Below are 117,765 nucleotides of genomic sequence, written 5' to 3'. Positions count from 1 at the left end.
TTTGTTTCTCTTTTCTTACAAAAGAGAAACAAATTGATACACTTCACATCACCCGGTAAAGCTTATTTTTTCTGAGAAGGCCATAAGCCCTAACGGCTCAGAATCTAAGAGACCTTCACTGATTGTCATCGCCTAGCGGCCACCGCAAACCTTACAGTCAATCATCTTCCCCCGGGCCCCGGATCACGCCCATTGCTCAGACCACGCCCACTCAAGTCGCCTCAGAGCTCCGCCCCAGGCCCAGCAGAAGAAGATTCTCATTGGTGGAGAAGTTGTTCTGATCCCGCCCCGGAGGACTGCGATAGGCTGAATCGGCGTGGGGCGGTGGTGGTTGGCTGCTTGAGGACGGGTCCCTGGTCGTGCCTGTCAGAGAGGCTGGCAGCAGTGGCGGCTCTCCGGGCTGGGTTGTCAGTCAGTGAGAGGAGGGGGAAGATGGCTAGCCGGGACCCGTTCTGCTAGGAAGAAGGGGAGCAGGTGGTGCTGCTACTCGGGAGGAAGCAGAGCAGCTGCCGTCGCTGTGGCTGCGAGCCTCACGAATCGAGGTCCTGCAGGTGGAGCTCCGGCAGCCGCTCTGGTGAGTCCAGCCGAGAGACCCACGCCGGGCCCCCAGGGCGTCTGGCGACAGATAACTTTTTTTTTGTCAGGGAGGAGCCGGGGCGAGGCGGCGGCAAGGACAGGACCGAGACTTTGTCCCCGGGGCCGCGGCTCCACTGGGGGTAACGGCTCCCGCGCGAGGCGCCACGGGTGGGCGCGAGGCGGCGCCAGGCGCTGGGGGCTTCTGGCGGGCGGGTGGGCAGCGGCCGGCGAATGTTCGCCCCGAAGTTGGGCGCAGCCCGCCCGCTGCCTGGAGGGCGGCAGCTTTGTGCGCGCGATTCGGGTCTCTCCTTCCCGGCGAGGAGCGACTAGTCCAGCCTTCTGCCGTGACCCGGGTGCCGCCGCCTCGGCCCCACCGGCCGCTCCTCTGCGGGATGGGCCTGGGGCGGGAGCCCCCGGTCCCCTCCCTGCCGCGGCGGATGCTCCGGCCTCTGCCTCCTCTCCCATCCGCGCTCTCCGCTCCCGCGAGGCCGCCGCTGTCCGTCCGGTCTGGTGGCCACAATGGTCACTATCGACCCCCCGCCCCCGCCCCTTGGGAGGATAGTGTTGGCCTGAGTCGTTCTTGGGTCCCCTGCAGGGCGGAGAGGTTCAGACAGCAGCCACGCTTCCTTCATGGGTTATTACGCTGAAGATCTCTTCTTGAGCCCTTGCCCTTTCTTTCTATGAGTTATTCCTCTCCCGAGGCTCATTTTAACATACTCGGGAATCCTCGGGGGTTTGGCTCCAAATGGTTGCATTAAAACACCCCCAAGTTTGTATGCTTCAGAGCGAAATTTGGTGTCCGCCCGTCAGCTTGCACATGTGTGCTTTGTGAGTTTAGACCTTCCTGAAAGATTTTAATTTTGCCTAAGTGGTTTAGTACTGCACAGAATCTGCTCTCTGAGAAATACACTATCACAAGCCTGGCAGCCGCGGCGCTCTTCAGGTAGGGGGAATTCGTTCCACCGGCAGCTACTCCTTATCTCAGAGACTGCGCTACAGGCAGTAGGGCCAAGCTGACCTTTTGCAAATTATTTATCCTTGGGTCACACAGTAGTTTTTTGGAGCAGGTGGGCCACCTCTTTGGTTCATGTAACACTTGACAGTTTGAGGTTTTCAGCTTTCATATCTTATTGGCATACAGTCAGAAAGACTGGGAGGCTTGTTTTCCATGAGAACATTCTTCTGCTAACATCCACAGGCACCCCACCTCCCCCGACATTTCTAAGTATTTTTTTTTCTTTAGGTGAACACATTTTAAGGTTTACAGGATGAATAGTAGTCTAAACCCCCATATTTTTGAAGTGCAGGCAAAGGCAAGGAAGGAAAAACATTTAAGATCTGCTTGGCCAATAGTAGCTTCAAAGTTAGCTATTCAAATAATCAGTTCAATCAAACCAAGTGGCAAGGGGGAAAAGCATCACATATTTAGGAAACAAATTCTGGATTTGACTCGTTTATCCTTATTCAATTTATTGAAATTACCGTAGAGGGATTAGAAGGATTAGAAACCTTCTTAGTCATCGGCATTAGCAGTACCTGGATACAGACACCCGATGAGGCATTAGCTGGGTCAGCGTTTATCCTTGCTGTGCTTCCTTTCTTTGTTGTATTTCTGTTTTATGAAATTTGCTCTGGGTTGTATTTTTTAGACTGGTGTCTTTTTGACAATGTGTTTAATATATGTACTGTTTTATTCAGCATCCTGTTGCCTAATATTTATTTTATAATGGATCTTAAGAAATTTTAAGAAATCAGTATTCAAGACCTCTTTTGGGGTATCGTTTATATTTTATAAATAATTGCAATTATGTCAAGCATAAATTTATTTTTTTCACTCTTCCAGGCTGAGTAGGTACTAGGGATACAGAAATGAATGTCATAGCTCTTGTGTTCAAGGAATTTACTATCTAATATACAAGGTGTTAGTAACATTACAGTAAATTAACAATTATAATACTATGTAGTCAGTGGGAATGGAGATATGCCTAGTGTAGTAGGAGAGTTTAGAATAGGAGATGGTTAACTTGCCTTGAGTGTAGGTGGAGTTGGGAGCACACAGCCAAGTTGTGAAGGATGATATAATTTTGCCAAGTGCAGGAGGTAAGTAACTTCCCAAGAGGAGGATATAATAAATGAGAAGGCAAGGAGGCCTGAGAAACTGTGGCGATTTAGATAAGTCATTGACAATGACAAGTCAGTGTCAATTGACATTGACAGTTGACAAAGTCAGTAACATTGACATTGATGTGGCTTGAATGCAGGGATTAGTAGGGAAATGGTGCCAGATGAAGATAGTGAGGGTGGTAGAGGGCCAGATCAGGGAATGGTATCCTTAGCTAAAGTGATTGGATTGAACGTGATAGATGAGAAGCCATTTATTGGATTTGTATTTTAGACCTTTACTGTGGCAGAGTGAGGGAAAAACTGACAGGTCCTAATCACCTATGAGAAGAAAGGAGGACTCAGGACTCTGAAGGTTTGACTTGGGGTTCTGTTGATTGGAAATGAGGAACACATAAATAGAAGGAAGATGATAAATTCTGTTTTGAATTTGAAGAAGCAGTGGAACTTCAGGTGAATATATAGATAGATGTTTGTATCTATGGATGTGAAAATCAGGATTAAAGAGATGATTGGGGGTTGAATTGAAGCTATATTGATTTGGTTGTGTTGAAATGACTCAGGGAAAGCCTTTAGCATGATGAAAGTGGCAGCTAGAGAACAGACTCTCATAAATAGCAGAAGTAGGGAGAAGAATTGTCTGAAAGTTAGAGGAACAGTAGCTAGCAAGGTAGGAGGACCATCAGGAAAGATGCCAAGGGTGGGGAGATTTTCCAATGGAGGAGGAACAGGTTAACATTTTTGAATGCTGCAAGGAGGTGTCAAGTTAGGAGAGGGCCCCAGTGACCACTGAATTTGTCAGGACTCCATAGGTAACTTTAACAAGAACAGTTTTAACTGAGTGGTTCAGAAACCAGGCTTCAGAAGATTGAGAAAGAATGGGTGTGATAAAGTAGACATGCTTGATTGAGACTTTTTGAGAGAACTGAAATAAAGAAGGGAGAAAATGATAGCTATAGCTTTCATTGAGCAGTGGTTCTCAATCTTGGCTATGCATTTATTTACAATATTGTAATAATAATTTACAATAATCTCAGGAGCTTTAAAGAATTTTGTTTTCCAGAGAGAACCCCTATACCAATTTGGTGTGGGGGGTGTTGAACCCAGATATCAATATTTATTTCAACAGCTTTTCTGTTGAAGTGTAATTGATATGTAATATACTACATATATTTGAAGTGTACAATTTGATATTTGACATATGTTTATACCTGCAAAACCATCACCATAATCAAAATAATATTCACCTCCAAAAGTTTCCTGTGTCCCTTTATAATCTTTTCCTCTTATCCCCAGGAAACCACTGTCTACTTTCTATCACTATTGATTACTTGCATTGATACTTTTTTATAGTTCCTTAAGTAATTCCAGTGTGCAGCCATGATTGAAAACTATTGCAGAGGAATATTGTTTGAAGGAATGTTATGTTTGTTTGTTTACATGCATAAGGAAAGAGAGAGTAGAGACAAGTGGGAAGAGATTCTTAAGCAATTTAGGAAAGATGAGATAATTATTGGAACTAAGACCCTGAGGAGCTAGAAGTGGATGGAATTCAGAGCTTTGACTAGTAAGAAAGGAAGACATTTCTGGAAGCGACATCTCTAAGAATATAATGTTAAAGACAGTATATTTCTTTGTTATCATCATCAAAGTTGGCATATAGTATCCAAATTGGTTCCCTGAAGTACTTCTGAAGTACTTAAAAAAGTTAGAGAGCATGTTAACATTGTGAAAATGGATACTGCTCAGAAAAATTCCTTAAATGGAGCCTGAGATCCCTGGCATCATCATGTAGTGCTTTGTCATTTTTTTGGAGGGGAGCAGATGGAATTAGCAGTTTGACTATTGCTTATTGTTGAGAGCCAAGTCCTGCCATAGACTTTTTGACCTTCTCAGAGTTAGGCTGCATATCTGCACTAAGGGAAAAGAACATTTAACACTTGAAAATCTCCTATTTAAGGTATCTTTGCTCAGAAGAAATCTTGTTTGCTTGCCCTTTGGATATATGCCTTATAAATACATTTGAGGATAAAATCATTCCTCTGTCTCCTAAATGAGACAGAGAAGAGTTTTGACTAGAAGTTCTCAAAGGCCCACATTTTCTATCTTGAGAAGGGTAATAGCTATCCTCACCTCACCACCTTTTTTTTTTTCTTTTTGAAATTTCTGGCTCAGGATTTGGATATAGGTAAAATTGAGTCCTGCTGGTTCTGAGGTCCAGGGCTTGTTCCTCAGCCTTGACTCTAAGCTTTCATAGGGGGCTGAAAACAGAATAGCTTATCCAAATATTATTTGGCCTTGTAACTTGGTCATAAATAAAGAAGAAGTGAAAAGTTTTGTCTGATTGTATTCTAGAGTTCTGAAAATTTCTTTCATTGTGATTAAATAATTAAAGTATGATTCTTTTCTAGAGAGGAAAGTCATCCCTAATTTTGGTGCAGCCTAAAAGAGTGGAAATATTGATGTTAGCATGATTTTGGACATTATTATTATAGTCACAGCCATATTGTAAACATTCTATATTTTCTTAATTACTATTATAATAATCATTGTAGGAAATTTGAAAAATTCAGGAAAGCATAAATGGTAAATAACACTTATAATGTCTCCACCCAGAGATCCTTATTTCTTTTGTGAATTACCTATTAGTGTCCTTTGTCTATTACAACACTGGAGATTTTTAAATACTAAGTTATGAGAGCTCTTTGTATATACAAACTATTAGGTCTTTGTCAAATTACATTGCAGATAATTTCCCTAGTTTGTCATTTTTATCTTAATTTTGTTTTTGATGTGAATTTTCTTTTTAAACAGATTGCTAACATTTTAATATGTTTAAACTTATCAAATTTTTATTTTATGATACCTTGCTACTTAGAAAGGGCTTGTATTCCCAAATTATATGACTGTTCACCTCTATTTCCTTATATTAATTTCACAGTTTTTAAACAAATTTACATCTTTAGTCTGTTTGCAGTGTATTTTAACAGAGTGATGGTTCAGTTATTTTAATGCTACTTATTGAACAATTATCTTCTTCAGAGGTTTTAAATACCAAATCATGTGTATATACTCTATAGATATGGATATATGACTTTTTCTATTTAGTTTAATTGGGCTATTTATTTTTGCTCTAGTGATTCCAAACTGTCTTAATTATTGTGAGTTTTTAATGTATTTCACTAAATGGTTGTGTGAATACCTACTATTGTCTTTGTTAAAACATTTTCAGCATTTCTCATATATTTCTTTATTCATGTTACATGAAAGGCAGTAAAGATTCTAAAAGAACCTCACTGGAATATCTGAGTGAATTTTCTAGAGAAAGTTGTACTATCTCTATTAATACAATGTTATCATTTATTGAAGTCATCTTTTATGACTCAAAGATGTAGTTTTGAGTTTACTTCTTGTATTTTATAGTTTGTAGTTTTCTTCATGTGAGTTCTGCCTATTTTTCAAGTGGTATTTTTGATATTTTAAAACTTACTGATTCTATTGGGAATGGAACTTTTAAAATTATTTTATAAAGAGGATTCTATGTACCTGATGGAACATAGAAAGATGGCTAATTCTCGTATACTGTTTTCTAACTGGTCATTTTATGAAACTCTTAATTCTGATAGTTTTTATTGTGTTTTGTAGTAACTCAATTATAGCACGTGTAAATGGTGATGATTTTGTCTTCTTGCCAACACTTAATCCTTATTTCTTTTTCTTAGGACGTTGATCAGACTTTCTAGAATAATGTTAAGTTATAGCAGTGAACAGTGAGGATCCTTGGCTTATTTCTCATTTAAATGGAAACGCCTTTAGGGTTTCACAGTTGTGTATTCAAAATTTTTATTTGTGGTATGTTAAGGAAATAGTCTTCTATGCCTTTTCAGGAGGAACCAAGACAGATACTTAGTTTGCTCACATGCCCTCTTATGTACCTTGAGATGATCATATAGTTTTCCTTCTTTTACCTATTGGTTGATGAATTGTGTTACATTTCCAAGTAGCTTTCATCAAACAATTGCTGTCTTAGGGATAAAGGCAACTTGATAATAGCATATCTCTTTAAAATAGTGCTATATTTAATTTGCTATATGAGACTGATCTTTAGTGTTCCTTTTATATTACCTTTTTAAGGTTTTGATTTCTGAATATGCCAGCTTTGTGAAAAGAGAGACTGAGAGAGAAGCTTTCCATCTTTGCATGTGCTCTGGCAATTAATCTCTTCCTTGGAAGATTTGAAATAGATTGGCTCTAAAAATGTCTAGGTCTTTTTGGACTGAATACAATTATAAAGATCTTAATATGTGCTTAAGTACTAAGTATTTTGCATAATTAATTTCATTTAGTCCCTATATAACTTTATGAGGTAAAAATTGTTTATTCTACAGACAAACATAGACTCAGAGGTTAAGACAGTTGTTCACGCCGGGCGCGGTGGCTCAAGCCTGTAATCCCAGCACTTTGGGAGGCCGAGACGGGCGGATCACGAGGTCAGGAGATCGAGACCATCCTGGCTAACACGGTGAAACCCCGTCTCTACTAAAAAATACAAAAAACTAGCCGGGCGAGGTGGCAGGCGCCTGTAGTCCCAGCTACACAGGAGGCTGAGGCAGGAGAATGGCGTAAACCCGGGAGACGGAGCTTGCAGTGAGCTGAGATCCGGCCACTGCACTCCAGCCCGGGCGACAGAGCGAGACTCCGTCACAAAAAAAAAAAAAAAAAAAAAAAAAAAAAAGACAGTTGTTCACCATCAATAAAGTACACAAAGTTTAAACTCAATTCCTATCTGATGTAATGCCCATGTTTTCTAATCAGTACCCTAATGTTTTTCTTAATTTCTTCACCCCATATTACTGAGAAGTAAATTTAATCATTTTATTTGAGCATCTTATTAAGTATTTTTCCTCTTTGCACACTGAGTTTTAATTTTTGGTAACCCTATTATAATTATCACTGGTCTGTTCTGTGCTGATGTGTCATATCTTTTGCTATTTTAATAAATACTGTGATCTTGGAGTGAGGTGGGATAGCGTGGGTGAACTTAAAATTGTTGTTCATATAATGCACTTAATATAATTTACATTTTAATTTGTTGAGTGTTCAAGATCAGTTTGCATTATTGAATCCTGTTTGTACCTTGTAAAGAATGTTAAGTGTACCACATACAAGAGATCAAAGAGTTTTGGAAACACAGTACTTTTCCATTTTAGTTTGAATTATTTTTGTTGTGAGCCTTGCATCAGGGTAGCTTTTTAGTAGTAATGTTAAGGGATATTTGTTTGGTGTTTTCTTGAACAAAGAGTCTTTTGCTAGTTGACAAAGAGTTGCTTTCTCATATAAATACATAGAATTCATTCAGTCACTTAAGAATTCATTCAGTCATTTATACTTGACTTAATGAAAACATATATGAATTATTAAACTGTACCATGCAAATTAGGTTCTAGCCTATTAGAATGTTTATATTTACTCTTATGTTGAGTGATGTATAGGCTTGGAAATTTAAGAGAATAGTGTAAGCCTTAAAAGTGCTTAAATTGGGAAAGCAATTGTAAACTTTTTATTTATCTTTTTGAACTCTTATGTTCCCCCCCTTTAAATGTAAATTAACGTTTAATTAATTCAGTTAGGGTTTTGGTTATAATCAACACACCCAGACTGCATTCCCCATGCCCTTCCTACGGGGACAATCTGAACCTCTCAAACCTGCCAGACACATACATGCTCTTTTGTTCTAAATTTCAAGGTTCCTGCTGATTTGTTAATCAGGAGATGTCACAGTTGTGGACAAGGTGACAAATAGCCCCCGCAGCAGTGCACCCATTAGTAGTTAAGAAAAGGGAGAGACTATTTTGGGAAATCATGAAACTTCAAGTGAGTCCTGATAGGGAAATGGAGAGGAAGGTGAAAATATTATAGAAATGGATGGGGGAAGAAGGGAAGATAAAAATGTGTAAATCGAATAGATTGTTGGAGAAATATAGAAAATTGGTTACATAGGTGATAGAACCAGAATATTCAAGTCAGTGAGGTCAAGAAGCAGAGTTTCAGAAAGAAAGACTCTTGCTTCAGGTTACAGAAAAATAAAGACCATAGAGAAAGAACTGATAGAGTTGTCATTTATAAGGTCATGGAGAGTGGATGATGAGACCCAAATTTATACTGTAAAAGGGATTAAGAAATAAATTGATGGTGAGCAATTGGAAGTGGTGGTAGTAGATTAAGCTACTAAATCAGAAAGTTAATCAGTGAAGAGTAAATAAGGATGGAGTAACTAGGGCATTAGAATCTGATGAAGCCTTACTCTTGTGGCCCCTCTTTTCAGAACTGTAAGATCATGAAATACATTCTTAATTGTCCAAATGATAAATACTTTGTTAGTGATACCTAGAGGTATAATTCATTGAGTACCTTTTGTTTGCCAATGCTTTATTTGCATTATTTTTAATCCTTAAAACATTCCTAAAAGATAGGTGTTATTATCTGTCATTCACAGTTGAGGAAACTGAGACTTAGAAAGTTTAAGTAACTTGTTGAAAATTGGTATGGGTTTTTTGGACTCCAGAGTCAGCATTCTTTTCATTATGCCATGTTGTTTCCTTTATGTATTGAGCTGTGTTAAAACACTGGGGGCTTATAAGAGGAATATAGGTGGGATTCCTCTGCTTGTAGAAAGTCGTAGAAGAGGCCGGCATGGTGGCTCTTGCCTGTAATCCCAGCACTTTGAGAGGCTGAGGCGGGTGGATAGCGAGGTCAGGAGATCGAGACCATCCTGACTAACATGGTGAAACCCTGTCTGTACTAAAAACACAAAAAATGAGCCGGGCATGGTGGCACGCCCCTGTAGTCCCAGTTACTCGGGAGGCTGAGGCAGGCGAATCGCTTGAACCCAGGAGGCAGTGGTTGCAGTGAGCTGAGATTGCACCATTGCACTCCAGCCTGGGCGACACAGCGAGACTCTGTCTCAAAAACAAAACAAAACGAAAAAAGCAGTAGAAGAGAAATCCTAATTATGCTTGCCATAATTTGTGTTGACTATATTTTTATTTAAAATGTTTTTATAAAGGGAATCCTGGTAAGCTCCCCTACTATATTTATAATATCTGATTTTTAACAATTTTTTACCCATGATAATGATGGGTTGAGAGGAAAGGAAGAACAGGTCAAGAAAAAGCATGTAAAGAAAAGTAAGACTAAAACTTGTTATTTTCACTATGAGAACTTCTAATATGTCATACAATTTTAGGTAGCACCTCAGAAAGGCCAACCTCTTCATGGAAATTGTATCGAGCTAGTCACAAGATGGTAATTAGAGCAGATATTCTTCATGTCACCAGATTATAGAGCTCCAAAGAATTTATTGTAATATAGTGTGATTTATTGAATTTAGATTTCATCAATCAGGAATTAGTTATTGGTGAAAGGGTCTAAGCAGATGTTTGATTTTTCTGTAATAAACCTTTCTTCAAAAACAATGTGTAATTGAAAAAGAAATGCTTAAAATACTTTAGGGATTAAACATTCTTATAGGACTTTGAAGTACTTTGGGAGGAACCAGGATAGAAATTTTTGCTGTGCTAATTTTAGCCTCATATTCAGCTACAAAACAATATCTAGGTTACATTCTGCTGTACTAGTATAAGACAGTATTATTGAAAACTTTATTTTAAAAATAATTTTATAATTCAGCCTCTGCTAAAACAAATTGACTCTTAGCCCAGTTAATATGAATCAGCGTGGTCATACTGAACTATTTATTTCTCCTTTGGTTACTATAATATTTTTAAACCAAGAAAAACAACTATATTCATGATATCCACATAGTTTCTGATTGGGGAGAATCAAATAGAATTTTGTACAGTCAAGATCTGTTGTTTTTATTATTATGGCCCTATTAGCACACATGACTACCATTAACTGTGTTTACTTACATTTTCTTATTGCACTTCCCTCTTTGCCCTACTATTTTCTATTGAACATCCGAGCCTCTATTGGCAGACCTCTTTAAAGATTGAAAGTCTCATTCCAACATATTAAAGGGCAGCGACTTCCTCTAAGACTTTAACTCCCAAGTTAATTGGAATTTGATTCTCTTAACATTTCTGTCTTTCTTTGTCCCCAACATTGCAAAAAGGAAAGCACTTAGAATGCAAAAAACTTTAAGGAGTCAAAGTAGAGCTGTGCTTTGGAAACCACATTTCCATATGCTATTATGTTTCGGAGAGAGGAAAGAGGGGTTATTGATAGTAAAATGATTGAAATATAATGTTTACATTGGGCTTTCTTTTACATTCCTCCTTATTTTTTCTCATAGCATTCATTTATTTTATTTTATTGCTTATATTCTGATTTACCTTGGTTTGTTTTTAAAAGAGCTTAAGACACACCCATTTCTGCTGTTTTAGGTTTGTCTCTCCTAATAGTCTGTGAATCCCCTAAGTCAGCCATGTCATATTCATTTTTGTAAATCTAGTATCTAAGACATAGTTGGCATTTAATAGTTTATGAATAAATGGATGATATTTTACCACCTTAATATAAGAAAAAAAAGAGCCAGGTTGGTTGCTGAACCCTAGATTACTGCAGCTTTAGTGGTATTATGGGCTGCACTGTGTCCCATCCAAAATTCATAAGTTGAAGGCCTAACCCCCAGTACCTCAGAATGTAGCATCATTTGGAAATAGGGTCTCTAGAGAGGTAATTAAGTTAAATGGGGTAATTAGGATGGGCCCTAATTCAGTATGATTGGTGTCCTAGTAAGAACAGGAAATTTGGATAGGCCGTACAGAGGGAGGACAATGTGAAGGCACAGGGAGAAGACCACCATCTACAAGCCAGGGGGAAAGGCCTGAAACTATTCTCTCAGAGCTCTGAGAAGGAACCAACCCTCCTGAATCTTGATCTTAGACTCCTATGAATCTTGATCTTAGACTCCTAGCCTAGAGAACTGTGAGAAAATAAATTTCTGTTGTTTAAGCCACCCAGTCTGTGGTACTTTGTTACGGCAGCCCTAGCAAACGAATATAGATGGCTTTTATACTTGGATGTAGCAAAATCTCAAATACCCTTAATTTGCCTATTCCCAAGGAACAGTTTGCCAAGGCGAATGTCAAAACCTCAAAAATTTATATACTTCTCCTAGGTAAAACATGGAAGAGAAAGATTTGGATAGCTTAATGAAGAAAGTAATAACTATTTGCTCCTCCTTCATCTTTCCCAATACAGCCAATCGCAAGCAACTGGCTAATTCCTTAATTTAATTGAATTTGTTTAGTTCGGCAAGGAGAAAGTGTTTACAGGGTATTTGTGTTCCTAAGTGTTCAAGAGCCTCTCCCAATAAACCTGGTTCCTTTTTCATGGTAGAAAATGGAAGAGGAAGACTAAATAAAATACTTTTTAATATGATGTTAATTTGAGCTAATGGCTTGTGTATAATCTTAGTCACATTATTTTACTTGAGTTATAGTCAACAGGGGCAAAACAGTATGTCTTTTACATGCCCATTGCTGTGGTAGTTGCTGTACCCTTTGATCATCAACTAGTCATACTGAGTTGCCACAGTGGTTGTCAGCGTTTTTTCATTACATGCTGTAGCCACAAACTATATATATATATACACACACACACACACACACACACACACACACACACACACACAATTTTTACGATTATTTCTTCTTGACATTTTTAATTGAGTTATGTATCAAATAGTGCTGTGTTCAGTCAGCTTTTATAGTGCTTTGAGATACTTCACTGAAGAGAAAATTTCAAACATATACAAAAGCAAAACATTTGCTCTTTCATCATTTGGAGGCAGTTTTCCCATAGTTCTGAAAGTAGGGTAAACTAAATTAGAGAACTGAACAAAGATCTCAGCCCCAGAATTAAAAAAAAAAAAAGTTTGCCCTAAAGCAAAGGAAACCAAAACCAAACAGAAAACCTCTGACTTAGGGGCACATAAGAATTTTGGTCTAATTTTGGCATTTCAACTTCAGTCACACCCATATGTTTTTGGACCACTTTTGTTACCAGTATGTAGGCACTGTGGTAAATACCAGTTGATAGATTTTTCTCATCTTTTTTTCTTTTCCTTCATTGCAACTGAGAAAAATACTGCAACCACATGCTAACAAGTGGCAGAGCTGGGTCTAAGTAAATTGAATACTTTTTCTCCAGTACCCTACCGTGTTCTTTTACTACCCTGTAGTTCTCAACCTGGCCGCCAAACACAGTCATCTGAATAATTTACTTTTCCCTACCAATTTATTTTAAAATGAAAATATCCTACTTTTCAATTTAGAATGAAAATATTAGGAAGAATAAAAGAGTAAACAAGAGTAAATTATTTATGAGATAAGGGAAAGGCTTTGAACTGTTTTAGGTGCCGTGGGTAGGGACTGCTGATAGCATGGTGATTAGAATGGGGTCTTTGGAATTCGACTGCATGGGTTCTAACCCTAACTTAACCACTTTGGTAGTGTGTGATCTTGGGCAAGTTATTTCTTTAAGTGTTAGCTTTCTTTTTTGTGAAATAGAGATTATGTTAATTTACCAGCTAGGATGGCTACGAGAATTAAATTAAAATTCCAATAAATCGCTTAGCATAGTGCCAGAGACATAAGTGCTTGAGGAATGTTAGTCATTATCACAACATTATCCATGGACATCTACCATTGCTACTTATGACACATTCGGTCACACTGAATGTTTTCCAGACCATATTCCCAGTGATGCCGGTTGCGTATGGACAGCAAAGGATCCCATGGTCAAGTGCATTTAGGAAAATATTTCATTCTAAATGCGTTTCTTGGAGATTAGTAATACAGATTTAGCATATTAAAGGCTCTTAAAAGTCCTTTGATTAAAAAAAAAAGCTTCTTTAACTTTGTCAAGTAGTTAAATTTTCACAAGGAAAGCCTTTCTTTCTGCTGTCCTCCAGGGTCTGTCTTCATGTGGCTTCTCATGCAGATGTCTGTCCCTCAGCTCTTATAGCATGGTGGTTACCCTCTAAGAGGGACAGTTGAAGAGGACAGGTCCTAGATGGAAGCTCTTATTAAGCTTCTCCTTGCACCATGCTTGCTAAAGTCCACTGGCAAAAACATGTCACTTTGCCAACTCCAGCATTGATGTGGAGGAGGACTACACAAAGAAGTAAATAACAGGAGAGATCATTTGTTGAAGGTCGTAAATATAATAGTAATAGAGTACCACATATTTTTTAAAAAGGTCCATGATGTATTAGGTGAAAAATAATCAAGTTTTGGTAGAATGTGGTTCTATTTTTATGTTAAAATCAAAATATAAATGGACTGTGTATACATGTATGTATATATGTGCATATATACATATGTACATGTTTTGATAGAGCAGATATATTTTGTTTTGGTTGAGCAGATATCTATATAGATATAGATAGGTACCTATATATATATACATGTGTTATTTGGTTGATATATTTTTCTTGGTTGAAAAGATATATTTTGTTTTGGTTTAGATATACTGCTCAATACTTTTTAAGGGTAGAGAGTTTTCAGAACTGCTGATTATATAGTATATGTATAGAAGAAAGTCTGAAATAATATAAAGTTAACAGTATTTTCTTTTGAAGAGTGGGATAACAGCAGTGAGAACGATGGTTATTTATTTTAATTATGTGGAAAAGATTTAAGTGCAGCAATTTAAAAAAATCTCTAGTAAAGAAAAATATTAGCAGGGATGGGAGATCAGTTTTCTTCCTAGTGTTCATAGTTTTTGTGTGTGTTTTATTTTCTTTCTTGGTGGAATTTTTATAATCTTTTATAGTTGCATAGTGAGCAGAACCCTTGTTTTAAACTCTTCATTATTGATTTTGTGTATTTCTGATAATTTTCTCATGATTGCCTTTGCAATTATTCCTTTAGAAAATGTAAGATGCTACTTTGACTTATTTGCCTCTCGTCTATTCCCTGCTTTTCCTTTGCCATCTGGATTACAATTGCCTTAAGGACACAGATCATATTTTACTATTCGTTTGCTAATAGTGCACACTAATAGAAACACTTTACATTATGCTCAGTAGACACTCAAGGACTTGCTGAATTATTAATGTTGCAGTTTGAACATATAGTAGTATTGACTTTTTGCATATATGAAAATATTGAATGAGTTACCCCTTAATGTGACCTCCCATTCTATGTTTGTTTTTGCTACTTCTATTGCTTTGTTCTTACTCTGACCCTGCCCAGCCTACTGTCTGGATAAATTATATGAACAGGCTGTCAACTTGACATCCTGTTCTAGTGAATATGTAGAAAGCATTTCTAATCACTATGCTATTTAATATGCAATTGTGTGATAATCATGTCAATGAATGTGATTGAGGTAATTATTATAGTTCAAAATTTTTACACTGATCTCTTGAAATCTTAACATAAACTTTATAATTTGTATGTTATCAGGGCTTACTGAAGTTTGATTCACTGAGGTAATACTTGAATCACTTCGTATGTACTATAATTATATTTTGTAAAAGTTGGTACAAACATTTTGGAAAGCTTTATTTCAGCAATAACTGCTCTTGTAGATTTTTACCCAATATTAAATGTAAAATAATTGGTTTGTGATATTTTTATGTTTAATGAAATATATAACATATTAATGGACTTTTAAGATTTCTTATAAAATTCTAATAAGAGGTTTTCTAAGTCAAGGTTATCTGCATCAATCAGTCTTTAAAATAATCAGATGATGCTGTTGTGTCTCACAGATGCAGTGTCAGTTCTCTCCTGGCAGCTTACCTTGCCAGTGCATGCATTTCATTAATAAGAGCCCCGGGTTTTTCCTAGGTAGGGTGTAAAAGCTGAGGAGCAAAAGGAAGATAGAGAGGAGAAGCATAGTCAAAGACATGGAGCCTGGAGTGGCATGGAGTATTTTGGAGAATAGTGTTAAGTGAAATTTGGATAAGTAAATTATGACCATATTATAGGGAAAGTTTGATATAGAATATTTGTTAGGTCTGATGTCATGGTGTGTTCAGGAGAAAAGTAATTTCAATAAGATTATATGGCAGCAACATGCATGGTGCACTGGAGAAGGGAAGAAACCAGGAGCCAGAAGGCTGTGTGATCAGCACATGCAGAGGAAATAAAGGCCCAGACTCAGGGTGTTGCTGTGGAGATGGAGAGCAGATGGTAAATTTGACAGGCATTATAAAGGGTGAAATTTATTCCTCTATTCAATAAATATTTATTAATACTTGCTGTATGTTACTAATGCTTATAATATCTGGACTGAAATTTGCCTGTAATTACTAATACGGTTTAAAACTTTAAAATTATGTTATGTAATTTTTATTTGAAAAAAAATAATGTTGAACCACTGAGTCATGTGCTATATTAATGTCAATAAGAAGTGCTCATCTTAGTGCCGTGGTTCCCAGAGATCTCACCATTCTGTCTGCTCTTATCTCAAAGAAATCTAATTTGTTAATACATTGTACATGATCTTAGTCAAGGCTATTTGAATGCTAGCTCAAAAAGGAGGGAGAATATTTGCAATAGAAATCCAAGAGCAGTAACTGTTGGCCTCAGAAGTTTCACAGCATTGTGTTTGCTGTATTCTTTTGGTCAACATGGTTGTTAAAAAATAGTTCTTCCTAACTTCTCTTATTGGACTCCAAATCAGATATCCTTTCCCTGGACACAATGTTCTTCTGAAGTCCTGGAGGATCTTGTCTATGGCCATACTACCTTGAATGTGCCCAATCTTGTCTGAAGTCCTGGAGGATCTGAGAAGAATGGGAAGATAGAAATGGGAAATGAGAAGAAAGAACTTCTTACCTTCTAATTGTTCTAGCTTTTCCAACAGAAACACACTGGGCTGGTTGCCATAGCACACTGATATCCCAGCATGATCTTATTTGTCCTTGGGGTAGGCAAAAGATGGTTTAGCCAAAAACCATTTTATTGAGTAAAAACCTATGTTCTATTCTTGATAATCGGACACTTGTTTTGTGATTTGGAGGGAAAATAGTCCTAAGTAATAGGTCTTTGGAAAGACTTCCCAAACGTCTCTTACTATGAATTATTTACTTTTCCTGGTGCCTTGAGAGGCAGCTTTATTTACTTGATGACCTAGGTAGGCAGTGAGGCATCAACATCACTTCTTTTTAACCAACAGCACAAATACCCTCCTCCTTCACAGTTGATTGGTCAGTTTCTAAGCAGCAAAATCCTAAAATTAAATTAATTTTATTCTGTAACATAATCTGAACATTTCTCTCCATTCTATTTTCCTGAAATTCACCCAGGAATTCTTGATAATCTTCTGGTAGTGCTTAATTTAACTACAGCAATGGCCTCATTGCATAGGAGAGAAGTTTAAAATTTCGTGATGTGTCACAATCCATTTATAGAAATTTGGTTGCTCTATAAATTTATAGAAACTTGATTTTCATAATGATATATAAAACAAATGGTTATAAAAAGTTTTATAGTAGTTTATAGTTAGTACTTAATGATGGAGGGGATGATTTAAAAAATAGGAATAAGGAAATTTTTAGAGTTTTACAGTGAAAGTTACAAATACTTTAAAAATATTCTTATAAAATAATTAAAATGTTATATGCCTCTGATGACAACACTGAAAGATAAACTTTGGTAATTGTTATTAATAACAATGTGGGAATTGAAGAGTAAGACATTTGACTTAGAAAGGTTTTATTGTACATTGAAATTATAAAAAATTAGTGTTAGACAGACTAATTGGGCTAGTGAAATACTACATGGACTCCTAGCAAGCCTTCTAATGTAATTTTAAATATTCTCCTACGGAACATGTTTGGCAAAGTAGGAAGTTAGTTACACAGCAGGAAACATGTATTTTAATTTTATCTCTTACCTTTGAGAAGAATAAAGTTTTTAAAAATGCAAGTGGCCAGGCGCGGTGGCTCAAGCCTGTAATCCCAGCACTTTGGGAGGCCGAGACGGGCGGATCACAAGGTCAGGAGATCCAGACCATCCTGGCTAACACGGTGAAACCCCGTCTCTACTAAAAAATACAAAAAATTAGCCGGGCGAGGTGGCGGGCGCCTGTAGTCCCAGCTACTTGGGAGGCTGAGGCAGGAGAATGGCGTGAACCCGGGAGGCGGAGCTTGCAGTGAGCTGAGATCCGGCCACCGCACTCCAGCCTGGGCAACAGAGCGAGACTCCGTCTCAAAAAAAAAAAAAAAAAAAAGAATAAATAAAAATGCAAGTATATTTTGAATATTACTAGAGATGTCTAATTAGATTTATAAAGCTTGCAGAGTTATATAATCAAGTCTTTGGCATAGATGTTAATAGGTTACATATTAGATATGAAATGTAGGGTGGGTTAGCAACTTGTAGAGAGCCTGCTGCTGCTTGCTGGTAGAGAGAAACCGTTTTAAAATCATCATTTTGTGACCAGTTTACTTTTTGTCCTATCTAAGCTTTAGTGATACCTTTAGTCATAACTGTTATTCATCTTGAAGCCCAGGGCTTATGGAAATAATTTTTTTTTTTTTACAATGTTACTGTATGTGGTAAGGACAAAGAAAAGCTTATGTCAGCTAGTAAACACTGTTGGCTTTTTAATTTTTCATTTCTTTAAATACTTATCCTACAATAGTACTTCAAACCTCAGCATCACACACTATACCCATGTAACAAACCTGCTTATGTACCTCCTGAATCTAAAATAACAAAATTATCCTACACTTTATAGAATTCCATTGTTCTCTTTCTTACATAATGCATTGCTATTTCAGGCTTCATTTTTAATGTTTGTATATTTTCTTTTCTTTCTTTCTTTCTTTTTTTTTTTTTTTTTGAGACAGAGTCTCGCACTGTCACCCAGGCTGGAGTGCAGTGGCGCGATCTCGGCTCACTGAAACCTCTGCCTCCCGGGTTCAAGCGATTCGTCTGCCTCAGCCTCCCAAGTACCTGGGATCACAGGCACACACCACCACGCCTGGCTAATTTTTGTATTTTTAGTAGAGAGGAGTTTCACTGTGTTGGCCAGGCTTTCTCAAACTCCTGACCTCAAGTGATCCTCCTGCCTCAGCCTTCCAAAGTGCTGGTATTACAGGCATGAGGCACCGCACCCAGCCATACTTTCTCTTCTAAAAATATTCTTTCTTTTATAGTTAAGAGGAACTTACCAGGGGCCAGGCACGGTGGCTCATGTCTCTAATCATATTGGATGGTACTTGATATTCACATGACATCATGTTGATGTTAGCTTTGATCAAGGCAGTGCTTGCCAGGTTTCACCACTATACAGTTGCTCTTTTCTTCTTTCCATACTCTATTTTTGTGGAAGTGAATAGCTATGTCCAATGCACTCTCAATGGCGAAGCAAGGACTAAGCTCTACCTCCTGGAAGAGATAGTGTCTACATCTATTATTTGGAATTCTTCTGTAAGGAAGCTTTACCTCCTATTCTCTTATTTATTTAATCATTTATTTATATGAATATGGCCTCATGTATATTTATTTTACACTTTGGGTTATAATTCGATACTACATTATTTGTTCTATTGCTCAGATTGTTCCAGCTTTAGCCATTGGGTATTCTTTCAGGTTGGCTTAATATTTAATAGTATAAAGAGTACCTTACCAAAATGTTTGAAAACAGGTGGTCTAGGCTATGATCATAGATTATGATCATAGGATTGAGTAGCTAAGGCAGGGAGGAAGATAATAGTGTAGGAGGAGAAATCTAGGAGTTAAGACTTCTAGGAATTAACACTTCAGGCAAGAAAAAAATCACCAAGATTTAAGCAGGAGTTGTTTGAAAGCATGACAGTGACCTAGGAGCTAAGATCATCCAGAAATGAAGGGGAGAGACAAGGGCTTGGGGTGGATTGATTGATAGATGATGGTGACAGAGTTTCAAAGCAGCTTTGGGTGGATGGTTGAAGGAGGAAAAGAATGATCTTGAGTGGTAATAAGAAGGAAGGAGAACACCTACTTTACCTCTAGGCCCAGTGGTTTCTTTCAGGGATGTGTGAGGAAATGCAATCACTATTTGGTAAGGTTGCATGCAGGGAAACTAGTGTCTCATGAAAAGAAGAAAACATTTGAAGAACTGTTGAAGATATAGAGGATTTTGCTGGTAATAGACTCTAAATTCCAGAGGACACAGTAGAAGTATATCCTCCTTCCAGAATTAGGATGGGATGGGGGATGGGAGATCGGAGCAAAACAGAAGATGTACAAAGAGTTATGATGACAGTGTGTGGGAGATGAATGTCACCTAGGTGTCTGTAGCTTCTTGTGGTGCCGGACATAAACAGGGATGAAGGGAATAATGACTTTAGTCCTGGTGGACCTAAGGCAGACAGTGGTGATGAGACTGTGAAACTTTCAGGGTAGGGAGGCATGTCATAGACTCCCTTTTGAGTTCTACAGGAGACAGAGAAGTTTGGGGAGGAACAGTTTTATTCTGAGCTTGCATGCATGCTAAACAGGTGAGTGTCCATGTAAGCTCAGCTATACAATGAGGGTACCCATTTGATCTCTATCAACTGGAAGATAAGAGACCCAGGGCTGACTGGTGTTACTAATGTATAATATACACACAGAAAAATGTACAAATTATGAGTGTTCAGCTTGGCAAATTTTCACCAAATGTACACACCTGAGTAACCAGCACCTAGATCAAGAAACAGAATGTTACCAGAACCGACAAGATAGGCCCCTCAAGAGCAGCCACCATCCCAACTTCTAACACAAATGGATTCGTTTTATCTGTTCTTGAAATTTACATAAATGGAATTATATAGTATGTACTCTCTTTTCCTGCATTCTTTTATCCAACACCGTAACACAGATACAGTTTATTCATTCAAAGTTATATTTTGTTGTATAGTCAAGACAGCCCTTGACTGTTCTTGGTTCCTTGTGTATTCCTCTTGATTTCTTTTAATTTAAAAAAAGTTAACCTTAATTTTAATTGGAGAGTTATTGTGAAATTTTGTAAATTTTATACTGTAGCAATTTGCATTCACATTAGCTGTGTCTGAATATTGATTGCTCCATATCTTTTTCAACACTTGGTGTGATCTGGCTTTCATTTTAGCTACACGTGTGTGTGTGTGTGTATGTGTGTGTGTCTGTATGCTGTATTTCACTGTGGGTTTTAACTGACGTTTCCCTGATGACTAACAAAGTTGAGCACGTTTCATGTGCTAAGTTTCCATTTGAATAAATGATGGTCTTGTTTTTCCTATAGGATTGTCTACCTTTTTCTTAATAATTTATGAGTTCTTTATATATTCTGGATATGAAACTTTTGTCATATATATGAATTGCAGATATCATCTGCCACTCTATGGCTTTGCCTTTTCATTCTCTTAGTGGTGTCTTTTGGGGAGTAGAAATTCTTACTTTCAAGGAAGTCCGGTTTATCCTTTTTTTCCTCCTTGTGGTTAGTGCTTTTGTGCCTCTTGTTTAAGAAACCTTTGCCTAGCCTATATGAAAGTACTCTCTTGCGTTTTCTTCTAGAAGCCTTATGGTTTACTGTTCACAATTAGATCTATGATCCAACTGAAACTGTTTTTTTGTTTTTGCATGCAGCATGATCTCTGGGGTCATGGTTCTTTTTGTCCTCCCCTTGTAGCTATCCAAATAACCTAGCCCCATTTATTATAAGGATCATCCTTTCCTCACTGAATTTCAGTGTTATTTTTGTCATAAATCAGGTGACCATGTATGTGTGGGTCTATTTCTGGCCACTCTATTCTGTTCCATTGGTTGATTTCTATCCTTCCGACAGTGCCACCCCAAACACAACCATAGTTTTTGGTAAGTTTTATACTGAGCTTTGCTATCGGAAGTCCAGGTTCCACAGCGCTGTTGTTCTTCAAGACAGCCCTTGACTGTTCTTGGTTCCTTGTGTATTCCTCTTGATTTCTTTTAATTTAAAAAAAGTTAACCTTAATTTTAATTGGAGAGTTATTGTGAATTTTTGTAAAAATTTTACCTCCCCAGCTCTATGTAACTTGATGTAGTGTGGTTCCATTTGTGATAACTTTCTGTCCTAATTTATTAAACAATGTAATTCATACAAAAGAAAATTTTTGTGCATTTATATTGGCTTTGTTTTACAAATATACATAACAACATGAAACAACGTAGATACAGGCAGACAGAAAATAAGAGTAAGACAAAGAGACTCAGTTATGAAACTCACAGTATTCATAATATAAAAACAAACAAGTTACTCCAAAGGAGAGGTTTTCCTGGTACTGCAAACTTAAGATGTGAATTTTCTAGACTCTGTTGGCTTTTAAGGAGGATAAATGTGATCTAGCAGTGCTTTGGTAACATTTTGGACATAATTTCAAAGCCCAGTTTCTCCAAACAGACAGTTCTATAAAATCAATAATACACCACATGTATGTGGTTTTCTGTTAGTCTGACTTGATCCAAGGAGGAATATTTTTTATTTTAACAATAAAATTCATATTACTCAAGTAATCTTTTACGAATGAATGAATGACCAAAAAAATGTTTTAATCATGTATTTTATGAGAATTAGACATCAGGAACCTTAGAATGTATTCTTTGACTAGAACCTGTGTTGTTCATTAAGGCATATCTGGATACTTTGTTAGACAGTTGAGCAGAGTTTATAAGAATTAATAATAATAATATTGCATAGTAATAATACTTTGTTGCCAGAAATGGAAATAACTGCTTTTATTTGCATTTTAACATGTACTCCTCACAATAACTCCTTGCAAATAGGTACTATCGTTATCCCTATTTTGCAGATTAAAAAAAAGTAAGGCAAATATCTTGCCCAAGGTAGTACTGCAAGTAAGTAATAGAATCAGAATTCATTTCTGGCTACTCTGCCTGAGTTTCTACTACGTTATAATGCTGATAAAAATTAAGTAGCCTAATGAAGGATTTGTGACTGAATTTGGAAGTTAGGAAATTCAGATAGAGCTCAACTTTTCCATCAGGAAATAGTTTCCAAGTGTACTCCCATACAAATGGATGGGTAAAGACAAATACATTGTATTTTGACATTTTGCTTGAGATAAAACTGTTCTGCATTTCCTTTAACTTGTTTCTTTAAATTTATACTTAAGTAAATCCCAATCTTCTGAATAACTATTGTCAAATATGGTCATTTTGAATATTGTCACTTTTACTTTTTAAAAAACGAGTATTACACTTTCATGAAACCAAATGGCTTGCCTAGTTACTGTTGTAAAGAACTGAAATATAAGCAAATTAAATTACTTTAATGCTTTCTATAAAGTCAATTTTGGATGCATGTCTTCTTATATTTTCACAGTTTTGAAATATTTTCTGCCTTTTTTTTAAGTTCAATGATCTTTTTGAAATTATTTTATTGAAACTAGAGAAAAATGTCCAGTATGTTTTGCAGCTGGCATTCCTGAAAACCAAAGGAAAATTGCAGAGCCAATTTCATCATGTTATGATATTTATGCTTTTGTCAGAATTCTTGCATTTTAAGGCTTGTTTGTGCACATTGGTTTTGAAATGAATTTAGTAATTTATGTTTGAAACTCATTTCACAAATATGAAGTAACAACTTTATAGGATTATCTCTATTCATAGTAATCTGACTAAATGTATTCAAAACGTTAACATTTTTCTATGTTAATTTTCAGGTTGAAGGTTTAGAACAGATGTGGAAAAATGTTTACTTCAGAGAAAGGGGTTGTGGAGGAATGGTTGTCAGAGTTTAAGGTAATATTTACTGTTCTACTATAGTAATTATAGTCCAAAGAAGTTTTGTCTGGGGTTTAAATTCCAGTGATTTTTTGTATTTTATATGACTGAAGGGTTAAATATCTGTGGAAGAAGTATTTTCTATCAAATCTCAATAGAGAGTTATTTACACATAGTAATCTTTTCTAGGAAATTGATTCCTTTTTTCTTCCAAGTGGTTCAAAGAGTTTATTCGTTTGTTTATTTTCTTTCTTTCATGGCAATACCACAAATAATTAAAGTCTCTGAATGTTGATGTCATTCTCCAACGACCATCAATGATTCATTGTCAAAATGTTTCTTGCAGTTTGGAGGGCAGTGGAACTGGGCATGACCAACAATGAGGGAAGATATTTGCTCAACTTTATATCAGTGGATCTTTCTCTAGCTGGCTAACCCAGTGGCTATATAAGGGGTGTATAACCTTTGATTAGTTAATGAAGAAAATAAAACTTATATTTTCTTGTCTCATGAATTTTCTCTAGGATAGCTAAAATGGTGTTTCTTTAATCAGCTAATTACTTTTCTCTGTCCTTATATGACACATAATTATGTGTACTTGCATGATCATGAACCACAGGAATGAAGAGTTTGGGCTGCAACTGTCACTTTGATTTTGTCCAGCCCAGTCAGCCCAAGACCTATAAGGACAAAGTTACAGACTGACAAAGTCAGGCTTATTGACTTGTTGCATTGAGAGAGATTGCCCAACAGATACCATGGGACCATCTCACCAAACCAAAGAAAAGATAAAGTTATAATAATTTGGAGGAAGGGTAGAGTTTAGGTAAAATTTAAATGGAACAGTATTCTGGTAGACTCAAAACAAAGCAGGGCTGTTTATAATGGGGTGAACATCTGGTCTGGCCTTCAAAGTAGACCCAGGATCTTGTTGTCTTGAAAACTACAAAGTTAACGTAGATTTGAAATGTTATGTTCAGAAACTCTGTATTTATATCTTTGTACCTGGGTTGAAAATCAAGGCTGCTTCTCTATGTCAAAGTGACTTAGATGCTCTAGGCAAGAGTGGGATGTTTTGTTCTTACTGATACATGTTCAACAACAAACTTTTTTATAATCTGTGATTTTAGGCAACAAGTCATCTTAGTAAGTAAGAATTTAGTAGTCACTCAAAGAAGGAGATTGTTATGACATTTTTCAGTTGCAGTGTGTATTTAGGAAAAGCACCATTTCCTGTTAATTTTACAGCTGGCCTTATCTGTCTCTGTTAGCTAATCCTGATGAATTGCTGGGCAGACTTTTACTGTCTGAGCTTTTGTAGCCATGAATTGAGCATCCTTCTATGGATTCCCTAAGTTATCATGAAGTGACATAGAATGCTACAGAAGTGCTTTCTACATATTTTAATAACTTGTGGCCAGATGTGGTGGCTCATGCCTGTAATACTAGCACTTGAGAGGCAGAGATGGAAGGATTGCTTAAGGCCAGGAGTTTAAGACCAGCCTAGGCACCGGGCGCGGTGGCTCACGCCTATAATCCCAGCACTTTGGGAGGCCGAAGTGGGCGGATCACAAGGTCAGGAGATTGAGACCATCCTGGCAACATGGTGAAACCCCGTCTCTACTAAAAATACAAAAAATTAGCCTGGCGTGGTGGCGGGCACCTGTAGTCCCAGCTACTCAGGAGGCTGAGGCAAGAGAATAGCATGAACCCAGGATGCAGAGCTTGCAGTGAGCCGAGATTACGCCATTGCACTCCAGCCTGGGTGACAGAGTGAGACTCTGCCTCAAAAAAAGAAAAAAAAAAGACCAGCCTAGACAACATAGCAAGACCTCCTCTCTACAAAAAAAAAAAAAAAAAAAAAAAAAAAAAAAAAAAAATTAGCTGGGCTTGTTGGTGCGTGTCTGCAGCCCCGGCTACTTGGGAGGCTGAGATGGGAGGATCACTTGAGCCCAGGAATTCAAAGATGCAGTGAGCTATGATAGCACCACTGCTGTCCAGTCTAGTGACAGAGTGAGACTTTTGTCTCTAAAAGAAAAACAAAAAACGAAACAAAAAAACTTTGATTAATCTTGTGTGTGTGTGTGTGTGTGTGTGTGTGTGTTTCCTGCTTGTGTTATCTTTGTGTTTAACATAGTCTCTTATCATGGCTTTTTTTTTGTGGCAGATTGATGGAAATTGTCAAGTTTAACAGTTGAATGCTATTTCTTCTAGGGCGTTCTTATGTTTCATGATGAAGTAAAATATGCAAAAGCAAATATCGCTAGCTATCCATTCTTTAAGATGGAGTTGTGGAAAGAGAGCATGTTAAAGGGTGGGTTGTAGGGGTAAGATCAGCTAGTAAGGCAAATAATGGAAAACCATGACTGATCTCCTTCCCTTCCCATCTGTTCATTTATTCCCTTCCCCTCCTGGTTTGGATATATAGACACCTAGGAAGTGCAGTACCAAGGAGTGAGGGGCAGAGCAGCGGTTATTGGCAGTAGTGTCTGAGGAAGTAGGTGGTTGGGGTGAAGGACTACAGAGGTGGCATGTAGAAGAGTAACCAGAATAGTTACACTGGTAGATTGGTTACATTGAGCAAATAAGTTGATTGAACAAATAAGTAAATACTTTGAAGATAATGGGAGTTAGATTTCTGTCTGTCTAAAAAGGGAATTACAATCATGGAACAGCAAAAGTCAAGAAAGAACTCTAAGGTGTTGTATTGGAATCATTATGAACTCACGGGTTCTAAGTATGCATATGATATATATGTGTGTGTGTGTCTGTACATATATGCATACATTTATCCCCTAGCTTTGTTCACTGGGAGGACCTAGAAACAATGGCACCCCGGTTGCAGTGAGTACACTAAGCACCCAGATCTTGTTTTCCAAATACCATCTTCTGCTACAAGAAACCAGAGTATGCATAAATAGAAAATATTATTTAAGTAGTATTTTATCAATATAACATATTATGTGGCTAGCAATATTTTATTAACATTTTAAATAAATTTAATGCAAGCATAGGGAAACTTTTCCTTTAGGAGGAGGGAGTGAAATCATGGCCTACAAGAAATAAAATGTAGTTTAAGAAGTTTCTCCTGCCCAACCCCAAGATTAACTTTACCCAATTTTGAATCAATTTGATACTCAAATGTTTTAAATTATTTTCAAATCTGTATTATAGCCAGTTCAAGGAAGGATATTTCCCATTCCTTGGTTAGTTTGGTAGGCATTCCTGATAATTATTTGGAGTGTTATTCTAAATTGGGTTAATGTGTGTTGAATTCAGCTCTATGTTTGACAAAGAGAAGAAGGTTATCAGGCAAAATCAGCAGCATACCAGAGGTAATAGAATATAGAAAAGTGCTTGGGAACATGTCTGCTAAGTACTTCTAAAATTAGAGTAACATATCTTTTGAAATCTCTGATGTTAAATACACATTTTTGTTAAAATATTTAAGAAAGGTTTTGGTTACATACATATTTCTAGAAAAGCTTCTGCTTGGTTGTTTGATTTAATAACCATGATGCTAATAAGGCCATGATGCTAATAAGGCCACTTACTCATGATTGAGTAAGTAAACTGAAAGTCAGAAACCCTTTGACTTAATTCTATTTCTCCCCTAGGCTGGTTTTATGATGTTGGGCATAACTTCTCCGGGTCTCATATTTTCATCAGAAAAGTTAAAGTACTGTAAGTGGTTTATGAAGATGATTTTTAGCTCTACACTGGTCCACGGTCAGTCTGAACTCCTAACCTCACCCAACATCTCTCAAATGTGTAGAGATGACACAGTTTGCTTTGTGCAAATACTTTATTTAAAATTTTTGAAATTGAAAATATGGTAAAATTATTCAGTGTCTGTTCTAGCTATGGACTCTCATTAGTATTTTCTTTTTTTAAAATTTGAGACAGGGTCTCACACTGTCACCCAAGCTGGAGTTCAGTGGCACAATCTTGGCTCACTGCAACGTGTACCTCCTGAGTTCAAGTGATTCTCATGCCTCAGCTTTCTGAGTGGCTGGGATTACAGGTGTGCACCACCATGCCCAGCTAATTTTTGTATTTTTAGTAGAGATGGGGTCTTGCCATGTTAGCGAGGCTGGTCTCGAACTCCTGGCCTCAAGTGATCTGCTTGCCTTGGCCTCCCAAAAGTGTTAGGATTACAGGTGTGAGCCACTGTGCTTGTCCTATTTTCTTTATATACCAACTAAATGATTAGTTTAGGACTTCATTATTTTAAGATTTCATGAATAGTTCAAGCTCTATCTTTTCAAAGATTTATTTATAAAATATTATGTTTCAGATTATGTTATTTTTGTTACTGCTGTGTGGTAGATTTATCTAGCAGATTTCCGGACTCCTAATTTTTTAAAATTTTCTGATAGTTGCTGAATCTCAATATGTGACTCAAAATCAAATCTTATGTGTGATGTTGTTGAACAGGGTTGTTTTAATTACTGGTTCTTCACCCATCTGTCCATCTTGATTAATTCTCTGCTACTCAACCCATATCACCTCCTCACATTTTTGAAAAACCATCTGTCAAATGATACTTTAGTATGAGGCATCTGTCTTCAAATTTTTTTTTTTTCTTTTTCGAGACAGAGTCTCGCTCCTTCACCCAGGCTGGAGTGTAGTGGCACGATCTTGGTTCGCTGCAACCTCTGCCTCCCGGGTTCAAGCGATTCTCTTGCCTCAGCCTCCCGAGTAGCTGGGACTGCAGGCGCATAGCACCACATACCTGGCTAATTTTCGTAGTTTTACTAAAGACGGGGTCCCACCTGCCTCGGCCTCCCAAAGTGCTGGGATTGCAGGTGTGAGCTATCACACCCGATGTCAAATTTTGCCAAGAATAATATACCAACATAATTTTCCATTAGGTACTTTTCAACTCGTTATGCCTTCTGAAATATGAGAAAGCTAAGCTGGTATTTAAGAAGGTCAGTACCTTTGAACTAGTACAGTGCATGAAAATTTAAATGTTTTTGCTATAATAGTATTTAAATTCATTTGGCTCTTTTAGATCTTGTTTTTTAAAGCACCATTTATGAACACAACAGTTATATTTTCTCCCTCTCTACAGACAAAATTAACTTTTCCCACATTCATTAAATGAAATGTCAGAATTGTGAATAAAAGGTATTATTACTGCACTAATTTTTAAAATACCCTTCCTTTCATTTATCAGTGGTAACCTGGGTCCATGGTATTTTCTAGAGCTTGTCTTTTCAGAAAACAGCTGTCTTTTTGCCTTTGGGTGTTTCACAGAAAATATTTTACCTCGTGACAGTCAGCTAGTATATAAGCTGAACATTGTAATTCATGTTTTTAATGAATGATCTAGTTTTAGCCTAGATCATATATATATGTATATATAATATATAATAATCTCTCTATTCACTAATAATTTTTCTAAAGATTTGTATTTTGATTCATTTATTCTTTAATTTTATAGTTAGACATATATATTAGACATGTATACTTAGTTACATAAGTTAGACATCAATGTGTTTTAAATATATATAATGCATTTTATACATAATTTAGATTTATTTTTATTCAGAGGATTAGGAATCTGCTGTTTATTTGACTGTTATTCCCTTTTATATAAATTCCCCAAGTATTAGGTTACTCTTGATCAAATGACGGAAATGGAATGTTGCCTGGAGATCTTTTGTGTCATGCTTTTGAAATATTGAAGAATGCCTTAATCTCTTCTTTATGTAAGCAGTTGCAGTAAAACCTTTTTTTCCCCACTCTGGAGAATTGTGAAAGGTTTCCAAATAGTCCACATTTGCTTACCCTTCTGGTAAATAAAACTCTTATTAAACTTTAAAAAAAAATCTATTCACTTATGTATCCTAAGGTGAAATGTGACCCACTTTTAAAGAATCTACCAAAGTATAAACAATGGCAATTTTTATTTCTTATTTTGTTTATCTGTAATATGTTCCCTCAGCAAAGATTTGTGTATGAGGCCTTGTGGTGAGTGCTGTGCATGGAGAGATGATAAGAGTTCTTGCCCTCAAGGAACTCACAGTAAAGTGAAAATGAATCAAATGTCTTTATTGTAAAAATTTATGCTGTTTAATTTATGCACACATTCACCTATACGCTAATCATAACCCATATTAAATTTTGAAATACTAGGATATGAGACATATAAGGAATAATGTATACTTTAGAGTGAGTTAGGAATATCCTGAGACATGGTATCTACTTCAGGATTGACACTGATTGACGGAAGGAAGTAATTTGGGTGAGATAGAATAATGACTTAGGAGACAGATATCGCTGTCTGTCACAGATATCTGAGGAGGGGGTGTACTCCAGAAGGAAAGGTTTTTATCATTATGATAATGAAATGTTTTTGTTTTCAGATTTCCCTACACTTTTATTCAAAATTATCTGACTTACTACTGGAGTTTTTATTTCTTCCCATTCTTCTCTGGTCATGGTGTTCGTTCTGAATAGGTGGTGCTGGCAAGCTGTGACTCGTTGTCCACATTTTAAATGGCATTAGGAAAATTAGTTTGTTGGTAGTGTGGATATCTTTTTCTCTAGCTCTGAAAGTTCTAAATTTTCCCCTCAGTTGGTAAAGTAGAACAGCCTTCCCATGCTTAACAGTCACAGTATGTAACTCCGGAGTTAATTTGACCCTGTCTCGTTCTGTTGCCCAGGCTGGAGTGCAGTGCCGGAATCATGGCTCGCTGTAGCCTTGACCTCCCAGGCTCAAGCCATCCTCCCACCTTAGCTTCTCGAGTAGCCAGGACTACAGGCATGTGCCACCATGCCCAGCTAATTTTGTTTATTTTTTGTAGAGATGAGGTCTCACTATATTGCCCAGGCTGGTCTTGAACTCCTGGGGTCAAGCAATCCTCCTGCCTCAGCCTCCCAAAGTGCTAAGATTATAGGCATGAGACACTGCGCCTGGCCTATATTCTTATCTCTAATCCCAAACTGTGATCGAAGATGAAGTGTTGATGTTAGTTTATGTCCTTGTTGATAAGAGGATAAAATATATTTTTTGTTTTATTTTGAAGTTTTGTTGAGATATAATTAATATAACATAAAATTTACTAATTTAAGGTAAACATGTTTACCTTGCCTTGGTTTTTGATATATTCACAGTGTTGTACAACCAATGCCAGCATCTACTTTCAGCACATTTCCATCACCCCAAAAAGAAACTTCATACCTGTTGGTCACTCCTAATCTTCCTCTCCCCTCTGCAGTCCTCGCAACACCTAATTTACTTTCTGCGTCTATGGATTTGCCTATTCTGGACATTTCATAAAAATAAAATGTATTTTTTTAAATTTGTTTAGACATTACCAGAAACATCTTTACCAAATTATGCCACAAATTTGAAAGACAAGAGTTCTTTAGTTTCATCTCTCTATAAAGTTATCCAGGAGCCACAAAGTGAGGTAAGTACTTTTATGGTTTATTGTGCTAGTAGTATTGACTTGATTGATTTTTAATTTTTCATTGTCAAATCTATATAAAAGGGTAAGAAAATATATATGTTTAAAGAACAATACTGAAATGAACTTTAGTGTACCATTCCCCAAGCCAAGAAATAGAATTTATTACCATATTCCAAAAGCCATCTCTGAACATTTTCTCTCTTTCTCTCTCGCTAGAGGTAGCTTTGAAAAGTTTATGTCACTACATTTCATTTTATTCATTCAGCAAGTATTTGAGTGTCCATTATGAGCCCTTCAACTATGCTAGGCAATGGAGAATCAAATTGAGTAACACATGGTTTTTATCCTGAAAGAGGAAAGTGGGAGAAAATAAGTAAACACATGGTTTCAAGGCAATCCTTAATCCAGTCTACGGATAAGCACAAGTTTTCCAGGTGGCAAGGTAAAAGAATATTCCATGCAGTGGGGATAGTATACGGAGGCTCAGAAAATGAAAGGCATTTAAAGAATGGCAAATAGTTTAGTCTGGCTATTGCCTTTCCCAGTCTTTCCTCTTGCCCCCACTACCACCCTTTCCTTTTTCTGATGGCTAATTTAGATTTTTTTTTTTTTTTTTTTTTTTTGAGACAAGGTCTCACTTTATTTCCCAGGCTGGAGTGCAGTGGTGTGATCATGGCTCACTGTAGCCTTGACCTCCCGGGTTCAAGCGATCCTCCCACCTCAGCACCCCCGTACCTGGGACTTCAGTCATGCACCATCACACCTGGCCAATTTTTGTATTTTTGGTAGAGATGGGATTGCACCATGTTGCCCAGGCTGGTCTCGAACTCCTGGGCTCAAGCGATCCATCCACCTCAGCCTCCCAAAGTGCTGGGATTCCAGGCATGAGGCACTGCACCCCACTAGCTGCCCATTTAGTTTGAAGGTAATAAAATAATCTATACTCCAGATTCTGGTGCTTGTAAATCCTACTATTCATAGTAGAAATAGAAAAAAATTGGAGATAGGATGAAAAATAAAAAGGTACGACTTTTGGAAAAAGTGAATAGGCTAATACAGTAGTTAACAAGAGAGGGTAAGGCTGTGATAGGAGCTGAAGCTAGAAAGCTAGGTTTAGGACGTAACCGTGGTGGGCGTCAAATTCCATCTTAAGCAGTTTAGACTCTGCACTGAGGGGTTAGGAAGGTGGCTATGTGGAGGATAGATTGGCAAATGAAAAAATAGGTAACACAAGAAGACTAGGAAGCTATGACAGTAGACTAGGAGGGAGCTGTTGAGAACCTAAACTTGAGCAGTGTTAGGGGGAGTGGAAAGAGGTATGGTAGAAGAGAGGGATCTGAAGTACATAATTCCTTTTGTACTTGAGTTTGATGGATGGCATGATAGACTCTAACAGCAGATTCAGTGGTAAAGTAACATATCCTGGAGTCCAGTCCAATATGGATCTACGTATCTCTGGAATTAAACTACCAAAATTGAGGGAGGATCTTCTTTTGAGTAGTTAACCTCTTTTGGAGGGGGTGTCGAATAGCCCACTCCTACTGGTTATACTGTAATGCATATCATGAATTTTAGGTGCTGAAGGGATTAGGGAGTATATATTGACAAGCCAAAAAACTTTAACTGGAATAACTGAATTGAACAATCATATTTGTCTTGTCTCTTCCTTCTCCCCAAAACTTCTTAACTTATATAGAATGCACAGGTAGGCTGTTTTCTTGAAGGGTTTTACTTTTTAAATATTGAGTGAAAGCTGTTTTAAAATTTTGCATGTTTGGTTTAGAATTATTTCACAAAATAGGGTAAGTATAGCCATGTGATTTATGTTTTTTAACAAATTAAATCTTGATGCTCATGTATTATTTATTATTTTGAGAAGCTTAAAAATTATTCCTCTGATGAAGTATGTTTTAACTAGGCTACTTTGGAAAGAGTTTGTAGGATAAATTTATGATTGGCTAGATTAGTTTATAGCATTCCTTTTATTCAGATAATGCTAGTGAATATAGCTCTGATGGTTCAGAGCAATGTTTCTGAAACTACTAGTGATGACGGACCAGTTTTTTTAAAAAATTGTAATCTGTCACAGACAAATATGTGTATCTAAAGTACGTGACTAACATGCAACTCACACCACAGTGTGAGGCACCACACAAATTTGATATTCCATAACTGATGTATACTCTGATAAATCTGATGGCTCACTTGGATGTTGCCACAATATTAAGTTGCTATAAAAGTTTCTAAATGTTTCCTCTCAATTTCTATGTTTATATTGTTGGAGACTGGTAACAGTTTGTGGATGATCCTCGGGACCATACTTTCCTAAGCACTGGTTCTGGTCTTGCATGTTAGTTTGTTTTGTGCTTTTATTCTGGTTCATGTGGTAAAGACAGTGTGTATTCTGTATTCTTAAAAAAAACACTCGCTCTTTCAAATATATTTGGAAGTGCTTCTAAAATACAAAAGTGTAATCTACTTTAACATTGTAACCTCCCTTTTGCTGTTTAGAATATTTTGTGTCTTAATTTGAAAATATTCCTAACAAGTTGATATTATTGTTTTCCAGAATTTTTGAAATTTGAGATATTGTTTCTGGTATTATTTGAAGTTCAATGAATTTGGCATTTAAACTTTACTAATAGTACTTTTTCATTATTCAGTTTTATTCATTTAATTTATTAAACACATATAATGTATCAGGAACCACTTAGGAATTATGAGAATAAAATAGACTAAATTCTTGATCTTGTAGATTAAAACTTGTTTTCTAGTTAGTGAGATAGACATTAAACAAATAGCTAAACATATAATACTATGTCAGTTAGTGATAAATCTATAAGGATAAATAAAATGAAGGGAAATATATGTTGGGGCTGAGGAAGTTGGTGATTGAATCAAGATCCAAACGAATTAGGAGTTGGAGTGGAATCAGGGGCAAGAGCCTTCCAGGAGAATGAACTGTAGGTGGAAAGGCCCTGGGATGTGTGATGTGTTCAAGAAACTTATAAAGAGGCAGTTTATATGGGTACAGTGCAATTTGCTTAAACGGCGCTTTTAGTTGACTATAACTTTGAGACAGGCATATGAGTAGAGGTTAATACTGCTTAAGTCTGTTATGAAATCAGCTGTTTTTTGAAAGACCTACATAAAGTCCCCTTCGAGTTCTAGGAGTCTGGAGTCCAGAGAAGAGAGAGGTCCGGTACCAGTAGCTGCTGGTTCCTGAATAGTAATGTTCTCCAACTTTTCTGTATCCTTTTCCTACCCAATGTTCCTCAGTAATTGTTCAGTACAAAAAATATTACAAGATTTTCCTTCTAAATTTACCAAAACTTGACTCTTTTCCTGCTTAGTCATTAAAGAACATTTTCCTTACTTAGTCACTAAAGAGCATTTTTGAGTCATATGCCTATTACCACTAGAAATCTCTGTTATAATACAGACTTCTTACTTATGAATGGATTGTTGTAAAAATCCATTTGCGGCTTAGCTATTTTAGAACTCAAAATATATTTTACAATGGAGAGATGACACGTGGTGACTAGGTTCTCCTTAAACCCAAAAAAGCCATTTAACACGTATAAGTATACTTGAGGTACAGTCTCTCTTAATAGTACTGTAAAACGTAACCACGATAAATAACACAGTTTCCATGAAAAAAAATACATTAAAAAATGCAACCCAGACACCAGGAACACAGCAGGTTCTGATGTTCCTTTGCTTGCCTCAAATATAGTCAAATTAGATATGTCAGACACTGTCCATATTTCCCACACTGTATATAATTTTATTCTTCCTGACATTTTTCAGGTATGTTAGTAAAGAAGTCAAAATACCTGGCTCCAGGTCTGACCCTTGTAAGCCATGTGATTTTGGTCATAGCGGATAGCCTCTTTGTCTTAGTTTCCTTCTGTGGAAAGTGTGGATAATGATATTTTACCCTACAGTGTTGTGGGAATTTAATGGGTTTATGTATGTGTAAGTACTTCGCAATCTGGGACACACTTCACAGATATTGATATTTATCTGTATTAATTTCAAATGCATAATTTCATCTAATCTTGTTGTGATATATTTCCACCTCCTCTTTGAATCGGTCTTCATTAAGTTATACTTTTGTACGGCAAAAACTCTAAATTTTGGATTTTAAATGGATTGTAAAGCCTTTTGAGTATGTTTTGATTAAAATTATATGTTCATACAAACTGTCTTGAATAAATTTTCAAGTAAGATTTCATAATGGCCGGGCGCGGTGGCTCAAGCCTGTAATCCCAGCACTTTGGGAGGCCGAGACGGGGGGATCACGAGGTCAGGAGATCGAGACTCATCCTGGCTAACACGGAAAACCCCGTCTCTACTAAAAATACAAAATAATTAGCCGGGCCTGGTGGCGGGCGCCTGTGGTCCCAGCTACTCAGGAGGCTGAGGCAGGAGAATGGCGTGAACCCGGGAGGCGGAGCTTGCAGTGAGCTGAGATCCGGCCACTGCACTCCAGCCTGGGCAACAGAGCGAGACTCCGTCTCAAAAAAAAAAAAAAAGATTTCATAATTTTGCAGTGTTTGTTAGACTATCTCAATTGATATAGCTTTCTGAGGGATTTAGAGATGAGGGATGTTATGCCACAATTCGAGATTATTGATATGGGTCCACAAAGAAAATTTTAAAAACTCCGCCCTGAAAGCTAAAACATCCCTAACCAGTCATTCTTTCTTCCAGCCACCTCTAACCCCCTTCTTTCAAATTCCTGCGCTAAAAACTTCTCTTGCTATCTCTGAATGGGATGACTTTGCCTCCTGCCCCTCTGTTTTTCTGTTGTCTTTCCATGGCCACACTGGACATCTCTTGGCCTCTAAAGACCATTTCAGGAGTGGAAAAAGTATTCCTTGTGGAAGATTAACTGTCAGAAGTTTATTAATTTTTCAATAGGAAAGACTAATTTGACTTAGTCAATGTTTATTGAAGTATAACTTTTGTTATACCTTTTATAAACAATATTGACTTTAATTATATTCAGTTTACATATTTTACTTACTTGAAATCAAAACATCCACTGTAAATTAGTTTCTGTTCATTACCATTATTGGTTGTAGAAAATCTGTTTAGTATATTTATTTAAATTTGTTGCCTTAGTGAAGTGTAGTTCATTGGCTATATATATAATAAATAGCCTGAGAATTTGCTTGAAAAATCAGTACCTTGTGAACAGTACCTTGTGAATCTTTTAACATATTTGAGTATGACTTGTGTGTGATCATTGTATATGCTTTAAGAGAATACTTACCTGTAAGAGGGTCTTACCTTGCCTATGTGATTTCTTAAAGCCCCTTATAAAGATGCAGTCAGCTCTGTTAACTGGATAATGTTGAGAGTGTGGTGGGAGAGGAAAAGGTTGTGGATGACTCCAAATTATGTTTAAAATAAAATTACAGCAATTTTTAGACTCTCCAGGGCCAATTAGTCATGGTCACAATAGGGATCTAGATCTAGGGGGGTCTGTAGTTATTTAGCCCCCCTACACACCAATCATTGCTGTCAGATGTTGCCTAATTATAAACTCAGGAGGAGGGAGATAGGACAGTAAGTACCCAGGATTCCCATTTCAATTTCTTCAACCCCATAGTCAAACCTTTATATATTGGCATGTGTTTTACCAGGAAGAAAGGATATTTTAGGAAGAAACTCCCTACAACTTAGGTATTTTAAGAATTTAAAAAGACATGATTTTTACCAATCTGAGAAAACCTTTTATACTTCATATAGTAGTTCCATTCAAATACAGTCCAGTTCTTGAATTAACATTTTGTGTTTCTTCCAGTTGCTGGAACCTGTCTGTCACCAGCTCTTTGAATTCTATCGCAGTGGAGAGGAGCAGTTGCTTCAATTTACGCTGCAATTTCTCCCAGAACTAATTTGGTGCTACCTTGCAGTCTCAGCCAGCAGAAATGTGCATAGCAGTGGATGCATTGAAGCTCTTCTTCTAGGGGTTTACAATTTGGTTTGTATTTAATGGAGTTAACAAAATCTTTTTTGAGAAAATCAAATATATAACCTGTGCAACTGCTTATCATTTTAATGAAGCTAGTGTTTGTTTTTTCATATGTCAAATGACTCATAGCCCATTCTTCCAAATATAACTTTCTGGGGGTTGGGAGACATACAAGCATATAGGTAATTATGTAACTATACCTTTATGGATTAATTGAAGGTTGAAAATCGGACCATTTCATTTCTTTTATAGCGATATCTGAAAATATCAGTGTTGCATTTTAAATTTTGTAAACTTAAAGTTCATTGCCTATAAATGATCTGTTTCTGACCTTCACAGAAGGTTTGGGAGAAAAGATTTACTCTAATATTCACCAATTATAGTTCTATAAAATCTAGACTGTCTCCAGAGTGTACAACATTGTTTTAACATATAGCTTGCCTTACTAATAGAGTTTGTATATTAATTAGTATGGTATTCTAGATACTTAAGTTTTGTACCTTTCAAAATGGAAAAGAAATGTGAGGTCATTTTCTTCACATATTTCATATTTAAATGATCACTTAACAAATATAACTTGTTACATGAGGAAGATCAAGGATTATTAAGACACTATATCTGTATCTCAGCCATCCTGAAAATTATGTTACATATATTTTTTAAGTGGAAGGATGTACAGTTTAACTGCCGGTGTTGATGAATAATAATGGATTATCATGGTTTAAGATTTTAAGTTAAAATTCCTTTCTATTCAGGTCTTTTTAAAAAAATGTTTTAGACTATTTAAATTTAGTCTGTAAATTTATGTGTAAGAAAGTATGTATTTTAATATATTTTCTTTCACTTCTATAGGAAATAGTTGACAAACAGGGACATAGCAAAGTATTGAGTTTTACAATTCCATCTTTATCCAAACCATCTGTATATCATGAAGTAAGTGACATTTTATCATAACAAGTTTATTGACCCTAAGCTTTGACATTGCCACAAGTTATAATCTAGTTATTTAGGAAAAAAAATTGATCAATTTATTAGTACCTGCAAAAGTATAAATACCCGCAAAGTATTTACTATTTCCAAATTGAGATGAGAAATCAAAATAATTGAACATCAAACTAAAATCTGCTAATAAGAGATCTATTGAAAGTATTCTTTTTGAAATATTTTTCACTCCTCCTGATGGATGGCTACTTGTGTGTGTTGGTGGGGGTAGTGGGGGCAATTGTGTATTTCCATGGTAGAATTTTTGAAATTAAACTAATTTTTATTTCTCATTTGTGGTTTGTTTTAAAATTAGTTATTAAATCTTTGAGCAAAAAAATTGGTAGGCATCCTAAATGTGTTTAAGATATATGATGTTCTTCATGGTAGCTATTTTAGTGGTACATATATATTCTAAGTATCACCTTTTCAGTAGAATAGCTTTTTTTTTTTCTTTATTCAAATGTCTTTTCTCTAGCCTTCCAGCATTGGGTCCATGGCTCTGACCGAGAGTGCACTATCCCAGCATGGTTTGTCAAAAGTGGTATACAGTGGACCTCATCCTCAAAGGGAGATGCTGACAGCACAGAATAGGTATACTGTGGGGATAAAAATTCTTATCTTACTCCACTAATTTTTTAAGAATATTATTTCAGTAGATTTATAAATAATGTTTAATGAGTTGTGTGTGACAATTTATTTGAATATTGAGTCATTTTATACAAGAGAAAAATAGATCTAGATTTGTCAGTGTGCCTTGCTTCAGGTGTCAGCTGGAACATTGAATTTTAAAGACAGGTTTCATATGGCTGTTACTTGGAAAGTCTTTTTTTCCTTGTAGTTTTTCATTATTGGTGTGCTTATACTGTGCAGGTCTGTTCTGTAACATTATATCTCTCCCCAAGGAGTGCCCTCTCCCCTATTATAGTTGACTTCTTAGAATTCTAAAGATTTGGTAATATTCTTTTTGTTTCTCTTTAGGTTTGAAGTGTTGACATTCCTTTTGTTGTGTTACAATGCTGCCTTAACCTATATGCCCAGTGTTTCTCTTCAGTCACTGTGTCAAATTTGTTCAAGGTAAAGTAAAATTCAAGTGTTTCTAATATTGAAATATATGAATCTATGATTGCTAGTCTGGTACATACCTAAGTTATTTTTGTTTTGTGTAATCATTTGTTTAAAACATTAAATAAGTTAATGTAAAGCTCAGCCTACCCAACACATGGAAAGTTCCCTATAATTGATAGTCACAAAAAAACATGTGCAAAGCTCATGTCTGTAATTTCAGCACTTTGATAAGCTGAGGTGGGAGTATCGCATGAGCCCAGGAGTTCAAGACCAGCCTGGGCAACATAGCAAGACCCCTGTCTCTATAAAAAAATTAAAAAAAAAAGATCAGCTGGGCATGGTGGTGCACGCCTGTAGTCCCAGCTACCTGGGAGGCTGAGGTGGGACAGTCACTTGAGCCCAGGAGGTTGAGAATACAGTGAGCTGTGATTGCACCACTGCACTTCAGTCTGGGTGACAGAGCAAGACCCTGTCTCAAAAACAACACAAAAACAACAAAAACAAGAACATGATGAAGAATGTAAAGATGAATAACATTTAAATTGAATATTTAATCAGAAAAGGATTATAGTATATAGCTAAATGATAGAGCTGTTATGATCTTTCAAGTTTTGGCATGTGGTTGGCTTCTTTTTGTTTGTATTTATATATTTTTACTGTGCTCTGATTTGGAACTAAGAAATAAGTAAGAGATACTGGTTCTTAAACTTTTCTTGTTAAAAATAAATTGAGTCAAGGAGTTATAAACTAAATTATATCCTTGAGTGTAGTATATTCACATTTAAAAAATCCTGATTTAAAACAGTAGTTAATGATACTATATATGGTATTGGTTGAATATGACCAGAATATTAACAATGATTGTCTCTAGTTGGTGGAATTGTGGTTTATTTTAATTTTCTCCTTTGTGATTTTTTTTGTGATTTTCTAAATTTTTGGCAATGTCAATGTTCCTTTTTGAGTTAATAGTTGCAGCACACCAACATGGCACATGTATACATATGTAACAAACCTGCACATTGTGCCCATGTACCCTAGAACTTAAAGTATAATAAAAAAGAAAAAAGAAAAAAAAGCAGAAACAAAAATGACAGATTATTGCCCTCGATAATTCAAGTAAATAAGAGATATTATAGAACTAAGGAACTTGTGGAATAATTTCTATTTGAGGAATTTATTTAGAAAATGCAACTTATGGGCCGGGTGCGGTGGCTCACGCCTGTAATCCCAGCACTTTGGGAGGCCGAGGCGGGCGGATCACGAGGTCAGGAGATTGAGACCATCCTGGCTAACACCGTGAAACCCCGTCTCTACTAAAAATACAAAAAATTAGCCGGGCGTGGCGGCGGGCCTCCGTAGTCCCAGCTCCTTGGGAGGCTGAGGCAGGAGAATGGCGTGAACCCGGGAGGCGTAGCTTGCAGGGAGCCGAGATCCTGCCGCTGCACTCCAGCCTGGGCGACTGAAGGAGACTCCGTCTCAAAAAAAAAAAAAAAAAAGAAAGAAGAAAATGCAACTTATCCTAAGTGTATTAGTCCATGTTCATACTGCTATGAAGAAATACCTGAGACTGGGTAATTTATAAGGGAAAAGATGTTTAATGGACTCACAGTTCTACATGCTGGGGAGCCTCACAATCATGGTGGAAAGTAAAGGAGGAACAAAGGCACGTCTTACATGGCAGCAGGCAAGAGAGCATATGCAGGAGAACTCCCCTTTATAAAGCCATCAGATCTCATGAGACTTATTCACTATCACGAGAACAGCATGGGAAAACCTGTCCCCATGATTCAATTACCCCCGCACTGGGTCCCTCCCGTGACATGTGGAGATTATGGGAGCTACAATTTAAGATGAGATTTGAGTGGGGACACAGCCAAACCATATCACAGAGGGAGGGATCATTGAGCAATACTTAGAAATGAAATGAAAACAAAATAAATAAAAAATCAGAACTTGATACTGAATAGGATAGAAAGCCATGCAGAATCAGCAGAGGAAGAGAATTCACAAGACAAAGGGCTTAGTAGAGAAGATAGAGAAGTGAAGTCTTTCAGATGTTTTCCAAATTAGAGCATAATTACGTTTCCTAACCTTAAAAGATGGTACCAATGGTTCATCTCTCCCACTTACCAAGTCGTTCTAAGATGTTTTTTGCTTTAAATTGTTTAAAGGCAGAAATGTCCAGACTTTTGAATTTCACAGATCTGTAAAATCTCAAAAAAGGTGGAACAGCTGGGTTATTTACATACGTGTTACCAACTTTTTATTTTGCCAAGTCATTATATTATAAATATCTACCATCAACATTATTTAACAAAAGGGAGACTATTTTAATATCAAAAAGGTGGGGGGGGGGTGGAAGGGAAGGAAAATAATTTATAAATTAAATTGGGATAAGTTTAGCTTTCCTGGCTTTTCATTTCACTATGGCCTAGTGAAAACTCTTGTTATCGACTAAAATGGGTATAAAGACCAACATTCAGAAATACTGGTTTAAGGAGTAACAATGCAGCAATTTTCACCTCTAGAACTTAGAACACACTGTGAAGTCCAGATCCTACTCTGAAGCAGTATATTAGGTGCTAGGATCCAGGAATGCCTATATATGTATATATTTATATTTTTATGTATTATGTGTAAATGTATTTTTTGAAGCTCCATAGATGTTCTAATACAATGCCCAACCACTCTTGATGTTTCCCTGAAACTACTGATGGAAAAGTTAGAAAAGAACTTGTGTCACTGATTTTTGTCCTAACTCTAATGTAGCACATTCTAATATAATTACGTTTACATTATAAGGAGAAAATTGCTAATATACCAATTTTACCTGACCAGGGAACTGAATAATTCTTCAACAGAGAATGCAAGTAAAAACTGGCTTTAAAAACAAAGAGAAACAGATTATTTTAAAACTCGCTGTAGGATTTTGGCCAAGGAAGTTTTGGTAGAAATAGATCAATCTGTGCCACAAGAGAAATTAATTTCATATAAATGTCCACCAGATTTAAAAAAAAAAAAAAAACAAGGGTGGGGGAAAGATCTAAGTAATTTAAAAGACTTAAGCTATCTAAATAATGCTAACTCTTAACTACAATGCCTTACATTTGAGGAACTCTATCAAATTTATCATTTCTATCATTTTTAGTTATTTATGTTTTTAAATTTTCATTTTAGATTCCCTATTAACTGTATTCTCAATGATAAAATCCAGTTATTTATTTCTCATACCTACTGGCTTTCTTAATCGTTTATCAGATATTCTAATTAGGAGGTTTTGTACATTTTTAAGATGAGTAGAAAAGAATTAGAAAACACTTTTGTTAATCAGGTTAAGCCTAGTTCATATCTATGGAAAGAAAATTGGTTACAGAACTGTGGTGTAAGTAAGTTAGAAAACGGTTATAGCAGTTAAAGTATAAGAGCTTCTTAATGATCTTAGCACCTATGCTGGTTTTCCTGAAGATAAAAGTGATCCCACTGTTATATGGGCCATCTAATCCTGTTTACCCTGTGATAGTTGTTTTAGATTGCTGCTGAATTTGGTTGATGATTATACCAAAATGATTGGGTCATCTAGGAGGAAGGATACATAAATACAACCAGAAAAAATTCATGGGGTATATGAACTAGATTCAGTGACAAATGTGTTTCATTCTTTTTTTATCTTCTGATTGTAATTAGTTATGAAAATAATTAAAACAATCTTGAACACTTCCCACCCTCCACCTATGCTAACATAAATTCATTCTACTGAGCAAAAATCTGTTTAGTTACTATAAGCTTTGCCTTCCTGATTCAGATTGATTGATGGCCAGCTTGATAGCCTCTTTTCCTCCTACGTATTGTGTGTGAACAACTTGAAGAAGAGATCCAACAGCAAGCAAGAGCTAAACTGAATAAGCTATAGTCAAGAAGCTTTTGTTCTCTGCTGGTACTAAACATATATGGCTCTATGAAAAGAAATATACTTACCAATGCTACGAATAAGTTTTGATAGTATATATCAGAGTCCTCTAAGTTTGAGGAAATGATTTCTTCCTTTTGGATATTTAATACAAGGCTGTTTAACAAATGGCTTATCTTCTTTTTTGATGTGGAATATAAATATTAAGAATGAAACTATGCTCAGCTACTAAGTTGAATTCTCTCCCATTGTCTAAGGGACAGCTCTGATTTTGTTTAGCTAGTGAGTCATCTAACTGACGAACCTGGATATGGATAGCTGTGAGTTCCTGATCAGTGTATTTGTTTCTGTGTACCTGTAATGAATCCCTGCCTCTCTCCTGACTTCTAGGTCAATTTTTCTGACCACCTGAATAGATTGTTTTCTGTCAATTAAGGGCACCTTTGTTACGAGTAAGCCATTTTGCTCCTGACTAATAAAATTTATATAAATATAAAGCACTTAATGCAGCATCAGCCACTTTGTTATCATCTAGTAAATGACAGCTGGCATATTATTGTACTCCATCAGTGAGCACACACATTCACTATGGATGCATATAAGGCATTGCTTTTTTTTTTTTCTCACCTGTTTGCTATGACTGTATCAACAATTCTAGAGCATATCTGATATTAGGTCATTTCTAGTTGAAAGAACCTATGGCAAATTTTTCAATTGCTTGTTATTTTGTTTGGAAACTAGTTTTTACCAGTATCTAAATTTTGCCCATCCTTCACAACCCAACTAAAATAATCTTTCCTCCAACCATGTGAGCATGATTTTTGTGTGTGATCTTCACTTGAGAAACATGACAGGAGATGCAGACTTTATTAAGCTCTTAATTTCAAAGAGCAGAACAAGCAGGACAGAAAAGTGCTCATTACTAATCAGGCAATTCTTCCACTTTCTCTTTTCTCCTTTCCCCTTTTTCTATTCTCCTGGACTTTTCCTCTCCACTTCTCTCTGCCCCTCTTTTTTTGAGATGGGGTCTTGCTCTGTTGCCCAGGCTGGAGTGCAGCGGCACAATCTCTGCTCACTGTAACCTCCACCTCCCAGGCTCAAGCAATTCTTGTGCCTCAGCGTCCTGAGTAGCTGGGACTACAGGCAAATGCCACCATGCCCAGCTAATTGTTTGTATTTTTAGTAGAGACGAGGTTTCGCCATGTTGCCCAGGCGGGTCTCAAACTCCTGAGCTCAGGCAATACGCGGGCCTCAGACTCCCAAAATGTTTACAGGCATGAACCACCACACCCGGCCTGTTTCGCCTTTTCAGCCAAGTTTCTACTCACTAGCCTGATGATCTGAAGATCCATCTGATAATAATGTTATGTTATATATAATATTATAATTATTTATTTATAATATATTTATATATTATATATAAATATGTATATCTGATAATAATAACCTTTCTTTTCTACTTTCGGTTCTGGTCTATCATGAATAAATAAACTCACTGGAATGGGTCTTCCTAATCATTGTATGGTTTGTAACTGAGGCTATGTTAACAATCTCAAAAGTTTTTTTTAATTCTAAGAATGAAACACATATCTCTCACCAGAGAATGAGAATCACAGCAAGAGTTTTTCTCACTTACAAATTGATGCCAAGAACTTCTCCAAGAAATATATTGACCAAATACACCTTCCAGAAGGGATTTTATTTTCACATGCCTTGTGAATTTGGCAGAGTAAACTTAATACAGACATGGCTGTTATGGTACTCAGCTGCTCTTTTGTAAGGACATATCCTTATGTTTGGATTTGTGAAGGGAAATCAAAGAACTTCAGGACATAGCCCTGATGAACAGAGGAACCAGGAATTCATGTGGCATATAGCTTTATTGCTTTGTTTTGTTTGGCATTTAAGTTCACTAAAGGGTATATGGGCAAACAATATCCTTGAAGATAGGGATCAGAAAAAAACTTAATTCAGAGAATTCTTAAGTACCAAAATAAAGGAGTAGAGAAAAGAGATGCCATTACCAGTTAATGATGCAGAGGGATAGGACCAGACTATTTTGGGTCTCAGCTCAAATGGTACTTCGTTGGAGAGGCTTTCCATGACCATCATTCCCAAAGTAGAACTTTCCTGCCCTAGTTTATTTCCTTGTAGCACTCATAACACTATAATTACCTTGTTTGTTCTTTTGATACAGCCTGTCAACTGCTAGAAACTTCATAAGGTCAGGAACTTTGTTTTGTTCACTGCTGTATCACAAGAGCTTAGAAGTGCCTGGCATATGATAGAACCTCAATAACTGTTGAATGAATGAATGATAGATGAGCTCTTCAGCTCAGATTTATAATTTGATAAGTAGAGTTAGGATTAAAGGAAATAATTGGGTTTTTACTTTTAAAAAATCTTTCATTGGTAAATAAAATCACCAGTTTTAGTTTTCTTAGTTATAAAACATTAACCATTTGCATTTCTGAATAAATGTTTAATTTCAGCCTCGAATAAATGACCACTTATTTCTTCACAAGTAGCTAGTATAGAAAATGAGAGAACCTGGAATTTTATTTCCTTTGTATATCTTTCACGTGTAGTGTTGGTATTTGAGAGAACTGTCTCTGTAATTCTTACATAAAGTAAATTTAAAAGATGAGTGACCATCCTAGAGCCATGCAAATATTTTTTTAAAGTTGTATAGTAACAACAATAATTTATCTATGTTCTGAACCCTATACTATTTCCTTCCTGATTCCTAAACCTGTATATTCAATCCAGGAACTATCTCTGTCAACATGTCCCATAGATACCTTGTAAATTTTAGGACTCTTCCTGTGGCAGCCAACTGATATCTACATCAAACTAAATTATACCAAAGGGGCTGGATGTAGTGACTCACCCCCTGTAATCCTAGAACTTTGGGAGGCCAAGGAGGGTGGATCACTTGAGGTCAGGAGTTTGAGACCAGCCTGGCCAACATGGCAAAACTCCGCCTCTACTAAAAATACAAAAATTAGCCAGATGTAGTGGTGGGCGCCTGTAATCCCTTCTACATGGAGGCTGAGGCAGGAGAAGCGCTTGAACCTGGGATGTGGAGGTGGCAGTGAGCTGAGGTCATTGTGCCACTGCCCTCCAGCCTGGACAACAGAGTGAGACTCCATCTCAAAACAAAACAAAACAAAACAAAAAAACAGCTATTTGAACCTAGGAAGAGCAGTCATGGAATTGGCCTCAGGATGGCCAGATGGTGGCTCACGCAACCTCCACCTCCCGGGTTCAAGCGATTCTCCTGCCTCAGCCTCCTGAGTAGCTGGGATTACAGGTGTATGCCACCATGCTGGGTCAATTTTTGTATTTTTAGTAGAAATGGGGTTTCGACATGTTGGCCAGGATGGTCTTGAACACCTGACCTTGTGATCCATCCGCCTTGGCCTCCCAAAAGTGCTAAGATTATAGGCGTGAGCCACTGTGCCAGGCCCTTACATTGTCTACTTTTAGTGACCTCAGTAGAAAGAGCTTCTCCCAGTTTCAGTATTAAAAACATCCAGCAAAGGGTGTGCCAGCCTGAGACTTCTACATACCCCTTTGGGGCCATGTTGAGTAATATAATTGTTAAGAGTACTCTATCAGGTTAAATATTGCTTTGGTTGTATTAACACAGACAAACAATGATAACTTAAATAAAGTAGATATTTATTTCTCTCTCACATAAAAGTCCAAGCTGGTAGGTGGTCTAAAAGGTAGATTGCTTGCATGTTTCCAGTGTGTTCAAGTTCCTTCTGTCTTGGGATTCTGCCATTCCCTATGATATTTCTCTTGTTGGTATGGTCTCAGATCACCACTATTACATCTGCTTTCTATCCTGCAAGCAGGGAGAAAGGGAGTCAAAGGCATGTAGCTGCTTTTTAGGGGTATGACATAGAAGATTTTTAAGGGGTGTGACCTAGAAGTTTCACCACTTTGGTTAATATACCATTGTCTAGAACTTAGTCACATGATCACATCTAAATGCAAGGAAAACTAGAAAATGTAGTCTCTAGTGGAGCAGCTGCCATTCCTAGCTAAAATTGCTGGGGGAAAGGAAGGGAGTGTGACTTATATGTATGTATTATTAAAAATAGATATGGAGGTAGCGACCTCTGTAATAGATAGTTTCATTAGCAGCCTCACCATAATCATGTGATTATTCTTGATTATATAGGGAAAGACTAGTTCCTAAAGGGAAGAGGGATGGCAGTGCTTTTAATAGAAGATAGGGATGGTGGCATGGCAGATAGGGATGGTGGCATGGCAGGCAAAATTGATACTATGTCACGCTACCTAAAAACCAACATATCTGAAACAGTATATTCCCGTATTCCTATTTGTTCTAACTCAGTTAATGATACCATCATGTGGCCAGCTATTCAAACTAAATGTGGAAATAATTATCTACTCTTCTTATTTCTTTGGTCTTACCTTCTTTATACTTCCTAGATATGACTGCAAACCTACCCTTCCTCCTTCTACCCACCATTTTGTCTTGTCTTCAGTCCTCCTTCATCTTACTACTGGGATCCTCATCCCACCCACATCCAGTTTCAGTGAACTCTTCCAATATAGCCAGAGTGATGTTATCAGAAGACCAATCTGATTTTGGTACTCCTTTGCTTAAAACAAAACAAAACAAAACAAAAAAATCTTTAGTTGCTTACCAGTGTCTACGTGGTAAAACCTAGCAGGTTATAAGATACTTATGATCTGGCTACATGATGTGATGAGCTTCTCTAGTATTTCCTAGTGTCCTAGCCCTCCATCCTGCTAAAATGTCCACAGTCTCCTCAATGTCATGCTGTTTCATCCCACCTCTGCCTTTGAACTTTCCTATGTTTTCCACTTGGAAAAATATCACTTTTTCTTCAAGACTCAATTCAAAGGAATCTCTTTTCTGAGAAGTCCTCTCTGACTCTCCACTTCTTCCACCTGAGTTTACCATTCTCTCCTTTACCAGCTCTTGAACATGTTCATTGAAAATATTTGCTTACTACATAGTCTCCATGATTAGATTGTGAGTCCCTGTGGGAGCTACATCCATCATCTATATCTCTAGGGTCTGACACAATATCAGTCTTTAATTAATATTTACAGAATGAATAAATGAGTTAATTAAAAATTTCTTTCAGCCATTGGTTCTCTATTATTTACAACCATACAACCATCCCTAGCATAAAAATGTAAGGCGTAAGAAAGTAAAATTTTTTGTTTGCTTCTTTAGTTAATAAGAGTAAGAGGAGTCTCTATTCTAGTTTGGGCATACATTTTTGTAAATTCAAACAAAACTTGAGTTTGTTTTATTTCACATGCAGCTAATTTTTCTATTTCCCTGCTTACTTTTTACTCTTGGTTCTAAAAAGTTCTGGGATCCTCTGATATTAAATGCATTTATGTGGATCTTTTAAAGTTGTCTGAATTAATAACATTCTTGGGGAATATTTTTGAAATGGTCTGTGGCATACTCGGACATTTTAAAGTGAAGGCTTAGATTCATTGAGTAGAGAAAATAACTTTAGTTAGTTACTCTAACTCTAGTTAGAGTAGAGAAAAGTTCTAGGTAGTGAGTGCAGGGGAAGAGTAAGTAAATAATTACAATCTATTGGCTAGCACTATATTAAGTGAAGCTCATATTATATCAAGCATAGAATATTATGTGAAAGCATTTATTTTCTAGTAAATTTGTTTATGAAAAATAAAAATGTACTGTTTATTTTAGAAACAGTGCATGCTGACCAACATGGTGAAACCCCATCTCTACTAAATACAAAAAAATCAGATGGGTATGGTGGCGCAGGCCTGTAGTCCCAGATACTTGGGAGGCTGAGTCAGGAGAATTGCTTGAACCTGGTAGGCAGAGGTGGCAGTGAACCAAGATCATGTCACTGTACTCCAGCCTGGGCAACAAGAGGGAAACTCCGTCTCAAAAACAAAAACGAAAAACAAACAAACAATAAAACAGTGCATGTTGGTCAGAAAGTTCAAAAAATACATGTAAATATAAAGAAGAAAACAGATCTATAATCCCACAGATCAGAGGTAACTATGACTTTTTAATGTTCTTTTTGCAGTGACACACACTGTACACCTATTTGTTTATTGCAAAATGGGATTATGCTGCATCTGTTGTTTTGGACAGTTTTTTCCCTGTCATTTAAATAGATTTTCAAAACATTATGTTTAATTTCTATAGTATTCTCTGAATGATTTATATAATTGGTCTCCTGTGTTGGACTTTTAGGTTGCTTCCTTTTCATTATAATAAATGCTCCTTAACTTTGGTACTCCTTAAATATTCCTCACTATAATACATATTTCTGGAGCTGAGTGTGATACTTGTAATCTCAGCAACTGGGAGGCTGACATGGGAGGATCATTTGAGATCAGGAGTTCAAGACCAGCCTGACAACATAGCAAGACCCCATCTCAAAAAAAATATTTTTTTAAGCAGCTAGGTGTGGTGACATGCACCTATACTCGGGAGGCTGAGATGGGAGAATTGCTGGAACCCAGGAGTTCAAGGCTGCAGTGAGCCGTGATCATGCCACTACACTCCAGCCTAGGCACACAGCAAGACCTTGACTCTAAAAAACTAATAATAATAATAAATAAATATTTCTTTGCTTTTTATTTTTAGTTTCCATGTCTTTTTTAAATTTTTTAATTTTTTGTACTTTAAGTTCTGGGATACATGTGCTGAACGTGCAGGTTTGTTACATAGGTATACATGTGCCATGATATAAATATTTATTTACATGTCATTTTGTTTATGGTAGTTTCTTGAAAAAAAAAAGGTAAAATCTATTGATCTTTCTTTAGGGTTCTACCTTTGGTGTCATGTTTAGGTAGCATGCAAAGAGTATGTATCTATTTGCCTGTTTTATGTCCATTGTGATTTTTAAACATTAAGAGTTATAATCTATCTGAAGTTTATTATGGTATACTGTATGAGGTTTGAGTCTAATTTATAGATTTTTTTTTTGGATCCTACAGTTTGTGTCAAGAACTTTATCAGGAATTGTGGATCATACCACACATCTATTTATGACAGTGCCAAGTTTCTTTTTTCTTTCTTTCTTTTTTTTTTTTTTGAGGTGGAATCTCACTCTGTCACCCATGCTAGAGTGCAGTGGCTCGATCTTGGCTCATTGCAACCTTCACCTCTCAGGTTCAAGTGATTGTGCTGCCTCAGCCTCCCTAGTAGCTGGTACTACAGGCACATGCTACCACGCCTGGCTAATATTTTGTATTTTTACTAGAGACGGGGTTTTACCATATTGGCCAGGCTGGTCTCAAACTCTTGGCCTAGGTGATCCACCTGCCTTGGCCTCCCAAAGTGTTGAGATTACAGGCGTGAGCCACTGAGCCTGGACCATGCCAAGTTTCATATAATAGGTTTAGCGGTACCCCAAAATCATTGATAATTGATTGACCAAAATTACTGAACTAACCAGTGAGTGAATCTGGTTCACTTACTCTATGTATCTACATACCTCAACTTTATATGTTTTTTCCTGGTATAACTTACTCAGGAATATATTACAGACAAATGTTCTGTTTGGAAAGATTCTTTGTTTCATAAGTATTAGGTTTGTTATGAAAGTGTACCTAGTACATTGTTGGCTTATAAATGTTAAAATAACTTACCTAAATTTTTACCAATTTTACAAATACATTTATTTTGGTTTTTCTAGAATCTGTGTTTGTGGATATCCTCGACAACATGTAAGAAAATACAAAGGTATAAGTAGCAGGATACCAGTTTCTTCAGGATTCATGGTGCAAATGTTAACAGGGATTTATTTTGCCTTGTAAGTATCTCATCATATGCAAAGTAAACCTTTAATTTCTTTGGAAAATTATAGTCTGTTAATCTATTGTCACTATGTTATAATGTCAATAGATAAGTGATTTACATACTTTTTGTGAAAGAATATGAATGAATATCTTAAATAGTTTTATTTAAGGAAGATATTCATTCAAATTCTTTATTTTATGAAATAGTTTTAATACTTTAAAACTATTACCTTAGTTTGAAACATATCTTTTAAAGTTCTGATGAATTTTTAACCAACTAAAACACTTTATCATCTTTCTTAAATTCAAGGATGGAATGAAAATTAGTAACACTTAAATATATTCATAGTCTCTTTCTTCATTTTTTTTTTGCTATAATTTCCAAATAGCTTTTTTTCCTCAAGAAATATCTTTTCCCATTGCCAGAAACTTTAGCTCTTAAAAAACATTTCAGAGCCTCTTTGATTAGAAATAGTTTATTATTAGCTTTCTATTAGTTTCTAGTATTGGTGCTCAGTCTCAGTCTTACCTAATGACTTGGGTACTAGTATTTTTCTTTGAACCCTATCCTTTACTTTATAATTCTCTTATTATACATGTCTCATTTACTTTGCATTATATTTACTTGATACTTTTAATTTTCTCTAGTAGAGTATAAACTTTTTGAAGGCAAAATTTATAAACTTCGTAAAGGCAGAATTTATCGTCTCTGGGCCCAATCTGGCCTGATGCCTGTTTTTGTCAAGTTTTTGCAACACAGTCATGCTTGTTTGTTTATGTATTGTCTATGGCTGCTTTTGTGTTGCAATGGCAGAGTTGAATAGTTGAGACTGTATGGCCGACAGGCCTAAAATACTTGTTGTCTGGCTCATCAAGAAAAATTTTCTGACCCCTGTGTTAGACCATTAATATTGTCCCACAGTTCTTGGATGCTCTGATCTACTTTATCTTTTTTCTTTGTGTTTCAGTTTGAGTAGTTTCTGTTGGATATATCTTCATGTTTACTGATTTTTTTCCTTGACTAGGTCAAGTCTAGAAAGGAGACCACTGAAGGCATTCTTCATCTCTGTTACTGTGTTTTATTTCTAACCATTTCATTAGACTCTTTTTTGTAGTTCCCATCTCTTTGCTGAAATCTTCATTTGTTCATGCATGTTGTCCATCTTTTCCACTAAAGCCTTTAGTATATTAGTCATAGTTAAATAAATTTCCCAAATAACTTCAACATTTCGGTCATCTATGAATTTAGTTCTACTGCTTGCTTTATCTCTTGACAGAGTTGGTCTTGTTTGTTTTGGTTTTTGTGTGCCTTGTAATTTTTGATTGTTCATGATTTTGTTCAGCGGTAGGACAGTAGAGACTGAGGTAAATATTATTTATGACAGGAAATGGGCATGCCTCTTCTAGGCTGCTAGTGGAATTATTATAGGCAGAAGTGAACTAGGATTGGGTTTTGTTGTTATGGTTACCCTCAGGGCACCATCTACTTCAAATTCCTCTAGTGCTACCTGGTACTTAGGTGGAGAGCTGGATTGCTGGAGGGTTTTTGTTAATACTCCTGCTTCCTCCTCAGCTTTCAGCATTCCCTGTATGCCTCCACTGCAGATAGATTTCTCTCCATGTTCTCACCCCTTCCTCCAGCAATAGAGTTCTGTTGCTTGGTTCTGGGTGTGCACTAGCCTGATGGTGGTTGGGGTGGTGGCTTGGAGGGGAGCACGTGGAAATGGGGGAGGTAATGTTCTCTGTTGTCCTAGTCCAGCCTCAGTTTTAGGCTGATCCCATGTCCCTGCATCTCAGGGATGGGAGTTTCTCAGTGGTCCTGCCCCTTCTTCAGTGATGATACCTCTACTTATCTCAGCATAGAATAAGAGGTTTTTTGCTTTTTTTTTTTTCCTTACCCTCAGAGCCAAATTGGTCTTCACTTGTACCCTGGGGGGTGAAAGGGTTTGCTGCTCTTTCCCCAAAGGCTTTAACATTTTTGTTCCACGTGGTAAAGGCATCTGACTGGGTCTTTGTACTTTTCTCATGGAGAGGTTACTCTTTTCCTTCAGGCCTATACCATCAAGGGCAGTTTTCTCTGACCTGTCCTGTTTCTAGTTTTTCTTGTGAGTGCCTAAAGGAGATTTATGGAGAAGAGCCTGTGGTGGATACAAGCTGCCACTCGTATGTGCTTTTGGAGATCCTATACTCTCCTGCTAGCCCATGAGGTACCTTTTAGCAATTTGACTTCTAGGAATTTGTTAAGAAGATTAGCTAAATGTTTCTTACCTGCTTGTATTGTGGCCCATCTCTCCTTAGAGGCACCTATCTCTCCTTGGGGTTCCGGCTACGTGGATGCCCTTGTGACCTCGGCTCTTTGATGGATTCATGAGAATTTATAATTTTATAGATTATCTGGCTTTATCTTGTTTTTATGGTGGGAGTAATATTCTTGCCAGTTTTTAGGCCTCGCTTGCACTCTTGATGTAGTGTATACCTCTTTATTTTGTTGTCAGTTGATCAAGCCACTATATCTCTGTTCATTTTTGTAATTTAGCTGATTTTTAGGAAGGGTTTGGCATATCTTTGAAAATTATGCATACACACACACACACACTCACACACACATGCACACATACTTTTTCCCTCATGTTGCTCTGCTATTTGCAACATGTAGCAAATACACATCTAAGTGACTATCAAAATGCAAAGAAATAACTACTCAGGCCACATTAGTTGTATATTCTCATTAAAAACTGTGGGAGTTACAGAGTAATTTGGCCATAAAGTGTTCTGAACATTATTCTAAGGTATATAATTTATTATTCCCTGATTTGCTTTGAAAGTATAAAATGCTTTGAAATTGCCTTAGCTTTTTTTATTTCTGTTCTATAAATAGTCATGTTCTTTAGAGAAGAAATGTAGATCTATAAAATTTTCTTTGCTATTAATAGGCATTTAGATGCAATTCGAAGGAATTCAAAGATTTAAAATACATTTTTAAGAGGAGTAGAATGTTAAGCAATGTGCTAATATGATCTTTTATTTTCTTCAGTAAAGATAATTTCTCATTGTATTCTGTTCAGTTATAAATAATTATAATTTCTTTGTTTAATTCATCTAATTTTATAGTTATAATGGAGAATGGGATCTCGCTCAAAAAGCACTGGATGATATTATATACAGAGCCCAGCTAGAATTATATCCAGAGCCATTGCTGGTAGGTGCCTGACTTATTTATGTAAATTTTATAATTTAAGATTTCTCAATTTAGAACTATACATTGAGAGAGCCATTCATAGTTCATTAATATGTCATTAATACTCAGTGTATTCATGCTCTTGTTATACATGGAAGTTTTATAACTTAGAAAAGTAACAAATAAATTTTTTAAAAAATTTTCTTTGAGACAGAATTTTGCTCTTGTTGCCCAGGCTGGAGTGCAATGGCATGATCTCGGCTCACCACATCCTCTACCTCCCAGGTTCAAGCAATTTTCCTGCCTCAGCTTCCCAAGTAGCTGGGATTACAGGCACACGCCACCATGCCCAGCTAATTTTTTGTATTTTTAGTTGAGATGGGATTTATTCATGTTGGTCAGGATGATCTTAAACTCCCGACCTCAGGTGATCAGCCTGCCTTGGCCTCCCAAAGTGCTGGCATTACAGGTGTGAGCCACTGCACCCGGCCAAAATAAAAATTTTTATTAGACCGACTTCCTAGACACCTAACAGTCTTTTTAACTTATAAGAATTGTTCTCCTTAACATACTTTAGCTGCATTTATTAATCAACATTAGGCATTTGGAAATCTAATTGAATATTTTGAAATTTTTAACTTTATCATTTACATATTTTTTAAACCATGGATTTCCCCCTGAGCCTCCTATTCTTATCTTAGAGGATTTCTGTATCATCTTTTAAAATGCTTGGGAAGAGCATCTTTGTATAAGCCTGTTTAGCATCATGTTTTATCTAAGGGCAAGATAATACATCTGCTCATGTTGATCTTAAACTATATTTTTTCTTCTTAGGTTGCTAATGCAATAAAGGCTTCATTGCCTCATGGTCCCATGAAATCTAATAAGGAAGGTACAAGGTGTATTCAAGTTGAAATCACACCAACTTCCTCTAGAATATCAAGAAATGCAGTAACCAGCATGTCAATAAGGGGTCATAGGTGGAAAAGACATGGTAAGAAATACGTAACTCTTCAAGTCAAACCATTGTTGATTTCTTTACATTTTTCGCTGTACTTACGGTGCTATAACTTCTAACTTCAGTAAATAGTAGTCTGGAAGAAAGAGCTGTGGAGTTGCCCTTAACTCCTAATTTATTATCTAGGAGCAATAGGCAATAAGAAAAATGGAGCCCCTTATGTTACACATATGAATGAAAATTTATTTAAAAATCGTATTCATTTTTAAATTGTTATTTCAGTAGGAGAATAAGGGAAATGCATTTTAAAATTACTCATACATTTTGGGCTTGTATTCAAAAGTATTTGCAAATATTCCTTAATTAATATTTCTGATTTCTCAATTAACTTTTAAGCAAGTGAATTTACATATTGAAGTAGAACAACTAATAGGGACTTTAAACACTTTGGACTTTCTGGTAAAGAATGCCCTAGTATGGATGCAACACTAGTTATTTGTATTTTCTTGAAGTTAATTTTCTTCCAAGATTCTGTGTGTGTGTGTGTGTGTGTGTGTGTGTGTGTGTGTATATATCCCTTCTTGTCTGCTTCATTTTATTATTTTAAAATTTTACTGGAAGTCAGTTTCATTCATTATGGCTTTTTCAATGCTTTCCCATTTCCCTCCCTTGTCTTTTAATTTATTATTCTTTATTTAATTTCGTATTCTTTTTATAACTTCCCTCCTATCTAGACGTTATTGTAGTGTCAACAACCAGTCTAAGAAGGAAATTATCACCTTCCTCAGAAGGTAACCATGGTGGGAAGCACAAAGCTACTTCTTTACCCTAAGCAAACATCTATATTAGAAGTAAAACAAAATCCATTCTCTGTTTTCTTCTTCCTGTAAACTGAGGTGAAAATAGTAGTTCCTTTTGGTATATTTAGTTCCGGTTGTGTTGTGGTTTCTATAGAGAAAATGGGAAAGGAGGAGAATGGAGCTATTTATGGTAAACTAGAAAGTTGATGATGAGAACAGTTGCCATTGTTTTCACTTAAAGAATCTAGGTGATTGTATGTCAGAAAAGAATAATGATTATCCAGCTTACCTAGTGATCATTTTTGGTGTTTTTAAAGTGTGGCAATTCTTGAAAGTTCCATAGGAAAGCATAAAAGAGGTGGTGATGTCTGCCAATAGCAAGGCACATTATGCCACCATTTAAAACATACAGTCTAAACATACTTGAGCTTCTTCAGTGAAAATTATGCTACTGAATGGGTCTAAATTACAGGTAGAAAGTCATTTAATTAGATATGGTTTACCCTGAGATTGGTTTTTCTGTTTTGGCATTAATATGTGAAAACAGGCATGGAGGCAAGGAAGCAGATCATAGTGGTTACTGTGGCTATAAGTGCTCCTGAGCTACTGCTACAGGAAGCACAAGAATGAATTTTAATTTCTTTTCCACTTTCTTTCTTGCTATTTAGGTAGACATGTTGGGAATTAGGGAGAGAAATGTAGGTCCTGTAGTTAAAAATGTGAAATATTGATGCTCCCTTGTATTTGTGCATGTGCGTGTGTATGAGAGAGAGTATGTGTGCATGTCCAGGCATACACTTAAACAAGAAGGTTTGTACCCTGCAATAAAATGGAAGCCATTTCCCGGAAATGTTTTATAGGAAAAAAATTACAAAACAAGAGAAAAGACTGCTTGAATGTATTGTATCTAGCAGATTCTTACATATCTTCCAGATTCCATTTTGGCTGCCACTTGAGGGATTAGCACTCTGTCTTAGGATTTTACCCTCGTTAAAGTAGTATTCTTATCACCTGTCCCCCTTCACAATTCTAACACTTGGGAAACTCCTGTTTATTATAACAATAAAATCACAGATGAGAATATAGAAGTGAGTGAACTATAAAAAGTAAGTCACATGCATGGAACAGATACAGAATACAACTTAGCCTTGTTCATCACTCTTCTTTAGTGTGAATTTCTTTTATCCAGTGGACTCTAAAATACTCCTAAGCCCTTCTTATTTGCCTCTACAGGTAGGTTGCAGTCTTCTCCCTTTTTAGGGTAGTCTTGGCTTTCCCTTTTAGAGCAGTAAAGTTACCGTGTTCGGCTGAATTTAAAAGGTTTCTATTTTCCATCCTCATGGTCCTGCTTCCTACTTCTAGGCTCTCTAACAGGCACTGGCTTCCTGTGGGGAAAGTAGATACCTTTGCTGTACTTCTTAAATATATAGACAATTCTCAAATTATAAATAGATTATTAAATTTAATTTTGTTTATATATAAATTACAAATTTCTCAAATTACAGATTTTTAAATTTAATTGTATTAATATATAAATTCTATTGTTGATATTTATATATAAATCAAAACAAAATTTGTTTATACATTTCTTTAGAAACAATATTAAAGGGCTTGTAGATCCCAGGGTGAGCCACAGCAGCCTTTTTATTTCATAATGTTTCTGAAACATAGGACTATAGAATGTTTAAGTTCAGTTCATGGCTGTGTGAAAATACATTTAGAGTTTCTATATTTAATGGAACTCTAACTGTGTTTCCCAGTCTACCCACTCCTATCCCTACTATTCTCTCACCACACCAACTCTCACAGTAGGACGAATTTCTTCCCAAACCCTCAGCTGTATCTATCATACACTAGAAACAAAGAATATCCCACCCTAAGCCAGTGGTCATGAGGGTTGGGAAAGGAGAAGGAACAAGAACCATGAACTTTAAGAAATACTCTTTTTTTTTTTCTCTTTCTCCTTGCCTCTTTCTTTGTTTTCCTAGTTTTTGGAAAGCAGAAAGCAATTGGCCCCCCTTTTTTTTTTTTTTTTTTTTTTCTGTTGGAGCTCTTCCCTTTTTCTTTTACTTATTTGTCTTTATTTATTATTGCATTTCTCCTAATTGCTCCTCTTTCTATCTTTTCTGGATAGAAGAGGGAAAGGAGTGAATGAGGTTTTCTCATGGAAAGAGCCAAGTAAAAGTTTGCTTTTTGCTATTTTTTTCTTTTCCATCTCCCTTTACCATGAAAGAATATACGTAATTAAGCCATGTGAATGTACTGGTGTGTTTGCATATCTGAGTCATCAAAAATTATTACACAGCCAGCAAATACATTAAATTAGAGCAATTAGTGGACATTTATTCTCCTTTATTATCAGTAACAGAAGAATCTTTCCATTTTCTTTACAGCCCAATCTCACACTGTAGTGTTTTTAAAATGAATTTTGAAAAGTTTTAATTATTTACATTTTAAAATATTTTAAAGCTATTCTAGAATGTATTTTAGGATTCTCTAATGCTTCATAGATCTACCATTTTTTTCTTAAGGTTAAGAATTATTCACAACATATTTTAATGGAAAGTATTATAATGGAAGTTTAAAAATTACTTTATCCTTAACATTTCTACACATTTCAGAATATGCATTCTTGGCCATGGTTTTGTTGTTGTCAACCCAGGTTTCTAGAATTGCATTTTGACCAGTCCTGTTATTTGCTTGGCTCTGTTTTTTATTTTTATTTTTTTAGTTAACTTTATTTTTTAGAGCAGTTTTAGGTTAACAGCCAAACTGAGTGGAAAATAAGAGAGTTCTTAAATACCTCATGACCCCACATTCATAGCCTCCCCCAGTATATCAACATCCCGCACCAGAGTGGTACATTTGTAAGGACCTGTAATTTAAGTTTTGAGCAGACAGTGCATCATCATGTCAACTAAATAGGATGATTTTTAAAGAAAGATTGGTTTCAACTGAGGTATTATTTTGGAGAGATCTGTTTGACAACTAATGGTGTGTTTGCTTGATTTGCCCCACTTTTCAGTTTAAGTTAAACCATTGTATGGACATGGCCTAACTTAATGTGTTTTTCAAATTTTTTAAACTTTGTGTTTAAATCTTTGAGAAAATTCTAATGACTTTATCATTTTATGTCAATAAATATGTTTGGGAAATAAAATTACAATGTAGAATTGCTGCTTTTGACTTCTAAGGAACATAATTTCAGAATTAAAAGCTTTACGTATTGCTTATTCTTTTATGCATATTGTGTTTAATTTAGTCTACAGATGGCGAATAATTCAAGGCAAAGGTGTATTTTTTCAAACTGATTTTCAAGTCACCTACAAATTGAGGGCTATCTAGAAGTCATAATTTGAAAGTAAAACACAGTTGGAGAAAGATAATAATAAAATAAACTTTAAAAAGCATTCAATAAGTTTAGAGAAGACTGAATAGATTATGACCATAATAAAAGTCAAAATGAAAATTCCAGTAAGAAAAATGAGATAAAATTTAGTAAAATAATTCATTAATTTTTCAAGTTAATAATTAAAATTCAATTTTGCTTAAATATTTATTTCCTTTTAAAAATAAAAAAAAGTTAAAGGAAAATAGAAAGTATTTCTTTATAATTATGCTTTAATTCTATAGTCATTCTTAAATGTTGTTTCCAAAGATACCTTTATCATCTACCATTTCAGCTATTTTAAAAAGCTCCTTTTCTTAAGTCCCTGAAAAGTTCTCTTTTCACTCCAGTATTCCACTCCAGTATTCTAGTGTACAGTTTATACTTGTTTATTTCCTTGTGTTTTTCCATTCCTTCCTCCTCCTCTTTTTTTTTTTTTTTTTTTTTTTTTTTGAGAGGGAGTCTCTCCCTGTCCCCCAGGCTGGAGTGCAGTGGCCGGATCTCAGCTCACTGCAAGCTCCGCCTCCCGGGTTTACGCCATTCTCCTGCCTCAGCCTCCCGAGTAGCTGGGACTACAGTCGCCCGCCACCTCGCCCGGCTAGTAGAGACGGGGTTTCACCGTGTTAGCCAGGATGGTCTCAATCTCCTGACCGATCCTCCCGTCTCGGCCTCCCAAAGTGCTGGGATTACAGGCTTGAGCCACCGCGCCCGGCCTCCTTCCTCCTTTCTAGAGCAAATCTAATTGCTATTTTCTCTCTGTTCACCACAACTACTACTACCATGATTACTCATTCTTCTTCCACTTTTTAAGAAATTACCTATTCTTGGAACAATGTAAGAGATTTCCTCCTTTCTTTCAAAATAGTTATTGTAATACCAGTCATTTGTTCTCTAAAAGTTCCCTAATTAAGTTATAGTTACAAATAATGAGTGCTTATAATTTTTTCAACTATCAAAAGGCTTATCCAGTGAAATCTCGATTTTTTTTATTGCTGCCCATCATTCTTCCCACTTGCGCCTTTGTGAGATAATGAGACAAGTGAAAACATTTGGTATACTTTAAAGCACTACATAAAGGTAGATTATTAATTAAGAACAGTTTCATTTGTTTTACTAGCTACACAATAAGTATATTTTTAATAAGTTTTTATTAGCTAGTTTGCTATTCAAATTGTCCTGTGATTCTTTAGTACTTTCCCAAAACTCTTAAGTTTTTGAAATTTGTAATTTGGATTTTCTCAATTTGAGTTAAACTTGTTTAGTTTGAGTATAGCATCAAACACAAAAGTACACATGTTATGTAATAGTAACAATTACTTTAAAGATTTTTTGTGTGTTCTGTGGTACTGGAGTACAGTACTCTAACTTTATTATCTAATGTGTATGTCACTGTTACAGTAAGGATTTTTTAAATGTTGTTATTGTTTCAATCCCAAGTTAACATAAAAATAGAAGTTACATAGACCAAATTTATGTTTCTTATTTATGTACAGTTATAACTGTTTGCAACTAGTAGGTATCAGTAATAAAAGGAATGTTTATAAACTAGATACTTTGAATGTTTCCCTACTTTTGGTCCTGGCATATGTTAAATGGTTTATTTTAATAACAATGCATTGAGTTATTTTCATTTAGGGGATCCACGAGTACAAAATTTTAAGTAGTAAAAAAGAATTAAAAATAGCAACTGTTTATATTTTTAAGTCTTCTAACTTAATGATGCAAAATAAGTACTGTGAGAATTTTAGAATATTTAATTATATGCAGTGTTTACGTGAAAAATCAGACTAAATGAAGTTTATGTAGTTGAAATAAAAAGAAAGTCTAGTTTCATGTTGTTAAAGCAGTTTTATTGCATTTTTCAGCATTTAAAATAATTGCTTCTCTTTAATGGATGCCATCATATTTAAATAAAGTTAAATTATTATAACAGAGGTCAAAGAGATATTATTTAAAAAAACAAGAAAGTGATTTGTTTCATAATTTGCTCATTCAGTGGTTTAGTACTAGCTTATTAGATGAAAAAAGAAAAGAAACAAAGATTGCAATTCATACTGGAAAACATGAAAACTGGTTATTGATTTAGAATATGTTAATAAATTTCTACTGTATAATAACATTGATAAAGCAAAGAAGTACTAATTGTTGAACAAATCTGAAAAATTATAATGGATGTATTTTAGTAAATATAAATAATATTTATTTATAAATATTTTTAAGCATTTAAGGTTGTTTTTCTAGATACTGCAAAAGGTAAACGGTAATAAATCTTGAAATGGAACATCTATTTTGTAAATCTGATTTTACAACTATGAGGAAAGTCTTCAGTTGAGGAGAAATAAAATTGCTAACAGTTACAGAAGAATTTTGAAAAACAAAGAAATGGTAATAATTTTAAACCCCAAAGTAGTAAACTTTAAAGAATTGTCTATTGGAATAATTTTTACATCGGCAATTAAACATTTTTAATGTGTATGTTTTTATTTCAAAGGTTGTCTATACTTATTAAGGAAATTTAGGAAATAAAAAATTATCTGGCAGTTTTTTTTTTTTAAATGAAAATGCTTTTAGTATCATTTTGAGAAGCTCCATTACTTTCAGATTATAAAATGCTATTTGAGGAACAGATTTTCTTTCCCAATATAGAAGATAAAACATTTGGACAAAAAGCATTTATTTCTTACCAAAAATTTTGTGAATTTTAACTGGCATTTTCGATATGGAACTTCCATGGAGGACAAAATAAAATATTAGGAAATATTGGATTACTCAAGGAAAAAAGACATGTTAACCAAAGAGCTGAAATATGTTGATATGTTTGACACATGTGGATATTAAGTTTGAGAGAGGAAAGAACGACTGTGTGCAGAATCCTGACTTAGACTATTTTTGAAGAAAACAAAAAATCTCATTTTATTTCCAGGTAAAATGAAGTTGAAAAATTTTCCAGCCAGTGACAGAATTAATGGTCTTATGAGGCAAAAAAACTTGTTCATAAATTATTGTAGTCTACATTTTTACTAAGGGGGACTTACATAAATCTTGTAGTAGTTGAGAAAGTTATTATTTATTATGATTGTTTATTGAGCACTCCTCCTTTCTCCACCTTTTTATGAGCATTTGCTGCACATTGCACACCAAGGAAGAAATAAGCTTTTATAGGTAGTTTTGTAATAGGTGTTGCTGACCTGTTTTTGGTCTGTGCTGTGTGGTCATGAGGATCTGTAATAATCATAAAGGATTCACCTGGTCCTGCAGCAGCTTTATGTTGCAATTCTCTATTGGATTTTTTAAAAAACTTGAGACTCAATAAAGATGACAAAAGGAGTTACTGAGAGTAATTGAATCCACCTCAATAAGGAGAATTCTGTCATGTACCATGTGTACAACCAAAGCTAAAGATCTGACTGTTTTTCACTTATGGAGACTGCTAATAGCTCCTAACTGGTGTGTCTAAATAAATTATCCTGTTTCAGACTGTTTTTCTGTATGCCCCAGGCTGCTCTTTTCTTACCTAGACAGTCTACTTACTGCTTCAGAGCTCAGATTTTGACATCTGAGTCTTTGTTTTTGTCCTTGCTCAGAGTACAGCCCTTTAACTGCGGTGGGGTCCCATCCTGTGTTTCTGTGATAGCTTTGCTTTCCTCTAATCTGCCTTGTAAATACTGGCTCAGGTTGAGCATTGCCACAGTGCTATTCTTTCTGACTCAGGACACACATTATGCTCAGTATTTTGTGTTATGCAAATGTGACTTCTATTGATAAAAAAGGCTAGTAAAGTATGACAGTATGCAAATAGTTTTTCCATGTAGCTGTCAATGGCTATCCACTGTAATCACAATAAAATCCAGACTTCGTACTATGGCATATGTGACCCTGGTGATATACCTCTTGACTACTGCTTTGACCTCACTTTAAGACCACTCTCACCCTAGTTCATCAGACTCCTTCATTCTAACACTTCAACATACTAAGCCATTCTGCCTTAGGGGCATTGTCCAGTTATTTGGAGTATTTGAGCTGAAATGTGAATAGTGAAACGTACCTTGACTGCCCTTACTCCAGATTGTTGTGTGGCTAGCAGGTTTTCATCATTCACACCTCAGCTTAAACATCTCTTCTTTAAAGAGTTTTTCCCAGACCACCCATCTAAGTACTTTTATCCCCTACTACCCTACTTACTCTTTCCCATCTTATTTTTTTTATTGCATTTTCTGCTATTTAAATTCTCTTGTTTACTTAGTTCCAATATTACATTGTGATCTCTGTTCCCTTATTATATAGTGAGGGCAGAATCTGTCTTTTTGGCTGTTGTATCCCCAGCATCTAAAACAATGTCTGACATATTACAGGTGCTCAACACGTTTTAGTTGAATGCATGAATAAGTGAGTGAATGATAAAGAAATGTATAACATAGGGTGAGCAAGTTGGTCTTTTCTTGTTTTGTTGAAGAACAGTGTAAAAACATGATAGTAAACTAGGTTAGGGGATATTTACTTATAATTCCAATATTTAAATGATTTTCATTTTAGTTTTTTCTATGCATGTATGTTTTCATGGTTGTACTCTATTTAAATGTTTTTGGTATTTTGTTTTTGTTTAGTTAATATTGTCAGACATTTTCCCTAGTTCTCCTAGTAAATACAGTTATTTTAATGGCTACATAATATCACATTGAGTTGATATTCCATCATTTGCTTAATCATTTTTCTAATATGTTAAGAAATTTGTTTCTGAGTTTTGCTATTATAAATAACACTGCAAGGAATAGCTTAATGAATATAGATAACATTTTTCTCCATTGAACAGAATATATTATAAACATAAAATGACTATATTAAAGGATATTTGTTCTGGTATTTTATGGCATTTAAAATATCTACATCTCATAAATTGTAAAAGAATGTGTATGACTTTGTTTTGGGGTTTATTCTAAGTTAAAATACTTTTCATAATTCATGTAAAAATTGTATGATGCAGACAAATAATAAATTATATTTTTAAAGCTTCAGCTTATTATTTTCACAAATAAGTTTGTAAGCACCCCATATAGCCAGATGCCTTTAGACTCAAAGTAATCTGAGTACAGAGATGTATAAATTCTATGAATAAATAAATTATTATTTTATTAAAATTACCACCTTTAGTAAATAGGGCACCCTAAAACAAATAAAAGCAAAAGCTAAAGTGGTTTTGTAAGTGACATAATAGAATAGATATTTGGGATTATAAAATGACATTTGAGAGAAATCACAAATTTTCATGATTGGTTTTAATATTATTTGCAATTTGCTTCACTTTTTTTCTTAAAGCTGGAAGAAATTTTTTAGGGCGAAATAATTTGAGTACCTTTGAGAACTAATTTGGAAATGTTTATTAAAAGTATTCTTTAACTTTCATTTCTACATGTGGAGAGTTTACCTATTTATGCATATAAGAGGTTACACAAATAAAATATATCCTGAGAATTTTCTCTTTGGATCTTTTTTGAGCTTTTTGAATTATTTGAAGTCAAGTTTTTTTTTTTTTAAGGTGTGGATTAATCATGACTTCATTTGCATAGATTGTTAAGTTCTGGGGAAAACAAAATCTAGTTTATTATGCATTTATATTCCCTTGCAGCATCTTCTATATAATTTACTTAAAGAAAGGATTAAGTTCTACTCTTTAGCTATATATGCTATCCTCTGGGTAACATAATGCAAAAATAGATTTTAAAAATGACCTTTTTGACCTAAGCATCTTGCTAAACCTACACTTAGAGACGGCTCCTTCACTTTTCCAAAACAAAGAGGCTTTGCTTTTCTTTGCCATATAAAAACTCTTATTAGCATAAGCTATATGTATTTCATTTATCCAGTCAACACATTCACAGCTTACCCTTCTCATATCTTCTGTATGTTTTCTTACTTTTATTTATCCTAATAATTTAATCTGATAACAGAATATTCACTTAATTCATCAAAAAAAGATTTCTTGAGTGCCTACTATATACAAGCTACTTTTCCAGGTACTAGATATATAGTAGCGACTAGATGAAAATTTTAAAAACTCCTTCCTCATAGAACTTAGGTCTAGTAAACAAGATAAATAAATAATTGTAGGTTAGATAGAGAGTGTTAAGTGCTAAGAAGAAGAAACAAAGAAGAGGGTATGTGAAACGTGGGGGCTATTAAAACTTTGGATGGGTTGACCAAGGGAGACTTCACTGTAAAGGAAATTTTTGAAAAAGATTTGAAGGAAGGAAGTGAGCCATTCAGCCACCAGGAGAAGAGAGCAGCCAGGAGAGCAGTAAGACAGTGTGGGTGGGAGTGTCGGGTCACAGAGTTATACAGGGAAAGAAGTCGGAGAGCTGATAGAGAGCGGGATTAGGTAACAAATGTTTGTTTGGATTACTTAATTATCTTTCTTTATTCTGTAATTTTTCTGAGATTTATGTTTCTGTTCTTTCTAGCTCTGTACAGAATTACTTGCTCTTATAAATTTAATAAGCGGTTTAAAAAATCTGCCATTGTTAACCATTTTTGAGTGATAATAAGTATCAATTAATTAGTCAAAGATTTGTGTTTGTGGGAAAACACATGATCTCGTTTTTCTACTTGCCATTTAATTCCATGATTTTTTTTTAATGTAATATCATTGCTTTTTGGGCTGCGGACGTTGATCACTATTCTGATAAATGTGATTACATTTCAGTTGCCTAGTACTGCTTTATGTAATATTCTCCCTGTCATTTTCTAGTTTTTCTTGCAAAATCCTAAATTTCTGCCACTGAAGCACCATTTTAGGTTAATAGCTTTCTTCGGCATCTTTTAAAAAATTGACCCAATTAAAAAAAAAAAAAGAACAGACCTAAACTCAAGAGTAATTACTTTCCTAGGATTTCTTCCAGACTTTTATTTTCTCTGGCTCTCTATTCAAAGTAAGTTATTTGCTTTTATAAAATGGCCAGGAGTCTACACAAGTAAATTAAACCTAATTGTGGGATGTCAGAGGATATTTAACTCAAATGGACTCAAATGAATTGAAGAGTTAGAGTTAGTATTTATAGTATGTTAGAATAGACATTTGAAGTTAAAAGATTTTACTGGTTAACTTCCCCTACTGAATAGTTGTGTAGTTCTTCCTGAACTTCAGTTTCCTTGTCTGTAAATGGGAATCAAATTGCCTACTTCAGAGGCTCACTAATAGATTGTTTTGAGATTATAATTGAATAATATATGTGGACACTCTCAAGAAAGTGACTTAGGGCAATTCAATGTAAGTATTGTTCTGTATTCTATGAGGCCATCTATGCTTAGTTTTAAAATTTTGTTAAATTTTAATATTCATTGCCTTTTTTATGTCTGGATAATTTCCGAAGTTTGATTTTTTTTTTTTTTTTTTTTTTGGACTGAAGATCCCTTCAGTAGATCTTTTGTGAAACAGCTTCTACAATGTAAATAAACAAGTCTTGGCCTTCACAGTGCCATGGTGATTTTATCTCAGTTGCAGTGACCTCTGGCATGTACCTCAATAAGAATTTATTTGCCCTCACTTGGATGACAGTTGTCAGCAATTGGAAACAGGCTTGGTTGGAGCTTTTTAGTTGCATTAAACCTTTATTAGAGAGCACCCAGAAGCAGCAGTGCACTACTACCTCACCAACATTCTGCAGCCTATCTAGGAAATAAAAACTTTAGAGAACCTTTAGTCAAAAGCCTATGAAGCACTAATTAAGGGGAAATAATTATACCAGCATGTTGGCTCAGCAGTGCGAGGCACCGTGAAGCTTTGAGGAGGGGCTCCCAGAAGTGCGTATTGCTGCTGAGTATGGAGTATCCAAGGCACCCGTAACAACTTTTGTCTTAAGTTTTTAAAATTGGAAAATCAGAATAGACCAGTGGTTCCCAGACTTTGTTACACATTAGTCACCTGGGGCTTTTACAAATCTTATGCCCAGGTAATATCTTACACTAATTATAAATTAGAATGTTTGGGGGTTGGAGCCAGGCATCAGTAGTTTTTAAAGATGTACAGATGATACCAATGTGCAGCTAACTTAGGGAACCACAGGAATATGTGGCTCTGGCCTTCGTTCTTTTACTACCTATTACTGTTTCTCAGCCTTTAGCATCATTAGTGGGAGTCTGATAATCCTATCACTAAAAATATTTGAAAATAGTAGGTGATGTCCTGTAAGCAGGTTTGTGGTCTACAATTTTTAAAAAGTATATGCTATTTTACGTGGTCTTATGTTGCTTTGAACTTTGTTTCACTACTGTCACCTTCTAGATATACTTATGTTACTTTTTCCCATTTACATGAATAACTCCTTGACAACTTTAAATAACATTATGCCTTTGTTATTTAAGACCAGAATAAAATAATGTCTACAGGTATTAACTAGTTAGGAGTTTTGTTTCTTTGTTTCATTTATAATGGCTGTTTTCAGATAAAGGGCTGACAGCCAATTTGTTTTTCCAAATCCATTTTTATTTTTCTCCAGTCTAGTAATGAGCTAAATTTATGAAATTGATATGGGTCTGAATAAATCAACTGCTTAACTATATCACAGCCACATTAATATTTACTATTAATAATAGATGATATATATCTGAGACAAAAACTATACCTGTGGCATTACTAACCATGATATCGTATGTGAATAAGCATTTTCCCAAATATCATGGTTTATTAAGTCAGTCTCAATGTAGCCTAGTAAAAAAACTAGAATTTTAAGAGTACAAAGGGGAACTTCTACGTGGCTTTGTTCATAATGTTGACAAAAGCTAAAGTTTTGGCTGTAGATCCTTGAACATTTGCCTAAGACTTGACATAAATTCAGGTGGTCACCATATTATCTTAAAAACACTAGAAAATTACCCAAAGAACACAAAAAGAACAATTTAAAAACAAATTTTATTTTGATTTATTAGAAAATTTATCTTTCATATTTCATGTGAAGTGTGTGTGTGAAAAAAATGCAGAACGTGAATTGATGCTCTGTGAATTTTTTGTTTGTCATTTAAAATTAAAGAATATGACCCTATTGTCTCTGCTGCTATCAGAGTATTATAAATTATGGAAATTACTACAGTGCAAATATTTGGCTTAATTCATAACATTTAGTCATCCAATTTTTGTTTTGAGTCTTTTGCTTTTCTCATTTCACATTTTTGTTTTGTTTTCATCCATCATTTTGTCTTATCATCTTCAATTCTAGAGCAACCTGACAACAATAATGATACTACTGAATTGGGCATCCTTGTCATTCCTGAGATTAGTGTCACAAATGTGGCCGGAGAGAGAACCGGGAATGGGGAAAAAGGCAGAACACTAGGAGAAATTGATGCTCAGCATATACAGGGTGTGCAGGAAACAGCCACAGATCCTAGAACTGAGAGCAAAGGCTTGCCAGAGATCAGGAGGCAAAAATCTGTAAGAAAAATGATGGAGGATGGAATAAACTCACCTGGCAGAGTGCAGTTTTAGCAGAGCACTTTATAGCTGCACTCCAAGGTATCTTAAAGCAAAGGGCCACTGATGCATGTTAAGCAGCAGTTGCACAGTCACAAAAATTTTGCATGTAATCTAATCCAAATGCATGAATTATGCACCACATTTCTCAATGACTCGTAATGCTCTTTGGAATGATTATACCTATATTGTCTTTTAGTAAATTGTTATGAAAACTGAGGCAGAAAATTCCTTCTAAAATAGTTTTCTGCTTATGTTTGGAGTTCTAAAATTACTTTTTCAGCTTTGTCTTTTTGCCATCTTTGATATGAAGGGTAATGTGTATAGAATTTTGTATTTGAGCTTGTGATATTTATAGTCTAGATTTTTGAATTTGATAAAATAATTACAGTATAGAGTGCAACCTTCTAAAAAAGTCTTTAAAGTATTCTAATACGGATTTTTTAAAAGTTCCTTGGTAAAAGCTTTGATTTTATACTGCTTTGCTACTGAAGGAGAGTTCACCCCTAGTTTTACTGTGTGATAATATTTCTAATTGTTTCTTATCTTTTGCATGAATAGGAGAATTCTTTCTAAAAACATAATGGGGTATGGTTTATGGCATGCTTATTGTTTAATACACTATAAATTACCGTCATTTAATTACAATGAACTATTTTTCACGTTTTTATAATGTTTTGATTTATCCTTTGATTTTCTATAATCTGTTGCTTTATAAAATTATGCTAAAGCTTAATTTATTTAAAGTATAACTGATTTGGTGTTAATCATTTAAAAAGATTGCTTAAAATATTTAATGTTAATTAATCTTTGTCATTTCTTTGTTTAGGAAATACAGAATTAACAGGTCAAGAAGAACTGATGGAGATATCTGAAGTTGACGAGGGATTTTATTCCAGGGCTGCGTCTAGTACCAGCCAGTCGGGTTTATCAAACAGTAGTCACAATTGTAGTAACAAGACAAGTATAGGAAAGAACCAGAGACGGTCAGGAGGAAGCAAAACTGGAGGAAAAGAAAAAGAAACTACAGGGGAATCTTGCAAAGATCACTTTGCTCGAAAACAAACTCAGAGAGCCCAAAGTGAGAATCTTGAGCTTCTCTCTTTGAAAAGACTTACTTTAACAACCAGCCAATCCCTACCTAAGCCTAGTAGCCATGGTTTGGCTAAGACTGCAGCGACTGTATTTAGTAAATCCTTTGAACAAGTCAGTGGTGTCACAGTCCCACATAACCCGTCATCTGCTGTTGGTTGTGGGGCTGGGACAGATGCCAATAGGTTTTCAGCTTGTAGTCTCCAAGAAGAAAAGCTTATTTATGTTTCAGAAAGAACTGAACTTCCAATGAAGCATCAATCAGGTCAGCAGAGACCTCCTAGTATTAGCATTACTCTGTCCACAGATTAATTAGTAACGTATTTTTCTCCCATAACCCAGTGAACCCAGAAATACAACTTTGCTTCTTTGTGAAAGTACCCTGGGTCTTTCATCCGTGTTCCTGACAGGAGCCCTGATGTCTTAAATTCTGAAGGCTCCCCTGACTTTATGAAGGGAAGATTGTCTAGGTTGCAGTAAGTTGAAATATGGTTTTTTTTATTTCTTGATTAAGATTTTTTCCCCTTGGTTGGAGTCTTTTTTTTCCCCCCTTCTTATTTGTTATTGTTGCCCTAAGATTATCAGTGACAATAAATTTTGACAGGTTGTCTGATCAAGTTGGTTATGTCTCATGTGAGGTTATAAGGTAGTTTTTCTTGTTTTGGTTTGGGTTTTTAATAGCTCCTATTTTGGTGGCTGTGTGTTTGACCTTCAGAGTCAAAGGGAGTCTCCATGTATGGGAACTGTTTTATAGAGGATGGGGCAGAGGCACAACTCCAGGAATTCTTCAGCTCCTGGTCAGGAAGCCAATCTGAAAAACAGGCGTGTGGAAACACAAAAATGATGTGTATGAAAAGCACCTGATGAAAATATTTGTAAGCAGATCATCTTTATGATTAGAACAATTTGCTCAAAGCACTGGAAAATGCCTGGTAACCCAGTACCTAGAATATTATATGATTCCAGGGGATGGGTAGAGGCATTTCTGTTGTTATCTCTGAAACATTTTTATATCAAAAATCAGATTGCTGGTAGGTGTGTTGTTTTGAAGTGTTTGGACTTAGCAGGTGAAGATCCCTTTCAATTATTAAGGTATAATAGGCCATAAAGCTGATTTACCCTACTGCTGGACTTTAGAAATCCTAGTTAGTTTGGACTCCTGTAATTCAGAGCATACGTCATTGGAAGACTTCCTGGAAATCAGTGTAAATCTTGCAACACAGCTCTCAAGATACCACTGTGTAATATGGAATTGTTTGTATGCAAATGCATTTTTCATCTATAAAATGTCATGAAAGAAAATAAAGATAGTAAAATATGGACAAAGGACATTTATATATTAACTAATTTAGAGTTGTTTATGTTTGTGTTCTTAAATTTAAAATATGAAAAAAAAGAAATGTCTTTCTTGTTTGTGAACAGACCTATTTAAAATATCTTAGTATGATATCAAAAGAATAATCAATTTAGTTACCTCCCAACTAAAAATTAAAAATAAAAAAGATGATATGGCAGAAGTTGAATCAAACTTGTATGTATCTGTATGTGACCTCTAGATGAAAATAAAAGTTTGGTGTTTGCTAGCAGTGGTCCTTTTGGCTATCGCTGGGGTTCCCTTGTAAAGTAAGTGTACTTAAGTCATCATTCAGAGAGAGAGCAGGGCTGAGGCTGAGTCAGTTGACTGTTGAGGAAGTCCTAAGGAGCTGTCCGGTTGGCTCTTTCACTGTGAGTACACAGCAGTTTCCTTCTTCATAGTCCCTCTCTGTGGTCACCAAGAGAGCATGCTAGTGTTTTCCTCTTGTACCTGCTTATGCAGAGCTCAGATATGTGAAAAATTTGTACGCTTTGAAGGCCGCCAAAGCATTTATACTCTGAATAGTTTTGACCGCAATTGCTTTGGCTACCCGTTTAAACTGAATTCTTCAAAAAGCATGAACTGGTTTTCATTCATTAGCCCTGATTACAATGTGGTTTTTGACATAAATGAATTTGATTTTTTTTTTAAGCTCCAGTAACAGAATGGAATAAGATCTGTTGCCATAAATTGTAGTTAAGAACTGTAAGGCAATCAGTCAGTGAAACTTGATATTGTATTAACTTAATGGGAACCCTGTATACAGTTTAAAATATTTGTAAAATGTCACTGTGAATTTACAGATGTCTTTTTGTCATTCTTTACCAATGAATTTCCCCTGTGCATAGTTGTTAATAGTGTGGGTATTATTAAAAACTAATTTGTAAGATAGGCATTTTAAGCAAGTTGAGGTGCTTAGGAAACATTGTAGAATAAGTTTGAGGAAATGTTAGCTGACACAGCTGAGAGATCAGATTTTCATGTTCTACCACTGTAATGGAACCTCATTTGGGTATTCTTCTAGACCTTTGCTAGCTGTGTGGTCTGAGGACCAGTAAGTAGGATTGGCATTATCTGGTATCTTGTTAAAAATGCAGAATTTCAGTGCCACTCTAGGTCTACTAAATTAGAATTTGCATTCTTAACAAGGTTCCCAAGTGATTGTTATGAGAAGAAAGTATCAGAGTGCAAACAAATTACTTGTCTGATATGTAGAACTACCAGTAGTCTCACAGCTCTAGATCAAATGTGTCAGACACTAGGTCATTATAATCTTCATTGGTTTTGACAGCTAATTAATTAGTTTAATAATATTGACATATGGTTTCTTAAGTATTTGAATTCTAAATTGCTAATGATCCTTATTTTTGCAATAAAAAATGTAACAGTTTATATTTTTCTTGTTAACTATAAATGGAATCAGAGCTGCAAATACCTGAAATTTTAAGTATGAAAAGGGGTGCCACCCTTTTATATACTGCACAACAAATTTGCATTTGTATATTCTTTTAAAAAAATCTCTGGGCCGGGCGCAATGGCTCAAGCCTGTAATCCCAGCACTTTGGGAGGCCGAGACGGGCGGATCACTAGGTCAGGAGATTGAGACCATCCTGGCTAACACGGCGAAACCCCGTCTCTACTAAAAACACAAAAAATTAGCCGGGCGAGGTGGCGGCGCCTGTGGTCCCAGCTACTCGGGAGGCTGAGGCAGGAGAATGGCAGGAACCCGGGAGGCGGAGCTTGCAGTGAGCTGAGATCTGGCCACTGCACTCCAGCCTGGGCGACAGAGCGAGACTCTGTCTCAAAAAAAAAAAAAAAAAAAAAAAAAAAAAAATCTCTGAAGGCTTACTCAGTGAAATGGTTCTGATTTTTTGCTTCAAATGATTTGCACTAATTGATTTTCTGGAGAGTGGAGTTACGTTAACAAAATTCTTTTATAGTTCCTTTGATACTATTTCAAATAAGGATTACACATTGAAAGTTTTTATAGAAATTATGAAAATTGGATAATCTTAACTATGGTAACAATGGCTATTATCCATACTACTTTCTCCCCACTCAACTTTCAAATTTTAAAGTTGGGGTAGCTTTTGTAGGTCACTTTCTTATAAAGATGCTGATGGTCACAGACCTCCTAAGTATCCAGAATAATATTTTTATCATGAGAAGGATTCCACACACAATTGGGGTCTTGCACCCCATATTTCAGAGGATCTAAACAGAAATTGTGGCTCCATTGCACATTTTAAATCTCTATAGATTCTTGAAATCACCCAACCTCTCACTTTTGAAAACCCAATGGCCTGGAGTATTCTGGTGGCATTGGAGCCAGCACTAGCTTTTTGGAATCCAAGTGGGGAGAGAAACAAAGTAGACTTTTCAAGGGACTGTCCCAGAGTACCCGGGGCAAATGTCTTCCCTTCCCTTCCTGAAGCCACAGGAAAGCACCCTGGAGTCCTTTGTATACCACTATGGAAATTTTTAAGGCAAGCTCTCTAGACTTGAAGAGTTGGAATTCTCAGCATCTAAATGATGACTGAAGTTTGTTTTGAAAAAGCAATATTTCATTGCCCTTTTCAACTGTGAAGCAACTGCTGAGCAAATATTACTCATTTTTTAAAAAAAGGTTGAATTAAAGGGAAATATATTTTTAAAACCAAAATAGATCAAAATGATCCCAGTTTTAAGGGATTTTGCCTATTTTGGAAGAATAAAACTAAAATGTTAAAACTGTTGAATTATGGAGAACAGATGTAGTCCGAGACATAATTTTAAACAAATATTTAAGGCAGTTAACATTTGCGTCTAGGCACAATAAATCTATATTAAAGGGAAGCACATCAAGGAAATATATATATGTTGAATAATGTAACTGAAAAATATTTTTTAAAAACCACTTGAAAAATAATTTGATGGGTACTTTAAGCATTGTAGATATAAATTAATGTATAATAGTGTCTTCCCAGTCTTTGTATGAAAAATTAAAACTCTCTAGTCCTTTAATGAGCATGAATTCATACTTCTAGATTTGTTGCTTAATAAAATTATACTCAGTACTTTGACTTATTCAGATTTATGTTTACTATTGTTAAATTCTTCATCAGAGAGCGTAAATATATTGTTTTCTATACTTTGTAACTTGTGCATATCTAAAGAAACTAACAGTGAACATTTTGGGAGATGTTTTTGTGTTTTTTTTATAGTAGAGTTTTAGAGTACCTGTGTCTTAATAGGAAGTTTTTGCCATAAACCCAAGATTTTATTTCACGTATTGTTGCTTTCTCTTATATGGAGCTTATTGTGTACCTCTTACCTTTATTTCTAATCATTTGGTGATACTAATCTTTTCATAGTAAATATATTTGTTTCTAATTGTATTCCTAGAGTTTACATTCCTAAAGAATAAACTCTGACTTTGGATATTTTTATGTGTTCCCTCCCTTCTTAAGGCTATGGAAATAAACTGGAGTTTAGTTTTTTGAATTTTTGTATATTTGCGTAAATGTTCTCCATATGCAGTACTTTATACCACAAGTGTTGCCTCTTGTTTTATTGAAATAAAAACTGAAAAAAATATTTTTTCCAGATCAGTTTACTCATTTAAAAAATTGTTATAAAAATTTGCAGAAGTTATGATATGAAGGAAGAGAGTAAAGGAGGAAGACTTAGGTGAGTTGAGCCATTGAGAGCTTTTGGGGGTAAGTGATAAGACAATGACCTCATTCCTGGCTTTGTGCTTTATATGTCATAGGGCTGAGAAGTATGACAGGTCCACTCGTATTCATCCAAAGATGAAGATGAGCTCTATGGGCCATGCACCAGTGGCGGATTATTTGTCATATCAGAAGCACAGGCAAATTTAGGTAACATCACTTTGTCCTTCTAACTTTAGAATCTTTATTGCCAGGTGTGGTGAGTAGTAGTCCCGACTACTCTGGAGGTTCACTTGAGCCCGGGAATTTGAGACCAGCCCGGGCAATATAACGAGATTTTATCTCTTAAAAAGAAAAAAAAAAAAGAAGAAGAAGAAGAAGAAAGAGTCTATATCTTTGAGTACAGAGATCATATGCCCCTAGTACCTAGATAGGACTTTGTGCATGGTAGGTATCTAGACATTTAGTGAATACATGAGTTAGGTTGATGTTAGCTTTGGAAAAGAATCAAGGATAAAGTCTTCAGTGTTTTCTTTAACAGTACAATTTTAGAATTTTGTTTGTTGGCTTTAGGAAATCTCAGTGGCATTACATGAATTGCATTATAGCATGCACTTAGAAAAAAGAACCTATGGCTGGGCACGGTGGCTCACACCTATAATCCCAGCACTTTGGAAGGCTGAGGTGGGTGGATCACCTGAAGTCGGGAGTTCAAGACCAATCCGACCAACATGGCGAAACCCCATCTCTACTAAAAATACAAAAATTAGCCGGGTGTGGTGGCGGGCACCTGTAGTCCCAGCTACTCAGGAGGCTGAGGCAGGAGAATTGCTTGAATCTGGGAGGCAGAGGCTGCAGTGAGCTGAGATCACGCCACTGTACTCCAGCCTGGGCAACAGAGTGAGACTCTATCTCAAAAAAACAAGCAAACAAACAAAAAAAAAACAAAACGGAAAAAAGAATCTATTAGACCCTTGAAAAAATTCCTGGCTTGTAGTTGATTATATGTTTGGTTAATTCCATTTCATCTAAGGAACTAAGTAATTTAGGAAATGTGTTCTTAACTACTCTTAGAAGGGTATTTGTAGAGAACCAGAGTGGTGATTTTGTAAGCAGTATTTTGTCCTATGCAATATGCACTCTTCCAGTAACTCCAGTAGTCCACATAGTTGACTCACCTCCTACAACCTTTGTTAATATCAAGATAACTGTTTTATAATTGTAAAGAAAGATTTTTTACAAGCAATTGTAGTTATTTTATTATTTTCTTTATATTATTGTGATAGTAGTGACAGCTAATATGTGTAATTAAAATGATCATCTTATCCTCAAAATCATCCTATAAAGTGCATAGAATCCCCATTTTACAGAAGAGGAAACTGAAGCTCTCGATAGGGTAGAGGACTTGGCTAAGGTCACCTAGCTGCTGAGTGGCAAAACTAGGCCTTGAACACAGATCTTAGGACTCTCACTTTTATATCGCTTGGTAAAAGAAGGTACTAATTAAATCCTACCTAATGGAGATGTATTTAAAATTCACTCACCCCATCTGTCTTATAGGTGATAGTTGTAAGGTAAGATAAAATCAAAGTGTGCTAAAACTAAATCATAATACATTTTACAGAATTAGAGATAATTGTGTTTTAGTGGTCAAACAATGCTGGTTAGTGAAAGCATGGTAAAATGCAAATTAAAATAAGATTTCTTTCTTTTTTTTCCTGTCAGATTGATAAAGATGAAGAAGATTGATTCTAGTATTGACATTGGTATGGGGAAATCATTAGTCACTGAGATGATTAGCAGGACTGTAAATTGGTACAAATGAATTGGTGGGCAGTTCAACAGGATCTATCAGACTTTAAAGTGCACCTCATACCCTCTGAAACAGCAATCTTACTACTCTTCTATATTTCATTCTCTGTATTCTACTGAAAATGTAGCACAAATACATAAACATAAGCATGCAAGGTATTCATTGCAGCATTGCTTGTAATAGCAAAAACAAGCCAGCAAATCTAAATGTCTATTATTAGAGGAATAGATAAATTATGGTACATACATATAGTGGAATATGATGTAGCCATTAAAAAGAATGCAGATCTGTATGTGATGATTTAGACTGATTATATATTGTATGATCCCACTTGCTTTGTAAATGTGTGCAGTAGTTAAATATGAGTGTGTGTATGTGTATAATACACACTTATGTTTGCTAGTATGGGGGAGGAGAGCATTGTGTCTCAAAGTGTGGTCTAAAGACAGCCTGCATTAGGAAATTTTTTTTTTTTAATGGAGATTCCTGGGCTTTGTGCTAATTTCCCTGAATCAGAATCACTGTGAGTAAAACATGGAAACCTGTATTTCTAACAGGTTCCTCAGTTGATGGCTTATACAAATGTAAAATATAGTCTAGTAGCTGACAGCAATGAATTGGATATCTGGTAGTGGATTGTAGTTAGAAAGGGCAAACTTCTTGAAGAGATCTTGTATTTTAAATGAGGCCTACCTAAGATAAAGCCAGTTGATTAACATTATCAACATAGACCTGTTAATGAAGGTGAATTGGCCTGACATAGAAAAATGATTTTACCGTACAGGAGTACACACCAATTAAATGAGCAAGCCTTTTAAAAAATCCTTGTTGAACTTCCCAAATATCAGATGACCTGTTAATAAAGCACAATTAAATAATAGGACTTATTGTGGTAAGAGAAAGTACCACCTTCATTTGATTAACTGTGTGTCAGAACAAGAAAGTAAGATTATTGGTAGGGCTTTGGGATCTATGTTCAAATGGTTTAAGGTATGTCTGTCAAGGCAGGGAAATGATTGGGATTAGCAAAGTTGATAGTTCAGGATTAGTGGACACAGCAAGCAAGGGTCTTGAAGATTCCTGGTAAGTCAACTGTTGTTTAAGAAACAAGCTGTTTGCCCAAGTGAGCAGGGCTTCACCTGTAGGAATTGTTTTCAACCTTAGGAATTTCCTCGACAAACAACAACAAAAAAATAGGGGTTGTTCTTGTTTTTATTTGCTTTGTTTTGTTTATAATCTTATCTTTTCTGGGCAAAGATTTCCTGGAATAAACAACTAAGTTATGTTGACATACATGGGCTACAGTCTTATCCAAGCTGTGCTGACACTGATAGATTCAGTTTGCTTTTGTTCTCTCTGTTCAAAGATTGTAAGTCAATATTATGTGTACAGCAATTGACAGGTCATAAGTACTGCATGCTAACTGCTTGTACCACTGGAGCCCCAACAATTGATGGATCTTTGGTGACTTTTTAGTGTTCTGCTGAAGATCTCAAAGATTTCTTTTGAAGCTTCTTGACCTCTATAACACTTGGTTCACGCTTGTGAAGTGTTCTAATATAATCCACATCACACTGTGCTGTGGCTTGTCTGTCTTATATCTGTCTCCCTCACTAGAACACAGCCCTGTGGGAATATAATATAACTACTACGTAATGGTGAATAAAGATTTGTTTTACTAGATAGAATATAAATCAAATCCAGGAAATCAGTGACAGCATAGGAGAGACTGTTGCTTCTCTTCCATTCAATAGAAGTCTTTGAAACTCCTTTTATTCTCTAATATTCTTCATGGAGATGAAGATGAAGGTTGTAAAACTTTTGATTATTTTACGCGTGCCTGCATAAAAGTTTTTTGAGAAGTAAATTATGCATCACATTTCTCTTTAGTTAGAGTATGAATGGTGTGAAGAATTTTCTGGGCTAATGTTTGACATTTATTATTCACTCCTGTATATTTGTGGTGAGTACGAATGGCATCTGGACTAATCAGAAAACAATGTAGGAAAGGCCTAACTTCAACACTGTGAGTTCTCACTCCTTGTCTCACTTGCTTCCTTTTGTGGAAACTACAAGTATATTTAACTTTTGTATCCTCGATCCACTACTACCTACTGAGGCCTGTCGTGCATTTATTTTTAAACTTTTACTCTCTTCATTTAGCCAACATATTTCTACTACTGTGTTGCCTGCTGTGCTGTGTCATTTTCTACAAACATTTTCATCTCCAAATCCCTTGAAATGAAACCCTCTGGAAGAGCATCACCACTTTTTCTTCTTCTATTCTAATTCCCCTCTAGTTTCCCTTCTAGTTTAAGACTTTTGTTTCAATATTTATCCTTTCCTTAAGCCTTTTAATTCATTTATATCCACCAAGTTGAATTTGACGAGGCAAGATATGTTTGAAAGAAGGACAAACCAAACAAGCGAGCAAACCCATGAATACATGTACAACAGGAAATAATATACATTTCCCAGTTCCCTGAAGCGGGTAAAATTGAGACTGATTATACAAGCAGTATTGCACAGCATGCTGATACTAGCTCAACATAGTCTACAGTGTTTCAGCTTCACTCAGAGATAGTTCTGGAGGACAGTGAGGAAATGAACTTTTTCCAGTGAGAATAAATATGAGCACTATTTCTAGTCTGCTTTGCACCGAAAGTACAGATCACCATTTATACCTGGCCAGGTGACTGGAAACATGAACATAATAAGATTGGAGGATGAGTGATAAAAAATGGGAGCTAAACATATTGGACTTCTTAAAATAGGCTCAAAATGCAAGAATAATTGTTTCCTACAAACATATTAAACAAAGGCCCTATGGTGAAGGAGGTGCTAAATAATCAGATGGTCAGGATGACTTTGAGGATATCAGTAAATCTCTTTGGTATTCTAGCCCTTGTTCAACCAGTTTATGAGCAAAGCTGCTATACTGGAAGGATAGGGCTACACATGGACTTCAACAATAAAGGCCTCCTTTCATCATGGCTGTCTTTATTACTGCCCAGAGCCAAATTGGCCAGCAGCAGTGCCCATCCTAAGATATAACATCTGAGGGTGACCAGATAGCGGCAGATTGATTATATCAAATATTTTCTTTCATGAAGAGACAACTATTTGTCCTCATGGAATAGAGCCTTACTCTGAATCTGGGTTTAGGTTTGCCTTCCCTAAGCACCATGCTTCTGTGTGCAATACTAAGCTTCCTGTTCACCATTATGATTTTCCCCAAAATATTGCTTCTAAGAAACTTATTTTACAATGTAATAAGTGAGGTAGAGGTAGAATTACATTTTCAGTCATGGGAGACTAGGTAATTAACATCAAAATCTCCATTGGCAACTAGATAATCTAGCAAAAACTCTTTAAAACATGAAAATCTAGGCCAGGCGTGGTGGCTCATGCCTGTAATCCCAGCACTTTGGGAAGCCGAGGTGGGCGGATCACCCGAGGTCAGAAGTTCGAGACCAGCCTGGCCAACATGGTGAAAGCCTGTTTCTACTAAAAATACCAAAAAAAAAAAAAAAAAAAAAAAAGGCCAGGCATGGTAGCCCATGCCTGTAATCCCAGCTACTCAGGAGGCTGAGGCAGGAGAATCGCTTGAACCTGGGAAGTGGAGGTTGCAGTGAGCCGAGATAGCACCACTGCACTCCAGCCTGGGCAACAGAGCAAGACTCTGTCTCTAAATAATTAAACATGAAAATCTAGAGAGGCAAGAATTGGCACAACTTCTTTCCGGAGGTATTGGCTGATTCTAGAAGAAGCATTTAAGGGGATAAGCCGTACTTCTTACTGCTCCAGGATATTAGGAGGACAAAAACTGAATACCAGTGCCTGCCAAGTCATAAAAGAGGGCTTAGGAAATTTCCATGCTTTGGGCTGGGTCCCAAAAAAGCTGCACCATAGGAGTAAGAGCGAATCGAAAGTGCATCAACTCTCCCTCATACACAGGGAATTCAGCACGGATTCAAACCATCCCAATTCCTGAAATCAGATTAAAATAATCCCTTAAATGCTTGGTGATAAACAAATGCTCCATGAAGGAGGAAAAAAACCCATCATAAGCCTCAAGTTCTACAATTTTTCAAATGCAGTCTTCACAAGAGAAAAGAAAAATAACCAGACACTTCTACAGCAGAGCAACACTCATCGAGAACAACAAGCAACTTTGGATAAAATTGCTTAAAACCTCTATTTGAAGCCATTGAAGAAATTTCAGCTAAACAGGACTCTAGAAGACAAAATACCAGAGAGAAGGTGTGCAGAGAAGAGTCAACATAACAGGCTGAGATGCTATCCTTAGCCCTGATTTTAAAGCTGAGCTTTGGCTAGCGTCTGGGAACTTTGATTACCGGAATGTTCCCACCATTCCCTAACTGATAAGGGGGTTTACTCTGTAAATTATATAAACAACATGGTTTATGCTGAATTCCTGCTTTCCTTCTAGGAGTCTGGAATTGTGATTCGTGCTAGGCAGAGGGTGCCTGTGTCACCAGCTTCCAATACAAACTTTGAGGAGTAAGACTCTTAAGGAGCATCCCTGGCAGACATTTCACACCTGTTGTCACGATTCAATACTGAAGTAATTAACCACATCCTGTGTGATTCCACAGGGAAAGGATTCTTGGAAGCTTGTGTCAGGCTTCCTCTAGACTTCACCCCATGTCCATTTCCCCTTTGCCGATTTTGCTTTGTAGTACCTTGCTCTAATAAATCATAGCCATGAGTATGACTGTATGTTGAGCCTTGTGAGTGCTTCTGTTGAATCACTGAACCTGGGGTGCTGGCGTGGTCTTGGGGACTCCCAATACAGAAGTATTTTAACGAGAGAAGTGAGCAGACATTCTGCAGCTACTTCTTCCTTTATGGAATTTGCCAAATCTGGGTAAAAGGCCCAAGAAGAGAGTTACTGCTAAGAATCAGAGAAGCAAACAAGTTATGGCAACCACACAGGACTGGAGAAACAAAAAGAATCAAGGCCTTTAAACCAACCAGCACTTGGGAGAGCAGAGATCCTAATAAGACAGGAAGTTCAGAGAAGTGGGCCTGACACTTTCCTTGTTTTTCTCTTGAGTATTTGCTGAATTCTTGGATTGCTCAGAGAGGGGGATGGTGGGGGGGGGGGGGAAGCAGAAATTTACTGAAAGCCAGAAAAAAGATTTTTAGTTTTTTTGCATCATGGCATTGAGAGATAAAAATGTTATTTTAGGATCCTTCAAGAGGGAAAGGCCCTAGTACATATCCCAGGATCTCATTTAAGAACTCTGTGGAGATACAAACAGGAGAATCGGAGTAAATTATACCTTATAAAAATCATAACTTAGCTTCAAGTCAGCTGAATGATTGATTGAATTAATGCGGTCGGCCTGCCACCACTCTTTATCTTCCCACCAGGAATATATCATCCAGACACTATAAAAATGTATCATATCTAATAGTTAACATTGTGTCAAAAATTACAAAGAATGTTAAAAATCTGAACTATGAGGGAAAGGCAATAAAAACATGCACAGATGACCCAGTTATTAGTATTATCAGAGACAGACTTAAAAAATAGCTTTGATTAATGAGTAAAGATGGAGAATTTCATGAGAATCAGAATCTAATTTAAAAATTCAAAATTCTAGAATTAATGCAAAACTTAATATATATGTATTTATGCATATTGAAGAATGGATTAATCAAAAGAGATTGTCAGACTGGATTTTTTTTTCAAAAGATCAAACTATATGGTGACTACAAGAGATATGCCTTGGATTCAAAGACACAAGACACCAATAAGTTTAAAATAAAAGGTTCCAAAGTGCTATACCATACAAACAGCAACCATCTAAGAGAGTCAGAATGGCTACACTAATATCAGACCATTAGACTTTAAATCAAACAAACAAAAAATGTTATTAGAGATCAAGAGAGAAATTTTATAATGATGAAAATGTCAACTATACAAAAATGTAACAATTATGAACATACATGCACCTAACCCCAAAATACATGAAGCAAAAATTAACAGAATTGAAGGGAGAAACAGACAATTTGGTAGCAGTTGGAGATTTCAAGATTTTACTTTCAGTAATGGATATAATACCTAGGTAGGAGATAAAGATTTATCCCAATAATTCAAGGTTGATGAATTAGCTTCCTAGAACTGTTGTAACAAAACTCCACAAACTGTATGACTTAATACAATAGAATTTATTCTCTCATGGTTCTGAAGGCTGTGTGAAATCAAGGTATCAGCAGGAAAATATCCCCTTTAAGGCTCTAAAAAAGAACTTCTGGTGGCTCCTGGCAGGTCTTGGCTTATAGCTGCATCACTCCAATGTCTACTTCTGTTGTCACAGGGCTTTCTTTCCTGTGTATTTTCATATGACCTTTTTATAAGAACACCAGTTATTGGATTTAGGGTTCACTGGAATCCATTATGACTCCAACTTAGCTAATTACATCTGCAAAGATTCTATTTCCAAATAAGGTGAAATTCTGAGGTTTTAGGCCACCGTGTTTTGGGGGGTTATTCAATCCCATACAGTCGTCCCTATGGCTCCCCAAAATTCACATTTATCCCACATACGTTTACCCAATCTCAGTGTTCTCCAAAGTCTTAGCCATTCCAGCATCACTTATAAGTTCAAAATCTCATCTACCTATCATCAACTAAAAAAGTCCTAAATCTCATATCAAAATTAGGTATTAGTGAGAATCTGGGTATGGTTCATCCTGGGGAAAATTTCTCATCTGTGGACCTGGAAAACCAGAAAGTAAGGTATCTGCTTCCAAAATACAATGCTGGGACAAACATAAGACAGACGTTTCTAATCAAAAAGGGAGAAATTTGAAGGAATAAAGGGGCCTCTGATACCCAACAGGTTTCCTGATTCCATTAAGATTCAATATCTAAGAATAATTCTCTGTGACTTGATGCTCCATCTTCTGGGCTGCAGCAATAATGACCCCATCTACTGTATCCATGACTCAGTCCTTGGAGTCAGCCTTCTTTCATTTTACCCCATCTTTACACCTTTTAGTACAGGCTGGCAGTGTTCCTATTGGCACAAAATCCTCAAAAACCTATCTGTTTCCTATGCAGCTCATTCAAGCCATTAGACAAAGGGGTCTTCCATACATTTTTTTTCTAGATAACTCCACCTCTATTTGTGGCTTCTGATAAAATGGTTGATTGTATCTGTAAGTCACATATCTCATCAATAAACTTTTGTCCAGCCACGCCTTTGGTGTTCTCTCCAGACCATATTTTCTCATCTTTTGCTATCTAGATAGGCTGATAATTTTTTTCAGGCAGCAAGTGCTGGTTCCTTTCACGTAATAGTTCCCTTCTCAATTTATCTCACACCTCTTGCATTTTACTGTAAGAAGCAAGGAGAAATAAGATCATATCTTCCACACTTTGCTTGCAGTTGTTCTCCACTAAATCTCCAAGTTTATATCTCGCAATTTTTACTTTCCATCCAAAACTACAACACAATTCAGCCAACTCTATTGCCACTTTATAACAGTAATCACCTTTCCTCCAGTTTTTCAATCATATATTTCAATTCCTTCTGACCTCACCAGAAACAGCTTCAATGTTCACATTTTTACCATCAATCTAATCATGATGACATATGTGTTATCTAAATGATAGAAGCTCTACTATTCTCTTCTTTTCCTTCTGAGCCCTCACCAAAATCACTTTTAATGCCCATATTTCCACCAGCAAACTTTTTAAAGCAATTTAGGTTTTCTATCATGTATGTCAAAATTATTTCAGCCTCTACCCATTAACCAATTCCAAAGTCACTTCCACAGTTTCAGATATTTGTTATGGCAGCACCCCATGCCCTGGTACCAAAATCTATATTAGTTTCCTATTGCTACTGTAACAAATTACCTCAAACTATGTGGCTTAAAACAACAGAAATTTATTCTCTCACAGTTCTGGAGGCTAAAAGCCTGAATTCAAGGCCTGTGCTCCCTTTGAAGAGTCTAGAAGTCTCACCACTTCTAGTGGTGACAGGCTGTTGTTTTATTTTATTTTTTTTTGGCATTCCTTGTCTTCTAGCTGCCTCATTCCATTCTCTGTCTCTGTCATTACATGGCCTTCTTTCCTGTGTGTCTTCATGTGGCCTTAAAAGGGTACTAGTCATTGGATTTGGGGCTTATCTTAATCCTATATGACTTCATCCTAATTTCATTTGCAGAGACACTATTTCCAAGTAAGATTATATTCTGAGATTCAGTCTTTCACATTATGATGCAAACTGTGGGTTTATCTCACATGTTCTTTATCAGTTTGAGGAAGTTGCTTGATATTTGTAGTTTGTTGAATGTTTTAAAAATCATCATGAATGAATGATGAATTTGCCAAATGTTTTCTCTGTAAGTATTGAGATGAACATGTAGTTTTTGTCATTTATTCTATTAATGTGGGGTAGTACATTAATTTATTTTTTGAATGATAAACCAACCTTGCATTCCTGGAGTGAAGCCCACTTGGTAATGGTGTAAAATTCTTTACACCATAAAAGTTCTTTTTATGTTTCTTTGATTATTTGATTTGCTAGTATTTTGTTGAGGAGTTTTACATCTCTACTCATGAGGAATATTACTCTGTATTTTTATTTTCTTATGATGTTTTTTCTGGCCTTGTGTCAGGGTAATAGTGGCTTCCAATAATGAGTTCCCCCCGCTTTTATTTTTTGGAAGAAATTGTGGAGTATTGGTATGAATTATTCTTTTTTTTTTTTTTTTTTTTTTTTGAGACGGAGTCTCGCTGTGTCGCCCAGGCTGGAGTGCAGTGGCCGGATCTCAGCTCACTGCAAGCTCTGCCTCCCGGGTTTTTACGCCATTCTCCTGCCTCAGCCTCCCGAGTAGCCGGGACTACAGGCGCCCGCCACCTCGCCCAGCTAGTTTTTTGTATTTTTTAGTAGAGACGGGGTTTCACCTTGTTAGCCAGGATGGTCTCGAACTCCTGACCTCGTGATCTGCCCGTCTCGGCCTCCCAAAGTGCTGGGATTACAGGCTTGAGCCACCGCGCCCGGCGAATTATTCTTTAAATGTTTGGCAGAATTCACCAGGGAAACCACTAGGCCTCCAATCACAGTATTTTCTTTGTGTAAAGTTTTTTGATTACCAGTTTATCTCTTTACTTTTATAGGTCTGTTCTGATTTTCTATTTCTTCTTCTTCTTTTTTTTTTTTTTTTTTTTTTTTTTGAGACAGTGTCTGGCTCTGTCACCCAGGTTAGAGTACAGTGGCATGATCTCTGCTCATTGCAACTTTCACCCCCTGGGTTCAAGCAGTTCTCATGCCTCAGCCTCCCAAGTAGCTGGGATTACAGGCGTGCACCACCACACTGGCTAATTTATGGGTTTTTTTTGTTGTTGTTATTTTCTTTTCGTTAAAGTCAAGATTTTGCCATGTTGGCCAGGCTGATCTTGAACTCCTGACCTCAAGTGATCCACCTGCCTGGGCCTCCCAAAGTGCTGTGATTATGGGCATGAGCCACCATACTCGGCCTTCTATTTCTTTTTAAATCATTTTTGGTAGTTTGTACCTTCTAGTAACTTGTCCATTTCATCTAGGTTATCCAATGTTTTGGCATACAGTTGTTTATAGTATTTCCATGTAATCATTTTATTTGATTCCTAAATTTCCTTTATTTGGTAAGGCCAGTTGTAATGCCCCCTATTTTACTTCTAATTTGTGCAACCTAAGTCTTGTCTTAATCTTTTTCAGTCTAGCTAAAGGTTTGTCAATTTTACTGATTTTTTTGAAACATAAACTTCTTTTTATTTTCTCTCTTGTTTTTCTATTTGCTGTTTCTTTAATTTCTGCTCTAATTCTTACTATTTCCTTCCTCTTGCTTTGAGTTTGGTTCTCGTCTTTTTACAGTGTACTTAATATGGAAGATTAGGTTATTGATTTGAGATATTTCTTCTTTTTTAACATAGGAAGTTACATCTATAAATTTTCCTCTAAGTACTGCTTTAGCTATGTCCAACAAATTTGGGTATGTTGTATTTTCATTTTCATTCATCTAAAAGTATGAATTTACTTGTGCTTTTTTCTTTGACCCATTGGTTATTTAGCAGTATGTTGTTTTATTTCTACATATTTGTGAATTTCCCACATTTCTTTCTGATATTAATTTCTATTTTTATTCCTGTGGTTGGAGAGGATACTTTGTGTTATGTGTGTCCTTTTAAGTTTATTGAGACCTGTTTTATGACCTGACATATGATCTATTCCTGAGATTGTTTCATGTGCACTTAAGTATGTGTATTTTGTTGTTGTTGGGTGAAGTGTTCTACCAATGTGTGTTAGGTCAAATTTGTGTGTAGTGCTCTTTAAGTATTTGGTTTTCTTGTTGATCTTCTGCATAGTTGTTCTATCTATGATTGAAAGTGGAGTATTTAAGTATCTCATTATCGCTAAATTGTGTATTTCTTCATTCAATTCTCTCATTTTTTTACTTCATATGTTGTGGGGCTCTGTTGTTAGGTGTATATATATTTCTAATTGTTATAGCTTCCTGACGGGTTGACACTTTTATCATTATAAGATGTCCCTATTTATTTCTAGTGCTTTTTTTGTTTTAAAATCTGTTTTGTCTGATATTAGTATAGCCACTGTACTTTTTTTTTGTTTGCTGTTTGCATGACGTATCTTTTCCCATACTTTTACTTTCAACATATTTCTGTCTTTGAATCTAAAGTGTGTATTCTGTAGACAACATATACAGGTGGTCCTGGACCTACAATGGTTCAACTTACGACTTTTTAACTTTATGATGGTGTGATGGTGATATGAATTCAGTAGAAATCATACTTTGAACTTTGATCTTTTCTTGGGCTAGCAATATACCATACAATACTCTCTTGTGATGCCAGGCAGTGGCAGTAAGCTGCAGCTCCCTGTCAGCCATGCTAACATAAGTGGTCTGAGCATGTTCAAGGTGGGCTTAGCTAAGCTATGATATAGTAGGCTGGATGTATTAAATGCATTTTTGACTTATAATATTTTCAGCTTATGATGAGTTTATCAGGACATAATCCTATTGTAAATTGAGAGCATCTATAGTTGGATCTTGCTTTTTATCAAATATGACAATCCCTGTCTTTCAATTGGATCTTTTAATCATTCACATTTAATATTATTCATAAAGTTAGATTATGTTTGCCATTTGACCTTTTGTTTTCCATATGTCTCATGTCTTTTTTGTTCCTCTATTTTTCCTTTACTAATTTCTTTTGCATTAACTGAATATTGTCTAGAGTAGTATTTTCAAACTCATTTAATGATTTTTTTCACTGTAGGCTTTTGAGTTTTTCTTACTGTTTGCTCTAGAGCTTTCCTATACATATTAACCTATCGGAATCAGCTTCAGATTTATGTTACAGTTGACCCTTGAGCAATGTGGATTTGAACTGTGTGGATCTCCTTGTACATGGATTTTTTTCAACCCAACTTGGCTTGAAGGTTTGTCAATTGAATGTGAAACCTGTGTATATGAAGGGCTTACTTTTTGTATATGCAGGTTCTGCAAGGCTGACAGAATTTTTAAAACTCATATTTTTAAAAATATGAATTTATACTGATATTATTTTTACCCATAATCCTCACTATGTGAGTTCTATGGGATACATGGGTGTGGGGAGCAGTGTGGAGCCAATCCCCTGTGTATACCAAGGGACAGCAGTAACTTAATTCCACTGAGATATAGAAATGTTACTCCACTTCCTCTTTCCCTTTTTTTGGTGCTATTGTTGTTATACATACCAAATATTTATATTCTACAAACCCAAGAATACATTGTTACAATTATTACTTTATGTAATTTTGTGTCTTTTTCCATTAAAGATGGAAAAAGAATGAGGAGAAAGTATATATTTATAGTGTTTGCTGTATTTAACTTCTTCTTTACCTTGATATTTTTTATTTGTTCTTGTGTGTTTGAGTTACCATCTGGTGTTATTTCCTAGTCCAAAATTTGCCCCAAGCTACTGCCTTTATTCTGTTTTTGCAAAGTATTCATTTATATGTTTTAGGCCCAAGAATACATACATATGTACATGCAAACATATATACATACATACACGTAGTTTTATATACTTGCTTTGTAAATCAGCCAAGAGAAATGTGTTAGCTCATTTTTGCATTGCTATAAAAATACCTGAGGCTGGTTAATTTTAGACAAGAGGTTTAATTGGCTCACAGTTCTCCAGGCTGTACAGGAAGCATGGTGCCAGCATCTGTTTCTGGCGATGCCTTAGGAAGCTTACAATCATGGCAGAAGGGAAATGGGGAGATAGTGCATCACATGGCAAGAGAGGGAGCAAGAGAGAAATGGGGAGATGCACATACTTTTAAGCAACCAGATCTCACATGAACTAGCTGAGCAAGAACTCATTACCAAGGGGATGGTGCTAAGTCATGCATGAGGGATCCACCCTCATGATCTAGTCACCTCTCACCAGGCCCCACCTCCAGCATTGAGAATCACATTTCAACACGAGATTTGTAGGGGACACACATTCAAACCATAAGAAGAAGAAAAAAGAAGAACTATGCATTTATACTGGTATATATTTTTACCTTTACCCATACTTTTTGTTTTTTCATGTGGATTCACACTTCCATTTGAGTTTACTTGCTTTCAGACTGAAGAACTTCTTTTGGTCTTTTCTGTAAAATATCTCTGCAAGCAATGACTTTTTTTTTCAGTTTTGTTTATTTGAGAATGTCTTTATTTCATCTTCATTTTTAAAAGATGTTTTTGCTAGATATAAGATTCATGGTTGACTGTTTTTCCTTTCAGCATTTTGCATATGTTATTCTATTGCCTCTGTCTTTCATTGTTTCTGCTGAGAAGTCAAATACTAACTTTATTTGGGATCTCTTATATGTGATAAGATGTTTTTCTTTTCTGCTTTCAAGATTTTTTTTTCTTTTATTCTTTTTATTTATTTATTTATTTTTTAAATACAGGGTCTCACTCTGTCACTCAGGCTGGAGTGCAGTGGCACAATCATAGCACACTGCAGCCTTGAAGAGATCCTCCCACCTCAGCCTCTCAAGTAGCTGGGACTACAGGTATATGCCACCATGCCCAACTAGCTTAAAACATTTTTTTGTAGAGACAGGGTCTACAAAAAAATCACACCACCCTATGTTGCCAGGGCTACTGTCAAACTGCTGGGTTCAAGCTATCCTCCCTCCTTTGCCTTCACAAAGTGCTGGGATTACAGGCGTGAACCACTGTGCCTGGCCTAAGATTTCCTTTTTATCTTTGTTTTCAGAATTGTTACTCTCATGTGTCTGAATTTGTATCTCTTTTCATCTATTTTCCTTGGAGTTCACTGAGCTCAGATATGTAGATTAATGTTTTCTTAACATATTTAGAACATTTTATTTTGTCATTTCTTCAAATAGTTTTTTTTTCCTGTTTTCTTCTTTTTCCTTCTTCTGACATTCTCCTTATGTGTATGTTGGTGCACTTAAAAGTGTCCCATATTTCTCTGAGACTCTTTTAATTTTTCTTCATTCTATTTTTCTCTCTGTTCTTCAAGTTTGTTGATTGTTCTGACACTTTAAATCTAGTTTAGTTGAGCCCCTCTATTAAATTTTCATTTCCGTTATTCTACTTTTCAATTCCAGTATTTCCGTTAGGTTTTTTTTTTTTTTTTTTTAAATAATTCATATCTCTTAATTGATACTCTCTACTTGATGGGACATTGTCATCATAACTTCCTTTACTAATTTTGTTTTTTTGAGACAGAATCTTGCTCTGTTGCCCAGGCTGGAGTACAGTGATGTCATCTTGGCTCACTACAACCTCTGCCTCCTGGGTTCAAGCAATTCTCCTGCCTCAGCCTCCTGAGAAGCTGGGATTACAGGCACGCACCACCATGCCCAGGTAATTTTTGTGTTTTTAGTAGAGACAGGGTTTCGCCATGCTGGCCAGGCTGGTCTCAAACTCCCAACCTCAGGTGATCCCCCCGCCTTGACCTCCCAAAGTGCTGGGATTATAAGTGTGAGCCACTGCGCCCGGCCTCAACTTCCTTTACTTTTTAATGCATCATTTACTTGAGTTCTTTGTACATATGTAATGGCTACTTTGAAGCCTTTGTCTATTAAATCTGAAATCCGGCCCCTCTCACGTGCAATTTTTTTTTGTTCCTGTATATGTCTCACACTTTTCTGTTTCTTTGCATGTCTCACAATTTTTTATGAAAATTGGACATTTTAGGTAATAAATTATTGAGACTATGGATACCAATTTTCCTCTCCCTCTCTGGGGCTTGTTTTTGTTATTTGCTTGAGTGTGTTTTTGTGACTTGGCTAGACTATTTTAATGAAACCTGTTGTCTCCTTGTCATGCACGTCCATGTGAAGAGACCACCAAACAAGTTTTGTTTGGGCAGTAAAGCTTTTTAATCACCTGGGTGCAGGTGGGCTGAGTCCAAAAAGAGAGTCAGCAAAGGGAGTTAGGGGTGGGGCAGTTTTATAGGATTTGGGTAGGTAGTGGAAAATTACAGTCAAACGGGGTTGTTTTCTTGCCAGCAGGGCAGGGGTCACAAGGTGCTCTGTGGGGAGCTACGGACCCTTATTGTCCAGGAGAAGGAATGTCACAAGGTAATGTCATCAGTTGAGGCAGGAACTGGCCATTTTCACTTCTTTTGTGATTCTCCAGTTGCTTCAGGCCATCTGGATGTATAAGTGCAGGCTTGGGCTCAGAGGCCTGACATTCCTGTCTTCTTATATTAATAAGAAAAATAAAATAGTGTTAAAGTGTTGGGGTGGTGAAAATTTTTGGGAGTGGTATGGAGAGATAATGGGCCATGTTTCCCAGGGCTGCTTCAAGTGGCATTAGGGGTGGTGTGGGAAACTAGAATGGGAGAGATTAAGCTGAAGGAAGATTTTGTGGTAAGGGGTGATATTGTGGGGTTGTTAGAAGGAGCATTTGTCATATAGAATGATAGGTGATGGCCTGGATATGGTTTTGTATAAATTGAGAAGCTAAATGGAAGACCCAGGGTCCGAATAAGAGAGGGAGAAAAATCAGGTATTAAAGGACTAAGAATTGGGAGGACCCAGGACATCCAATCAGAGTGTCTAAGGGGGGTTCGGTGTGATTATTTGCTTGGTTGGTGAGTTTTTGGGCTCTATCCTTGAGTTTTTTTATATTGTCATATGCCAGGCCAGATTGATTTGGGTAAAAACAACACTCTTCATTTAAAAATACACAGAGCCCTCTTTTTTTAGCAGTAAGTCGAGGCCTCAGTGATTTTGGAGGAAAGAGAAATGCAAAGGCAGCAATTGTTTGTTAAAGAAGGATAAGAAATGGCTGGGAGAGAGTGAGATTGATAGTGTGGTGGAGATAGCTGGGGAGAGGTAGAGGGTGGCATAAGAACGGGAATGAGAATAAGAGTGAGTATAAAAGTAAAGAATAGGACTTCATCAGGGTGAAAGTGTTGGAGGGTACCTTGCCACTGCAGATCTTTTATCCACTTTAAGAGAGACTTAAGGGTGGCAGTTTGAGGTAAAACCAGGAGCCACTGAATACCAAGAGCCTGAGAAACTGCTTGGGTGATTTGACTAATAAAGGCCAGTCTGTTATCAGACTGTATTATGGAGGTGGGAAGGCCAAACTGAGGAATTACGTCTGACAGAAGGGAAGAAATGACCACAGTGCCCTTTTCAGATCCTGTGGGAAAGGCCTCTACCCATTTAGTGAAAGTGTCTACCCAGACTAAGAGGTATTTTAGTTTCCTGACTTGGGGCATTGTGAATAAAGTCAATTTGCCAGTCCTGGGCGGGGCAAATCCCCGAGTTTGATGTGTAGGGAAGAGAGGGTGTCTGAACAATCCCTGAGGAATAGTAGAATAGCAGATGGAGCACTGAGAAGTGATTTCCTTGAGGATAGATTTCCACAATGGAAAGGAAATGAGAGGTTCTAAGAGGCGGGCTAGTGGCTTATAATTTGCATGGAAGAGGTTATGAAATGACAACAGAATAGAATGGGCCTGCGAGGCTGGAAGGAGATATTTTCCTTGGTTCAAGAACCATTTGCCTTGTGTGGGAAGAGATTGAAGTAGGTGAAAGTTTCAGTGAGGGAGTAGGTGGGAGTGACTGATGAGAAGGAGAAAACTGCCATGAGGGACCGAAGCTGGAACACTAGCTGCTTCTTTAGCCACCTTATCAGCATAAGCGTTACCCTGAGCAATGGGATCTGACGCCTTTTGATGGCCCTTGCAGTGAATGACTCCAGCTTCCTTGGGAAGTAAAGCGACCTTGAGAAGAGTTTTTATTAAAGAGGCATTAATGATGGAGGACCCTTGTGTAGTGAGGAAACCTCTTTCAGCCTATATAACAGCATGGTGGTGCAGGACATGGAAGGCGTATTTAGAGTCAGTATAAATATTGATGCATAGTCCTTTCGCAAGAGTGAGGGCCTGAGTTAAGGCAATGAGGTCGGCTTGCTGAGAGGTAGTGGAGGGGGGCAGAATGGTAGCCTCCAGGATAATGTGGAAGATACTATAGCATAGCCTGCCTTTGCTGGTGAGTGGCTATTAGGCCTGGTAGAACTGCCATCAATAAACCAAGTGTGATCAGGGTGAGTAACGGGAAAGAAGGAAATATGGGGAAATGAAGTGAATGTCAGGTGGATCAGAGAGATACAGTCATGTGGGCCAGATGTGGTATCAGGAATAATGTGGGGGCCAGCCTAAAACAGTAAGGTCAAGTTGTTTGTACAGAAAGGCTACAGGGTGCAGTCCCAGCTCTTGTGTAAGAATTTTGACCCCACAGCCCTGTACTTTGCCTGTGGGTCAGCTAGGTTTATCTAGAACAGAATGGGTTGTGGAGGGAGGTATTGAGGATAGGAGAGTATATGGGTTTGGCACCATGGGTGGATAGGCAAGACAATTTGGTTGATAAGGCACAGATCCTGAACTAACCTGTAAGACTTGTCTAGTTTTTGGACAGGTAAAATGGAGGAATTGTAAGGAGAGTTTATAGGCTTTAAAAGGCCATGCTATAACAGGCAAGTGATAACAGGCTAAGGGAGAAGAAGGGGGAATAGAGGGTGGAAGGTTTCCCATAGTGAAGGAGGCAAGCCCAGAAAAAAGAGAAGGTAGAGACATGGAGAAGGGGGGTGGTGGGCAGCCAAAGCAGGCGTCCCCGCAATTGACTTCCCACCAAGGGAATGTAGGTGAATGACCAAGGCAGGTGTCCCTGCGGTGATTAGACACCAGTGGAGTGTGGGTGAATAATCAGGCAGGCGTCTCCATAGTGATTAAACACCAAGGGAAGACTGTCTTCCCGAGTCCATGACCGGCTATGGAGTTTTGGGTCCACAGATAAAATGTGTCTCCTATGTCTCTACTAGAGAGGAAAAAGAACTGGAATTGGAAGGACAGGGAGATTGAAGGGTAGCAAGAGAGGGAGATTGAAGGGTAGCGAGAGAGGCTGGAGAAGAGAGGGAAAAGACTGTTTACCCAATTTGAAATTGGTGAGATATTCCTTGGGCTGGTTGTACTGAGGACCTGAGGTCATAGGTGGATTTCGTCACGGAGTGAGGGCGCGGACAGGGGACTGGTCTCCCGAAGGAGTCCTCCTGTCCCGGATCTTTGGCACCAAATGTCACACGCGTCCGTGTGAGGAGACCACCAAATAGGCTTTGTATGAGCAATAAAGCTGTTTATTTCACCTGGGTGCAGGTGGGCTGAGTCTGAAAAGACAGTCAGCAAAGGGAGTTGGGGTGGGGCAGTTTTTTGGATTTGGGTAGGTAGTGGAAAATTACAGTCAAAGGGGGTTGTTCTCTTGTGGGCAGGGGTGGGGTCACAAGGTGCTCTGTGGAGAGCTCCGGACACTTATTGTCCAGGAGAAGTAATGTCACAACATAATGTCATCAGTTAAGGTAGGAACCAAACATTTTCACTTCTTTCGTGATTCTTCAGTTGTTTCAGGCCATCTGGATGTATAAGTGCAGGCTTGGGCTCAGAGGCCTGATACTCCTACTGTGTGGGGTATGACTCCTAGGAGGGTATTGCTTTGGGTGTGCACACAGTGAAGTTGGATGACAGTGATTTTGGCAGGACATTCTTTGACTATCTTTTCCCCTTGTTTCTCTGTTAAGCTGTCTGCCTCATTTGGTATCACACCCCACTGTAGACTCCATGAATTGCCAGCTGATTCCTCTATTGTTTTCAACAATGCCCTGGGGCGTAAATTGCTGTGCAGTCTGATCCAATTAAACTCAGGCAGGGGCAGTTTTTGAGACTAGTCTTTGAGGTTTAGTCTGACCCTAGGAGAGTACTTCTTTTTTTTTTTTTTTTCCAAGATGGAGTTTTGCTCTTGTTGCCCTGGCTGGAGTGCAGTGGTGCTATCTCAGCTCACCGCAACCTCCACCTGCTAGGCTCAAGTGATTCTCCTGCCTCAGCCTCCTAAGTAGCTAGGATTACCAGCGCCCACCACCACGTCCAGCTAATTTTTTTATTTTTGGGAGAGACAGGATTTCATCACGTTGGCCAGGCTGGTCTCGAACTCCTGACCTCAGGTGATCCACCCACCTTGGCTTCCCAAAGTGCTGGGATTACAGGTGTGAGCCACCATGTCTGGCAGAGAGTACTTCTTAGTTGTCAGTTTCCTTGGTTCTCTTTGGTGAAATAGCTTGTACATGCTTTAGCTGGTGCTCTTACTTAAGAAGAGCTGCTGTTTTCTAGAACACCCTTAGGCTTGAACTTTCCCACATTCTCTTTCAAATGGTCAGTTACTTTGGGGAAAGATTGGAACTCTCTTTTCTGATGAACTAACTCTCCCCATAGGATAAATCTCCGAAGCACTATTCTGGGTGGGGCAGTAGTCTCTGATCTTCTTGGCTTCCCTCTCCTTGCTAACTTGAGCAAGCTGAAGCAAAGGTAACTGGGGTCGTCCCAGCTTGGCCTGCTGCACTTGGTAGAGCCTCCATCTTATGTGTGAGTGTTGGGTGGAGGAAGGGAGTTCCCAATCTCCTGGCTGTACTCTCCTGGAATTTTTCCTTCTGAAATTGGAGTTGGAGGGCTTGAGAAATGTTGGCATTCTACCCTCCTGTTGAGATATGGTACCCCTTGATTAGGAGCTGAGGAGAGAGGGAACTCCATCTTCCTGGTTGTATTCACCTAGGATGGAGCTTCTGTCAAGCTGAGCTGGGTGTATAGAGTTGGGAGATGGTCATGACTCAAATTCCACATAGTCTTATTGGTTCTTTCTGAGTTTTAGTAAATTTTCTTTAGTAAATGTTTCTTCATTTGCTGTATGCTTCAGAGAATTTCCAGAGACTTTAAATAGTTGTTTTGAAATAGTTTTTAATCAGTTATACTTGTATGCCAGAAAGTGGGTCCTTGGAGTTTCTCATGCTGCCATACCAGAAGTGGAAACTTAAGTTTAGAAGACAAATGACCATAAACATTGGTTTTAAAAACATTTTGTGGTCTTCTATGTAGCCAATGAATGTACTTTTATGGCAAAATCACTAGCCAGCCTTCAAACACATTTGTCTCTTCTTATTCCGTTAATTATTCTTTTTGAAAAGAGGATAAAGATGTTCTGCTAAGTTGGGGCTACATGATCAGAAACATTTAGTTAGAATTCACTTCAAAAATATAGTACTGGGATTAGAAACATTTCAGAGAAGTTGAACCTTTTTATTTTTATTATTATTATTATTATTATTTGATATGGAGTCTTGCTCTGTCACCAGACTGGAATGCAGTGGTGTGATCTCAGCTCACTGCAACCTCCGCCTCCCAGGTTCAAGCGATTCTCCTGCCTCAGCCTCCTGAGTAGCTGGGACTACAGGTATGCGCCACCATGCCCAGCTAATTTTTGTATTTTTAGTAGAGACGGGGTTTCACCATGTTGGCCAGGATGGTCTCGATCTCCTGACCTTGTGATCCACCCACCTCGGGTTCCCAAAGTACTGAGATTACAGGCGTGAGCCACCACACCTGGCCTTTTGAACTTTAATGTAGGTATGAGAACAATAAATGGTTTGTCTCTAGGGACTATTTTAGGAGTAAATTATCTTGCTGCCAAAGACATTGCTAAAGTTTTCTTCTAAAACAGTGAGACTGATTATCAAAGAATTGCTTGGTATAAAAACAAAACAAAAATCTAGTACTAGGTCAATTGCTTATGATTAACAATAAACAAATAAGCCAAAACAAGACCAGCCTACACAACGTTGCTCTCATTTACAAGGCCCCTGTTTCCTTGATAGCAGCCACCAAATTGATGGCCATTGCAAAGGTCCAATTTCAGTATTTATCCCCAGATTCTATGATACAATGGTAAAAAGTCCTATATTTCTTCCTTTCTGTTCCTGAAATGAAAAGCCATGTAAATGAGCACTTTACATAGTTATTACTTTAGCCTTGCCATGAAATGTTATCAACTATAGGCTTCATTTAGACTGAAACCTGAAGTTCTCAAAATGCACAAGTCCAAAAAGATAATCCCTAATTTTTGTATAATACAACTTAATATAATAAAATATAAACATTATGAATAATGAGAGTGACATAGTTTCTGTGGATTTCTGCATTTTTTTTGAGTGAACATATTTCAGAAAGAATAAGCATACTCTTAAAATACTTTCTTACAGTAACTCACTAGAAGTTAACTAAAATTAGTTGCCCCTTCCCCCAAAAAACAGGGAAATGTAATGATATATTTTATGCCAAAAGTAATTGGATTGCTAAAATAGATCTGCTTATGATTTAGAATATGAAAATTTCCCCATTTTAGTAACATTTTGCACATCATATTTTAGCATTTCTAACCTTGCAGTTATACATGTGCATCCTGGGAAACAGTTTTTATTGTAGTGGTCCTACCCTTGTTTTTCATATTAAAAAAGAAATGGCTTCTTTATGCTAAGAAAGATTAATTAATATTATGTGTTAAAGAGACATGTATTAGTCTGTTTTGCATTGCTGAGACTGAGTAATCGTAGGAAAAAGGTGTATTTGGCTTCTGATTCTGCAGGCTGTACAAGTATGGCATCCACATCTGCTTGGCTTCTGGTGAGGCCTCAGGAAATTTACAATTATGGTGAAAGGTGAAGGGGGAGCAGGCATGTCACATGGCATGAGAAGGAGCAAAAGCAATGCCAGGCTTTTTTTTAACCAACTAGCTCTCTTGTGAACAAACAGAATGAGAACTCACTCATTACCATGGGAAGGGCATCAAGCCATTCATAAGAGATCTGCCCCATGACCCGCATACCTCCCACTATTCCTCCAACATTGAGGATCACATTTCAACATGAGATTTGGAGAGGACAAAGATCTGAAACACTTGGCATCCCTTGCTGGTGCTTATTAATAGCCTTACATATTTGTCGCTGAGTTCATTTCATATGTGCATATTTTCTGGTCTGGATTTTTTTCCCCTTTATTTCAAACAGTCATGTCCATATGTAATTCATTCAATTCATACACATGTACTAAAGACCTACTCTGTGTGAAGCCCTCTGCTGGGTACTGAGAATGCAAAGATGTGAGGGTCATGATTATTTGTGCTAGGTGTGTCCTAAGAGAACTAGCATAATGAGAGTGGGATGGGGAATCACTAATTTCGTCTGAAAGAAGGATCTGGTGAGGACTCTCAAAAGAGGTGCTTAACAATACCTACATAAAAGAACAGGAGTTTGCCAGGTAAGTAAGGGAGAGGAGGGTCCTGGGGAAAGGAATATCAGTCAGAGGGAACTACAGGAGGAAAGGTCTAGAAGAATAAAAGACCTTGATGTGTTCAGAACATTGTAGGTGTGCAAACTTAGGGAGTCAGCAAGCCCATCTTCAGGGTTAGTAATCCACTAGAAGGATTCACAGAACTGACTAGAAGCAGTCACGCTCATGGTTATGGTTTATTATATCAAAGGGATATCGATTAAAGTCAGCCTGTAGAAGACATGCATGGGGTGGTGTGTTAGGCCATTCTTGCATTGCTGTAAAGAAATACTTGAGACTGGGTAATTAATAAGAAACAAGTTTAATTGGCTTATGATTCTGCAGGCTATACAGAAAACATAGTGCCAGCATCTGCTTATGGGAAGACCTCAGGAAGCTTCCAGTCATGGTGGAAGGCAAAGGGGTAGTAGGTGTCTCACATGGTGGGAGCAGGAACAAGAGGTGGGGGTAAGGTGCTGCACACTTTTAAACAACCAGATCTTCCAACAACTCACTTGCTGTCATGAGGAGAGCACCAAGCCATGAGGGATCCACCGCTGTGATCCAATTACTTTCCCCTAGGCCCTACCTCCAATACTGGGGATCACATTTCAACATGAGATTTGGAAAGGACACAGATTCAGCCCCTATCAGGCATAGCCCAGGAGAGGTCCATGTGTGGTTTCCAGTTGTCCTCCTCCAGCATGGTCATGGACCATGTTAACTTCTCCCAGCAATAATGGGAGACAATCCATCTGGAGTATTATCAACCAGGAAAGCTCATCTGAGCCTTAGTGCACAGAGTTTTTGCTGGGGCTCAGTCACATCAAAATGGTTGACTGCCAGCATAACTGACTTTTAGGCTGTAGCCCCTCTGGAGGTCAAGCTGATACTGCATAGCACCAAACCCCCACAATAAATCACACTGTTAGACTAGCCAGTGGCCCAAGGCCCCCAGGTAAACAAAGTCATTCTTATCAGGCAAGACATTTCAAGTGCTTAGAGATGACCTTTTAGGAGCTGAGGGTAAAGGCCAGACCTCTCTTTGGGTACACTTAATTCTTTACTATACAAGGTATAAGGAGTCCAGTCTGACTGGAGTGCAGAGTTTATTAGAGGCTGGAAATGTGTTCAGGGCCAGATGGAGAATCATTGATGGGGTGACAAATGGAGGGGGAGTAAATGCAAGTAACAGAAGATGTAGATCAAAGATGCATGGAATTAACAGCTGTATTTGGGGAATGTGGTTTTCAACATTACCTCCTTCCACATAATGCCTGGAAGACCAGAATAGAGGCATAATAAAACCAAAATCACAAGCAAAAGAAATGCCAAATCGTGTTTGTGTGCTGGAACATTACAGCATGTGTTTCACAACAGTGCCATACAAGAAAATGTAACCAAAGCAAGCCACTTAAATTGAGTATATAGTGGAAGTCAGATCAAAAAGTTATCTATGGGTATCAGGGCTCTTGTTATCTCCTTACACAGAAGAGCACCAACGTCTTCCAAAAGAAATTTGTCAAATGACCTTTTTACCACTCCATTGTATGGAACTATGCCTTGTGCATTTCCCTATTTTTCATCACTTAAGCTTCTCTTATGTTTTGGTCTACTAAAACAAAATTATAAACTCAGAAAATTTGGAGGCAAGAGAGGTCTTAATACTCCTTTAAGTCCACCTTTTGCTTAAGGGCAGCCCTCAGACTGCTTGCATGAGAACCTTCTGGGAAGATTTCTCATTCCTAATAAGAGATTATGGTTCAGCAAATGGGAGAGTGGAGGTGGCAGTGGGAAAGAAGCATATAAATCTGCATATTTATTTATTTATTTTTGAGACAAGATCTTGCTCCCTTACTCAGGCTGGAGAGCAGTGGCGCAGTCTCGGCTCACTGCAACCTCTGCCTCCTGGGTTCAAGCGATTCTCCTGCCTCAGCCTCCTGAGTAGCTGGGACTAGGAGCGTGTGCCACCAGGCCCGGCTAACTTTCGTATTTTTTTAGTAGAGACGAGGTTTCACCATGTTGGCCAGGCTGGTCTCAAACTCCTGATATCAAGTGATCCACCCGCCTCAGCCTCCCAAAGTGCTGGGATTACAGGGGTGGGCAACCGCGCCCAGCTGAAATCTGCATTTTAATAAGCATGTCAGTCTGCATCTACCTATGAATCTTTCAAAATATTTTGCACAGTTCCTTATGATTATTTGTTTAGATAAGCACCAGGAAAATATTTGGCTCACCCAAGCATCTAATACCTAAAAGGCTCTCAATAAATGGTGTTTGAATAGTTGTTCACTCTCCTAAAAGATCTCCTAGATTCCAGGGACCAGAAGACGGGGCTGAGGGATTCTGTGATGAGGTTACCTGGACAGGCTAAGGTAACGTGCCAGCCAGCCTCAGCCAGTTTTTGGCTAGACCCCACCAGGTGCCAATACTTTTTTGCTTCGTTGTTACCTTTGTTTCATAATAAAGGTTTATTTTTAAAAATCCAGGCATCTTAGTTGAACTAAGTAAGGAGAAAGGGGAAGTTTGCACACACCTCCTAGATAGTTATTCTTTTGTGAGGGCCTGAACCAGCCTGGGCCAGGTGATTGACTTGTACACTAGACGTAAGAACCATTGCTTTTTTTTTTTTTTTTTTGAGACAGAGTCTCGCTCTGTCACCCAGGCTGGAGTGCAGTGGTGCGATCTCAGCTTACCTCTGCCTCCTGGGCTCAAGCGATTCTCCTGCCTCAGCCTCCAGAGTAGCTGGGATTACAGGTGCCTGCTACCATGCCCAGCTAATTTTTTTATTCCCACCTTCCAACCCCAACTTCTGCAAATGAGTGCTTCCAATCTTGGGCTTTTAATTTCATTTCCAATGTTTAATAGATGTGTAATTGTGCCCTAGATTGTACATGTATTAAAGAAACCCAGCCAGGTGTGTATTTTTCATTTTGGTAATTTGATGTCTTTAAGTCTGCATGTGTAAATGGTTTGTCCACCTTGGCTATAAGTCAGGCAGAATCAGATACTAACCTTATATATTTACAATTGTTTTTTATTAGTAGCATATTACACATTTCTCTTTCTTTTGTTACTTTTCTTTTAATATTTTATACTAGTATATTTTATGTATATCTGAAAATGGCCTCCATTTTGTTATGTATCATTCTTTCTTTTTTTTTTGAGACCGAGTCTCACTCTGTCACCTAGACTGGATTGCAGTGGCGCGATCTTGGCTCACTGCAACCTCAGCCTCCTAGGTTCAAGTGATTCTCGTGCCTCAACCTCCCAAGTAGCTGAGATTACAGACACGTGCTACTATGCTTGGCTGATTTTTGTATTTTTAGTAGAGACAGGGTTTCACCATGTTGCCTAGGCTGGTCTCGAGCTCCTGACCTCAGGTGATCCACCCGCCTTGGCCTCCCAAAGTGCTGAGATTACAGTTGTGAGCCATGTATCGTTCTTTCATAGCTGAGATAAATACACGAGTCCATTTTTTCTAGCTTTTAGAATAGTTTTTAATGTTTAATGCTACCTCTTTAGAATAACTTTCAAGTTTAATACATCAGTCAGTGGAGATAGAAATATTAATTGATCTGAGTTAGCAAGTATCAGTGCTGTTCTGGAAAAAAAATTGCCGCATTCAGATGATGATATTATTATAACTAATCATCATCATCATCATCATCACTATCACCATCATGATCATCAGTAATGGCAATGTATGATAGTCTTACTAATCTTTCCGGATGAATTACACTATAAACTTGTCAAGAGAGTGGGCTGGAGACTGTAACTGGTACTTAATGTAATCTAACTTAATGAACATATTAATATTTTACTTAGTCTTCTCACACAAGAATAAGGCATATGTCTTCATAAATTTATTTTTCCTCTATTAGAGTTTTGTATCTGCCTGTAAATAGATTGCAAAATTATAAATCATGTTAAAGAAATCCTCCATAACTTAATATATTTAATTTTTATCAAACAACTTATGTAGATATAAAACATTTGATACTCTATGTGAAAAACCAGAATGCATGATGCCATGTATAAATATAACTGCATCTCAGGAAAAATTAAAAAGAATTATATAAAAATAAAAACTTATGGGATGATAGTAGCACTTTTTTCCTTCTTGGCAAATTTTCTTTAATAATATTAATATTATTAAATCTTTATGAGAAGAAATTAAGTAAAGATGGTGAGATGGTTTGGATATTTGTCCCCTTCAAATCTGTGGCTCATGCCTGTGATCTCAACGCTTTGGGAGGCTGAGGCAGGCAGATCACTTGAGGTCAGGAGTTCAAGACCAGCCTGGTGAACATGGCGAAACCCCATCTCTACTCAAAAAAAAAAAAAAAAAATTTAGCCAGGTATCCTGGTGTGTGCCTGTAAATCCCAGCTACTCCAGCGACTCACTACTTGGGAGGCTGAGACAGGAGAATCACTTGAACCTGGGAGGCAGAGGTGGCAGTGAGCCAAGATCATTCCAGCCTGGGCAACATAGCAAAACTCTGTTTCAGAAAAAAGAAATGTAATCCCCAGTGTGGAGGTGGGCCTGGTGGGTGGTGTTTGGATTATGGGGGTGGATCTCTCATGAATGGCTTAGTGCCAACCCTTTGGTGGTAAATGAGTTCACAAAAGATCTGGTTTTTAAAAACTGTGTGGCCCATCCCTCCTTCTCTCTCTTGTTCCCTTTCTTGCTGTGCGATGCTCTACTCCCTTTCTCCTTCTACCATGATTGTAAGCTCCCTGAGGCCCTCACCAGCAGTCTTGTGGATGCCAGCACCGTGCTTCCTGTATAGCCTGCAGAACCATGAGCCAATTAACAATTAAACCTCTTTTCTTTTCTTCTTTTTTTTTTTTTTTTTTTTGAGACAAGGTCCCCCTCTCTCACCTAAGCCTTCTGAGTAGCTGGGACTACAGGCACATACCACCATGCCTGTCTAATTTTTGTATTTTTAGTAGAGACAGGGTTTCACCATGTTGGCCAGGCTGGTCTCGAACTCCTGGCCTCAAGTGATCTGCCCACCTTGACCTCCCAAAGTGCTGTCATGAGCCACCATGCCTGGCCCTACACCTCTTTTCTTTATAACTTACCCAGACTCAGGTATTTCTTTATAGTAACGCAAGAATGGTCTAACACAGATGGTGACTTTTATAAAATATTCTATTTTAAAATGTGACTTATACCTTTATTCTGTTGAAAGCATGATGAATTATGTTTTATTTCACTTTGCTGAGAATTAAGTGCTATGGGTTTCCAAAGACATCTTTTTTTTTTTTTTTTGAGACAGAGTCTTGCTGTGTTGCCCAGGCAAGAGTGCAGGGGTACGGTCTTGGCTCACTGCAAGCTCCACCTCCCAGGTTCACGCCATTCTCCTGCTTCAGCCTCCCAAGTAGCTGGGACTACAGGCACCCACCACCATGCCTGGCTAATTTTTTGTATTTGTAGTAGAGATGGGGTTTCACCGTGTTAGCTAGGATGGTCTGGATCTCCTGACCTTGTGATCTGCCCACATCGGCCTCCCAAAGTGCTGGGATTACAGACATGAGCCACTGAGCCCAACCCCAAAGACATATTTTTTTAAGGTTTCAATTACTAAGTTTCTTTAGGATTTGATAATTTCTACATTTTCAGTATTATTGGTCTTACTATGTTATACATTTTCTTGATTTTGTTTTATCAGCTTGAATATTGTAATATATTTATAGCTATCTACTTCTAGGTAAAAATAACATTTGTTACAGAATATAAGAAAGTTATAATCCCTTAATTTTTCCTTCCACATTTCATAATAAAAATTGTCAAATGTTACAGAAATGTTGATTCCTAGTGCTTTTTCCTTTATCCAATGATTGCCAACCCCTCTCTGGCCAGGTTATGATATTAAAAAATGTCTCCACATGTTAACAAATTTCCTTTAAGAAGGCAAAATCATGAACCACTACTCATGAGGGATATTAGTATGTCATTTTAAAAAAGAGTTTGACATTAGAGTTATTTTCTCATGAGTGGGCAGTGTTTCCTCCTGCTTTATTTTCTGAAAAATTGTATGTGAGATCAGTATTATTTCTTCCTTCATTGATAAAATTTACCAATGAAACTAAGTGTCCTAGAATTTACTTTGTGGGTAGGTTTCCGGTAACAGATTAAATTATTTTAACAGAGATAGAGCTATTCAGATTTTCTGTTTCTTCTTGTGTCAATTTTGATAAGTTGTATTTTTCTAGGAGTTTGTTCATTTATGTAAATTATCAAATTTGTTGGCATAAGGTTTTTCATAATATTCTCTTACAATCCTTTTAATATTAGTTGAATCTATAGTTATAATTGTTTTTAAATTCTTGGTTATTTGGATTCTCTTTTTTCTTCATTACAAGGAGTTTGTCAATTTTAGATTGTTTCCAGTTTAGGGCTGTTACAAATAAAGCTGTTATGAACATTTGTGTACAAGTTTGTATGTTTGCATGTTTTCATTTTGCTTGGATATATGCCTATGAGTGAAATTAATGGGTTATATGGTAACTATGTTCAATCTTTTGAGAAACCACTAAACTATTTCCCACTGTGGCTGCATTATTTTATATTCCCCAACTCCAGAAGTGTATGAGTGTTGTAATTCCTTCAACCCCTTTCCAAAATTTATCAACACTGTCTTTTTCATTCTAGCTATTCTAGTGTGTATAAGGTGGTATCTTATTGTGATTTTGATTTGCATTTTCCTAATGACTAATGATATTGAATATCTTTTTATGTGCTTACTGGCATTTGTGTATCTTCCTTGTCTGCTGCAGTTTAATTTATCGTTTCTTCCATTTATGGCCTATGCTTTAGCATTTCTATCTAAGAAACTATGTTTATCTCAAGGTCACTAAGATTTTATCCTAGTTGTCTTCTGGAAGTTTTATAGTTTTAGGTTTTATATTAGTCTATTATGCAGTTTGTCTTAATTTTTGTATATGATTTGAAGAAAGGGTCAGTGCTCCTTTTTTCCCCATACAGCTATGCAGTAGTTCCAGCACCATTTGTTGAAAAGATTTTTTTTTTCCCATTGAATTTCCTTGACACTTAAAAAAAATAACCATATATATGGCATATTTCTGGACTCTCTATCAAGTTCTCCTGGTACCTTTTGCTAAGGCCAAACTGTTTTGTTACTGTAGCTCAGGGCTTCTCAATTTCAGATTATTTAAATTTGGGTTCCAATATTTCTTTGTTGGTAATATTTTCAAAGAACTAGCTTTTGGCTTTGTTAATTTTCTCTGTTGTGTGTTTTCTATTTTTCTGACTTTTGTTGTAATTAATTTTATTTACTTTCTGATACTTTGGGTTTACTTTATTTTTTTTTAGCTTCTTAAAATAATAGATCATTAATTTAAGACTATCAAATTGTTTTCTAATACAAGCATTTAAAACTATACATTTCCCCCTGAGCACTGCTTTACCCACATCCCATATATTTTTATGTGTTCTGTTTTTATCATTGTGTTTAAAATAATTTCTAAATTCCCTTCTGATTTCTCCTTTGACTCATAACATTTGAAAGCTTGCATTTAATTTCCAAATATTTGAGGTTTCCTAGATATGTTACTTTTATTGATACGATTTGTAATTTGATTCTATTGTGGTTGGAGAATATGCTCTACATGCTATCAATTCCTTAGAAGTTACTGAGATTTGTTTTATGGCTCAGCATATGGTCTGTCTTGGTGAATGTCCCATGTATACTTGAAGAGGATATGTATTCTGCAGTTGTTGGATGTAATATTATACAAATACTGATTATATCAATATATTTTATAGTATTATTCGAATCTACTATGTCCTGAATTTTGTCTAGTTGTTCTATCAATTGATAAAAGAAGTATATTAAAATATATTACTATGATTGCAGAATTATCTCTTTCTACTTTTATTTTGGTTAATTTTTTTTCTTCATGTATTTTGAGGTTCTGTTATTAGGCACATATTTATAATTTATATGTCTTTCTGATGGATTGCTCCTTTTATATTTCTGATATATTCTCCTTCATCTCTGGTAATATTCTTTGTCTTATTGTTTATTTAATCTGATATCAATATATCCTCTTCAGCCTTCTTAGGCTTACTTATTTTTCCAAATACCATCTTAGTTGGGGCTAGAGTTTTGACAAGTGAATTTTGTGGAAACACAAACATTTAGTCCCTAAAAATGTTCTTATGATTCGTATTTGAAATGAGTTTCTTGTAGACAGCATATAGTTAGGCTGTGTTCTTTTATCCACTCTGCCAATCTTTGTCTTCTAATTGGTGTGTTTATGCCAGTTACATTTAATGTAATTATTGATATGTCAGGGCTTAAATCTTTCATTCTATTTTTTTCTATTTTTAGTTTTCTGTTAGTTTCTTTTTTATTTTTTCTGACTTCCTCTGAGTTGCTTAACATTTTTTAAAAAGAATTATTGAGAATTATTGGTGTATCTTTTTTTTTTTTTTTTTTACTTTGAGATAGGGTCTCACTCCTGTTGTCCAGGCTGTAGTGCAGTGGCGCAATCATGACTTACTGCAGCTCAACTTCCTGGGCTCAAGCAATCCTCCCACCCCAGCCTTCCAAGTAGCTGGGACTGCAGGCACAAACCACCACACCTGGGTACTTTTTTGTATTTTTAGTAGAGATGAGGTTTTGGCATGTTGCCCAGAGTAGTCTCAAACTACCTGCCTCAGCCTCCCAAGTTGCTTACAGGCATGAACCACAATGCCAGGCCAGTATATATTTTTTATTGCATGTACTTTCAAACCTATTTGTGTCTTCTTACTTAGAGAAATTGATAAAATAAGTATATTAAAATATTTTAATTAAATTTTTTAAAATTAAAATATTTAATTAAAATTAAAATTAAACTATAGTAAAATATCTTACTTAGAGAAGACACAAATAAAGATGGTATTATGTACAGAGCATATGGTTGAGTCTTGCTTTTGTTACCCACTCTGATAATTTTTGCTTTTTAATGTGTTTAGATCATTAGCATTTAATATAATTATTGATATGGCTGAATCTAGGTCTACCATTTCATCATCTCATCATCTGTACCCTTCATTTTTTGTTTTTCTGTTCCTATCTTACTGTTTTTTAAACAATTTTCTGGCCGGGCGCGGTGGCTCAAGCCTGTAATCCCAGCACTTTGGGAGGCCGAGATGGGCGGATCACGAGGTCAGGAGATTGAGACCATCCTGGCTAACACGGTGAAACCCCGTCTCTACTAAGAAATACAAAAAATAGCCGGGTGAGGTGGCAGCGCCTGTAGTCCCAGCTACTCGGGAGGCTGAGGCCGGAGAATGGCGTGAACCCGGGAGGCGGAGCTTGCAGTGAGCTGAGATCCGGCCACTGCACTCCAGCCTGGGCTACAGAGCGAGACTCCGTCTCAAAAAAAAAAAAAAAAAAAAAAAAACAAACCATTTTCTTAGTATTCCATTTTAATTTTATCTATTTGATTTTTAGCTATATTTCTTTGTATTGCTATTTTAATGATTGCTCTAAGAATTATAATATACATCTCTAAGCAGAACTTGCCTTTTTAATACAGCGCTTCAAAGGTTTTCCTGGAAGCTTACCTAGCAGATGTCTGTTTACATGTCATTGGCTAAAATTGGGTTTAATCACTACCTTTAGACCAACCATTGTCCATGGATAGTGACTAGGTTAGACAAATTTGATTCACATTCCGGAATTGGAGGATGAATCCATCTACACTGAAACAGGAGATTCTCTTTGTTTGGTATTTGTTAGTAGGAAAGAAGGAGGGTGAATACAAAGTAAACAGTGGTCAGTGCCTGCCATGGTCATTAAGCTTGTTGAATGTACTTAGTGTGCCAACATTTTAACCTCAGCACATTTTTAACACAGTTCTTTTATTTTTTTGTTGTTATTTCCCTTTAATTATCTTATCAATAAAGGAAAACTATCCCCTTCAAAAAATTACGTTAAATGTAGCTTCTAGTATTTGTTGCCCATGCCTCCTATTCCCATTTTGTTGTTTATTTAGGCTAGGAATGCCCCTTGGAATAAATTTTGAAAGTCTGTGCAAAAGTGGCCTATAGTAGATAATGCTTATTATCTACAAATGAGTGATTAAATAATGAATGCCCAAAAGTGGCTATTTTCTGACTACAAAAATGAAATTTCATAAAGAATCGGTTTAATTTTATTCTAGCAGATCAGAATTTCTCTTGAGATTTATTTTGCCATAAAGGAGACAACCGTAACTTTTCTTTAGACAAAAAAGCAAGAGAGAAACAAAAAGATTAATTTGGGCCATTGGCTATTTCCTTTCCCATTTTTAAAAGAAGGTAGGTGTCATAAACCATGTTACATGTCATTTTGTTTTTAAAAGCTTAAGTAGTATTTTAAGTATCTTTGACTTAATACATTTTGGTACAATATGGATATACTTGTGGAAATATTCGTAACTCGAGGAAAAAAGAATTGGCATTTGCAAAGTTTAATTACATATAAGATGTTTGGTTTGCGAAAACCAGGCCCATAATTTTGAAAGCACATTGCCCACTTTCTTCTCTAATAGGAAGGTACAGCTACTTATTACTGATGATAGAATTATAAATTCTCTAAGGCAGAGACTATTTTCTGTCTCATTAGCAACTTGTGTGTGCAAAGGGACAGGTTGGTCAGCCTTATGATGATTTACAACTTAATAAATATATATGTACATTATCTTATTGGAGATCCTTAACCTCCCAAGAAGGTAGTGGAGGAAATTTCTCCCATTTTTTGGATATTTCCTCTATGCCAGCATCCCTAGGCGCCCCCCCCCCCCCCGCCCCGATGCTGTACAAATTCCTTGGAGTTGGCCCATGTACAACCTGCAAGGAGACTTTCCTGCCTCCTAAGTGTTTTCCAGAGGGACAGCATGGGGAGTCTGGGTGGAAAATCATTGATTGTGCAGGACTGTTTCATTTAACATCCCCAGACCTCATTCAAAGTACCAACACTGCCGACCTGCCATCGTGACATTCAGAAATGCCCCTCCCCACCAACCACCAGATGCCCCGGGAAGCAGTGCCATGTCAGGACTCGCTACCATGCTGCCTCTCTAAGGTCATAAGTGGCAGGATTTATAACCACAGTGAATAAAAATGGCCTTGACAGAGAATTGTGAACATTTTGGACCAAACACATAAACCTTCCTGTATGCAAGCTTTCTTGGACACACAAGGGAGTGCTTGGAGGAGATTAAGAAGTATTTGGACCAGCCTGGGCAACAGGAGGAAACCCTGTCTCTACAAAAAATGCAAAAATTGGCCAGGCACAGTGGCTCACGCCTGTAATCCCAGCACTTTGGCAGGCCGAGGCTGGCAGATCACAAGGTCAGGAGTTTGAGACCAGCCTGACTAACATGGTGAAACCCCATCTCTACTAAAAATACAAAAATTAGCCTGGCATGTTGGTGTGCACCTGTAATCCTAGCTGCTCAGGAGGCTGAGGGAGCAGAATCGCTTGAACCCAGGAGGTGGAGGTTCCAGTGAGCCAAGATCATACCACTGAACTCCAGCCTGGGTGACAGAGTGAAAAAAAAAAAAGAAAAAAGCAAAAATTAGCTGGGCATGGTGGTGTGTGCCAGTTACTTGGGAGGCTGAGGTAGGAGGATGTCTTGAGCCCAGGAGGCAGAGGTTGCAGTGAGCCATGATTGTGCACTGCACTCCAGCCTGGGCAACAAAGCAAGACCCTATCTTTAAAAACGAGAAAGAAGGAAAGAAACATTTGGAATCCCTCAAGCAATATGAGTGTCAAAGCTTAGAAAAGGAGTTGGCATAGAAGAATCACCTCAAAATAATAATCATGGTGATAGCAATAAGAATGCTCAAGCCAGGTGTGGTGGCTCAGACTTGTAATCCCAGCACTTTGGGAGGCGGAGGTGTGAGGATCACTTGAGCCCAGGAGGAGCTCACCCCACTGCACTCCAGCCTGGGCAACAGAGTGAGACCCTGCCTCAAAACAAACAAACAATGCTAACACTGTTATTACTATGTGCTAGGCACAATGTCAAGCTACCTGCATCTACTATCTTATTTAATTCTCACAACAGTGCCATGCAATTGTTGCTACCATTACCCTCATAGATTAGTGAACTACCATCATCCCTTGCCACAGTCATTATTATAAAGTCCTTTCTGGTCTTACTGCTTCCATGGAGTAAGCAGTACTTTTACCCTTCTGGAGTCCACTCTTGACAAAATCAACCAGAGCCAATTTTATAAAACAAAATCAGATCACGTAACTCCTCTGCTAAAACTCTCCAGTTGCTTCCTGTCACTGAATAAAATCAGAAGTCCCACAGTGGTCCACAGGGTGCATATGTCCTGGTTCCACATACCTCCCTCATCTCCTTCTACTCTGTCCCACACAGACCTCACTCCAGCCACACAAGCTTCTTATCATTCTTGGAACAGGCCAACCTTAGTCCCACCTTGGTGTTTGCAATGGCTGTCTCTTCCCAAGATGTGACTCACTCTCTAACCTTAATTGGTCTCTGCTCAGACCTCATCACCTGAAGAGCCTTTCCTGGTGGCTCCATCCAAAGTAACCTCCCTCCTTCACTCTCTACCCTTCCCCCACTCCAACTGCTGACCTTTGCCTCCCTCTGACACTCTATTAAGTGCCTCTTTGTCCTCCCATTCATTGTTTCTCCAATCATAAGTATGTGAGCTTATAAAGTGGGGGCTTTGTCTTGTTGTCCCCTGAATCCCTATCTCTTAGAAAACATAGTAACTCAGTAAATATTTCTTGAGTATCTGTGGCTGCCTGAAGTAAAGTGACTTGTCCAATGTTCAGAGCTAATAAGGAGTGATTCACACTCTGAACTCCCAGACCGTCACAGAAGGCCCTCCTTTGGGAAGAGGGGAAAAAAGTACAAATGGAAGAGAAGTTTAGTGTGGAAGATGGGAATGGGAGAAAGGCCTTTCTTCTCTGCCAGGGAATGCTCGATGGAACATTTTTTTTTTTTTTTAATGCATGCAGTAACCAAAGGACAATTGTATAAAAGGTAAAAACTAAGGTGCAGACGCTGAGACTTTAGCAAGTCAGGAGTTTGTCAGTAAATTGGAACCAGAGTTGTTTCTTTCTGGGCTATGCAGTTGCTAGACAGCTCTCTGCTTTAGCCTTGCTGTCTAATTGTCATATGTAGGAATCATGCAACTGCAGAACTGTGTCTGTTAAAGCAGCTCCATAGTGGTCATTCTGAGCAAATTAATTTAGGATTAGCTCAGAAATAACTAATGCCTCCAGGGCAGCCAGAATTGCAGTCTGCCTATTAACATTTGCTTTGTTCCATTGCTTTAGAGTCATATTCAATTTATCAATTCCCCTCTTCCAGTTTTTGGTATGGTATCCTTTTGTCCCTTTCTCCTTCTGTATCATAACTCTCAGGGAGCCTAGCTCGCTGTGTGTTCAATACTTTAAACATTTTTTTAAGTAATTATGCAATTTTAAAAATGACTTATCTTTTTGGCTAGGGGGAAGCAAGGGAAATCGACAGAATACCACCTCAAATGATGTGGACTCAGTTTCTTGCTGGAATTTGCAAAGCCGGTTTAAATACGATCTTAAGTGTCAGAAGATTGTTTTTAAAATATAGGAATTCAAGAAGACAGACTTTGAGAATGCAAATTTGAAGAACTTGGAATCTTTTCCATTTCAAATATAATATTAACCACGGAGCTTGTCTAGCTGGATGCCACAGTCTGTACAACATAAGGAAATCATCATAATAAAAACAGCTTCACGGCCTTGCTGGTGTTTGGTGCTGTCTTTGCCCTTACACCATTTTTTGCATGTTGTTGGTTAGAAAAATAGCAATGTATGTAGGAGATCTAAAGGGCAAATCATTAAATTATGGCCACTAGCTATGAACCAATGAATGAATGTCAGCAGAGGAAGTGTGATGACTTAAAATATAGAAATGATGCTTCCAAAACTTTCCAAGGTTGTTTACATCACTGTTGGGGGAAAAATAAGGTTTATGTGGAGAAAAAAATTCAAGAATACCTGAAAGTCATATAGCAATTATGACAAAAATTCAAAGCAGTTCATAGGCAGGGATAAAGGTGTAAGGAAGGCAGGGTCTAAACTGGTGCAATTTGTGTGGGGAGGGAGGGGATGATGGTGGGAGACAAGGGGAGGGGAAGAATCGCTTAGCCCTCCATGGATTTATGTTTAGCATTCTATTAAAGAACACTGGGATTTAATCCAATGCTAGCTTTACTCTAAATCTGTTTGATGTATGCAGGCAGGGAGCCAAAGGGCTGGAGGCTAAGGATTGACTTGCTTAGTTAACTAGAGAAGCAGATGGGGTTGGGAGGTTCTGTGCTGTGTCTCTCCCTCCACAGACAAGGCTGAACCTGGGAGCAAAATAACGAGTTGGGGTTGGGCATGGTTGCTCACACCTATAATCCCAGTGCTTCAGGAGGCTAAGGCAGGAGGATTGCTTGAGGCCAAGAGTTCAAGACCAACCTAGGCAACCTGGGAGATTCTGTCTCTACAAAAAAATGTTTTAATTAAAAAAAAAAAAAGAAGTGTGGGCGCCCTTCAATCTTGGAGCTCTAAGACCACATCTAAGTGAGTGGGAATGTGGTTGGGGTTGTGAACAAGTCCAGTAGAATGTGGGATGTGGGGCAAAAGACTGGAACTTAGCTTCCCCAAGGGCTCAACCCCAGGGTACACACTGGCAGGTTACGCTACGAACTCTCTAGGTCTTTACAACCTAGTGCCATTCAGAGGAAAAGGGAAGAAGGTAGGAGAATGTTTGCCAGGTCCCCTCTCACCCTCATTCAACACTGCAGCCTTCACAATCCACCTCCACACTCTCCACCCTCGATGACATCACTGCTCATCCACACCACAGTAGGTCCCAGTTTGCCATCTCCTGGTGAAACAACATTTCCTTTTTGGTATCAGTAATGATAATTTTTTTATGTTCCAGCAACAATAAGAGTGATAAAATGAGCTTTGCCAACCACCCTCCTTCTGCACTGATTAAACATTAATAGTGGGGTTAAAGGAAACTCTCATTAAAAACAAATCTACTCTAACAAGCAGTTCTCCAAGGCTTCATCTGATCTCTCTTACAGCAAAGTACATTGGTGATACAGGGGAGCGAAAGAACTGCCCCATAACACAAACACCCTGTGGGTAGAAAACAAGCAATGGCTGAGATTTTGGAAGCACCAAGGCTAATGGTCTTCATTCTTCATTTTAATATCCTGGCCACAGGACATAGTAGGCACGCAATAAGTGTTGAAGAAATAAATGATTGAACACACTTTTTAGGATACTCAAATCCCTCCCTTTTAGCACTGACTTCCCCAAACCTGTCTTCTGACATCCTAATTTTATCCCCAATAAATGGTCTAGCTGTAATTATTTTCAACCAAGTTCCTTCAGAGGAATTTGTGTATCTGTGACTATGCAAAAATATCTTGACTCTGGTGATGTCAAATAAAGCTCATATACTATTAAATACTAGACATGCATTAAAAGAACAAGGTAAGCCAGAGTATAGGTGAGGAACAGACCTGACTTTGTGGGAAACATTGGTAGGAATAACCTCCTCAGAGATCATCAGCTTTTCCCATTCACGTGACTTTTCACTCTGACATTTGAAAGAGATCATTTTTCTCTGTCTCAATACCCAAAACACTGATTATCATTGCTGTTTGGAAACTTAGAAACCATATAGTCCAAAACGCTCACTTAATAGATAAGGGAACCGAATTTCAGAGTGGTCTAATGATTAACGCAAGATCTCACTTCTAGTTAGAATTGCTAGAGCGAAAGAACAAATGTCTAGTGTCTCAGGCGAGTAAGCCATTTCCCCCACAAAGCAATGACTTCTGCAATAGACAGAAGCAGCAAGGGAGAGACATTCATCAGGCCTATTGAAGCAATCCATTGTGGTTACTGGGAATAGGCACTATTTAAAAAAAAAATGAATACTAACATGGAAATAGCTCCAGACATTATTGAGTGAAAAAAGCAGTTGCAAAATAATGCATAGGGTATGAGTCCATTTATGTGAACCAAAATGAACAGTGTAAACTTTTCCATGGACAAGGTGTGGAAGGATGGATTCCACTCTGACAGCAGTGCTTCCCTCTGAAGAGGGCTCTAGGATCAAGGATGGTGGTCAAAGGTCAATTTGTCCTTACCTGCAATTGTCTGGATTTTTATAAGGAGGATCTATCTATGCATGAATTGTTTAAGAACTAATTTAAAAGGGTAAAACTGGCCGGGCATGGTGGGTCATGCCTATAATCTCCGCACTTTCGGAGGCTGAGGTAGAAGGATAACTTGAGGCCAGGAGTTTGAGACCAGTTTGGTCCACATAGTGGGATGCCATCTGTTAAAAAAAAAAAAAAAAAAAAAAAAGTTTAATTGAGTGTGTTGGCACATGCCTGTAGTCCCAGCTAGTAAGGAGGCTGAGAGGCAGGAGGATTGCTTGAGTCCAGGAATTCGAGGTTGTACTGTTGTACTGCTCACTGGCTATGATCATGCCACTACACTCCAGCCTGGATGACAGAGCCAGGTCTTGTCTCTAAAATAAAATTAAACAAAAATAAAAGAGTAAAACTGTATTTATCGTTGTGTTCTATGTCACTCTGATGGCTTTGTTCCTAACACTATGGATCATGCTCTGGGGGACTCAGCCTTTTACCTTAATTCCAATGGATAGTCTAGATTCATCCCAAAACTTTAGGGTTCATGTTCTACCACAGGGAGAGGAGAGAGTATGTTTGTGAGGTTATCTTCCCAAAAAGTGTTTATTGCCCACTTCTTCACATTGATTTCCATTTCACACCTTGAATATAATAATAATGACAATAATAATAATTGAATATGTAAATGCTACTAATAATAAATGACAATAGCTATGCTCTTTTGAGCTCTAACTCTACCCCAGGCACTCTCCTAAGCACCTTCATGCATTCTCTTTTAGTCTTCATAACCACTCTGAGAGGTAAGTACTATTATTATTCCCATTTTAGAGATGAAAATCTGAGGCTTAAATATATCAATGAACCTGACCTTGGCCACAGGGCTGCTGGGATCTGAACCAGGCAGTTTCACTCCAGAGTCTGTGGTGGGACACAGGCATTGGCACTTCTTGAGCCTGGAGAAATGCTGACCAGTGTCTGTAGGAGGAGTATATCATGCTAGAAAACATGATTTCATCCACAGCGGAAAATGCTGCCTCCAGATAGACCTTCTGTCTAATCTGCTTCCCCATTGCTTTCTCTTCGAGTTCCTTTGAGTCTTTTTACCTATGGATTCAAATGCCCCTGGGTCACTAAGTCGAGTGCATAATTCTATCACGCAGTGTACAGTGAGGGGAAAATATTCTTATTTGGAGAGTAAAAACCCATCTACTATTATGTACAAGCTCAGCAACAATTGCTCAATTACCTGTTCATTTTATTTAAAACAACAGTCAATAAAAACAGCAAGAAACTTTCTTTGAAGGAGATAAGGGCTGATCTGCCTGGAGCCAGGGAATAATCCCTTTTTTCTTGGGTTACTATTTACTTTGGATATGTCAGTTTGGGCCCTTAAAGGTGTGGACAGCATAAAGTGGTAAGTTTTGAAATGATTTTTGCATTTTATGTTAGAGAAAGGTACTTTTCAGGAAGCTGTTATTTTCTTTCTCTCTCTCTCTCTCTCTTTCTTTCTTTCTTCTTTTTACTTTTTTGAGATGGAGTCTCGCTCTGTCGCCCAGGCTGGAGTGAAATGGGGCAATCTCAGCTCGCTGCAACCTCCACCTCCCAGGTTCAAGCAATTCTCCTGTCTCAACCTCCTGAGTAGCTGGGATTACAGGCACGTGCTGCCATGCTTGGCTACTTTTTTGTGTGTTTTTAGTAGAGACAGGTTTTCATCATGTTGGCCAGGCTGGTCTCGAACTCCTGACCTCAAGCAATCTGCCCGCCTCAGCCTCCCAAAGTGCTGAAATTACAGGCGTGAGCCACCACACCTGGCCTTATTATTTCTTTAATAATGAGCGAGGCCTCTCTGATTCAACACTGAAAGTTTGAATTAGATCATAGAAATCTTTGTTTAAATATGTATATACATACTTATGTATACATTATATATGTATGCCTATGTGTGTATATATATCTATAACATGTCTATTCTATATTATGTACAGATATGTAAAAAGTATAGCTTTAATTGGGAAAATTTGCATTGGATGAAGCACTTTAAAATTCTTCTCTCATGCCCCAGTACTGTCAAGTTTTTGCCTAGAGCAATGTACTGACTCGAGTTCTGCTGAATCCTGCCTAGAGAAACCACTTGTCGTTTCAAAGTTGCATTAATATTTCCATGCACTTTTTGAATATTTCCTTTTGGAAAGAGTAACTCCACCTGCTTCTTTTTTCCACATGTGTACATCAAAGGTGAAGCTGGGACATGTCCTCTTTCCTCTTAACCCCCTAGCTCAGGACCTGGTAAATACAGGAAATGGGGAGTGAGTTTCTCAAGTGCCTGGCTGTGTCCGCCCCGTGCCTGCCCTGAGATGCGGTGGTGGAATAGCAAGAGGAGCCTTGCCAGCCTGCAGGACTCGGGTGCTGCTAAGCCCTCCAGTTACCACGACTACAGCACTTTCCAACGGGTGAGGAGTTTTGATAAATGTCTGGTACGCATTTCTGCAAACAAAGCCATTTATTTTAGGCCAAAGCATTTGTAGCAAAATGTAGATAATATATCTAGAATGTGTCAAATGGAATGCTTTCATTACATATTTTCGGATTGATTTCTTAGGCTGCACATTTATAAAGTAAAAGCCTTGTTATCTTAGATTTCTTAGCTTTGCCATTAACTGCAAACAAGATGTATGGACTAACTGTGGAGGCTGTCTCAGCAACCTGAACCCATCTGGGAGAAATATTTTAGGTCATCACTGAAGGGAATCATTGCCCTGAGGGTCCTTTCTCAATGCTCTAAGTTCTTGGGACAGCAAAAATGTTTTTGTTGGGCCACAGTTGCCACTAAGTGGTATCTATTATGTGATGAGCCAGAGACCTGGAAAACTATCCCCAATTCCTCTCCCCTTCACCCAAAAGAAAATACTGGTTCCTGAAATTCTCATTAAAAATGGAATCTTTTTGGCTGGGTTGGCATGGCTCTTGGAGGAAAGGCCAATCAGGCCAGGAGCGGTGGCTCACACCTGTAATCCCAGCACTTTGGGAGGCCGAGGCAAGCAGATCACCTGAGGTCAGAAGTTTGAGACCAGCCTGGCCAACCATGGCCAACATGGTGAAACCCCATCTCTTCTAAAAATACAAAAATTAGCCAGAAGCAGTGGCGGGCACCTGTAATCCCAGCTACTTGGGAGACTGAGGCAGGAGAATTGCTTGAACCTGGGAGGCAGAAGTTGCAGTGAGCCAAGATTGTGCTGCTGCACTCCAGACTGGGTGACAGAAGGAGACTCCATTTCAAAAAAAGAAAGAGAGAGAGAAAGAGAGAAAGAAAGAGAAAGAAAGAGAGAAAGAAAGAAGAAAAAGAAAGAAAGAAAGAAAGAAAAAGAAAGAAAAAGAAAGGAAAGAAAGAAGAAAGGAAGAAGAAAGAGAAGAAAGAAAGAGAGAGAGAAGAAAATAAGCCAATCAATCCAGGAGGACCAGCCCAAAGCTTGTGCTTGGGATTAACTTTTAGTAGGATTTATCTGTTTAGGGACTGGCTGGCACCGGTGGCCTAGGGATTGGGGCACCACACATGAAAGT

General features: G+C 37.1%; 1 protein-coding gene across 3 annotated transcripts; it reads left to right on the top strand.

The window, feature by feature from the left end:
• Positions 1-324: 324 nt before the first annotated feature.
• Positions 325-111,784, top strand: HYCC1 (hyccin PI4KA lipid kinase complex subunit 1). Of its 3 annotated transcripts, XM_011731152.2 has the most exons (12): positions 325-574; positions 23,348-23,426; positions 30,731-30,832; positions 36,648-36,827; positions 37,671-37,751; positions 38,278-38,393; positions 38,781-38,876; positions 50,490-50,606; positions 53,704-53,791; positions 54,605-54,764; positions 68,123-68,418; positions 69,206-69,322. In XM_011731152.2, the coding sequence occupies exons 2-11, from the start codon at positions 23,376-23,378 to the stop codon at positions 68,389-68,391; spliced, it is 1,260 nt and encodes a 419-aa protein (XP_011729454.1). In that variant the 5' UTR covers positions 325-574; positions 23,348-23,375; the 3' UTR covers positions 68,392-68,418; positions 69,206-69,322. The 3 variants fall into 3 exon arrangements, with proteins under 3 accessions (XP_011729454.1, XP_024646719.1, XP_011729453.1); XM_024790951.2 differs by lacking the exons at positions 68,123-68,418; positions 69,206-69,322 and adding an exon at positions 111,508-111,784 and having other exon boundaries at positions 330-574; XM_011731151.3 differs by lacking the exon at positions 68,123-68,418 and having other exon boundaries at positions 334-574; positions 69,206-70,815.
• The last annotated feature ends 5,981 nt before the right edge of the window (positions 111,785-117,765 follow it).

This window comes from Macaca nemestrina, chromosome 4 (assembly GCF_043159975.1).
Source record: "Macaca nemestrina isolate mMacNem1 chromosome 4, mMacNem.hap1, whole genome shotgun sequence".
Taxonomy (NCBI): Eukaryota; Metazoa; Chordata; class Mammalia; order Primates; family Cercopithecidae; genus Macaca; species Macaca nemestrina.
Note: the sequence above shows the minus strand (reverse complement) of the source record. Positions and strands in the feature narration are given on the sequence as shown.

Coding starts and splice junctions, on each gene's coding strand:
- HYCC1 (XM_011731151.3), top strand. CDS start 23,376: ATGTTTACTTCAGAGAAAGGGGTTGTGGAGGAATGGTTGTCAGAGTTT. Junction 50,607..53,703: donor ACAGGGATTTATTTTGCCTT/GTAAGTATCTCA, acceptor CTAATTTTATAG/TTATAATGGAGAATGGGATC. Junction 54,765..69,205: donor TCATAGGTGGAAAAGACATG/GTAAGAAATACG, acceptor TTCTTTGTTTAG/GAAATACAGAATTAACAGGT.